Here is a 144,179-nt window from a genome sequence, read left to right on the forward strand (position 1 = left end):
TTCTTTCAGGTTTGTTTAGTTTTCTTGACAACAGTTGTCCGCGCCTTTTCTTTCAAATGGAACAACACACGAATTTCAAAATTGGTACGGATATCAGTCCTAATACAGAGGTGTGCGTACAAGTGCGACGTCATTATTACATCATCGGGTATCAACTTACACCCATCACCCTGCTTTTGTTACATTTTCATAATTATAAGACAACTGCAAACCTCTACTAAATTTTGTTTTTATGCTGATACTTGGTAATCAATTTCATATTTCAACCTTTCGTGGAAATGCTTGTGTTTTTATTTAACGTACATTGACGTCCAAGAACATATCACATATCAGTTCCAAATCAAACAAAGGAATATATCATAATGACCTATCACAAAATACGATACGGTAATAAATGTGAGTCCAAATTGCTTGCAAATATTTAACAAATGTAACCCAATAACCCTGAAAATGTTGAGAGAATTGGTTTTTTTAGAATATAATCTTTATTTTGTCAATATACATACCTACCATCCATCATCAACCTGTCAAAATTCTTTAGTCAAGATATCCTGCGGAAAAATAAGAGAGATAAAGAACAGCGGTAACCTTCAGCACATTTTTGATTTATTCAGGTAAGAACTTGACTTATGATACTAAAGATAATTCCCCAGAAATTGGTGGGTAATTAATGAGGGAAGTATAATAAGGATTTGAATTTGGTCATATTTCCCTTAATAAAAAGTTCATCGTTACATTGTTCACCAGTTTCCAAAGTAGACTCGTAATTTTTTTTTTACTTCATGGGTTATAAATAAAAGGATGTCATTTTGAAATTTTAAATGCTGGTTATATGATAACATGTCTAGTGTTTGTGTATAGTTTACATAGAAATTCGACCCAAAAAAATTATAGGAGAATTGAAGCAACTACGGACTGTGTCGGGTTAAGCCGATCACCTACACAGCCCTGAAACATTAATTGTCAATATATTACATGTTTTCAGTACGATTCAAGATTACCAAGAGGTAAACATGTGTTGCGTTTTTATCTCTTGGACATTATTATCACCGTTTCCATGTAAAAATATCCACAATGAACAGAGAACGATTTACTTGGCACTGAAATATCCACAATAACCAGAGAGCGATTTACTTGGCACTACAGACTTTCACAGGTATTAAAGAGATAGTCACGCTACACTAATTGCACATATCTCAAAGTAAAGTTGAGATTTAAAGATGGGCATAGGCCTAACAGCATACGGCGACTACAATATAGGAAAGACACATTGGCAATAATTGTCATGCCTGTAATGTCAGCAAACAACAGGCATTATGTCGCTGGTCACGTGATTTTCAGTTAAATGGTCAAATTTGATTGCGTAAAGTAATAAAACAGACACAAGCGAAATAGATATAAATCGTTTGATTCCGTCTACTTTGAATGTGAAGATTAATTTTGAGAATACATGAACATGCTCAATATTTTGTGACCTAAACAGTGCACTCTGAATCACCACGGAGATTGGAGATAACGATACATAATCTTCAAAGAACATTTTGTTTTTCATCTTACCATGGTGATAAAGGTTTGAAAAGATCATTGTTCTCACCTGTAGTTTCTCGTTATTCCAACGATCGAGACATCCAAAGTTGCTGATGGGTCTATTTTCAGTACATTACAGGTACCGACATATACGGATAATCAATATACAATATATGACAACAAGCGCAAGGTTGGCACCCAGACATTGTTGACTGTCTATTTGCGTGCGCCGATACGGAAATCAAACAAACAAACTACTGATGTCAAATGTCAAATTCCCTTTACCTTTGCACTGCATGTGTTACATTCAGACTTTGGACCCAAGCAAAATATGATGAAACCAGTCATTATTGTAGCACGTAGATTAACAGAAATCACATGAAATTTTAGCCTCGTTTCGTTTTCGTTTCCTGGCTTTATTTTGGAATGGCCGGAAAACATACTTTGCTTTAAATAAAAGTGTAAAATCCTATAGAAAAAAATTGAAGGCGTGCTGATAACGGGTCACGTATTTTCTTTATTATTGTCATCGAATGCATAATTGAATTAAACTTTGAGGCTTGTCTTCAACTGATCTGAGTTACTCTATGTGCGTACAATTTACATTATTATATCATAAAGGTTACGTGCTTGTCTTTCTAGTACCTAGTGAATATAAAATTCAGAAAATGTATAAAGGGAGTGTTTTTTTTCAGATACTGGATGACGGTCCCTGCACGAGAGTATGCCTGTAACAGAAAACATGATTGTAACAACTATCTTCTGAAATCAAAAAAACAAAACTGACCCCAAAGAAACCCTGGTAAATTTGTATATAATCTGAGAGCAATGAGTGCAAGTTGGGCCCTGTCTTGGTCCCAGACTGGATCCGACTTAAAAAAAAAAAATGGCGGCAAGCTCTAGCTGTCATGCAGCCGAAGCAGTAGAGGACGATGTCAACAAGATGAATCAAATGCAGTGTAGGGAATTTTGGCAGAGTATTCCTTACTGTCGGGCATTACAAGAGCTAGTGAAGTTTTTTATTGAAATTGCTCGGGTCAAGTGCCAAAATCCCAAAAATGGATAGATTCCTCTGTTTATTATGATGTAGAGTGCTCGCAAGGTGATGGGTTTCGGAAATTTCATTTTGACAAGTAATGACGGTCTGGGCAAATAGCCAAAAAAACCAGTGTGATACCCCCTCCTCCCTCAAACAACAACAAAAAACAGAAATTGAAAGGGCAGGATGAAATCGTTCATGTTTAAATTTGAGTACATGTAAGATTTGCGAGTTTTTATCAATGAGAATATGTACCTGTTACACCCCGATAGTCCAAAGGTTCGATAGTCCGAATATTTAGTCCAAAGGGTCATTAGTCCGAATGTTCGATAGTCCGAAGGCTCGATGGTCCGAATAGACGATGGGGTGCGATAGTCCGAATATACGGTAGTGTTCGATAGTCCAAATTGACAATAAGGTTTGCAAGTCCGAATTGACAATAAGGTTCGATACCTAACCTTCGGACTAATTAACCTTTGGACTAATGACCCTTTGGACTGTTGCATCATTAATGAACCTTCGGACTGTTGCATTATGTTCGGATTAACAAACTTATGGAAAAGTTGTGCATTCGGACTATCAAACCTTTAAGCTAAAGAACCATCGGACTATCAGACCTTCGGACTATCGGGCGGCCCCCTATATCAGGTAATACATCTATTCGTATGGCGACATCTTTGTCTTTTTTAATAAGCACCCAGCCATTGTGTACGTCACAAAAAAATTGTTTTCCATGTTAAAAAAAAAGATCAGATAGCCATATACTAACAAGAGAAGGACGCTTATATACCACTTTCGAGGGCCCCGTGGACGGTACGCGAATTATTTGTCACCAAACAACATCCACATTACATGGTTGTTGAGCGCCCTCTACGATACTTGTATGATACGTACGAAGGTATTTATTACCACGAATTTCCAGGATTTGTCGAGCAGTTCGATAGCTCAGATGAATAGGGTGGTAATTTTGTACCGCGAGGGATCCTCGCGGTATTGGTTCGTATCCCCATTTTTACCCGATTTCTTTTTTGTTAATCTGAGGCTTTGGAAAAAAATTTAAGGGAAATAAAGTCCGAATTTTGTACGTTCTAATTCATTTCTTTTTTTTCTTCAAATTTTATATTTTTTGCTCATGTTTTTAAGAGAAGTGAAGTCCAAAATGTCAAAGCGTACACCCCTTGCAGATGTCGAAAAAATCGCGGACGGGACACAAAACCTGCGCGTACTTCGCGCGCATATACATGAAGTGCGAAGTAAGTACGACGTATTTTATTATGAATGTGCATAAGGTCGCGCGGGCGTCTGGGGTCATCGGAAATGCGTTAGAATGCCACTCCTCGTGTTCTCCTCCCATCACTCTCCCTCCGATTATTATCGTTCAGGGGTAACTTGTGCAATGGAAGCAGAATATCCTCACTGACGCAACAGTCTCCGAGGCTTCCCGCTTCAGTCCCCTGTTGCTGCAACGACTCGCCGCCGACTCTATGCTTTTTCCCTGGCCGCCCTGTGGATTGATCGTCGCTGACCTCATGAGTACTTTTACCAGATCCCTCTATCTCTCCAGGCGATGAAATATTGTGGGGTTGCCACACCGTTCCGGGGTGTTCGTGTGTATGACACATATGCCATAGAAAATAATGTCAGGCTCTGAGACAGCATTAGAATAGCATTAGAAAAAACGTGTCCTCTGTGACCTACTTGAACAAGAGTGTGGTTGAAAAACGTGCTGTTGATCTGTACCCTGACGGCAACACCCCACATGAGCTCCTAACATCTGCAGGACATTTTTACAGGCACTTTACAAAATCAACGTGCGCTTTTCTGCAACGAAACAGTTTTTTACCCAAAGAGTACAACCGATTTCGGCTGGGTCTGATCCAACGGTCTTATTCAAACTACTCTTTCAACTTGCTCCGCCCCTGCTCAAGGAGGTGGCCTAAGATCATTCACTATCACCTTCAGAGTTCTGTCATGAGTCATTCCGGGATGTTCTAGCCTAATGTCGCCGTTGACGCACCCAGGCTCATCTCGTTCAAGGATCTCGCCCATCCAAGAATCTCTCCAATCTGTGTTCAGCACTATATGAATGTCACCACGGCAGCCAAGGACGGCCCGACACTCAGTGATTCATGGATTGGAGGTTCCCCCTATATTCACAGTGGCGCCGGACTTCTTCTTAGATGTCTTTAATCAGATCCAAGAGAACTCTTTGACTCTGATGGACGTGGTGCCACGCGAGGAAGCTGCATATTAACCCAACCCTTTATGACCGATGATTTATACTGCCCTCACCTGCTCCTGTAAAATGCATCTTGACTCATGACCTGCTTGTTTGTTGTCCTCTGTTCCCTTTAGAAATGTCACATTGTTAGGACAATGTGGCAATCCTCTCTCCATAAGTCCACCCGCAATTATACACAATGTGATTTGGACCATGTGGCAACAGTGTGATTAAAATTTAATATCACAGTGTGAACATACTGTGATATTTTCCCAATTTGCCGCTGTTTTTTTCAGTCACCGTGTAAGCACGATAGATCCAGTCCAATGTGTTAATGCTGTAACGTCTCTCTTGGGTGGAGTCGTTTTCAAAATAAAGAGTTAAGATACATCATATAATATTACACACACACTATTGTACTATGTTTTTTCCGAGACATTTACATCTCAGCAGATACGTTTGGACGTAAGCTATGTGGGTTGAGAACTCCTGCTACCTCGAATAATAACACATGCGGAGAACAGAGCTCTGTGGTAAAGGAGCTCAGCTCAATACATGGTCCGTGGTGGGTCAGAGCCCAGCTCCATAATGACCAGACTGCCATTTCTATGCGCTTTATATAGACAACTTGGTGCGCGACTTAGCCAATGGGAGCACTGGATTCTGGTAGTTTTTTTTTAATATTTCATACGTGCACAAAGGCATGGGGAAAGATCTCATTGGAAGATTTGTGCACCGGCTGACCTCGACATTCTTAGTGGATAAAAGTCCGGGAGCTGTGGTAGCGGACGGTAGAGGATTACTCTTGGGTGCGTTACGGGGAAGTAATCCTCAAGGAAATCAGTGTGCAAGTCTGGCCATCCCCCCGAATCCAGACCCCGTTCCAAATCTCCCCGTAGACGAGTGCACTACCTCGAGGAAGATGATTCCGAGGATGAATACCTCACCATAGGCACCATTGAGGTCAGCAGTATTGGCTCCTCTGATGACACCAGAGAGGAAGTCTACGCAAAGCTCCACATCAATCTGAAAGGCAGGCGACAGATTATGCTGCGGTGTAAAGTTGACGCCGGAGCACAGAGCAACATCTTACCAGTGCACCTCTTCCGCATTATTTACCCCGACAAACTGGACAATGATGGGAACCCAATGCCCGGTTCTTTTGGCAATAGCAATATGCAATACACCACTACACAATAGACCAAAGATCTGCAGCAAAGCTGATATCCTGGAAATGTACCAAGGCTGTTTCTACGGCACAGTCGGGTGTTTCGAGGACTTTAAATACCACATCACCCTTGACCCGGAAGCCAAACCAGTCATCCACCCCCACGCAGGGTCCCGCTAGAGATCAGAGATAAACTCAAGGTGGAGTTAGACGAGATGGAAACCGCGGTCGTCATTGCGAAAGTGTCCACACTTACAGACTAGGTAAATTTACTGGTTATCCGAGAAAAAGACAATGGCAGACTACGCCTATACCTTGATCCAAAGGACCTGAATCGAGCGCTTAAGAGAGATCACTATCCTGCACCTACACTTGAACAGAACACACCCAAACTCGCCGGTGCTAAGATGTTTAGCAAGCTCGATGCCAGGAATGGCTACTGGAACGTGAAGTTAGACGAGGAGTCCTCATACCTCACCACGTTTAACACCCATTTGGCCGGTACAGATTTCTACGAATGCCATTTGGTCTGCGAATGAGCCAAGACGTCTTCCGGCAGAAGATCGACGAAACTTACTGCGGGTGTGCGGGAACTGTGGGTATTGCAGATGACATCCACGTTTATGGTACGAGTGAAGGTGACTATGACACACACCTTCATGAAGCAATGGAATGCACAAGACGAGCAGGCATCAAGCTGAATGCTGACAAGTGCATCATCAACACCACAGGGAGCAGCTTCTTCGGTTTACTGTACTCACCTAATGGAGTAAAGCACAACCCTGACAAAGTCAGGGCAGTAGAGGAAATGCAGCCCCCTGTGAACAGAAAGCAGCTTCGCACATTCCTGGTTCTAGTAAACTACATGGCTCTATTCATCCCCAAACTGGCAGAACACACAGCACCCCTGCGGGAACTACTCTGAGACGATGTAGAGTACCTATGGTCTGATTGGTCTCCATCACACACGAAATATTCAACTCCATCCAAACCCTCATAGCTTCAGAAACCACACTTGCATACTACGATCAGAAGCAACCAGTAACACTACAGGTGGACACATCGACCAGAGGACTGGGTGCCACCCTAGTTCAAAATGACCGACCAATAGCATTTGCATCGAAAGCTCTGACACCACCATAAACCCGCTATGCCAACATAAAGCGAGAGCTACTAGCAGTGCTGCATGGATGTGAGAAGTTTCATACATACCTCTACGGGAGAACATTCATCGTGGAGAGCGATCATAGCCCGCTCCAGCATATCCACACGAATAACATGATGCAAGCCCCACCAAGACTACAGCAAATCCTCATGCGTCTACAAGCATATGACCTTGAGATACACTACAAGCCAGGCAAGTTGTTGCTGATGCCCTCTCACGTCTTTCCCCCTTGGAGAAGCACGAAATCCCAGAGATGCGAGTTCGCATACAAAACATCGGGAGGGTAACACGAACAAAGTTAGAGCAAGTACGGAAGGAAACAACAACAGACCTGACCCTTCAACTACTCAACCAGCAGATTGCAGATGGCTGGCCTGACAGCACCAAGAAAATTCATCGCTCCATCCGAGCATACTGGTCAGTCAGAGACCACGTAGCAGTAGAAGACGGCATAGTTCTTGTCGGGAGTAGAATGGTAATTCGCAGTACACTGCAACAGATCATCCTGCAACAGATTTACAGTGGCCACCAGGGCATGGAGAAGTGCAAACTACGCCCGAAATCTTGCGTCTACTGGCCAGAAATTTACACAGATATTGAGAACATTGTACCAGCTTGCCAGCCATGCCAGAAGTACCAGCGATCAAAACAGCGTGAGCCCATGATGGTAATATAAGTACCACCGCGTCCTTGGCATACCCTCGGAGCAGACCTCTTCTTCCATACTTAATCATTGCAGATTACTATTCCAAATTCCCCTTCATTCGCAAACAAGAGAACCTTTAATACAGCCAGCACCGTCATCAGCGTGTTGCGAGTTCTGTTTGCTGAACAAGCTAGGTGTCCGATGTCATCATTTACGACAATGGAACCCAATTCCCTCATCGCAATTCCGAGCCTTCGCACAGCAGTATGGTTTCCGGATCCAGACATCGTCGCCCCACTACCCAAGAGGCCATGGTTTCATTGAACTACATATCCAGACTTTGAAGAGAATCCTATCCAAGTGTCGCGAATCAGGAGACGACCCTAACCTAGCGCTTCTGTGTCTTCGCACAACCCCACTCAAATCCAACCTCGCTTCCCCAGCCGAGCTACTGAACAGACAGAAGTACAAAACAACACTACCTTCAATAATTCATCCCCCACATGACCATGAAAGTGTGCGCGAACACCTGAAGACAGACCTATAGTCACAGGCTCGCTAATACTACAAACACGCCACTCCACTCCAAGAACTCCTCAAAGACCAGCCAGTCTACATCCAGAGTCCAACCACCAAGACTTGGAGCCAAGGGAGAGTTGTAGGCAAATCCACTACTTCTCATTCGTACAACGTGGAAACCGGCAGACACTACAGACGCAACAGCATCCATCTCAGACTATGCACACCGAAGATCACCAAACCAGTTTCCAGTCACAGTGTTCCACAAAACCCCACAAACAAACCACCCCTAGTCACCCTTCAGAAACCCCAACAGTAACCTGATCGAGCAGAACCGTTAAACAACCCAAAAGGCTTGATTTATTGTAAGCCAAAAGTAAAATAGAAAGTAAAATCAAAGCAAACCAACAAACCAAATTAATACAACACAATTAAAGGAATCAAAACAAATTAAAGTGGACTCTTGAAAAAAAACACCCAAAAACATTTGAACTCTTAATTTTAAAATCAGTAATTCAGGAGGAAAGGACAATTAATCTAAATTTATGAACATTAATTAAAATGTTTGAACTTTAATCAAATTAAATTTGTATGTGTTGTATTAATCTTTAAAGAGGAGGGGATGTTACATGCACACCACACTAATGTGAATAGCGCCCTCAAGAATTTCACCACACATTCATGTGAGCAAGAAAAGATGGCCGCCAGCATGTGAATAAAACTCAATTCATGTTAAGTCAAAGACAAGTCTCTGTTCTTTCCTAAATGCTACAGAGAAGCATTACAGGGTCCCAAATTGCAGGCCGAAATCACACACGGGTGCTGGTGTGTGGCGTGTACATTTGCACTGAGTGAGGGCAATATGGGCTCCGTGCATCAAAAAAGAGGGTGCCCTTTTACCTAGCAACGACGTCTCGTGGGTGGGGCAAATACATTTCGCTAGAGGGCGCACGCGCCGCACCTTTCCTTGTGTGTGACGCACACGTACACCCGGGGATTTGTACCATGTACACAGTACACGCATTGGCCGCGCTCCGCGGCAAAATATTGAAGTCAGGCAAGATGGCGTCGATCAGTCACCCCAGCTGTACTTTCTTTGCCGGTGAGGGAGTATTTGTGAACGGAGCGGATAGATCACTGCAAGCATTACGCTATGCATGGATTGGAATGGATTAGTTGGGGAAAAAATAAACTTAGCTACACAATTCCCGCAAACGCAACAATACCTTGTGGTACTTCAATATTTGAGTGGACTCTGTGTAAACACGGTGTGTTCACAGTGAGCGATTGGTATATTCATATTTTGGGGATACTGATTCCAGGCAGCCTCACTTGAACTTCGAACATCTCTATCTCCGGTTAGCTACGTCGGACAAAGATGATAGCTATACTGAAACAAAGGTCTCAGCATAAACAACTTATATGCACATGAAAAAGTTATATTTCGGCAAAATAAAGTTGACCTTTGGCAATTCTTGAGCTGCAAAAACGTCTTTAATTTTTGAATTATAAATCTGGAATCCCAATGGGCTGATACGGCACGTGTTTTAAAGGGAGCAGTACCTTACAATTAAAAGGAATAAAGGTTGTACATTTTTATGGTTATGTACATGTGCACTCGTGTATCAGTTTGTGGTTCTCTAAAAGCTGGATTTTATGGAAATGATTGTCAGCTCTGAATTTACAGTCCGTAAGGAGCATAGTTTTGATAATCCACTGAGGATAATCTGTTGATGATAGCAAGGGCCAATGTATAATAAGAATCACAGAGTATAAGATTGATTACCTAAATGTTGGGTCAAAATAGATTACAAACAAAGTAAACGCCCCCCCCCCCTTAATATGATATAATCTCCTATTACTGTACTGACAAGCAGCCGTAGCTACCTGGTAAAATCCATATATTTACACGACCACTATGTAAAGTGCCCCTTCCAGCACAAGTATAATTATGTTGTACCATATACGTCTCCGATCATGACTAATAATAACCGCATCAGTATCAGATCGTTAGTTTTCCGTTCATTTGATTACGTACGCGCACGGGTTTCATAATACTCGTACACAGAAATTGCAAAATATCCCATTAGTTTTTCTTCACTGTGTTTTATTAAATATCAGTGTTTACATACAAAATGTCCAACTAATAGACGCACCTACTACACCAGCTTAACTAGGTGGATGACGTAATGAAAACAACTCTTGCACTCTGAAAAATGCAACTCGTTGGGTACCGCGAAGCTTACTATCGATCCCCATATATATTCGGAAAGGGAACCAGTCTATTGGAGGCACGGTTCTAGAACCAATTTTTTTTTGGGGGGGGGGGGGCTAGCAGGGTGAATCCAGATATTTTTTTTTTCAGGGAGGCGTGCTGAAATGTAGACCGGTTATTTTCTCCAGAAAATCAAAAGGTGGGGGGGGGGGGGGGGGGGGGGGGGGGGGGGGGGGGGGCTCGTGCCATATTTTCAATGGGGAGCGCCAATAAAATCCAAAAATCATTCACACTATATTAACTATAAATGCACCCTTGTCACGACTATTTCGTTAGGGGGAGACCGTTCGCATGTACATCACAATCCTTCTTTTTGCTAATGCAATTTCTTTTTTCGGATTTTATTTTTGGGGGGCTAGACAAAAGCCCCCCCCCCCCCCCCCCCCCGTAGAACCGCGCCTGGTCTATTGTGCATGCCACACGAGTGGTGGGGATTCCCAGGGCCCTGCGCACGCAATACCAGCGTTAAAAATAATTGTTCAGTGCCTGTATTTTCCATAATATTTTCTTGCGATCCCTCTGAAGCGTACCTCTGAGAGTATCATCCACCAAAAGGCATAAACTTAGCAAAACGTAAGTACAATATAATTTCCATGTTGTTCCGTCGTGTAAACGCAAAACCCCATCACGCGTTGATTATTGAACTGTATGGACCAACATCGTTCCTGGTAAACACGAAGCTAATTTACTTTTGGTTGCCATATCACAGACATCAGGGTGAAACACGGAAATCTCAAATTCGCAAAATTGATTTCTCCACAATTAAACGTTTTCCAATGTGCCATATTGCGATTAAAAAAAGAATTGTGTGAAATTATCCTTAGAAAGTGCCCAGTGGGGGAATGCACATATAAAATACAAGCTGAATCGCTCCACGTCCGCACCGCACCGGCGATCTGTTTTGTCGATTTTTTGTGACTGCGTTTAAGATCGCGATATTTGAAGCAATGCATCGCTCCTTCGTTGATCCTAAACACTGCAGGCCCCCGAAATTATAACTCGACACTGAATTATACGTGGCGGGCAGCGAACTCACAACGCTCAGCCTTGGTGGTGGAAGCATGGAGCTGTAAACACATTATGGAAGCAACAGCACTCTATCACGCGACGTCACATGCTTGTGCTTCAAATAGCGGGCACCGTAGACTCAACCTCGTTTCCAGGGTGTGGAGCAGGCTGCAGTACGCGTTGCCATCGACGGTTTTACGCATAGCCGGGAAGTACCACGCAGTGTAGACTTTCGATTGGTCAGACCGCGCAAGGCATACTAATGTTTAGTCCTTCTGAGTATTCGTTGCACTCGGCGCAGGGGCGGCAAGCAAAGCACAGGAAAGAATAGGGACACTTGGTGGCCACGCACCATGGAGGAAAAAATATGTTGCCAAGGTCACCCCATACCACCGGTGAACGCTTTTGCAGAACGGCCGAGTAGGACACGTAAACGAAACCCCTACGTTGACCTCGCTGACCTCGCACAGTCTAGACACGCAGAAAAGCCAGCACGGGGGGCGGCCAGGCAGTCAACGTGAAAGCGTACACGACGGCAAATTCCTGCGCAAAACGCAGTCACGAAAAATCGACGAAACGGATCACCGGTCCGTACCGGAAAATTAGGACGACCCGAAGTGTCCGACCCGGCGGAAGACACCCTCTGCATTTTTCCATGGACGTGGAGCGATTTTGGCGCCGCGGGAGCCCGCGGTCTCGGATCCTTTCAGGAGCAAACATCGTCTCCGAGGCGAGTAAACTTCTCTCTTATATATATAGATACACAGCGTTTACATGTCATTTCACACATTTGTCCCCTTTTTTCTGCACGCAGTCAGCGCACAGTAAACTGGAAAATGTTTTTTTTGCAGCGTATGCTGCAGCCTAATTATTCATGAGATTTTTCACTTTGTAGGGACTATTTTGAGAAATATGAGGATATGGAAGTATCACGACTATTGTCGAGACATTTTATACGGTTAGCGAAAACTGTCATTTTTCTATATAAAACGAAGATGTGCAGAATAAGCTTACAAATCTATGAGTATGACAACATATTTAAATTTAATGCGACACTCTAGCACAAGGGGGCTTCCAGATGTCGGGTACGCTGCTCAGTACGTGGATAATAGTGTAAACGCGGACTAAATGGGCCTGACTAGAAAAATCAACTGGTAATGTGTCCTCTTGTAATGGGGACATTAATTGACATAATTACAAATTAGGGGCGACCAACATCAGTTTTAATTTTCCTCCCTTTTGTATAAGTATAACCAGTTTTGCTAGAAATATAAATAATTAATATGCAAAGTACCCGCAATGCTATCCGAATTTCTAGACGAATAAATTAAAGGGGATGGGGCGATTGAGATTCATAATCACTGTGTAATGGCTATATGGGCCTACATGTACATTGTAAAGTCTCATGCTTTTCTTGTGTAAAAAAAAAAAAATTAATGTACAGTAAGAAAAAAAAAGAAAAAAGAATCGAAGCTATGTCTCATGTTTCCAATGAAGTTCTGGAAAACACAATTATTACTTTCAGCTGCGTTATTTACATCATGAAGGTATACTGAAACACCTGAACCGCTCAAATTTTAAAACAAAACAAAACAAAACCTAAAAGTTAAAGTTTCTCACTATATAACATGGAGGAGAAAAAAGCAGTTTCTTCAATGTATGAGGTTAATGCTCTGGAAAAAAAAAACAAGTACATGTATTAATGCAATACTCTTATAAAAATTCATACCCTGTGCACAATAAGCGACTGAGTCCTTTTAAAACTTAAACAAGACCAATCACGGTCCTCGGCAATAACAAAAGTTAGGTATCCAAACTATTACAATGTGGTAAGAATATAACATTTTGCGACAAAAACGGAAAAAGTAATAAATGCTAAGTTTTGTAATGTTTGCAGGCTTTAAATTTTGTTTAGTACAGCCATTCACTGAAGTCTGGATTGTATTTTGGGTTTTAAAGGTAGAGTAGATCATTTGCAGCTAGCCAAAAAAACTGCTTAAACGTTGCTTAAAAGTTGCTTAAAAGTTAGAAATGTTGCTTAAAAGATACACAAATCCTGTTCTGTTTTAAGTAATGCATATGGAGACAAAGTCGCACAAGCACAAATTATACGACAAAAGAGGCCCTACTGTATCGTGCATGTTGGACTCTAATCAGGCTGTTGTACTGTATACAAGTTATTAATCAAAAAAAAAAAAATAATTACATTGGCCTAGTTATATATATTAAGGCAGTTGAATCCAATAGCCAGATTAGGCACCAACGGTGTTAAATCTAACACCGCTGTATTTTTTCCAAATGTATATTTTTAAATGAATAACGTTGATTTCAATTGCTGATTGATTGATATCATCAATTTCCACTGGGTTTTTTTAACACTGATATTTTGATAAACTGAAGGAAGGTATTAGACGAATGTAGGCTCCCAGCAGTTGCGTTCATCTTTGGGGTTTGCACCATTAACCACAATAGATTTGTTCAAATGGAAGGATTTTTTTCTAAAGTTTTTAAAAAAATTACTAGTCAAAATTAATTCATAGTCACATATAGCTGGCATGTACATGTAATTCACTCACTGGAGCATTGGATTCTAATGTGTATTGTCATGGGTACCAATTCAGTATGGGTTTGATTTTTAGATTGGGGGGACTTTTTTTTATTTCATCTGTCAAGTTCCATTTTTCAGACAACTTGTATTTATAATATAAACAACAGAATATAAGACACCTCAAGACATCTTACTTAATCTGTATCTCAGAACCAAATGCTTTTAGAACGTGTCAAATATCACTCGTTAACTCAACGACCAAAATACGGACATCATATTGTTGCATTATTTTCCCTAGATTGTCAAATCCAATTGAAAAGAAAGCATCTTGCTAGTGTTAAAAGGGTCTATGAAATGAATATTGCACTTGGATGAATATTTGGTGCAAATGTCCATTCATCTTTTGTTAAAAAAAATACAGTTTATTTTAAAAGTTTAAAATGTATCATGCTTTTCCTGACAACTGTGATGTCACGAAATATAAACACTTTTTTCAGAGAAGGGTTTTCTCTTCAAATTATAAACCCAACATGTTGCTTAATTGAAACTATTTGCGGATACAACTTTCTTTTTGTCTAACTGTCATATACTGCATTAACAATGAACCACCGAATGCAGAAAGAAAACCCATCAACCCCCTAAAATTCTGGAGAGGTTTTATGCTGAAACAGATGTGAAACTGAAGTTTCTGCCTTGAATCATGGAAATCTTCATATCAACTCGTACTTCTGATATCATACACACTCTTTTTAAAAAAAAAGGGTCAAAACCTGTCGAGTAAATGTGTTGCGTACAAACGTTGAGTCCTTTCTTACCCAATTATAGGTTAAGTGACGATTTTGCCAGTACCCTTCAAAAGGGAAATTTGACCCTTTGACTGTGCAACCGAAAAAAATTCCAATTGTAAACAACGTAGTGTAAGAAAGCACATTTGACCCAACGTACAACAAACAGGCATATGTGCTCTTAGATGGGTAAATATCACCCCCCAAAGAGTAAAGATTGCCCAAATGTTGCCTAAAGAGCGTTCTCGAAATCGACAGTAACATTCAAGATGGCGGTAAGTCGACTAACGAACGTGCTGCGAGAGTACGTGGGATTCGAAATCGACGATGCCTTTATTTAGAAGTAATCATTTACTTTTCAGGATGCACTGATTAATAAAGTACATCATTAAGAAAACGTGGGCAGTATATGAGGTACCTACAACATTGGATATTTGTGACAAATAGGTCGATGATTGAATAGGGCGATGTGTGTTGTGTGTATCGCACGTGTACAAAATATACATGACATTTGCAACATTCATACACGGTCAGTCTCTTGGCCTGTATGACAGCACTACTTTTTAGCAGAGCATCCATGTTTGGGGGTCAGGTTAGGGAAATGGTTAATACAATATGCAGAAAGGTTGACAGAGCCCCCAACCCCCCATCCCCTGCCCCTGGGGGTCAAAAAAAGAGTGATCATTTGTTGGGTACAATTTTGACGAAACCCCGTTGGGTAAGAATTTCGACTCAATTTTGGGTAAACGTTTTACGCAGCAATTGAGTAAAATTTGACGCAACCCCTGTTGCGTAGCGTTTTACCCCGTCAACGACCATGTTCCCTTTTTACCACCACAAAGAGTACAATTTTACACAACATTGGGTACTTTTTTCTAAGAGTGCACAGAAGTGGTCAGCATATGTTTCAGAACAGAGTATTTCAGGTTCGATGGGAAAGCTGATATTCAATGTATTATTATGTTAACGAAATGCTGCCCTAGTATTATCCTCATCCACTCACTCCCCCCCCCCCCGAAAAAAATGAAATAAAACTGACTTGCGAGACTTGCGTTTGAACACAAATCAAAGTGATGTATTCACTTCGAAAGCCTTTCTCTGGCACTTTCTTTACTTCAGCGAGATTGTTTTATATGCAGCCAGATTGTCTTCTGACGACGGCTTCCAACTCTGACTCCGCAACGCCGCCATCATGAACCCATCACATCGACCGTGCTTCGAATGGCCGCGCGAATTGGCACATTGACCCGGAAATAGACGGTAATAAGAAAAATGTATTACATATGCATAATTATTGATGTTGACGCTGGTACGCCATTAGTTCCCCTTTGCCGTCTACCCATTCGGCGCGGGGAACCAGTCCGTATTGATGTGTACGTCACAGACCGGGGATTCCCATGGCCGTGCGCACGCAATACCAGCGTCAACAAGAATTGTCATTTTTTTATTTCCCATATATTTTCCTGTTTCCTTCTGTAGCTCACTGTGTCGCTACCTGGGATAATCTTAAGAGTATAGTCATCGACTGCAAGGCCTGATCTAAATTGAACGTAAGTACGATATAATTGTCATTTTGTTTCATAGTTTAAACGTAAAAGCTCACATATTTCGCAAATTGATTGTTGACGGTTATAACCAACAACGTTCCTGATAATAACGAAGATAATTTCTCTTGGTCGCCATTTCACAGACATCAGGGTTAAACACGGCAGTCTCAAATTCTCAAACTTGACTTCTCCACAATAAATTTAACGTTTCCACTATGACATGTTGTGATTAAAAAAACCGTTCATCTATTCTTGGAAAGTGCCCATAATTATCTATTCTTGGAAAGGCATAAAAACACAGCGTTTACATATCATTTCGCACATTCTGTTAATTGTCTGCACTTGTGTGCTTTTTGCATAAGTTAAAGGCTAAGTTAAAGTTAAAGGCTAAGTTGTTTTCATTTGTGTAAAGCGTAATGAAATCCCTTTCACAAACCTAATATGTTTTTGAGAGTACTTGTTGCAAAATGTGATGCACAACAAAACCTACCAACTGTGTGTTCATGTTCAATGAAAGAGCGGAGAACATTTTGGCAGCATGCTGCAAATGTTGCTTAAAAATCTGGGTTTATTGTTTTGTAAGTAATGGAGACATAATAATTGTAACGCACTTGCTCAAATTGCGACAATGGACTGGATCGTCCTACTGTATCGTGAATGTTGGATTATATCATATCAGGCAATTGTACTGTAAGCTATCAGTTGTAAAATAATGCATACGCCTAGATCGATAAAAACTGGTTTTTTTCCCAATAGCTAGATAAAATACCAACGGTGTTAAATCTAACACCGTTGCATTTGTTTTTAAGTGTACATACATCAGTGCACGTGGACTATTATGTCAGGCTATTATATGTCTAACTATCACGCTGGAATGCATGTCAAGCCAAAGAACATTTTTACACCATATGTCATATTGATGATTGATCAAAATCGTTGATTTCCATTGATCATTTTTTTAGCAGTGATATTTGGATGAAATGAAGGTATATAAAATGAATGTAGGTCCCCAGTTATCTTTGGTTTTGCACAATAGACCAAAATATACATGATTTAAATCAAGAGGAGTTTTGTTTTCTAACGTTTAGTTTAATAAAAACAATGTAAACAGTAGCAATAATGAAATTAATTGGCCAGTACATGAAACTGGCATGTACATGTCATTCTCTCACTGGTGCATTGTATTGAAACTCAATCTCCGCTCGTTCTAATGTGTAATGTCAGGGTAACAAACCTGGCCAATTCACTTTTTTTCGGAGGGTAGAGGTTCCTTTTTCCCTTCCATTTTGAAAGAACCATTTGTCAGACAACTTGTATTGTTTAACATAAAATAAAGCCATCTTAATTAATCTGTGTCAGAAACAAATGCTTTAGAACGTGTCAAATATCACTCAATAACCCGACAAACCAAATACGGACATCATACATGTCATTGCATTTTATTACCTGTAACTTTCAAAACTATAATAAACTATAAAATAGGGGTAGGAATGTCTTATTCGATTGGCATGGACTTCATCTGTTTTTCCTTTTTTTTCATAAGGGCATAACAGCAATTACTTTTATGCATTAAGCATTTGATATTGCACAGCTTTGCTATCTTTCAGTACAAGCGTATTAAAGGGAATGCATTTTATTCGTAAAAAAAAAAAAAATACAAGCGTAAACTTCTGGGTTTTAATGGGCAGGTCCTTGAAAAAGTGGGCCACCTTGTTAACCCAACGACCAAAATACGGACATCATACTGTTGCATTTTATTCCCTAAATTTCAAAACTATGCTAGACGGGGGCCATTCAGAATTTTCAATGTTTTAAAATTTCGATCTGTTTCCAAATTGTGGATGGGTGGGTCAAGCTAAATAATTGAAAATCGAAATTCACTTTCCATAGAAAAAGATAAAAAAAAAAAAAAATAGATAGATCTTTTGACTTGCCTGAACTACGCGCAAGCATTCCGATATCGCGATGCGTGTTTCTTTTTCAACTTCATCCCCTGTATATGTACTGTACATAGACTTGGACGCCGGGCGTTTGTAGCGGTTAGGCCGTGTAGAGGCAGCAGGGTACCAGGTGTACTAGATCGGCTCTATAACACGCCGCGGGCGTCGATTACCAATCGCTATAAAAACTGGACTATTTAACCACTGGACTCCAAGACTACGAGGACCGCAGCCTGTGATGTGATGTCTGCCCAAACCTGATGTTTTTCTTTCGCTCGTACCCCACGCCCTGCAAATAGGGCGGGGGGGGGGGGGGAGGGGGGTACGAGCGAATGTTTATCTCAGCTACCTCACGTGACAGGCACAACATCGTATGTCACATGTCATCCACCTCATCCAGAAAACGACAAAACCACGGTCATCTTTGTGGCTTCCAAAACTGCAATCTGTCATTCCCAACAGCATATCAGCTGGCAAAACACAAGAAAACTGAAGGTCACCAGTGCAAAAGAGGAAGACCGACAACTTCACGCCGTCACTGACACACATGTACAGGGGTATACATGTTCATGTTCAAGTATATGTACATGCAAGTGCATGTACATGTACATGTTCAGTTTTTTTATTAATCGAAATTAGGGGTGGGTGGGTGGGTGAAAATAATTTGGAAAAAAGTCGAAATTTTAAAACATTGAAAATTCTGAATGGCCCCTAAAACAAAAAGCATTGTCAAATCCAATTGAACACACAATCCATCTTTTAGTTTTTCGTGTTTAAGGTCTGTGAAATGAGTATTACCTTGGAGCATATTTTGTAGCAAATGTCCATTCCATTTTTTATTTTCTTTTTAAACAAATAACATTTTTTTTTTTTTTTTTTAATATTTTATGATTTTCCTCACAATCTTCAGAGTAGGGTCTTCTCTTCAAATTATAAGCCCAACATGTAGCTTTTTGAAACTATTTGCGCATACAGCTTTCTCATCGTCTAACTATTATATACTGCAACAACAATGAACCACTGAAAGCAGAAAGATAATTGAAATAATATCCAGCCAGATTGCCGGATTGACTCTGTCACCCAGCTCTTTGCCATCTACCCATTTGGCGCGGGAAGCGGTGTTTTTATTTGCAGCACACCTCGTCAATGGATCATGATTATTCAGCTAGTTCAATGTTTATTCATATGAAATAATAATTAAGTGACATCATTGCTATCACTCAGTTATGCATGTACATTAAAGCATTTCAAAGAACGGCTTTATTCGTCCAGCTGCCTCGGTGGTCTAGTGGATAGTGGAATTAACTATGGATCTCAAAATCTGTAGTTCGAGCCCATGCCCGTTTTCATCAAATATTTTTTTTGTTGGTTGGAATAAGTTTAAATAAAGGGAAAACAGTACACTTCGAGAACCTAAGTGTTTTCCATCCACACAGATTGATTTATATTCATGTTAGGGTGCGTGATGTGATTGCTTAAAATACGATGTATGCTGCAAAAAAAATACGTGCGCGAGAACCAGTCTGGTTTGATGTGTACGTCGCAATAACAGCGTCAGCCAGAATTGTCCATTTCTGTTTCCCATAATATTTTCTTGTTCCGTTCTGAAGCGTACAATTAACCTTACTGTGTCACTACCTAGAATAATATTAGAGTATAGTCATCGATTGCAACGCCTGATCTTAGTTATAAACCGTAAAAATATAATGTCCATGTTGTTCCGCAGTTTAAATTAAACGTAAAAGCTCACAAACTACGCATTGATTATGGACGTTACAGGACCAACAATGTTCTTGGTACTTATAAAGCTAATTTACTCTTCAAGTGGTCGCCATAAAACAGACATCAGTGTTAAACACGGCAATCTGAAATGTTCAACATTGATTTCTCCACAATTATACGTTTTCCACAATGACATATTGCTATTAGAAAAAGACGTGCAACTATACTGGGAAAACTGCCCAGTGGTACAATGCTTTAGAACATGTCATTTCACACATTTTGTCCTCCTGTTGTGTGCGCTTGTTTTCCCTTGCATTCTTAAAATTTAAAGGTTACGTTGTTTGAATTTTTGGTACCAGTAAGCATTTATGCCATTCACAAACCTAAATTGTTTTTGAGAGTGCTTGTTGCCAGTGCCATGCACGACAAAATTTACACACACACACAAAATGTTTATGATAATGGAAGACCGCGAGGTACATTTTGGCAATATGCTGGAAATGTTGCTGAAAGAAATCCTGGTTTTTTTTAAGGAATCGGGACATAGTTGTTACGCCCTTGCAAGAATTACGACTGTAGAGACCCTGTGCAAATTTTACTACATGTATATTAAACATCAGGTTGTTGTAACCCTGTAAGTCATGCTACATCACAGTAGGACCGTGTGCAATTCGAATGTCATCTAGGTCATATAGCACGGTGTCGAAAGTTTCATCAGATATGATAGATATTTGCCCTTTTGTACCTCAATATTGTGGTTGTCTATTTACCTTGTTTGTGAATGACGTGTTTGTGATACTGTTCAGGCCCCTTTGTGTTTGTGCGAGTGCAATTCATTTGAATGACACTAGAGGACATGTGCCGTATGATAGCGTAGCAAAAATGGATCTAGTGAACTTTTGAACCACAGAAGAAGGGCAGGGTGAACCTGCATGGTAATGGTTCAATGCAATGGTTCAATGTGTAAACAACTCGGTTGGAGTAAGTCTTCATAACAAGTAGTCGGCTGGGTTAGAACAGGGAGGTTTTTTTTGGGGGGGGGGGGAGGGGACGTCAAGCGCATCAATAAGTAAACAAAATAACACGTGCAGCTGTCAGTGAAACTGCTATTTAAATAATGTGGGGAACAGAAGAAATGGGTATGGCAAAATTCTTAGTTTTGTGACTTAATTCTGTTTGTAGGGAATTGCTAAAACAGGGGTTAGCTGAAGCCATATTGTCTGTTTGTACAAAGTAGTGTGGCCAATCTATAACGGAACAAGACAAACTCCGATATAAAGGGGCAGCGCTCGGTGGTATTACTATTAGGGGGCAGTTCAGTCAGCCAGTTTTTCGAGATGGTCTGAGACAGTGTGTTTGAAGCAGTGTTGCTTTGCAAGCTGAAGAGTTATCTGAGTAGAACGTAATTGTAACCTGATTATAGCGTTACCTTGCATATACTAGCTGTTGATGGTACACATTGCATTGTGTTTTGACTGAGTTTTAGTACGACATGTAAGGTGATATATTTGTGCTAATTCTTGTAAATATTGCGCGGAAGAAATAAGTTGGAGTGGGGAAATACATCAGCTAGCTATAAGCATGAAGTACAATAATCCTCTCCGGTGTAAAGTTTCTCAAGAGTCCTCTTTCAAACGGATCAAGTCCCTGGCCACATTCACGCGCGTGCGGGACGACATCCGGGTCACTTAGTAGCCCCGGCGATTCAAGAGTTCATTGACTTTAGAGCAAAACCGCAACAATAGCAATTTTATGTAAACTAAATATATGAAAATTCAAAATAACGTTAAAAAATGTAAAGGGTAAAAGTCATGTGCCCTTTTGTTATGTATCCGTTTTTTTCCATACTTAAACCAACTGATGCCCAGGCAATGTATTTATTCATTCATTCATTCCTAATTATTTCCACATAATCAATGTGATCAAAAACGGTTAAGAAAATGATTTAAATAAACAAATGAGCATCTCGTACGTCTTATATAATTGTAGTAAACCACGATGGTGGTAACTGGGGTGCTGAGGCCTGAGCAACAACAGGTTCCTAGAATTATCCAGGGGTAATGGGTAGTAATGTAGACACACAACTTGACTGCGACCCTCTCTTTTATTTGAAATTGAATTTATTGGGGAAAATCCTGCAAATACACAACCATTTCCTTAAAATAGTACGACGTATGCTTCATATTAAAATAATAATTAAAACCTCAGATTGACAATGTCCTCGTTAGTAGGGAATAATTAATGAGTTATTCTACAAATAGTCAGTAATCCATGGGATGAGAAAATGTCACTGTAGGCCAACGTTACAATATATCAATAACATGTAGGCCTACATTGTTGTATAATTGTCCATGCAACTCACTCAACAGCTGATAAGTTGCCTACTTTGCTACATGTAAGTCACCGTGCACCGGTATGCATCGCAAGTATACTAGTATTCTCATTCATTGGCTAGGACATGAAAGAAACAGTATTTACTGTAAACCTTCATATGAGAAGATCATCAAGACAAATTCATGTACGAAAGCACGGGAAAGACGACATAATTAGGCATATTTCTAGGGCCTAATTACTTATGAAGTGCGCGTGTACGTCCAGCTTGCGCGTGGTGATGAGGCTCTGCACGGATAGAGAGCTCAGTCGCTTAAAGAGGCACTCTGAAGTTGAAAGAGACTATTCATGTCGCTTTTTCCGTATTCCTACATAATATACAGACATGGTCAGCAGCTTTTTCAGAAGTGAACAGCGTATTTTAGGTTCGACGGAAAGGCTCAACTTAATTTTTTTATTATGCTTAGACTTATTTTCGAAATATTAAAAAAAAATAGGCAGCTGAATCATTGTGGGATTGTTTTTAACATCCTCGGGAGATATGTAATCCTGAGCTTTGCCTCGGGTGTCATGTGTCCATGGGCGTCGTCAGGATTGTTTCTAAAGGGGGAAGAGCGCAAATAACAATCCCCAAAATTCTTGTACTTTCTCTAGCATATTCTCAATTTATAATTTTTCGAGGGTGGGCGGGGGACATCTGCCCACCCCACTCCCATTGACACCCCTGCAGACGCCCTTTTTGTTAAATGTGTATTAAATTAATTGCAAATTTGACTGAACATTTCTTTTTTCTTTTTCTTTTATCTCCATTTGTATTTTTTTATGTTGTTTGCTTTTCCGGGCTTTGCCCGATCTCGTTTGGGAAAAAAATTCCCCCGCCCTTTACCTCAATACCATTTTTCATTGCAATGTAAGATGAAAGTTATTTGTATTCTTTTCTTTCACAGGTTGACCACTTCCAAGCTGTGATATCAACTGTACGCGTTGACCATGGATGGTGAGATCTTTCACATACATCTTACACATTCTTTTAATTTTACTTCTTCCCCTGTTACACTTCCCCTGTAAAAATTAGTTAGTCATGTTGGTTAATAAATGTTAGTTCTACCCTACGTCTGATATGACTAATGAACATTAGAGAGACAGGCCAGATGACTACCATTAATAAGTCAATTATTAGTCAAAATGACTAATATTAATAAGCCTTCTGCTTAAACCAAAAGGCGTCTAAAATGACTAAAAGTTAGTCGTCCGACTTTTGCAGTTAGTCACTCAAAGTGATGACTAATTACATTAATCACATGACTTGTCAGATATTAGTCAAAATTACTAAAATTAATTTAATCTTCTGATTAAACAAAACAGCGCTGACTTTTGCAGTTAGTCATTCAATTCAAAATGACGACTAACCGCATAAGTCACATGACTTAAGTTCAATTTCTTGTAAAACATAAGGAAAAGAAGTGTGTTTGCGACCACCGTTGAAAAAGGGCATGATTCGTTAGAAAATATTGCATGCAGTCCAGGGCATGAACGCATGCATGAGAAGTGTAAGTTAAATTTCTGTAGCACATACATTTTTTTTTCGCAAATGCAAAACCTGCAGACCTTGGGGGAAAATGGTTCTTTTTGTAATGACTAGACGAAAGCAAGCATTGGTATGTTTTTTCCTGATTAAGGGGTCATGTTTACTATTTGCTGGTTTAAAGATTTCTCAAATGTGTTTAATCTGTGATTTAAAATATAACGTGCCCTCGACCAATAGGAATGGGTAATAATAACACAGGTATATATGAATAACTGTTGAAGTGCAAATAGACGGAATCATTGATACCGATGCAATTGCATGATTTTTATGATTGGAATACTCATTATGTTCCCGTTGTCAATATTTAAACCATCCGTTCTCGTGGATTTGTTTTTGTCACACATGACGATTAGAATTTACTTCAATTATAGAAAGGGGGCCTGATCATGCTCCCACGACGCCAAGAGATCACGATAGGCCGGAGCCAAGTGATGATACTCCCTCCACACAGACTCCAGATGCATCTGAACCATCCGCATCTGGTAGTGACGGTAGCATTACGAACCAACCTTCACTCCACTTGGTCAATTGTCCTATCATTTTGGGTGATTGCTTGGACACACAATTTAAATATGGTAATTTATTTTGTTTTATCAGCTGAAACAAAAAATACGCAAGCTTAAATCTGAAGATATTTTATTGGCCATCGTTACTGCATGTATGAAATTCACCACAATATTCCATCGGTAAGGATTTCAAGATCTATATTTTTCTCCATTTCAAAACTGCATAAAATGTGGGGAAAGTCATTTTGGAGTGTCAGATCACACTAGCGGTTCAGTTATATACTTCAAGCTAAAGTGGACTGTTACTGTGATACGAATTTTATAAGTGGGGTTTTCTTTTGGTAAGTTGGGGTGTTTGTTTGTTTGTTTGTTTGTTGGGGTGTTGGGGTGTTTGTTTGTTTGTTTGTTTGTTTTATTGGGGTGTAGGGGTGTTTGTTTGTTTGTTTGTTTGATTTATTAAATTGTTTGGATTTTTTTCAGTAAACACGCACTTTATCAAATCAAAATATCAATTTTGGTTTTGCTGGTTGTTAAAATTATTTTAGTCTTCTTTATAACCTGGACCGAAAAGAATTTTTTTTATACAGGTGATTCTCAGACAACTGTCGTCCGGCCAGCTGTACCTGGCGAGTGGCCGACTGAGATGCAGTATGAGTACAATCGCCCTGACGGTCGGACTGGCAAGGAAACCAAATTTAAATATCCCGGTAAGATTAGACCATGTTCTAGTGCTCAAAGATAATCTCACCCCACGAGGAAAAAGAGTATGCCTGGAATTCCAACAAACTATAGCTTGTCCGTCAACAGAAAAAAAAATCTCTCATGGCCAGATTGACCTATCGAGGTAGAATCGCGGTAGAATTGCGTCGACGCAGCTTGTAAAATATTATCCAATTATATGATAAACTAATGGATGTGGAACACACCATATATGAGACAAACAAAATTTCTGTTAACGTACACAATCCCGTACGGTTGTCTAAGGGGCGTGGCTAACTCGCAAACAGCGATATGTCAATTACTATGAGAAGTTTGGTAACTTTGCAGGAGGTCCAATTGCAAAATTTACAAGCTGATGCTGTTCGACAGAAGACGTTCAAAAACTGCTTACAGACACACTTTCGATTGAAGTTTGAAAGCTAATTTTCTTACAAATATCTGAAAGGATTTTTTTCCTTCAATTGTCTACCCCACCAGATCTCCTGCAAGATTCAGGCGAAATTATACACTATGGCGAGGAATTGTGTAACGCATCAGCCATAGGAAACACCATGAAAGTGCAAGAAATTATTAGCCGGCATCCTGAATTGGTAATCAGTGATAACATATTGATTGTATATCAATCAATATGTATATTCATGTCCTTTGCCATATTATCATTTTGTAGTTGTGGCCAACGAGTTGAGTTTATGTCGCTTCCGTGGACCGTGAGCGTGACGTCTTTGTATTCATAGCTTATGAAGTGATTAGTAGTGTGTAGGCTGCGGGTGCTCTATTTTTGTCCAACCATCAATCAAATACAACTCAATTATTCAAGGACACCGAAAATGACTAGTAAGACCAGAATGAATAAATACAATTTGTGGTTAAAGAAACCGTCAACGTAATCTTGTGACATATAACATGTTGCAGGTCAAGTTTCAGAACAAGCAAGGACAAACTCCACTACACACAGCCGCTTATGGTGGTCACGTGGGTGCCGTCGACGCCTTAGTTACCAATGACGCCCCACTAGAAAGACAAGATAAAGAGGGACAAACGCCACTAGCGTCTGCAGTAGATGGGTGAGCATTGTTTAATAGGTTTATATTGAACAGATTTAATTAATCGCATTCGCTGATACGAACAATACTTTATCGGTCTCTTTTGACAGAAATGAACCAAAAGTAGTGAGGTATCTTTTGGAAGCTGGCAGCAAGATAAATGCATCAAACAAGATGTCCTTCACTCCACTGTACTTAGCTACTCTACATGACCAACAGAAGTGCGTCGAAATACTGCTTGAACGCTGGCCAGAAGCGTGTAATATCAATTTCAAGGTAGGTCGATTAATTGCCGTTTCTTCCCACAAACCAGACGGAGGTATTTTACACTAAATTCCTTGTATCTTCAAACGGACGGTCGCAGAAATCTGGGAGTTGCAGATTATGATAATTCATTCTTCTGGCTTTAAGTCAATCTATGTCTGGCTTTGAAAGCAGAACAACCACTGATCATTGTTTTCTTGAATATATGGGGAATGAGGCAATTGCCTATGGAGCTGAACAGAAAATGACCGTTTGTGACAAACCTTTGGTTGTTTATCTCAAGGAATCCCAAGAACCCAATATCGCAGCACACTGGGGGTAGCGGTTTTGTAAAAAAGATAAAGTTCTCTTTCCATTCATATAAGGCTCAATTGTATTGGTTTAAAAACCACTGATAATTTTTTCGTCAAAGTTCCTCCCCCCCAAATGACTGGATTTGATGCAGAGGTCAGTCTTGTGAGTGCACGTGACCTAAGTCCGCATTGTTTTGTAGGGCCGTTCCACTCACTCGGGGGTATTAAGAGAATCACCATGTTGCCGCGTATTATCATGTAGTATGTACATGTGCATAACGACCACTGATTTCGTTTAAGTTTGACGTGTTTTTTACAGGCCTCCATTTTCACTTTTGTGACATGTTCATGGACTTGTCAACGCTTTATGAACCAACTTGCAATTGGCATTTTTTTTTTATTAACTGTTTATATATCTAAGTATAGTTTTTTGTTCTTGTTCATTTTGCAATATAATTTTATGTATACTTTATGTGTTTGAACACTCGTGGTTTGTGACAAAATATATGTGAACGGATCGTTTAAATGCCCAAAAAATACAAAGGCAGCTTGCTAGATGTGGGGGTGTATGCGGACGAACTTGTCCCTCAGTTTGTATCATGTACCTAATATTGAGAATGGAGGATCCTAACAGTGTCTGCGTGGGTGATGGCCAGCGTGTTGCATGTGGTATTCAAATCGCAAGGTCAATTAAGCAAGTTAAGGAGCTGTCTCACACATATTGATCTTTTGTGCGTTTGGGTCTCAAACTTTTCATTATGAGTGAGTATCACCCGTTATCCACGGATCCAAGTCTCCTTTTTAACGTCTGATTATGTCAAAGCATGCAGATTTATGCGATCTCGCGCCACAGCCAATCGGAGTCGACTCTACTAAATCATTTCATTCCCAAATCAGAACTGAAACCGTGATTGGTCAAATCGAATCCATGTGTTGTAATGCAACAGCAGCCGCGCGCGTACGTGTCGCGTAACATAATAGCGCGTGGCCAAAGCCTTTGTTGCTGTGTTAAGCGGGGTTATTCCAACCTCGTCCCCAGGGTGTCGAACAGTACGCGCCCATCACTACCTGCTCTCTCACCCTGGTATTGGATCATTTGCATGTGCAAGATTTTTGAACACGTATGCAAATGAGGAATAGTCTGGTGCCTGGATATGCGTTACATTAGCGTTTGTTTTTGTATGCGGTGTCTGGGGTAAAAACAGAGTCAATTCGTCGCAGCGCGAGCACGTCGTGAGTTACAAAAACACGATTTTTTTTAAATTAAACTGTTAAGATTTTATCGAGACAACATGCAGTATCATATTTCATATTAATATGACCTTATTGGAAAAGGAAATTAGCATTGTCGAGAAGGCATGGACAAATGATCGCGAAAACACGTACTGCACGTTGTGAATAATAACACCAAGTACACGATAAAAATCCATTACTAGCCAATTGCGGTATCGAATCAGGATACAGGAAGAAAGTTTCCTATCCAGGGTTTGCTATTGGAAACCAGGTTGGAAATAAAGTAAGCACTGGGGACGAGGTTGGGGTTATTCTTTATCCATGTCTAGATTTGTACATAGGTGAATGACCGCATACCCGACATAGAAAGCGCCCGCTGATTGGTCAAAATCTAGAGGTCAAGATGCGATTGTCTTGCATAATTAATCAGCGAATCTGTTCATATGTAATAGACCATGGCCTTCGCCACGGTCTAGCACATAGACTAAGATGGAGGAGGGGCATTCCGGATATTTAAACAAAGCAATTTCTTTACCTAAACGTGTATTCATAAATACCTCAGACAGTTTACGCATTCCTATTGGTCGAGAACCCGTCACGTGGCCGGTCTTAAACGGATGATAAAGACATGGCTAGCTGGTCTTAAACACTTTTCCAGTGTCACAATAAAATGTGGACTCCTAAAAATCCAGTGCCTCTTAGCGTTTCATTGGTTTAACGTTCACAATCCTCACGTAGGCATGCGCAACACTACCAGGGAGTCAAAATTGTATAGTTCTAAATTCAAAACGCAACGTGCCAGGTGCGTTCTGCGCGACATTGCGCAGAACATGATACGCGCGCGTCAATCTCCATAAAAGGGTTGTTTACATCTTACTCGCCAGCTGAACCATCCATTATTTTGCAAGAGGGATGTTTCAAAAAGCATAAAGTGAATTTGTTGAACAAAATCGGGATGTTTTGAACGAATTATATGATTTTTTCTTACCGAAAAGGTATTTATGAATGGGAATAAATATGTGCTCCGTCGGTATTTATCACACTGTTTAAGACCACTTAGAGTCTGGGTGCTGATAATTACCCTCGGCTCCGGCTCGGGTAATTATCAGCGCCCAGACTGATAATTACCCTCGCCTCCGGCTCGGGTAATTATCAGCACCCAGACTCTAAGTGGTCTTAAACAGAGTGATACAAACCTCCGAAGCACACATTTATTTCCTTATTAAAAGGTCAGTCAAAAGCAAAACATTGGCGAGATTTTCAAAGACGGACTGTGATTGAATCATCAGTAAAGAGGAATTTCGAATTAGCATGGTATGCGCACTTCCGCATTGAAACCGAGGCTCTCTGTGGCACGAATTCTGCACGCGCTATTCGTCACATTGCGGGCAGGTAGGTCGGCCGTTGGCTCTCTCGTAAAAGTACGTTTTTCTTTCCTGTAATCTTGAGATTTTTAGTGGTGTTGGCATGTAATAAATCCCAAGTTGATGTAGCATAAATATACGAGTATGTCACTGCCATACTATTGTAGGATATGCCAATATTGTTCACCATTTTTTCGTTCTTCGACGCCCGGTTTTTGTGTATGTATATCGGCCATGTCGGCAGATTCGAGGAACCTGACGATAACGCGTGGTCACTGTAGGCTGAAGTTCAGAAACTATACCAATTTTCAAGGATCCTCAAACAAGAACATTTTATACTGAAATATTATTTTTTCGTAGTTTTGTTATGAGCTTAGGTTCCTCAGTTGTTTTGGATAGATTGGAAAAATATTGGAAAGACAATAGTGCCATTTTCAATTAATTACAGGGTTGCATTTGTGAATAAATGGAGGCTCTAGTCGTATATGCATATTTACAAATAAAGCAGATGTATGTTTAACAATTGTAGAAATATAGCCGCATACTTGGGGTGAGATGGTCTGATTTCTTCACCAACGAGGCCATCTCTCAGAAAACCAGGCTGGAGGATATTCGCTGTATTATATCTTCACAGCATCACTCCATCTTCGGGCACATTCGTCGACTCCCTAGCAACACCCCAGCTCACGCCGCCCTCAAGTTGGCCGTTGATGCATCTACAGGAGTCAAGCCTGATCCTGGTTGGTCACGACTACGCGGCTGCCCCCGAAATACCTGGGTGCAGCTTGAGGCTGACTATACTCTGTCAGCCCCTGCCCTGTGGCTCATCTCGACTGATCGGTTGGCGTGGGTTTCTCAACGTTCCAAAGCTGGATTTGGAGACTGATGATGATGATGATGATGATGAGAAATATAGCCAGAGCAGTGAATTGATTTAGAATAATCCACATAAGAAATTTTACTAGACATCATTGTCATTTTAAAACTGTTTTTAATAATAACCTCAATGGATTTCTTTTTATTATTCATTAAACAATGGCTAATCTCACAGCAAATGACATTCCAGGAACAAAACGGGATGTTTCTGTGCCTGCCCTTCAAAAACTAAAATGTGAAGACTGAAAAGCTAAAGATTTGGCTTAAATGGTGTGGATTCTTGCAAGGCCAAGGGCTTAAAAACCAAAGCGCACCAAGGGCTTAAAAACTAAGGCGCAGATGATAGAGAGGTATGTATGCAGTAAACTGTTAGGCCACAAACAAAATTATTCTGCCTCCGTTTACATGGCATTTGGAAATAGGGTGTAGGTAGGTAGGGATTTTTTTGGGGGGTGCATGTTTCTACGATCATGTGGAGTTGTCGGTGTATAGTCAAGTGTACTAAAAGGAGGTCATTGATGATTCTCGGGGTTTTCCTCATTTTTCAAATTAGGATAGGGGCTGTCGAAATAGGGTAGGTAGGGTAACCGGAAGCAAAACTATTATTTTGGGGGCCGAATTTGTACACCGTTTAAGGCTAATTAAACTAGTGTCTGGTGCTGCCTATGTTGTGGGTAAGCATTTGGGCATGGCGGGGAGGGGGGGGGGGGGTGTTCCTAGTACATTTTGTGTACAGTCACCGACCAAGGTGGACAGATAGGTTACTACAGAGAAGGAGGGGGTGAGGTTGTCTTGGGGGTGGGGGTGGGGCAGGGACAGAAGGGATCTTACAAGTGGAAAAAAAAATAGCCGTGTTTGGGAAACTGTTGATCACTGCCGGGGGAGGGGTGCGGCGCCCCAGGGTCAGCTGGTATTAACTGGAGCAGAATGGTGCGACTTTGTTGTTTACACACACAGGTTTAATCACTCAACGAACACCATTTGAATTAACATTTTCGAATATCCTTTATAAAAAAAAATGCAGAAGTTTATTTTGGCCTTCACATCAAAGTGGTTATTGAGCAATTCTAATCTATTGTGTCTCAAATTGTGGGTTTTTTTTGCAAGTAATAGTTTCTACTTCGACCCATTTAATGGGGAGTAAATATTGGTCACTAGTAGCAGTATGAGTATATCAGGTACCTTCACAGTGTTATAACTTTATCAAGACATTTCAGCACCCACAGCATTGGCCGAGATGGTTCTTTTTCTTATATTTTGCATAAGAAAATATCAGAAACAAAAATGTGTAGTTAAATTACTCAGTCGTATGCATTTATGAAACTTAAGGTGAGAGAGAGGATGTACATCCTTATTTTGACCTCTTTGAGTGAACTAATATTTTTTGGTAAGTTTTGCAAACTTGATTCAAGGGCTTACATCAAAATACACAGTACAAAAAAATCAGTCAACAGGCCAAGCACATTGAAATTTATGTTTTACATTGTATTTCATATTTATTTCCTAAGCATTACATATGACAGTAACTGAATGTAAACCAAGCATGACCAAATCTACCCCTTAAAAAACTATGATATATCTTTTCTCACTTTACTAAAAGTCAAGAAAGTGCTGGATAAATGTATTTGAAATAAAGTGAACAATGGATGTATGTATTTAATTTAATATCAGTGAGACTATTTGTTCTTTCTTGGAGTGTAGAGTTTAAACATTAGGCAAAAAAATAGTTCTGCTTCTGATAGCCCCTACCCTAATTTGTTTTATTTTTTAATAGTTTTTTTTTGGTTTTGAGAAGGGGGGGGGGGCATTGAGGGGGAAAAACATGAAAACCATCAATCATTACATGCACCTTTTATCTAAAGGCAGACACCTCCATATGATCGTACACAAAATCCCCCCCCCCCCCCCACTAAAAAAAAACCTTTACAATACCCTGTTTTCAAATGCTTTGTTATCGGAAGCAGAACTGTGGCTTTTTGGCCTTATACCAGGCATTAAGATTACTGGATTAAAGATGTTTATTATGTCCATTTTTGTACATACATGTACATGTACATTGTACTACTAAAGAACTAAACTTGCTTATACAATTCTACGGGAAGAATTAAGACATCACTATTTTTTTCCCTGCAGTGACCTATCATCAGAAGTGAAAACATGTCCTAAAAAAGTCAAATTTGTAGCAGGGAAAATATTGAAGCATGGGCCTACTGAGTAAACAGTTGGATTGGAATTTTTCAGACAAGTCTCATCGGGTTTGTGCACATGCAGGTTTGGAACTCTTTCCAATCCTTCAATTGATTATGAATCAATAACTTTAAAAAAAAATGGGAGTGAGGTTCAAGTATTTCTTTCTGAACAGCGTAGGTCTACAACACATAGTTCTACATGCAGCACTACAAGAGTCAAGGATCTCGAGCATGATGAATGCACACGTTGATTTTGATTCACGAAAACGTACACATATTTCACTCCAAATTAGACTTTAAAACAGACTGAATTTTCTTCATTCAATTGTACATTTGTATGATATGTCGACACGATTCAATTGTACTTTCAGTTGTACTTTGTAGCAAACACAGACCGTAGACCACAGAGAAAGGAACGCGCGTTGTGCATATGACGGTAAAACGTGTAGTTTCTGCTGACACAGCCAGCCTCGTTTTGAAACCCAGAAGTTCGCAGATTGGCAATAAACTTGTTGTTGTGCGATCCCTCTATAGGGAGCCCCCCCCCCAAAAAAAAACCCCTCCTTTTTAAGGCCTTTGCTCCTCCCCTTTAATTGAAACCAAGATACGTCAGAAATCGCACCTGGAGAGATGATTGAAATTAAAGAAGATCTTGAATTGAGCAGAGTGTTTTTGGCCTCGGGTCCCACATCAAAAGGAGACCTTCCACAAAATGCTTACTATCCTGCTGTGAGGGGAAAACAAACAGTAATGTTGACGCAATCTGAGAATGTGGTGCTGCTTGCCTAAGAATAACTTGATTTCAATCCCATTTCTTTGCCACAGGACAGTCGCGGTAATACACCACTTTTTATCGCCATCCGCATGAGCAACAAGCCAATAATAGATTTGTTGGTGGGTCATCAGAAAGTTGACCTCACTCTGAAAGACAGCCAAGAGATGAACTGCTTGCACTACGCAGCCCTTTGTGGGAACAGTTTGTAAGCATTTTCATATATTTTGATTTGGTTTTTTTAAGAAAATGTTTTTACTTTTTCTGCAAATAACTCTTTGCCTCATACTATACTTAGAATTAGTGGAAAACACCTTTACTTAAAGAGATATATACACTGTTATTTCGGTTGTGTAAAAATCAAACGGTTGTGTACTATATGAACCTAGCAACCTGTTGTGTAAATTGTTGTTTACAGAACTTGTGTAAAATATTACACAACTTGGTCATTTTTTTACACAACTGGTTGCTAGGTTCATATAGTACACAACCGAAATAACAGTGTATTACGGTCTGGAATGCGCCAAATTGGGTTGCAAAAAGCGTTTTAAAAGAAACGACATGAAATAAAAAGAGCGTTTAAATGTAGGATATTAACGTCCACACAACTATCCTTTAACAATTGGGCGGTTTTGTATTGTGTTTTCTTGCGAGATAGGCCGAGAATGAAATTAAAATTCGAGCTGTGAGTGGGAGTCGTGAATCCAGCCACACAGTTGCTCGCATTCTGAGACACAACATTTGTGTATTGGTAGGCCTATATTATATGCATTAAGTACCACACACAAAACGTATACCCTGCATTAATTAGACACGACTTGCAATACGTACAGGTATGCCACAAAATGTCTTTCGCATCAGATGTATACAACCGCTTTTTTTTCTTTTCTATGGACCGGTAAGAAATTAGGTTTGTTTTCTTTCAACCAGACCTTTAAATATATGATAAGTAAAAAAATCCAAAACATCAAATTTTCGGGGATTTAAGGCCGTAATGTCCCTTTATGAAACGGGCGAAATTATTCGAAAATTGCAGTTCTGGTACATGACCATGATTGTAAAAGGTTCTTGTATACCTCGCTCTATATCCTCGCGTGTAAATAGGTCAGTCGTTTTGACTTATATAAGTTAGTCATGCTAGATGACTCAAAAAACGATTTTTTTTTAGTCCTGTGACTAAATCCTCCGACGTCTCAAATGACTTATCAGTTAGTCATGTAACTTTTACAGTTAGTTATTCATTGTGTTGTCATTCCTGTGACTAAATCATCCAATATCTCAAATGAATGACCAATTAGTCATGTGGCTTTCACAATTAGTCACTCAAAGCGATGATTAGTCACATTTGTCAAATGTATTAGCTAACACGACCCGTCAAGACGGTGTTTGTCTAGCTTTTAGTTGTATGAAACGATAGTCTATCGTAGGTTTCTCCAAGCAAATGGCTTGCCAATGGGACACAACATATCGACAGCAACTGGACACGAACCCCTGGCCCTCTGATTATGAGTGGCAAACCTTATTCATTAGGCCACACATCCCCTACAAACGATTAATGAAGCATCGATACTCCAAATTGTAATAGCGGGCCGATGAGGTTTGAATATTCCCGCGCACCGCGCTACAGGGGGCCGTAAATGTCACAATGCGCATGCATGAGGGTATCGCAAGGCTATTAATTTGACTGATTTGACTCTTTAGATGAATCATTCCAATTCGACAAATTTTCATTAACAAGATCACTCAAAAGTTTAAGCCATTTATCAATGGTTGACAGTTATGTTTCGGTTAAATAAATACACATATTGTTAAATGGATCAAAATCAGGTACTAGCGACTGAGGAAATAATAACACTTTTGCGAAAGTGTGACTTATTTTGGTTAGTCATTGCACCCTGATTTTAAACTAATGTAATTATAAATAAGTCAATTGGATTAACAGGTAAGTCTAACAGCCATTAGTCAAAATGTCAAAAAGTCAAAGAGTAGTCACTTTGACTTAATTTTTGCCAAAATGTCTAACTTGGCTTTATAGTGCGATAGCATAGTTAGTAAATCGTGACATCGAACCTCTAGGTAAATTATGTTGCAAAGTTAAATTATGTTTACATTTCAGTCCTTCGAATAACTACGTCACATCTTTGCACTTTGTGGGTGGCTTGCCAAATAAACTCAATCATATCAAGGAGTTTTCGTCACACGAAGAACAGGCCAGGTAGCAAACACTAGGTTATGACAAATGCCCTCAGTGATGTTTTGATATTTTTCCGTTATAGTGCCGTGGAGAGGATTCTGAAGGTGGCACCAGATTTAATCAACATCCCAAGAAGTGACGGGCTTACAGCACTTCACATTGCCGCTATAAATGGCCGCACGGATGTAGTGCTGACACTCGTAAAACAGGTAAGAGCTTTCTCTTGTTACATTCTATCAGAAATTAGTTTTAGTAAAGCCTTGGATGGCCTGTGATGTGACATTGTGGTCGTTGTTACTCGTCAATACATCGAGATCATTAGGAGCAACTTCATCGGGGCTGTTACGGCTAATGTTCATAAACAACCCTTGATGGAGGTGCACGCACCGAAAGCCTGGAGTTTGCTTTCGGTGAGCACTGTTTTATATTCTTTTACAGTTTCTACCATGAAGAAAATGTTTAGATATGGAAGCATTTCTTATCACACCCCTGGTGACCTTTCAGAGGCCAATGACCTTGAACGTATTCTATTTTGACCCATATTAAAGATGTTGGTATTCTTGCCGAGGCATGAATTTTCAGATATGTGAACATTTTCATATTAGACCTCTGGTGACTTATGAGAGATCAATTAATTTTATAATACCTGTTGGGGAATAGATAAGTCGATAAACAATTCTTTGGCCGAAAACTGTGTTAACCGTAACCGTTTATTCCACAACAATATCTCAATACACATTCATAAATACCTAGGACAGTTTAAGCATTCCTATTGGTCGAGAGCCCGTCACGTGGCCGGTCTTAAACGGATGATAAAGACAAGGCTAGCTGGTCTTAAACACTTTCGCAGTGTCACATGAAATTTTGACTCCCATGAAATCCGGTGCCTTTTACGTTTCATTGGTTGAACGTTCAAATTCCCCACGTATGCATGCGCAATACTACCAGTGAATCATTATTTCATAGTCCGATATTCACATTACACCAGCCCAGCTGCGTTTTGCACGGCATCGCGAAGTGTGCGTGACCATGAAGGTGGAATGCGCGACGCGCACGCAATTGTTGATGGGCATTCCATATTATAGTCAGAGGGGTGTTTCGTAAAACATGAAGTAAAATTGTTGAGCAAAATGGTTAACAACGTCTAGTTTTTGACTTGTTTTGATTTTTTGACCGAAAAAGATTTGTTGTTTTTATTTGACCAAAATGGTATTTATGAATGGGAATACATATGTGTTTCGTCGGTGTGAGTCTGGATGGGTGATGATTACCCTCGGCTTCGCCTCGGGTAATTATCACCCATCCAGACTCACACCGGTTTTAAACAAAGTGATATAATACCTCCTGAACACACATTCATTCCCTTATTAATTGATTGAACTGGTTAAAGCGAACTTAGTCATATCTTGGTTTCCTTGATTCTCAGAAAGATTACTATATGAATTAGAAATAGTCCTTAAAACAATGATCAAGTAACTTGGTTGAACTAAGAAACTGACCAGTGACTTTTGTGTGTGGGCAGTGAAGGTCATTTGCTCTGTATAAAACTATAGGGACTACATGTTGCATAGGCACTGTGGGGGTGTCTGTGTTAAAAGGAAAGCAATGAGTAATGCATTCAGGAGAATTAATCTTTATACAGAAAAGTTCAAAAGGAACATTGGTAATTAAAGTGTGATAATCGACTAAAAGGTAAAACAAATTGATAATTAAGAATTGACAATCTGAAAACGCTACTTAAAGCCCCCTTTCAGTGAGTGTGTGGCAATTAACGAGCGAATGATGATGTGCACGACTAAACGATATGATGTGCAAGACTAAACGTTATCAGAATAGCCTCATCCGATATTTTGCTGACCTTTTGAACAACAGTTCCAAGTCTTAACTCCCATTCATACTGGAATTTGATAATCAAAAAAAAAAAACAATAATACAAAATCCTATTTTATTCATGTACTCCATTCTTAAATTAAAAAAAAAAACCTTCCTTTTTTATCATGTACTATTCCGGTAGAGTACGCTTTTTTTATATTCCAATGTGCAAATCTTATCTCATTTTTTTATGTACTGTATTCTGATATTTGTATGTATGATGGTAAATGTTTTAGTAAATTTGTATTTCTGATTTTGTACGCATTGTGACAATGTAGCCTCTGGCTACAAACACAATGTTTAATAAAACAAAATAATAATAATAATAATGATGACGATGATGATGACGATGACGACGATGACGACGATGACGACGATGACGACGATGATTAAAGCGCACTTATCCGGAAACCCGATTAAGGCGCCTACACCCAAAACTCGTCAAGTTCCAGTCATAGAGAAATAACTAGTGAAGTAGATGAGATTTCAGTTCTCTTTTAAAGATGTTCAGGGATGTTGTTTGACGGAGTGTGGCAGGGAGTTTATTCCAAATGGCAGGTGCTGCCTTGGCTAAGGCACGTTGACCATAGCGGATAGTTCTAGTTCTTGGTTCTGCTAGTAAGTACGAGCCCGATGATCTGAGAACCCGACCTGTTTGTTTGAGGGAGATGAGCTCACGGAGATACTGAGGAGCACGACCGTGCAGGATCTTAAACACAAGGAGGCAGATCTTGTAACTGATCCTCTTGGGTACCGGTAGCCAATGTTCTCTCAGAACAGGTGAAATTTGTTCGTATTTTCCACATTGCACAACGACCCGAGCTGCATTATTCAAGACACGTTGCAAACGTAATATAGACATAGCAGGTAGGCCAACGAGCAGGGCGTTGCAACAATCGAGACGTGAAGAAACAAAAGCATGGATGGCCTGTTCTGCTGTTTCCAGGTACTTGCGGATTCTGCCTGGTGATGTTGCATAGGTGAATGTTAGCGCTTCTGCACACATTTAAGATGTGTGAATCCATATTGAACAGATGGTCGAACACAACTCCCAGATTTCGAGCAGAGTTGGAGACTGACAACCCGTGGTCAGTGATGGTGAGATGTGGTGAGATGAAATTCGAGTAATCAAATCGAGATCTAATTATGAGAATCTGGGTTTTTTTCGGCATTGAGACGTAGAAAATTGCGACTCCTCCGTGACTGGAAGTGGCAGAGGCAGTCATGCATCTGGTTGACTGATGTGGCGGTATCACCACTAGGTGAAAAGGCCAGGTGAAAAGACCAGGTAAAGCTTGGTGTCATCAGCATAGAGTGGAACTGAACACTGTGATGTCTGGCAATTTATACTAACAAACCGGATCTATGAGATTTCCTTCAAGACACGAAGGGCCAAATTGCGAATTTTCAAGCTTTTATCACAAAGTGCACAATTCTTGGAAACATTGGAGCTATGCCGCTCCATTATATGAAGGTAACAACACACGGACATTTTAATAGTTTTGTAAAGTATTTAATCCCTGATATTAGTCTCCTGTTGTCCAAGAGTGAATATGCAGTTTACTTGAGTGAAACTGCCCCCCCCCCCCTCCACCATCTGACCTGAAATTAGGGATATTTAGAGATAAACTAATTCAATCGGAAAGATCCAATTTTTAGTCGAGATTCAAGATAAGTTATTTTTATCTGGCAAAGCTTCGGGTAAGTAGATAATATTTTGCAAAGCATTGTAGTTTAAAGTACGACCGACTTTTACTCAAAAACACCTAAAATCCCGGTTTTACTATTTAGAAAGAAGAAAATGGGTCCGGAGCTTCTGTTACAATAATATGTTACATAAATATATATATTTATATATATCTCCTTGCAAAGAACAATTGCGAAAAAGAACTCAAATACATGAAGGATAAGACGGCACTGCTTCTGGCCGTAGAGAAACAACACGCCGAATGCGTCAAGGCTCTACTTGACAACGGTGCTGATGTGAACGCCCAGGACTCAAGGGACCAATCCTGCTTCCATTTAGTCATGGTAAGAAGTGTAAGTGCTCAGTGTTTCTAAACAGGGGCAGCATTCCTAGATAAATCTAAAAATTTGACAATAAAAACATCAGTGGACATTTCAACTCATTAGCTGTTTAGGGGTACATGCTCCGAAACAGCTCTTGCGTTGGTTAAGATTTCTTTTCTCATTATTCAGACTCCTCTCAATAGGTTTTGTACCCGTATTTCTTCTGACCATACATTTTGGCTTTTCATGAGACCGATAGACTGCAGACTGGGCCCATACTTAGACAACGACCCAGATCTGTTCTTAGAAGATATTCGTCACGATGACGTCATTATGTGTCAAGTTACTTAACATTAAACATGCATTTTGTGGCCATAGACTTTCTACGCACTCGGTTGGCATGGTAAGCTCAATATTTTTATAAGGTTACAGGGTATCACTACCGGTCCTGAAGGCCTCTTTGGTCTTGACTCACAGAGGCGTCGTAAAGTTAATTCCCCAAAGGGGGAGGTAACTGCTTTACTTTGACCCATTTATGGTTGATTGAATATTACATGTATTTTCATTGTGGTTTTCTTACAGGCCTTTGTATGTTTTATCCGACTATATTGATCCCAATGCCTTGATTTTCTGCAAGTTTTCTTTTTAGTTGTGCAGTACTTTTTTTCTGTTTATTGTTCAAACAAAAATTGTACGTGTACCTATAGATGTGTTAACACATGAACATCTAACGGACGTCCGTTATTTCAAACAGCCGAAACAAATTTTGTTTGTCCACAAACACAATTTTAGCTTGAAAGCGGAAATGTATTGTTTCTGTTCTGATTTTTGTCTGTTTCGGCACTTTGTTTTCGTTAAGATTTTTTTTTGCTTTTTGGCTTTTCCGGAAAGTTGCGGAAAAGCCTTTGTTTTTGTTCTGATTTTTTTTCTTTCTTCCGATTGTCTTGAAACTTGGGGGTAGGTAGATACTGTTAATAGTATGGAAAATCTGAAGTGAAGTCAAGATGAAGTCATCAGCTTTTGTTTTTAAATTAATTTATAAACCTTTTACATTTTCTACTAATACAAAGATTTGACATTTGAGGGTTTTTTAAATGCGGAAAAGCCTATGTCCTGTTCATCGAACGTGCATAGCTCTAATTCTCTTTGTCATTGTAAATTTAGTCTCTAATGCAGGAATTAACTTTCAGTCAGCAACTTAATGACATTGTTTTTTTTTAATTGACAGAACCAGGGTGCTGTGTCGTCCGTAATTTTTCAGCTGTTACTGGAACGCGAGGGTGCTGACTTCACACTGAAAAACAACCAGGGACTCAGTTGTTTGCATTTTGCTGCACATTCAGGAAATACGCCGTACGTACTTTAATCATACAGTACAAGATACAAGATGCAAATCGATATGTGCCTTAACTGATTCCACCTTTTTTGTATTCAAAATGTCTCTGTTATGATATGGACATTTGTGGCAAATGCATGTATAACCCTTCGCTTATCTAGGTGTCGGGCAGCCGTGTTAGTTAGTCGCCACTGATGATAACACTCACTGTTTAAAAAATGTCAGAATTTTGAATAAACAGCAACAAAGTAGTTCATCTACAGAGTATAAGGCATAATGCCAAATTTACAGTCGTTGTATTCGAATTATTTTTTATTGGAATAATGTAGTGCGATCGAGAAGATTTTGGAAGTCGTGCCGTGGTTGATCAACCTGCCACAAAATGACGGTATGACTGCGCTACACATCGCTGCTAACAAGGGCTTTACAGACACGGTAACGAGCCTTGCAAAGAAGGTAATGAAAATGGAATTGAATGTTCTAAAAAAAGGTTGCAGTATCACTATTTCAAAGCCATGAAATATTCCTGCTTTCATTGTAGTACAGTGTAACTTACTTGACGATAGCCACATGGTTCACCGATTTTTAATGTGTTGAAAGCAGTACGATCATTGAACATGTTGAGACTTTATGGTGCTGATATACGTGGCGGATAATAGCGCGGATATTATCTCATATTCATGAATTGTTTAACTAATAAATGTTTCTTATTAAATATTTCAACCGTTTAAGGGGGCTATAGTCACCGATAATAGCTCGCGCCTTTAGCGCCGGCCTTATCGGCGACCACGCCCCTAACTGGCTTTAAACAAAACGTTTATAACTGCTCCATCACATTGTTATTTCCTTGGTCCGAATAAGGAATTATAACATCAAACTTGAGCCGATACCTTACAAAACCTCTGCGGAGGAAACTTTTTGTGTGAAGGTTGTTTTTGTTTTGGTTTCAAGGATAACTGCTCAAAGGGTCTCAAAAACAACAACGGAGTGACGGCACTGCATCTTGCTGTTGTCCAGATGCACTACGAATGCATAGAGATTTTGCTTAATCACGGTGCCGATGTGAACGCCCAAGATAAGGAAGGTAACACTAGCCTCCATCGTTGCATGATGACAGCCACCTTGGATGCAAAACTCCGCCCAACAAACCAGGTGGGTTTTGTTTACATTCTTAAATCGACAGAATTCGTGCTACCGTACTGTGCGTATTTTTTTTTAATACCAGTTAATTCCTCAATCATTTCCGTCAAATATTTTCATTCTCCGGCCAGGGATTTCATATTGGAACCTAACTAGAAAGCGTGATAATTGCCTCTTTAGCCTGTGATGAACCCTTGATCTATGTTTTTAGGAACCAAACTCCAGACTCCAGCCAACTTCCACAGGATTTGTATTGTCCGGCTCTTACACCACTTTTGAAACTCTAGCCGACTGTTTTCACAAGGCAATCATTCGTCCTGTAATTTGGCCTTTTCTTGAAGCCTGGGAACAAGTGGCAGTATTTGTGTTCATTTTTTTCGATATGTAGGTTCACAATTGTGGTGTAGGTAGGGGGGCCGCTAAACGAATACACCTAATGGCTTCTCTTTAGACTTTTTAAGGGCTTTGAGCAGTGCCAAAAATGTGGAATTGGGTATGTATTCATCTATGTAAATATTTCGATACGTTGAGAAGCGATTGTGTTCACCCACAGTTTACACAGAGTTTACCTAAAACGCCTGCTGAAGGTTAATGTTCACATTCAACATGCAGTACGGTTTATCAGCTTCTCTTCGGAAGGTGCATAACCCAGGCTATTCAAAATAGGATACCTTTTATCCTAAAGTATCATTCGTATGTTTATTTTGCTTTAATGAATTTTTCCCGATTTGGGGCGAGTGCAATTCTTTGAACAAAATGGCTTTCATATTATGCTCATGTGAATCCGCCCCGCAAGAGTCGATTTATTGTTTTGTGAATAAATAATTCAATAACTGAATGTCGGTGCATTTTTTTATCGTTCGATGGCTCATTTAAAAGTGAATAACTTTTGTATTGATAAATAGGAAAATAGAAATGAAAAGAAATCTATTTTACGATGTGAAACGGGTATTAAACGCATCTTCTGCATTATTGCCAATTTTTCAAACTGTAGGCGTAATCCTTATTACGTCTGCATCTGACAACGTCAAACCTTTAACGAAATATAACTTTTATTACTGCACAATTATCTTTTTTTACAGGAAGAAGGAGATGCAGTCTTTTCAGCCGTTTTAAAGAATGACAGACCAATAATCAAATTGTTGGTAAAGCATCCTAAAGCTGATCTGGGACGGCAAAACAAAAACAATTTCAACATTTTACACCTGGCAGCGATCCTAGGAAATAGGTTGTAAGTTTCTTACGTAATAAACTAATGACATTATATTGGATGTTTGCGTTTTATACGGACTGTAGTTGATAATCAAGTGAATATCTGGATAACATTTCGCTAAACGGAATATTCGAAAAATGTGAGCCGTATCAAGGAGATGAAAGAAATGAGATATCATATCTCTCAAATATCACATTCTTAGGACAAAAACACGTCAGTGAAACCACGAAGCAGTACGCACGTACATACCACTAACAACGAGCAATCGGAGAAAACGGCATCTAAAGTTGAACGCTTTTTAGACTAACACTTTCCTTCAAAACTGCAGTTTATTTTAGTTGGGTTTCTCGTTGTGGACACTTGCTGTATTGAAATTATTAAACTTGCTGTTTTGATCCGTTTGTATATTAAATCAACAAGCGATAAAACAAAAAAGGTGAGTGCTTGTTCGTGAAACCGAAAAAGCTGCGAAATTTAACCACGAATCTTTGTTTTCAGGAAGTAGTAAGCCAATGTACATGTATTACAACACAACGTAAGTGCTACTTCGTGAAACGGAGGTCAGAGGGCGCGCTCACACAAGGAGAGTACTACTTCGTGAAAACGTTTTTGCTAGCATTTGAGCACTGTTTGCGCCATGCATTACAATGGTAAATGGAACTTGCGTACTACTTCCTGAAAACAAAAATTGGCACTTTAGCGCAAAAGATGCAATGGATAATTAGCGTAAGCTCTTGAATCTTTGAAACTTCATGCAATGGTATGGTCCTTGATGAATACAGTATATAAATGTAAAAAAAAAATGAAAAACTGAGAACAGAAAAAAAACATGGTTTACATGTGGAGTGCTACTTCATGAAGTCGGTGATGAACCACATGATTTTGAAGCTTCTAGTTGTAATCATCATCTGATTCTGTCTATTACCAGCTAGTGAGCTATCTCGTAAGACAAATATATGTCGTTTCGCACATGATATTCCTTTTACCTCAATGAGGAAAATCGAATTTTCGAATAATCGATCACATTCAAGCTTCACTAATGGAAAGTGTACAACACTTACAAATACCTCTGTATCTTTAACAACACCATTTTATGAGTACGTAAGCGCACCAGGCATATAATGTGAGTAGAAAAACAATTACTTTGCACCAAATTATATTTTATGTAAGACTTCAGACATTAAATAGACAGTTCCCTATCAAATGCATTTGGGGACGCGATGCATTTAAAATCTTGTGGAGTACGGTGGAAATTGTGCAATTTAATATATTTTTAGGAATATCTTCGAATTTGGATTATTGCAAACTGTTGTGTGACGCACCAAGAACTACCATATATTTTTTTTTATCCAGAGTGCCATTGAGGGGAAATGTTGCAGAAACTTTCACCCATGTGAACTTAAAATAAAAATAAAATGCGGAGTGGATGGCTTCGATGCTGCTGTGCAATGTGATGGTTACGATTTGGGGGTACACGACAGCTGTGCTGATATTGACATAGTTTTGGCCCAAGACGTCATTGATCAAGAGCGATATTAGCAATAATGTGCCTTGCATAATTGATTGTTTACGTCTCTCACTAACGTATTGGTCATTTCGTAGCAATGGGAGCGTGGCTGTTTTATGTAAATAGCACCGTCTGAATTCGAACAAAACGGCAGTTCCCATTTGCCGCAGTGGTCTCGCCCTCGCGCGGGGGGTATCACTGCGTTGCATAATTAGTAATGATGCTTGCTCACCGCACGTATAGCGCGAATGTTTACAACCGTCTGGCAAGGCATTGAAACAATTTTTCGATGGCTGATTGGTTACCGCTGATACGAAATGGTCAAGACGTTAGTGCGAGTTGGCTCGCTGGTTTAATTGTTGTGCCATAAGAGGGCTTGCTATGCACCGTCCACTATCGATCACTAGCGTGTACGCCCAAGACTACTTTTGACTAGACAACCCATGAGCCTCTAGCCGACAGTGACGAGCTTTGGTTCTGTCCCAACAGTGCTGATAACAACAGTACTGACGAACATTTATCGCTGCGAAGTGACGATTTTCGGGACTCGCATGATGCTACCCAACCAAATCCGTAAACCAACAACTAACAACAAACCAGGAAACCCTTTCTCCGCCGTCTAGTTATCAACTGTCTGAACATTAAGCATTGATCTGCATAACCCAGGCATGATCTGTTGGACAGAATATTGGCTGAACTCCAGAATAAGTAGTGCACAAATATTCCCGCCCAACTTTACAGTGATCCGGAAAGACAGGACAACAACAACTCAAGGGGGGTGTTTTCCACGCCATTGGGAGTGATCTTACCTGTACTCATCGTAAAGATCTGGACTCTGATTGCGAAGTTGTTTGGCGTGATTTGGTCATGAAAAACACCCCCAAAAAACACTTCTACAAAAAGGCAACTTCTACAGAACATCCGAGGACAACACATCAGGTGTAAGAATCAATGTAATTAACAACACCATCCTGAACTTAGGAGATCAATCCAACAGTAACAATCTACTACTTGTGTGAGATTTCAACCTGCCCAACATAGACTGGTCCACAAGTACACTCGACGGCAACCATAGTGGAAACAAATCAGCTGCCGAACAACTCATTAAACCGAGGACAATACAGGTGCTGGAATCGATGAGATCAACAACACCATCCTGAACTTAGGAGATCAAACCAACAGTAACAATCTACTACTTGTGTGAGATTTCAATCTGCCCAACATAGACTGGTCTACAGGCACACTCGAAGGCAACCGCAGTGGAAACAAATGAGCTACCGCACAACTCATTAAACTGTCTGAAGACCATAACATAACGTTCTTGACTTGGTATTCACCTATAACTCTAACATAAAAAAAAAATGTAACTGTTATAGATGGTATATCCGATCATGATGCAGTTTCAGTAGAATTAGATCTGATACCCAACAGAGAGCGCAAAGTTAAGCGGAAGAAATTCCTGGTGGATAAGGCGGACGTACACGATGGCGATAAGTGATCACATCCAACAATTGTCCACCCTCTACGTCGACCAGCTTACTACTTCCAGCGCCAAGCAGAAGTAGGATGCCATTAAAAGTTGTGTCTCGGAGCCATGTAAAAAAAGATTGTTCCCAGCAGTATGACAAGCTCAAGGTTCAACCTTCCTTGGTTTGGCAGAGCCCTGCATAGACAGTGCAGGAAAAAGCAGAGGCACAACTGTGTCAAGAAGACTAAGTCTGGCCAAGATTGGGGAACCTTCTGTTCAGCCAGAAGGACACTTACCAGAGCTCCAAAACGCCCTTACTTGAAATAAGCAAACACAGCTTGCTGCAGCCAAAACCCAGAAAGTCATCAGAGTCATCAGGCGGCATATGTGGAGCTGCTCAGAAGATGTGAAATCCACGGCATATCTATCTTTGGTGCGTCTTTAACTTGAGAATGCTGTGACTGCGTGGGACCTACATCCCGAGTGCAACGCCAAATCCCTTGACAGAGTCTAGTCCAAAGACAGGCAGGAAGAGTCTGCACAAAGAATTACAGTAGGGAAGAGGGAACAGTCAATGGAATCCTGGAGCACCTCACGAGCAGAGCACCTCACCTTAACACAATAAATACCAGGGGCACCAACAGATTTCTATAAACGACATGCGACCAAGAGACACATATGTCAACAATTTCCTTTTTTTCGATTTCGATTTTTTTCACACTATTTTGTTTTAAAATATTTCACTTAATCATTTTGACATTTTAATTTTCAAATTACATAAATGATGCAAGGGGCAGATATCTCGACGGTTACATTTTGTGTTTTCACGAAGATACACACACATTTTGGCCCCTTGAACGCGTACAAAACCTCAGCTGCGCACGCGTACACACGCTTGCCCATTCCATATGGAAAACACATTAGACAGCAAGGGCCAAAATGTAGGAAACTACAATTTTCGTTTTTACGAAGAGACACATATCATTACTAATAATTCTAATCACTGGGCTCACGTAAACAGTTGGTGTGACATTCTCGAGTGAATTTTACCGACTCAACATGAACCAGAACCTGAACCAGAACCAAAAATGTCGTTTTGATGATGTTTTCATGTTTTATAATCTTTTGTTATTTTCTCCTCTCATTTAGTGGTGTTCAGACTGTGTTGGAAAAAGCACCATCTTTGATCAATTCCATCGCGACCGATGGGCTAACAGCACTACACTTCGCTGCCTCTAACGGCAAAACAGATATAGTTTTGACCCTAATTAAACAGGTACAAAGCTACATTATCGTAACGAGTTCTACAAGAACTTGAGAACTTGAATAAAACTGTGTATTATTCGACAGTGTTCTCAATTACATTTTGTTCTCATTTTCATTTGAGCAACATTTGGGACTGAACATCCAAGAGAATAGATTCATTTCACCATATCTGATACTGGAATCTACAATGCACATAACTTGCGAAAGTTGTACGTTATACTTACAAACTAAGTCTTTGATACTAAAATAAATAACTCTCAGACACAAAGCTAAAATGATCTTTCAAGATACTTTGCTATTGAAGCTCACTGCAAATAAAACCGTCATTTGTATTATAGGAGAAGTGTAAGAAGGATCCGAAAAACTTAAAGGAAGAGACTCCGCTACATTTAGCCATACAAATGGGTCACTTCGAGTGCGCCGACGCTCTCATAAAGAATGGTGCTGACGTGAATGCCCAAGACAAAGATGGTAACACCGGTCTTCATCGTTTAATGATCCAAGTATCATTGCAAGAAAGCCTGAGTACTACACCGGCAGGACAGGTTAGTTCGTCTTCGACCAAACACAATCGCGCATTGTTTTATGTCACGACCAAATAACTTTCTTTTGCTTTAAAACTTGACTAACTTTGAGCAAACAGTACATTGAGGGAAATGTAATCATAAGAAAGCAATCAACAAAAACAAATCCACAATACCACAAATGAAATTTTAAAACTGGCTTGATTCAATCGTTTTTACTTAATTCATTTTTACTAGGTTTTAACCGATTTCACAAAAGTCTTTGTAATTCAATGCTTGATGATTTCATGACTTAAAAGTGAGTCTCAACTCGTGGAATAAAGTTTAATGTTATGCAAAGTCTCATGTTCACGAAATGCACCGTTTGGAAGAATAAGCTTCTGAGAAAATATTTTTTTACGAATGGAGGAAACAAAGCATTGGGAATCTCAACAGTTTGAAATGGCTATTTCGAGTTCGGATCAATTTTCCTTGTCATTTCGAGACTGGGTACCATACGATATTAATGGCAAAACATGAGTACAGATTTCCTTGAGAAATACTTTCCCTCAATATTTTTATTTCTATAACAGGATATGGCAGAAGGAGACACTGAAATTTTCGCGGCCAGATTGCAAAGCAACGTGTCAACTATCCAAATGTTGTTGAAACACCCTAAAGTGGACCTTAAAATGAAAAACAACAAGAGCCTCAACTGTTTTCTTCACGCGGCTTTTTATGGGAACAATTCGTAAGTAAATTGTTTATTACCGCCTTTCGAAACTAATCAGGTTTCACGTGAACCGAAGAGTGGATTTCGAAAATCTCTTAGATATGGCGAGCAGTATAAGCCGGGTATTTTTTTTCAAATGTACTTTTTTAACAATGTCTTATCTTGATTCATATTGCGTCATTTTTTTTAGAGGGATGGAGAGGATTTTGGAAGTCAATCCATCGTTGATCAACAGCACAACAATTGACTGTACCTCGGCGCTTCATATCGCTGCCGGTAATGGCTTTTCTGACATAGTGAACACCCTTCTTCAGCATGTAAGGCTTCGTTTAATTTTGTATCCAATTTTGTTTCCAATTAATGAAACGACATTTAGGATGTTGTCCCATTTAAGTGCGAGTTATTATGTTCACCTTACAAATTTATTAAATGTTTTATAGTGGGAAATTCCGCAAAAGCACACATTAGTTTGTTATATAGTAGGTGTTAATTGGCAGGTTTTCCACTCTTGTTAAGCTTTTGTTAACTGTTATTATAGCTTGTTCTTTTGTAATTAGTTCAGATATATAATGTTTGAATCAGGACAACTGCAGGAAAGATGCAAAACGCACTGATGGGCGCACAGCATTACACCTAGCAGTTGAATTTTGTCGCTACCAGTGTGTGCAGATCCTACTTGATAACGGTGCCGATGTGAACGCCCAAGATAAAGAGGGCAACACTAGTCTCCACCTCATTGTGGATTTGATTTTCAAAAACCCTGCAAACTCAACGGCAAATATGAAGGTTTGTTTTTATTGCTTTGTCTTCTGTCAGTCTAACGTTGAACTTGTCCAACTGTTCCCCAAGCAACAGATGCCTTTGCAAAAATCATGCTTCTAAAAAAGTGGTAACAATATTGAAAATGACGTGTGGTCATACTCTCTGATGAAGCATGTTTGGTCCGTCGTTCTTTGTCGTGCATGTGTACATGCACTACAGAGTGGTGCAAAAAGAAGGAAACCCACATTGAACAGGAATTTTAACCTACTTACTTCAAGGGCGGATCCAGGGGGGGCCAAAGGGGGCCATGGCCCCCCCCCCCCCAAAACGAAACCAATTTTTTTTTTTTTTTAATGTGACATCGCAATAAAGGCAGGCAATGAGTACACCACCATCTTTTCCTCAAAAAAATTGGTTAAAGTGGTCAGAAATTGCCTCAGATCGCACCACAGAGCATCTAGAATCCAAAAAATTTTCGGGGCCCTCGCGGGCCCCGAACCCCACGCCGTAATTTTTTAGACCCACTTTTGGGGGGGGACCAAAATTTTTTTGGGCCCCCCCCCCAAATTGTGTTCTGGATCCGCCCTTGACTTACTTCACTTATTTGAACTATTGACATCGACCGAAAGAAATGTATCATTCATCTTTAGAATATAGTTCCCGTATCGATAATGTGAATACCGGGATTCAGTCTGTTTGCAAGCAGGTCTGTTTATGCCCCTCCAGAAAAAAAATTTGTCCCAGGATTTTAGACGTCCATAAAGATGTTGATTGGTTAACAAAAAAAATTGAATATTTGTTAAAAAAATTAATTTGTTGAAGAGCACAGGGAACGCCACTTTCTTGTTTAGGTCCATGTTAAAGTTAATACACTGAATATTGATATTTTTAATGTTCATTTGCTTTTCATTATTCCGAGAATTGTTAATGTGCACATTGTTCCAGTACGATTTATTTTTTATTTTTTTATCGTTTTATTTTACCAGGGTAGCCCCATCAGTTATCTATAAAAACTGTTCTCCCTGGGCCCCTAAATGTTCATTTGGTTATAGTTGACCGTTGCTCTCTCAAAGTGTTCAATTTCAGTAGGCAAAATATATCGCCTTAACTTTGTTTAGCCTGTCTTATATCCAGGACGGTGGAAAAGTGTCGGTCTTGAACATTGCGAAAGATGACCAAAAAATTATCGAGTTGCTGGTACAACATCCAAATGCTGACCTCCGATTGGAAAACGACGAAGATTTCAACTGCTTACAGTATGCGGCCCTCAAGAACAACAGCTTGTAAGTCCGTTTGTCAGTCTTGACCGTGTTAATGTGTGCTTTAAAACATGATTTTGCGTGTCTATGATGTGGCTATTTTTCTTATGTTAATCCCAGCAAAGAAAAAATGAACGTGGATCCAAAGAAAACGGTAAAAAAAACTTCGGATTAATTAAAATTATTACAAGCATTTTGAAGGACACCGACTCTACATTTTATATACATATTACGGGGTGGTATTTTTTGTAAATGTCATAAATTATGGTGGTGATAATTTAGGTTTATTTTCCTGTAGTGCCGTGGACACGATGTTGAAGTTTAATCCTTCGTTGATCAACACAACTGGGAGTGAAGATCTTACGGCACTTCATATTGCCGCATCTAATGGATTTGTACAAGTACTGTCAGCCCTTCTGGAGGAGGTAGGAGCACTATTGTAAATCAAATCTTGCCTGATACATCCCCTTATAAATCATGGGCACTTTTTGCACCTATAAAGATGAACCGGGGATCAATAAAGCGGACAATAAGTACCACCTTAGCCACTCTGAACTTAGATTTCGACTTAATTTGAAAACCAAAACCACATATTCTCATTATGTATGTCGGCTTACATGTTGACTTATACAGTTTTCTATCATGCATAGTGTCAACAGGTGTCAAAGGGTGTTCACCCCCTCCCACCCAATTGCAATTTCCCACTTTAGAAATGTTTGAAGAATTTTATCATCATTTCCTTATTTGTCGACACAATTCTTTGTCCTTCGGATATCGATTGATTAGATTAAATAATTGTATCCATCTTTTATATTCACATCCGAAGTGGAGCATTTAGTGGAGTTCATGATAAAGTTATGTTTCTCATGATCTTCAACAAATTTGATTTTTTTTTTCCCCCTGTAATACCTTGAACTTGTATGTTTTATTCCTACCAGAAAACCTCCTGTTTCCGTTGTATTGGACGACTTCAACCCTCTGGGGAAAAATGGGTTTTTGTTTTGGGGCCAAGCAAATACGCTTTGTAAGCAGACTGGCTCCCGGTCCGTCCATAATTGATTGCAGCTCATTATTCGAAATTGTAAAGAACAAATTCATAACTATACTTGAGCCGATATTTTTGGTCAGTATCGCATGATTTCAAAACAGATTTTTTTTTATGTAGACAAATAGTGATTTGTTTTAAATGATATTAAATCGTGACACGATTACCAAATTCCAAACATCTTACGTGGAAATAAAACACGTAAGTGATATCTTGAGCAAGTTATCAAACAACTGTTGGTACAATGAATCGCTTACAGAATCTTCGTTCCAAGCAACATTTTAGTTATCCTTTATAATTCTTTAGTTCTCGCATATTTGAACTATTCAGTTCTAAACTGGGGTAGTCCTCAGTAAATTTTGACAAACTTTTTTTGTTAAAAAAAGGGAGCTGTTCGCATCATTTCTAATGCTGGCTACCGTGTTCATATTGCCAACTTATTTGCAAATCTAAAACTGTTACGAATTAAAGACATTGACTACTTAAATTTAGGTAAATGTACGTATAAGTACATAATAATACGTTCACGCAATAATCGAAGTGTTTTGAAAACAAAATGTCCATGTTTGTTACAGTCGAACGTCCTTGTTAAAAAAAAACAGTCTTATTCAACGTGATGTAAATTACTGGAACGGTCTTAGTGAATCTTCAAAAATAAAAAAATAACTAAAATAAAAAAAATCTTGATGCATATTTACAACTTAAATGTTTAATCTATGTCGTATTGCTACGTCTTTGTACCTGCATGCACACTTATATGCTGCTGTAGTCCTTTTGATTAACTATACCTGTAATATTGTATTTCAACTTATTGTAAACACTGTACATTTCCAAGGACAACATTGCAATAAATGTACTATTCATTTTGAAAAGAACCTCAAAACAACGCGGGGAAATTTTAAAAGAGAGAAAAGTAATTCGTTCAACGTCTTAACTTTATTATTTTAACTTGATATATTACCTTTTGTTGAGCAGAAAACGTGCCGGAAAGATATCAAGAGTGTGAGTGGCCAGACAGCACTACACCTGGCAGTTGAGAAGTGCCAATTCGAGTGCACCAAGGCTCTGTTGGAAAGTGACGCTGACGTGAATGCACAAGATATTCATGGCAACTCAAGCCTCCATCTGGTCATAGAAAAAGTCTCACTGAAGAACATTTCTATGGTAACAACAAAATCTGCTATTTACTTTGTGATAGAAACTTGCCTGTGTTTTTTTCTCCAAATTGTCACTGCATGTTCAGGACCGAAAGAAACCTAATACAAGATAGAAAAGAAATATCAGGGACAATAAAAACATTCCTTAAACCACCTTAGCTCGTGGGAGTATATGCAGCCATTTCATAGCGTGAAAACGGCTAACTTTAACACAATAACTATATCTGCCCTCACAAGAGCCAATTTTAGAACACATTACCCAATGGGCTGCATTTCAACCCACAACCTAATTTTTCTAATTACTGAAACTGACCTAAAGGCTCATTTGAAAGCCCTCTTTTTCCATACCTGTGAGTAGCATTACTTCTACTGAAAAATTGTATCACATTGCTACAAAACCGTAAAGCAATAGTACTCGAATTGACATGGGCAACATCGAAATTAACACTGTCATAGCTGTTAAGGTGTTAAAATGAATGTTTTGTTGACAGGATGATGGAGACCCACAAAAGCTTTTGGTCACTTTTAAAAACAACAAGCAAGTCATCAAGTTGTTGGTAAATCATCCAAAAGTCGACCTCACTCTGCGAAATAAGTCGGATTTCAACTGTTTACATCTTGCGGCCATCAACGGAAACACTTTGTGAGTTTCAATCTTTTTAAAATTTTGTTTTCTGAAAAAACGGACTTTGTGAAGGCACTCAAAGTAAGTCACAAAAGTTGTTGTAAGATTGAAAGCTGGTATAAAGCGGATTATTTTCTTGCAATAAAAAGGTAAAGGTGACTATTTAATTCAACATTATACTGAGATTAAATTCTTTAAAACAAAATTGTTATCTTTCTATGATCGGTTCCTTATCAGGGTAAGTACATTCTAATGCCTGCAGTTTGGTGAATTTCAAGCAGCTCGTATATACATGTTTGACTAGTTGCAGTTTAATTGGTTCATATGACGAATATTTTCTCTTTTTTTATTTCAAAGTGCCATAAGGAGTATTTTGGAGGCAAATCCTAGCTTAGTTAAATCTGTGTTCGGAAAGGACCGGAGCACAGCTCTGCACCTTGCCGCTCTCAACGGCCACACAGATGTAGTGGCCGCCCTTTGTGAACACGTAAGAACGCTATTAATTTTAAAGTATTTAAAAAGAATATCACGCCGACTCAAACGTCTCAGAACAAGAGTTATGTGGGGAAAATAATATATGTTATTTTCTCAAGATTTGTTTGGTTAACGCTTGCATCTTCATAATAATTTAGTGAGACAACAAGGTAACTAGTTCCTCGCACTCACAATCAGTAACAAAAAGAATGACGACAAAAATTCGTGTCGGTGAAAACAACTTGAACGTTTCAATGTAGAACGGGACGCCATCGCTTGGCTTTTTCTTTTCTTTTCTTTTTCGTTTTCTTTTATTAAGTTAAAACTGTCTCCCTAATTTCCTTCCCATGTTATGTTATCAGGACATGTGCGAGACAGATCATCCAAACGCCAATGGGCAGACTGCGCTTCACGTGGCCACGGATTGTTGCAACAGAAAAATTGTTGAGATCCTACTCAACAAAGGTGTAAACGTAAACGCCCAAGACAAGGATGGAGACACGTGTATGCATCTGCTCATGTCAAAAGCCCTAAAGGTACATTCATGGGGCCAATTGCATGTTTGCGTTCAGAGGCTCTTGTTATGTACCGTATCGAAATCTTAAATGATGTTGGAGGCATTCATATTTAAACTAGCTAGAGAATTACAACTTCTACAGGGTTAAGAAATATTCCGCTTTATCAAACTACGGGGGTTTGACATTAAAGACTTTTCTAAATTTCCTTTCGATGTAGGACTGAATACTCGTTTACCACCAGTAGAAATTGTCCCACACCAATGTGTTTGGGTGGACAGTGTGTGGTATAATTTGGACTGAGGGAGGAAGGTTTCAGTATCTCGATCGGTTTATTGATTTCGAAAATATCATAGTGGCGTATATACGATGGAGGCCATATAAGTGCCCATGCCATGCCTACGGAAGAGTTTAGTACACAAAACATATAAGTAAGTTTTTCACAGCTTTTCTTTACGTAGCGTCTGCTAGATTGGGGGAAGCATCCACCCCGCCCCTCCGCCGTCAGCAAAATCCATATTATGACGTCGACCGCATGATGAAGATAGTTAGTGGGTCATGAATAATGACGTCTGTGCATCAGCGTCCAAGTTATTGCCGCGATATTTATTTTTTTTTCATCTTTTTTTTTTACTTCCACCGCAGAAAGAAGCACCAGCATCTCTGGACATCCAGCATATCACCACGCTGTTTGTAGAACACCAGAATATTGATCTCTTGCTGACCAATAAAAAGGGGGACACTTCCTTGCATTGTGCAGCCTTCGTTGGAAACAACGAGTACGTTATCTGTTATCATTTGCATGGTAATCATACATTTGCATAAAGCAGCCATCTTGAGGTGTATTCAGGTATTGATTCAGTGCACAAGAAAAGTCATCCCATGCGCAACCCGATGGAACAAAAACACTCACATGTAAGATGGCTGCTATGCAAGGTTTTTTTTACGACAAACAGATTTTCATTTTACTCTCAAGGACCAAATTCTCTCATCAGCTATTCAGTGTTTGACCTAATGAGGGCATTACGAGAATGCAGCAAATTACTTTATTTTTCCACCAGTGCCGTGGAGAAGACACTGAAGGTTACGCCGTCAGTTATTAACATCACAAGCCAAACGTTCACGGCACTACACATCGCATCCCTTTACGGCAAAGCGGATGTAGTGCAGACCCTTGCTAAACAGGTGAGTAGAACCATTAAAGGTGACCAGGGAATTTAGTCAGTTCAAAATTTGGAAGACTTGAGTGAAAAAGAGTCTTTTTTAAAGGGAACATGAAATACAATATTTTGGTTGCATTTGTTTTGCTTAAATCAATAAAGGATTATGTTCTTAAAGGGAATATACATCATTTGCTTTTGCTGTAATTTTCAGAAATGGATGGAATTGGGGGTTGGAAAAATATAGCAAATATAGTTACACTGACTTTTTTGAGGTTTTGGGTTCAAAAATGCTATAAAAACCAAGAAAAACAATCTTTTTCCTGTTGTCTGGTTCCCTGACTCCATTTAAGAAGAAACAGAGCAGTTTACATACATTGGGGAATTGTAAGGTCAGGGAACCAGTCTAGCTGGCTTGTACCCGTTCATAGGTGTGTAATCGATTGCAAACAAGTGCGATGGTCAACTGGGGCTAGTATTTGAAAAAAAAAGCCAGTTTTTTCCAAAGCTGATCGGCCGATCAGCGTTGGAAATTGATACAAAAATACCACTTTTCTTGAAAATGACAGTATACCAGGTGCCATGCTTTTACAGGATGCTTTACACTGTCATTCACTAACAGTCCAGCAAGGTATTTCAAAATGATTTGGTAGTTTTATTTTTTGATGTTTGCAAATGTTGTATTTTCCCTTTAACAATATTTTGTGTATGGTGGTGTTTATTTTCTGGGATAAATGGGGGAAAATAATTTGTGAACATGTTTAGTCAAACTACTCCGCCCCACGAAGGGAAGCTTCATTAACATAAAACCTCGCGAGGGGTATGACGCAAATCAAGGCAGAGACTTGCCGCGCTGCGAGGGGGAACCGGCATTGCGTGCGTGCAGTACATGCATTGCGACAAAAGTTTCTCTGGTCTTTCGTTCGGAATCGAGGAGAAATAACACCAACTTTCGGCCATGCCGACAAGGTGTGTGGCTGCTGTGTGTAGCAAAACTACCAAGGATGGAGTAAGCCTTCTTTGTTTTCGGTTGATCCGAAATATCGGAGCATCTGGAGAGCGAAAGTGAAGGTTAATACCAGAGAAAAGTGGTCCGGACCCAGTGAGTTCGCGGACCTCTGCAGCGACCACTTTGAGCCGTCGTGCTTTGGTGCTGGTCTGTACAGCAGCTTTGGCATGCCCCTTAAAAACATCAAGTCGGTGTCTGAATTAATTAAACTCTTGATTCGCATCGGACGAATCTGTACAATTTTTATCGGATTCCCTAAGGAAAAAAAGAGGAAGAGTCTTCGAAACTTTCATGGTCATGACGGTCGTCCATGTTTCATTCAACAACCGTGGCACGTCCACATGCAGGTACAAGGTACTACGTACGTGTGCATTATGCCACGCACGCGGCGGCTGCACAGAGCACCTTCGCTAATCTGTCTCATACCCAGATGCATTTACAGGCCCTGGATTTCTCTGCCTTTGTTTACGTCATGAACAGCGCCCTCATTTGGAGTTGCCGCGAAATTCAAAAAGGGGGGTTCAATTTTGGACGGCAAATTACCACACTAAACGTACACCAGAACCAGTTCTGCTTTCAATTCACATTTAATACACATAAATGAATGTTTATATAAAATAAATTACGTTATGAAAATGTTGGACTGCATGTTTCCTTTAATGAACAGCATAGTAGTCCCAACATAATGTCACTGACATTGAATTGGTTGGGACAAACGAAATCACCGATATCGTCATTAATTAAGGTAATAGGTACCATTTGAAGAAAAAAATATATGTGGTTTTGCCAATTTAAGGAACAATAATGTAATAAATGTGAAGCAATTTCTTATGAACTAACTTGTCCAAATTTCAGCTCAGTAGATCCTGCTCTTATTAAAAAGTTTTAAAGCGCATCTTCCATTTTCTCGACGAAAAGCAAGGTTTCTGTTGAAATCCCTCCATTCCAAAATGTTCATTAATATGTCTTACATTCATACTCAGTTCTCATTTACGAATATAAACCGATTGCAAACCCTCCAAATCCCACAGAGTAAAATTAGGGGGACGTTTTAGAGTAAATCTCGCTATCATTTCAGATTGAAATAGTCAAAGCTCGAGTGAAAACTCGATCTTTACGATTGAATGAATTTCCCTCTAAAATATCTGGTCCCTAGTTCAATCCTAAAAGGGCCGGGTTATTTTGACCATCCCTCAGCCGGGAGGGGGGGGGGGGAATTCCCTAAGATCTCGGCCACCGAGTGACAAAAAAATTTGAAATTCGGTACATGCATAGAGCAACTTATCATAAACATACCCAAGAATTGTCATGACTATAGGTCAAAGTGTTTTGGAATTATGGCTAATTAATAATTCATATGTACGAATGGTAATTGTGCTCTATGTACACGACGTGTATGGGAAAGTTCAGTTTTCCCGTGGTCCGATTTTTCAGTTTTTTGTATCGAAAGATGCGCAATGCTCGAGACTAAAAAGTCATAACAGCTCGGGTCGCGAAAAAAAAAAAATGCAAGGCTATCGCGAAAAAGTTGAGGGGGGCCCTTTTAGGGTTAAGTCTTTGGGAGTTATTTTTTTTACTCAAATAGGGTGGATGTTCACTTTTTGGAATTGAAAGAGAACTCAACTACATTTGCTGAATTAGGGAGAGAAGTAGGAAGGGACCGTGTGTTTTCTTCTTGCGATGGGTACGTCCCAACCATCGCAATTCATCTGTTCTTGGAAATGATCGCATACGAAGCGCAGTTATTTCACAGCTTGCTTGATACTACATACTTACAATCATGTACTGGTAGGAAAGTTGATATCTTTTGGTAGTTTCGTTTGTGAATAATTATTTGTGAATGGATTTGTGTCTAATAATTTCCAAGTCAGTTTCGCCCCATTCTGAAAATTAACTTTCTCTTTTTTTCCGCCATGACCAGTTCTTTGATGACCCTCGGAGCATGTATTTAGCCATGTTTGGAGATGAAGTTTTCAGTGTTATTTTTTTTACTTTTGTGTTTATAAAAGGCATGCCCATAAAGCTTCAGTGTGTTTTATCATGACTCTATCTTATCCAATGACTCCTTGTTCTCATGTATCATTTTGGTATTGATGGAAAGACGTGTACTTGATATGAATCGATATGTAATTGAAACATATCGAGAATGTTACATAAATTACAAAAGCCCTCTAAAAAGATAGCAACAAATGCAAGATCTTCCCTTTGTGTAGACATGAAATGTTCCCGTCCACAAATCAATGCAAAGCAAACAAACTAATTGCTAATAAAACATTAAATTCTACTTTTTTTCCAGACCAAAGGAAAATTGCTTCTAGTGAAGACTAACATTTCTTAATTGTTATATATTTCATAGCCTAACTGCATTACAGATCGCCAGAACGGGAACGGTCAGACGGCACTTCATCTCGCCATTGATAAAAGCCATTACAAGTGCATCGAGGCTCTGGTTACCAACGGTGCTGATGTGAACACCCAGGACAAAGATGGCAACACCAGCCTCCATCTGGTCATGATGAAAGAAACCACGAGAGAAATGTTAATTTCTACATCACGCGAGCAGGTAACGGAATTGACGTATTACGTTTAAAATATCGTTCGACAAAAAGCCTAAAATGAAAAAAAGAGATAAAGAAGTGGTCATTATAAACTGCCTGTCATTTTCCCATCATTTTGATAACGATCCAAAAAGAAGTTTGCTCATAAAGGCATGCCTTGATGATTTATTTTAGTTGGCGGATCTTGCGAAGACTATCGAAGAGGAAGGCGGCATTCGTGACGCAAGGACCAACCTCGTTGCGTTAATTATCAGCCTCCTTAAACATGGCGCCAACGTCCGCAAAATGAACAGCAAGGAGAAGGATGTTCTTCACCTCTGCCCAAACGCTGATGTTGAGTCCTTCTTAGCCGAGTTTGGCGGTATTCGAAAGGTAACAGAAGCTAGTAATTGACTTTATGTCAAGCACAACATTTCTTTTAGGTCATTTTGCACGAATTGTTTAGTGTGTTTACAAATCGTTTGGTGTGTTCTTGCTGCCGTTTAAGTCGATACAAATGGCTGAATTATACAGCAAGGAAATGTCTTATTAAAAACCCCGATGCTTTTAAGTATAATTAACATTTGTCGTAATTACTCGAAAACCTACTCGGGCAGTATTTCTTCCTGGATATGAAGTTGCCGTGCAAACCAAGTCAGACAGGCCCACAGATTGGGAAATTAAGAAAGTATGTAAGGAAACAACCGAATACGGCATTAAATAAGCCAAGCCGAAAGAAACTAAATATTAGTCATTAAACTTTTGGATATTAATGCCTCATTCGAAGTAAATCACTGAAATCAAATCAAGGCAAGCGTAGTGAAGCTGGTCCCGGTCGATGGCTAAACAGTTCATAAAAAGCGGGAGTCAAGTGGTAGGGTGATGAATATGAAAAATCCACTTTCGCTGTTCGAATGGAGACTTAGTATTATTGCCTACACGTGTATGATCATGTACATAACACAAGCGGTGCCAGACTAATGCACATTAAGATGTAGATTCTACATGGCATACATGAAAAGGAAAGCCTTGTAAATCTGCTCCCAGACCAATGTTAGTCACTGACAAGTCAGTCAGGGAGATAGTTCTAATTCACAAGTGGTAGTTTATTCAGTGAGTCAGTCAGTAAGTATAACTCAGTCTGGTACAACGAGAAATCTAGTCTGACCCCTCTGGGACAAGCCAAAAAAATCCGAGTCCGTCAAATAGAGAGATCAAATTTGATGATTTAGACAACCAAAATCCATACCAATTTCTCTTTTCGTTTACTTATAGGTGTAGGCCTACAGAGACATTCAAACTTCCTGCCAACTTCAAGACATAACGACGAGGCAAAGCTTTGGTAAAAGGTTACATGTTAATTCTAGACTCTCGTAACATCGTTTATAACTCAATTAATGGGAATAAGCCAGATTTGGGCTGCTAACTATAGTCATTAATTGAAACCCTCGAGGGCGGGGTTCTTTGACATCACAGTAAGGCAGGGGCCTGACACACGTGGTCTCACACCCCTAACGGAATATGGCCAACTTCAAAAACGTTTCTGGTAATGAAATCGGATTTTAAATACTGTGAAACAGCCTAGAAAAGCAAAGATTCGATTTTGATTTTGTTTTAGGGGGGGGGGACTATAATTCTAAGTCATAAGTGTAGCACAAAAGGGTCCCCCATAGGAATGTGCACAGATGTATATATGGGGGACCGTTTCGTACTACACTTTCCCCAAAATTTGCGCGAGAGTGGCAGTGACCTGGGAACTAGCTACCCCCGGAAGTTGTCGGTAATGGTAACGTCTTAGATGCTACGGCAGAACAGCCCGGGCTACATCCGGTTTGGGATTTTCAATAAAACAGACAATTGTTGTAACGATCAATGGTTAAATGCCCCTTTACTACCGGGATAAACTTTTAGTACAAAATGCATTATTCGGGTCATTTAAGGAAAACTACCATTGTCCATGATGTACTTTGATAAGGGTTGCTTTTAAAATTAATGTCAATTCAATAGATATTTATAGACAAAAGCCTTTATCATTGGAAACAGATAATTAAAAGGTAAATCGACATTTTCCAGCCGTGAAATTTGTGCAAAGCTGCATTTTCAAACTTCAGATAACTTTTCTTGCACATAAATTCCGGGCAGCAATTTAAACTAAAGTAAGCATTTTAATTAATCATGAGTTGTCGACAATTCACTAGATATTAGCAATAAGTATGCCTAACAATCCATTGAAGCAAATACGAACAGTGTATGTGTCATCAATTGGATCAAAAGTGGTCAGTGGTTTGTAAAGACTAAATAAATTATTTTAACGCATTCTTTTTTTTATTTGTGAAGTTTAGTATGTAGAACAACATCAACATTCGTAATTTGTCTCAAAACGAAAAATGAAAACTTACAACGTGTCGTCAACTTCAAAGCCTTGCAGATGCTATGAGGCACTCGGGGTCCCTTAACTCATTTACGCAAAAACTCAAATCTAGCTATAAATGAATATCGTTATGTAATTCAATGCTTTATTATCGTCTGATCTCTTGCTTTTGTTGTTATTATATTGGTAATTGTTGTGTTTTATTGCAGATCGCCTGTCTTTTTTTTGTATTTTAATGACTGCTAGACGTTAGAACATGGTATAATAAGGGTTTATAGAAAATGGGAAAGGGGAGGAACAAAATCATTTGGCTTCTCTGTCCGGGCGCGAAGTATTTCTTCCCAGACATCCGGATTACATGGTTGCTGAGCGCCCTCTACGATACTTTTATGATACGTACGCAGGTATATAATTTCCAGGATTTGTCGAGCAGTTCGATAGCTCAGTTGGATAGGATCGTGAATTTGTACCGCGAGGGACCCTTGCGGTATGGGTTCGAAACACCTTTCAACCCGTTTTTTTTTCTTTTCTTTTCTAATATGAAGCTTTAGACGTTTTTTTTTTATTTAAAGAGAAACAATGTCCACATTTTATTCCTTTCAAATTCATTTCTTTTTTTCTAATTGTATAATTGTTTCTCATGCTTTTAAGAGAAATAAGGTCCCAAACGTCGTAGCGTACACCCCTTTCCGACGTCATTTGGGGAGAAAAATAATCGCGGTCGGGCCCACTATGCTGACACTTTGTATACATCTAAGTGAAACTAAGTGTTTTTTTCCTAAAACACTTCTTTTCTTTTGTACACTTTGTTTTATTAATTATTCTTATACTGTGTAAAAAAATTTGAATAAACCAGCAAAATATGTTCCTGAAATAAATACAGCGTAAATGCTCCAGAAAATATTTATTCCCTTTGAACCGGATTTATTGACGTACATTGTGTGTCTAAAAATTATACATTTAGAGAAAAAATATTAAAATACTAGCTCCTATTTTGTTTAATAATATCATAAAGATTAACTAAAGATTGATTGGCAAAGAACAATAGTTAGGTTGCGATTAAACACAATTCTAAACACTTTCTTGCTATCAGTTTGTAAACATGTTTACAAGCTAAACATTGTTGGCATGAGGTAATGGCAAGAAAGTGTTTAGAATTGTGTTTACTCGCTAAACACACCTTTTTCAAAGGCCAGGCAAATATCCGCACAAAGTCAATTAGGCTACCTTGGTCCCACTGCCTACAATTGAAAACTTGGCCCTGTGGTCAATTTGACCTTTTGTAGAACATTTCTCAGAACTTTGTCAAAAATGATCAGATTTGGACGTTTGATACGGCCCTATTCACAACACACACACTGCCATCACAACTCAGCCCTGAATTCCATTTCGGCTTCGTTTCAAAAGTAGCATACTGACGCACGTACCACTCCAGTGTGTGTGTGTACATGTACGCATATCGTAAAGATCAAGCGAAATGTTTTTGTAAGCATTTAGAGGCAATGTTTCTTAAATAGAGATTTGTACATGTATGTTGCGCTTGCTTTATTCGGTGTCGACACCGCATTAAACAAAACAAAAACACAATTTATTCTTTTAAAGATTAGTCTTTAAAACTCACGATGATACTAGCTTCAAAAAAGACCGATAAAATGCATTTTAAATCACTTATTTTATGTTTATTGCAATGCCTCTGGACTGTATGAAAAATATGCAACCTTTAAAATTGCAATATCAATGTTTATGTAAAACAACCGAGGGCGCAGCTGTTGCGGTGACGTATATTTGGGCACTAAAATTAACTTAACCAACCTCACCCTATCAGTAGATACTCCGAATCAAGAAAACTCTGAATACAATTTTGCTAATTTTAAAAATACTACCAAAAATATCTTACAGGTTCCAATATTTAATCAACCTCTTACCATAATCCTTAAACTCTGTGTAAACGCATTTGCCTTCCACTTAGCTATAAAGCAACATATGAATTATTTAATTGTATTGGTAAATGACAACTTATTCTCCACTTAAATTCTTTTTGGATAAAACGAAATAACTAAAACTAAATGAGCGCATTTTGCTAAGACGTATTTCGAATAACCAAAATAAACTACGTTAAGCATTCACGCTCTGCAAAATAAGATTGAAATGCAGATATTTCTCAATATATAAATCATTCCCAAAATGTTCCTGGGACATTACCAGCACACTTTCGCAAAAAGTGGTTCGGCCACCATTCTATACAAAACCTCATTGGCCGGGGGTTTTGTGCGTAAACCTTATCAGTCAGCCGATCACACTCATTGACCTCGGCAAAACCGCAAGTCCTATCATGAAGAATTAGTTAACCGGACCAATTTTTTTTTCCGAGAGTGTGATTCTAATGCGCTAAGGTGGGCTTTTAAAAAAGAACTTTTGCAACTGGAAAAGACACTTTGGAAACATCCAATCAGTTTGGATATTAGGCAAAAAAAAAAATAAGTCGGTCTCTGATCAGCGCGCGCGTCAATTTTAATCATGCGCGTCGATCTTTTTTTCCCCAAAATGTTTCGCGGTAGCTCCAACAGCGCCCTCTATATCCGCACCTCCTCAATTATTTTTACCAAAGAGCACCAAGGAATGGGAAATTGCACCAAGGCAAATAATCGAAAGCAACTAGGTAAATTATGGAGGACACCAATGTACATGAGGACACCAAAAAAAAAAATATAGTACCCCACCTTGTCTGTTCAATCCAAGCTTGAAGAAAAAGAAAAAAAAAGCGGGGAGAAAAAAGCCGCGTGGCCGCGTCAATTCCGGAACTTTGGTCTGACCAGAGACCGAATATTTTTTTAGGGGGCTTATGCTTCATGAATTTCTGAAAAAACGAGCACTTTTCTAAACAGTATTTAATTACTGTTATTTTTCAGTGTGGTGTTGGTGGTGGGGGGCTACACAGACGATATATCCGAATGGCACAATCAGGCCGACAGCGGGCGCAATAATCTCGCGAGTGATTAGGGTTCAAAAATTTCGACGCGAGTCATTTGCATAAAAAGTGACCCCACAATTTTTTTGTAAAAAACGATACCGTCTAGTTTAAAAATCGATGGAATCATACGAATATAGCCAAGGATCATCTTTTTAGCTTTTGGGTTATTATCTAAGAGTAGATTTGATAAAATTAGGGTCCAAATACGGGTCCTATTTGCACAAAAAATTATAGGGATTCCATTTGTAAAAATTGGCCGCATGCAGGCTCAACCAGTACCAGCACACTTTCGCAAAAAGTGGTTCGGCCACCATTCCATACAAAATCTCATTGGCCGGGGGTTTTGTGCGTAAACCTTAACAGTCAGCCGATGACACTCAATTGACTTCGGCAAAACCGCAGGTCCCATCATAAAGAATAAGTTAAGCGGACCATTTTTTCCGAGAGTGTGATTCCAATGATCCTTATTATAATAACTGCCCATAAGCGTTGATTGCAGAGAATAACAAGTATTCCAAAATTTAGGCCATAGGATGACCCTCTCCCCTAAACCCCTCTCCACCCGTTTCTCAGAATGTTCAACTGTGGATCAAGTCGATCGAGACGTCCTTGTGTCAGCACAATGAAATGTAAAAGTACTTTTACATTCCACTCTGCTAAAATTGACTGAAGAAAATATGATCGACCTATCCAGAGAAATCTACGTATGTACATGTACATGCTCATTTAAAGGTACAAAATTAAGAAAAATTGTGGACAGCTCCAGTGGTGTTGAAGAAAAACATGATAAATGTCGTGCTTTTAGATCTAAAAAATTGACGCGTTATCACTCCAATTCCATAAGACCTTTAATGTCAAAGGAATGACTCAGATCTGTGATACGTTTGGCGTCTTCTTACTAGACAATCGAGTTGTTGTAGTTGTAATGTTCTCTTACTGGACTTTGCAGCCTTTATCTTTATAGGTGTATGCCCGTGAAGAGCTGGAAAAAAAGAGAAACAAAGCATTCCCTCAATTTTGTTCCGCTGGAATATGTGAATTCTGCATATCAGTTCACACGATGGTCAAACAAAGCAGTGCAATAAAAGAAAGCTTTTAAAGACTAAATGAGCAGGATGATTGTCCAGTGCCCATGGGCCTTATGCATTAGGTATCCATCTTTGTCGAGTTCCCTAGATGCATTTCATAAATTATTAACTGTTGAATGAGATGGCGCCAGACTATTTATGTAGCCTTATTTTATTTGGGTTTTTTTTATCTGGCTTAAAACATTAGGGAATGTTAAATTATAAATTCTAAATTATTCACTATTTAAGCACACTTCAATTAATGAGTAATTTACTTGCTTTTATTTCTCTTCGCTAGTTCCAAACATGAAGATGTTACCTCACTTTCAATTCAGTATGGCCGACTCGAGCATAAGGCCCATGTTCTGAGCGGGAAACAGCTGGATGTACTGCATGATGATTTCATCGGACACGTGAATTGTGAACGATTGCAAATCGTGTTTTATTTCTTTTGTTTCCCGCAGATACATTAATACGAAAATACATAGGATACATAAAAAAATTGCATTTTTTCGTGGATGTGTGGCTCATTTCCGATGCCCCCGGTCCTCTCTGATGTCTCCTACTTCTGGCACACTGTATATTGAATAACTTCTTTTTTTTTTAAGATATTGTAAGTCGTATGCATTTTTTTTACTGCAAATCCTCACCTTGTTTGTTAACCACAACTTCATGTTTATTAGACCTGTAAGGGTTATTAGTCTGTAACCACAAACCTGGATTGTGTATTTACAAAAGTGGCATACCTTAAGAGCCTCACCTTTTGTTTCGTACGTTTTTCGTCATCAGAATTTCATCGCTTGTATCAAGGCCAAGGGGAAGGTCGACAAAGTTGACCTCTTTGTTGTTCTTTCTTCCTCTCTCTGACCCGAATGTGTGGTATTCGGCTGAATGCGCCCTTGCTTGTCACGGCACCTTGCAACATGAACAGCGTAATACAGTCGTAGTGGCTCTCTTCAACGGCAATATCTAGGGCTGTCTGCCCTTCTGCCGTCCGGGCACCAATATTGCAGTCTTCCTGAAACGCAAATATTGTCACACTATTAAACCGGGAAAAAGATCGGCCTCAGGGCCGAATTTCGGGCTGCAGGGAGCGCTATAACTGACATAACAGTTATCAGATTGGCAGAGTTGTAAAATGTAAATTAAATAAGAAAGTTAGTTAACAACTTTTAAGTGTAAAATCGTACATAAATGCTGTAAAAGGGATCACTTGATGTAAACCAAAAAAATATCAAAATGTCTGGCGACCTGCTGCCATAAGTACAAATTATGTTTTACAGTGTAAAACGCATCTCAGAAAAAAATGGCATTTTCTCCTGTAACCTTCAATTTTTGATTGGACGGCTCTCATTTAGTGGTATAATTTGGACTTTTCAACGACTTCATTGACATTGACATTGACTACCTAATTGAATACAATCACTTAATGGTTATCCCTGCATACTTATCTAACCTGCTGGAATAATGTCTCCATAACCTTCGCACAGCCGTTGATAGCGGCAATGTGTAGCGCTGTAAAACCGTCACTTTTTGCGATGTTAATCATGGACGGTGAGACTCTCAGTATCTTCTCCGCGGCACTGCAAGAAGAACCGAAATATTGTGTTTTTCGTTGATTTTACTTTGAGTTTAATTAAGGTCAGAGTGAAAGTAACGTTGACAAACAGAATTTTTGTTTCTACTTTTCTACTTTTTGCAACCTCAAAAGCAGGTTTTACTATTTGCCCTTCACTGGCGTTTCAAAAATGGTCATTTGCCTTTGTGCTCACATAAAAGCCTCAGATCGAACGTTTTATTACGGTGGTTCCAAAGTGGTCATCTTTTTTTCTGCTACAAAACCTGAGCAGATTGATTTCTGAACGGAACTATGCCACAGTAGTACCCACCACAACATGGGCGATTCCAAATGAATCCACCTCCGTCGTAACTTAGGATTGTGCAAGTTGTGTTAAAAGCGTGAAACTTCGCATGTTGGTTTCTTTATGCCATGAAAAACATTTTCGGATATGGAGGCATTTCATATTTGACCTTCGGTGACCTTTGAGAGGTCAATGAACTTAACATACTCTATTCATAACTTTTGTTCTTCAAAACTTCACTTTCCTCTGACCCAAGTCTATGTCCTTAGTCTTCATACAAAGAAAATAATGATCAGATGTGGGGAAAAAAAATCTTATCTGACCTGTGACCTGTTTAAAGCTATTTGTAAGATTAATTTTTTGACGATTCATGTATCAATGAAAGGTGTTCCTGCTATAAAGAGAATTATCATATAGAGGCCATTTCATATTCAACCTCTGGTGACCTTACGAGATGACATGACCTTTGTAAAACCATAGCCTACCTATGGATATTTATAAGATTTACACAATTGTAAATGCTACTTTTGTTTAAAATTTCAATCGTTGTGCCATGAAAAGTATTTTCGGATGTCGGGACGTCATATTTGATGTAGTGATACCCTTGGAAAGGTTAACGAATTCTATATATCTTAATTGCTGCTATTTATCATATTTATTCGTCAAAACGCCATTTTATCGTGAGCCCAACCTCAACAGTGCCAAAGAACGGTATTGAACCTATAAGCTTACAGTCATGTTATGAATTCACACCCCGCAAACAATTTTGAGTTGACCTCTGACCTCGTTTCTCCCTTTTTTATTGGCAGACGCAATATGATGAAATTGGAATAGAAATTCGTGGGTCCATTTTGTAATGGTAAATGTACCTATGTCAAGCAAATATTCACTCTTTTGTACTTATTATACCCTGTTGTATACACATGGACTTGGATGACCACGTTTTTAACCTTTTTACCAAACCCATTGGTCACTGTTATAGAGTGATTCTTGTTCAATGTGCCTCTTACATTTATTGCGCCTGCGTCTGCCCTAATTAAAATGAAAAATTTAGATCAGAGGTCATACAAAAAAAAAAACATTTTTGGGGTCTGACTTCATGTATGCTTTAGAATAATGATTTAAATAATCTCCTTTTGCACTTTACACTTTGGTCATGAAAAAGTGGCATTCGGCAGATTAAACATGACAAGTAACGGCAATCTGTGTATGCAAAGTTCATTGACCTTGCAAAGGTCGACAAAAGTCAAATATGAAATGTCTACGTTTCTGAATATTCATATCATGGCAAGAATACCCAAAATGAAGATATGGGTAATAAAAGAGTGGTGTTTTGAATAGTTAATCCTCTTATTATTTATGAATAGGAAACGCAAAGCTCATTGACCCCTAGGAGCCCATCAGAGGTCACATATGAAACTCCCTACATGTAAAACTCTTTTCATGACATTGTGACTTGGGTCTTAAAAAAAAAATTGGGTTTAAAGGGTTAGTCGTATAAATAACCATAAATAGAGTTTGTGCAGTTAATACAAAGGTTATTGACCTCTGGAATGTCATCACACGTCAATTGTGAAATTGTACCGCATTTGGTCGTAATTTACATTGAATGAAAACTATGCAAAGACTTAGGTCATAGGAAAATGATGTGTTCAAGAACAATAGGTATAAATATAGTATTCAAAGGTCATTGACCCCTCAAAGGTCACCAAGGGTCAGATATGACATGTCTCTATATCTGAAATTTGTTGTCATGGTATGAAGACCTCACATGCCAAGTTTCATGCTTCTATCACAAAATGCACAATTCTGTCCAAATGCCTCACCAATACTAAACTTTTTCACGCTTCACAAAGGTGATTGACACCATTGGTGCTCAGAATACGGAACTCGGCCGAAAAAAAGGTCGGTTCACACAATTTTGATTATGCCGACTGCTGTAGTTAACGCTTTTCTGTTAACGATTTACCTTCCATGACCGTAACTACTGGGTCGGACGAGGATCGGAAAGGTAAATCTCTGTATTTTACGCTCGAGAAATCGGGACAGACGGGAATACTTTGCCAGTAATTTTCAAAATAATGCATTGAATCTGGAAAATATCCTTGAATCAATTTTAAGGGATTTTTACCATTGGCTACTTGTGATATTAATATTAGATTCAAGGCATAATTTTTTTAATTAGTGTGAATTGTTCCTGTCTTTCCCGATTTTTGAGCGTTTCTCGAGCGTAAAAAACGCGGATTTATCTTTCCGATCCCCGTCCCCTGGAGTTATTGTCGTGAAAGGTGTTCCTTCTCTAGGTATTGGTTTTCTGCATTTCTAATGAAAGACAACTGTTAGAGTCTGCAGCAGTCGGGATCAACAGGATTGTTTCCTCCAATTTGGCTTCTTTGTTTAAGCCTACTTTTTTTCCGCCGTGTTCTGTATTCTGCGCTCCAATGGAGTCAATTACCAGTGCGAAGAGTGAGACGCGCTTAAAACGGTCTGTGGATTGCATGGGGATTCAGGCATACACTCGCTGTGATGACGTAAAGGCGGAGACACTTGCAATCGTCCTTTTTTTGGTGGGTACTACAGTGGCATAGTTGCGTTCGGCAATCAATCTGCTCAATTTCTGTAAATGAAAAGCAGATGGCCACTTTCAAACAACCGTGACAAAATGCTTAATCTGCTTTTCTGGTGGCAGAAAAGCAGATGTTTCTCTTTGAACCCGTGAAGGGCGAAAAGTAAAACCTGCTTTTCTGGTAGCAGAAAAGCAAGAAAGTGTAAACTTGTGTTTAAGCAAAAAGTTCACTCTGCTTTTCTGGTAGCAGAAAAGCGCAGAAAGCAGAAAACTGCATCTGCAGATGTCCCCTTGGAACCTCTAATGACCTGTGTACAGTTATAATTCTGTGCTTGGCCGTGTTAGGCCCATTCTGGAAGTTTAAAACATTTCTTAAAATACAACCTTAACAAAATATAACATGTACCATCTCTCCACCCCTCTTCCCTGCCTGAATGAGAAAGGAACGTTTTACGTACAAATCATTTCCAAACAAGGCTGCTAAATGCAAGCAGATTAATCCGTCGTTGTTCTGCAGCCTTAGATCGTCATCTGTCATGTGTTCAATTAACAAATCTACCATGAAATCGTGTTTCTCTACGATTGCTGCGAAAAGCGGTGTGTCTCCAAGGATATCCTACAAAAAAGGGGAAAGAAACATTATAATACCCACAGTGCCAGCAAGAACATTTTGAAAAAATGAAACGATTGCCTGACTTATTAAAGGAGAAAAAAAGTTCCTCAAAAATGTACTATTTGTAACTGGGAAGAAAGCTATTGAGAAGACAATGATGATGTCAGTTTTAGAGATGCCTTCAAAGGAAAGACCTGGTATGAGATTCTGGCAGCCGATTTCACGAAAACTTGGCGTAGCTGCGCAACGTTTAAATAATTTTAATAATTGAACGAGGATAATAACAGCAATTACGTTGGCCGTTTGTATATTAATTTGTTTGTTCACGAAACAGTCGTTGGATCCCCTCAGCCCGCCATTTTGAAATTTAATTTGTCCGACTTTATTCGGAATCGTGCGGCGACTCCAAAAAATTCGCACGAGTAAAAAAGAAATGAATTTATTTCCAACAAGCAGCTGTGAGTGTGTTGTATCAACCTTGATAAGATGTGATATAACTGGCTCCACGACGATCACGATTTTTGGTGTTAAAATGGGTAATTTTCAGTCGCTACGCTACAATTTACGCTACCTAAAATGGCTGCGCAAGTTAGTAGTAGTAGTAGTAGTAGTAGTAGTAGTAGTAGTAGTAGTAGTAGTAGTTGTAGTAGTAGTAGTAGTAGTAGTAGTAGTAGTAGCTTCTAGGCAAAAGACCACGCCACGTCACTTTCTGTCATGGGTTCTAAGATGGCTATGAAGTCCGATGCGTGATGGACATCTTCTCCCACACATAGGGCAAGTTGCGCCATAATTTAATGCGCAATTCGCGGACTTATACGCACTATACCCTATCATGAGATGTTTTATGTGAAATAATGCGCAGCCTGAAATGTTGCGCAGCTTATTACGCAATGAATTGTGGCGCAAGCGGAGTTGCGTACGATTTCGTGAAATCGGCTGCAGGGACTCAGGCATGCAGGGACTAAAAACATATTTCTAATATCTGCCTGGATAGCTAGGATTCGGCCATGAGTCTCAGAGTTGGAACAGAAGAGAGGATTACTGGAACTCGGTCTAGCCAATCCCTTGGGGAGTTAAGATACTGTAACCTTAACTGTTGCCAGACTTCGTGAGGAAACTGATGAAGGTACGGTGAAGGACATAACAAAGAGAGTTGTTTTATCCACATACACAAAAGTTCAGTATTGCATTAATATTGTTATTCTATTGACTCCATCTGAAAAACTGAGAATAAATGTCGTCATGTTGTTATACCTCCACGCTTGTTCGTGACTTATACAGGGCGAGTAAAAAAAAACGAAACCAAAATGTCGTGACCATTGTTTTAGTGAAGTTCTGCATGTAGCACTTTCAAAATCTAGTATATGAAAGCCCAATTTATAAGCTTTATTTTAGTACACGACTCATTCAAATCACTATTGTAATTTTTTATACAGAAATTTTAAACACAAGTTACAGAATTTTAAACACAACCACCGTTTTAAAGTTCTGACCACGGATCATAAAAATCTAAGTTTTCATTCAGCAAAACAAAAACAAATCACACTAGGGATGTGTGTGAATTGGGTTGTTGTTGTTTTTTTGCTAAAAGAACGCAAACTTTTTTTTGTGATCTGAGGACAGAAATTTAGAACGGTGGTTGTGTTTAAAGTAATTTGAATGATTCTTGTACTAAACGAAAGCTTATGAATTGGACTGTAATATCTAAGATTTTGAAAGTGCTACATGCAGAACTTCACTATAACAATACATTAGTCGCGACATTTTGATTTCGTTGTTTTTTGTTTACTCACCCTGTATATGTGCATATGAGTTATGATAGAGAAGCACTGCTGTGTAACGCTGGTGATGTAGGTAAACAGTATAAAGAACATTTCAAAGCGGTGGTTATAACTATAAAAATCATTAATTCCCAAGCTTTCGGACCCTGAAGAAGGACCAAGGTACGAACACTTGGGAATTATTTTGGTAAGCACTGCTTTGAATTGTCTGTGTTGTTGACCGGCATATGAGTTAGACGATATTGTTTTGCTGTCTCTTTCGATGTGTCTATCTTTCATTTGTACTTTATATCTTTCTCGTATTTGGCCCCATTTCGTGATAATTCCAGCTCAATCATCACAAGCCATTCTAACGAATAGAAGAAATGAGAAACATTTCTTTGCTACTCCAATTCATGTCGGAAAAAATGACTTTTCAACTCACTTGGCTGTTGACATTACACGGTCGCAGGCCAGATTTTAGGAGAAATCTTGCGCAATTGTCATGACCCTTACTAGCAGCTCTATGTAGAGGAGTCACCCCAGATTCGTCTGCCGTGTTTGGGTTACTTCCAATAAGCAGCAAGTACAGGACAACATCTTGGTGGTTTCTATGGCATTACCAGCGACAGGAAGTTAATGAAAGAGGGCTATACCCGATGTTCCCCAATACCTATGTTCCCCAATACTGATGTTCCCTTAAATCATTAGGATTAAGGTTTAGGGTAAGGGGTAGGGTTAGAGTTGGGGAACATCGATATTGGGGAACATAGGTATTGGGGAACATGTGTATGCACCCAAATGAAAGTGCGTTTGTTCTTAAAACAGTCGTATTCGTGAAATAGACGTACTCGAAATGTGCATTCTTTCAGCAAAACGAAAAAAAATTACACACATGTCGTAAGCAACACCACGAAGTAACACTCATGTACATACCAGTAAAAACTAGCTGTCGGAGAAACGGCATCTAAAGTTGAACGCCTTCTAAAACGACACTTTGCGTCAAAACGGCAGAGTATTTTCAGTTGGGTTTCCCGTTGTGGACACTTGATGAATTGAATGTATTAAATCTGCTGTTTTCACCCGTTTGTGTATTAAATCAACGAGAAATAAGAGAAAAAAGGTGAGTGTTAGTTCGTGAAACCGGAAAGGCTGCGAAGCTGTAAATTTCCGTTGTCACGAAGTAACATTCTTCACACGAGGAAAGTGCAACTTCAGGTCAGCGCGCGCGCGCTCATACAAGGACAGTGTTACTTCGTGAAAGCGAAAATTGTCACTTTTGCGCAAAAGTTGCCATGGATAATTAGCGTAATAATTAAAGTAAAGCTCTTGAATCTTTGAAACTTCGTGCAATGGTAGGCCTTGATGAATAATGTTTAAAAATGCAAGAAACTGAAAATCGGAAGAAAAAAAATGCTTTAACACGTAGAGTGTTACTTCGTGGTGTCGGTGACGATGTGATTTGTTTTGTTTTTGCTGAAAGAACATTTACCTTTTTGTGATCCGTAGACAGAACTTTAAAACGATTGGTTGCGTTTCGGTTTAAATTCCGTAACTTGAAAATTACATGAGTGATTTGAATGATAATTGTACTAAAACAAAGCTTATAAATTGGGCTTTTATATCCTAGATTTTGAAAGTGCTACATGCAGAACTTCACTAAAACAATGGTCCCGGCATTTGGGTTTCGTTTTTTTACTCACCCTGTATATATAAAAAGTATTTTTTTTTTGCCGAATTTCAATTAAGGGAATTGATCTGTGCATGGGAGGTGTTAAACACTTTGTTAAGACTGGTTGGAGTCTTAAATGCTGATTAATTACCCGAGGCGAACCCATTCATAAATACCTTTTCAGTCAAAAAAATCTAAACTTGTCTGTCCAAAAGTCAAAACAAGTCAAAAATAAAAAGAAATTCCAACGATGTTGTTCAAAAATGTTACTTGCTCTTTTTCGAGACACCCCTCTAGCTATATGTGACGAAAATGCCCCCAAATCCCACTTTTTACTTAAGTTTCTTCACTCTAAATCTTACCTATATCCTCCTAGAGATCTGGCATTTTCGTCTAGTACATTCCTGTTGTTTTTTTAGGTTTTATTTCCAAGTAGTTTCGAGTATTTTCCTGCCGAAATTCTGTGTGTACACTCACGTGTATGTTTACACATGTCAGCTGTGCTATAAATAGCGTGATGGTAAAATCCAACATGGCTGCCATTTGAGCGGCAGCTAAAACGTTTGTGATTGGATGAAATTTATAAAATTATTTCTAGAAAACTGAGACTTCTGAAAGTAATTTATATTATTAGAAAGTTGGGATAAATATTTATCTAGCTTCTTTAGAGGTAAAGTTGTCTAATTTGAAGCAACTGTGGAAGTTAGGAAAGTTTTGATGACTTTTCTGTCAGATTTCGTAAGTCAGTGACTGACTCATGAATATTCATATCTGTGACATCACTGAATTTTCTTCAATGAACTTAAGGTTTGTTTACATTCATTCACTACTTGTAAAAGTGAGCATTTTTGGGATTCTGTATAATTTATTCACATTTTTAGAGCAGATTTACTGTAAGGAATGTATTGAAGAATAATTTAAGCCTTTTTGTGGAATATTTTGCTGTATAATTTTGGAGAAATTTAGGGGAAACTATCGCTATGTGAATTCAGTATACTGTGAGTTTTACAAATATGGGCGTTGCCTATTTACTAGCGCGTACTTTTGACTTGGCACTGGGCGCGTAGCCAATAGGGTATAAATAGGGCAGATTTTGTTCATTCTGGGTTCTTTGGTTGGTGTTGGTCCAAGGTTAGCTGCGAGCTGTACTGTTGATCTCTAAAGACTGCATTTACACATAGTGCTTTGGCCAGTTTGGGGAGCTGAGATACTTCGAGAGTAAGTCATCTTTTACTACTTGAGTTGGGGGAGCCAACTTGAATTAAATTGGGGAGCTGAGCTGAGCAAAGTTTTGGGGAGTCAACGTTTGGGGAGCTAACTTTTGGGGAGCCAACTTTTGGGGAGCAAAGTTTTGGGGAGCAAAACTTTGGGGAGCCAGAGTCGGAGAGTGGGTATCTAGACAGCTAGTAACTGTGACGTACATCAGTTGTAGCTGATATTTTTAATTATTAAGACACTGACAGGAGTCAGGGGATCTTGAGATATATTTGAAGTCAGGCTGCTGAGTCGGATTTCATCGAGGAGGATTAAGAGAGGCCTGGGGCCTAAGTGTATTATAGAGGATTAAGAAGGGCCTGGGGCCTAATTGTATTTTATCGAGAAGATAATCTAAGCTGGATCCTGAGGAAGCTTGTGTATTTATTTCCGAAGGATAGAGGCTTAAACGGTGCCTATTTGTGAATTTATTGGACAAGTTCAAACGATACTTGGTCCAATTTTTGTGACTCGCCCCCTCCCCTTCCTCCTTGGTGTACTGAGGATTCGTACAACTTAGGTTAATTTATTGCACTGAGTAAAGGAATAATACTGGATTGTAAATACAGAGTGTAAATATACCTGTCCTGATTTTATTAATTATTGTTGCGGATACAACAAGTTTCTTATAACTTGTTATTGTTGTTATTTATATTGTTGCGGACCAGGATTAAACAATCCTTACGAGTTTTGTTCTGAATTTCTGGATTCCTGTCTGTATTTATTTAAGTCCTCCTCCCATTGAGATATTCTTCTTGTAGCTTCGTCATATATTTTGACCAGGATCCATGTCAGCTATCGAGAATTGCTCAACTGGAGAGGCGAAACTCCGGAGGTTTAGGCCTTAACTATTTCGCCTGGTGGCAGCGCTATCTATCTATCACCGTCTATTTCCGTCTATTAAAGATAATTTGTTATTTTTTAGACAGCCGAGGACAGGTGCGCGTCTACTCATCGCAGTAGTTCCTCGGTCTATATATTTTTTCCCCCTTGTTACATTTTCACCACATATATGGAGTGTCCAGCTCACGAGTAAGACGCAAACAACTCCTTTTATGACGATTTGCATGCATGTCACGCGTACTGCTCGATGACGCGCAGATTCTGCTGTGGTGAGTGCGTTGTGAATTTAGGACTATGAAATACTGCTTCACTGGTACTGTTGCGCATGCGTGAGGATTGAGAACGTTCAACCAGTTAAACGGTAAAAGGCACAAGATTTCATAGGAGTCCAAATTTTATTTGACACTTGAAAAGTGTTTAAGACCTGCCAGCCATATCTTTATCATCCGTTTCAGACCGGTCACGTGACGGGCTCTCAAAAGGTATTTATGAATGTTTATATAAAATGAAAGAAGGAAAGGATTAAGAAGTAGTGCGTATGGATCTGGTTCTCATCTGAATTCTTCATTTATAAACATCACATCATGGTGATTAACAAATTTACCCCATCACAGCGTACGAAAGGGCAGTATCTCCATCTTCGTCCTGTTGTTCCAGGGAAGCCTTACCGTCCACCAAAGCGATTACAACATCAAGATGGCCCAAATGAGAAGCTGCATGAAGCGCGGTAATCCCTCGCTCATTCCGATATATCACCTACAGATGAAATGCCTATATAAATAGGGGTCCAAACACTGGATTTTGCAATATTTATTAGTAGCGCGAATAAAAATCAACCATTACGAAATCGTTCCAATTTTCTTTGATTTCATCATTTCTTCCAAAGATTCATGAATTTGAAACTTGGCAATCCACCATGCAAATACCAATGCATTATTTTTTTTTCATAAAATAACTAACAGCGCCTTCAATCAGTCCATTCAGAGTTTGGTCTTTTGGTTCTTACCGCACTGGGGTAGATGCTGAGTATTTCCCGCACTTTACCTATGTCACCATTTGCCGCAGCTTCGAAGAGAAGTGCACCACCTCTCACGTATTTTTCTAAAGAATTATACAATTAAATAATCTTGTCATCCAAAACAATCGATACAATTGTTTTACGAAGGTAGCATCTCTATTCCTTACATTTTCTTTTATACGGTTTGTATAACTTTGTGTGCTGTTCCAGCTCTTCCAATTTAACAATAATACGCTAGTTTTGTAGTATACATACGGGCATTTGTAATCGCTCTTCCCGTAAAAACTTGCCAACAGTGCAAATTGAACATTTGCCTTTGGCATGGGTGTTACAACTGATAATATAGTATACAAATATTGAGTGGCTCAGCGTGGAATGGGAGGAATATTATCGCAAGGTAAAATCTGGACTTTTCCAATTCACGAGGCGAAGCCGAGTGAACTGGAAAAGTCCAGATTTTACCAAGCGATAATATTCCTCCCATTTCACAATTTAAAGCTACTCAATATTTGTTTTATATAACTGACATATAGATCCTTGTCATTTGATATATTTGAACTTTTTTTTTCAATAGAAAACTGAGAAAAAATGTATTTCTCTATTCCAAACCACCCCTTCACGAAAATGACTGAACCCAACGCTGTAGCGCTGGCTCTTTGGAACAATACGCGCTACGCGCAACGCTGAACGCGCACACCAGCATGCATTTGCACACAAATACCGCGTTAGATCACTAACTGTTGAATAGTATACAAATATTGAATGCTTCGAGTGGTGTAGTAAAACTAGCCTCCCGAGGTGATCCATGGACATTCTATTTTCCCGAGGCGAAGCCGAGGGAAAATAGAATGCTCCATTGATCACCGAGGGAGGCTAGTTTTTCTTCACCACGAGATAAAGCATTCAATATATGTTTTATAACACTTCACCCACAGATTCTGCTTGGTTTTAATATTTTAAATTATTTAAATCTGAACACATTTGAAATAAACTTCAATTTCAATACAAAATTGGTGGAAAATGTATTTCTCTCTTCCAAACTACCCCTTCGCGAAATGTTTGAACCCAACTCTGTGGCGCGCTCTCTTTGGAACGCGCAACTCGCAACGCGCACACCAGCATGCATTATTTTGCACACAAATACTGCGCCGTGGAAATAGTACTTTGGTTGCTAATGGTATAGTACTTTGGTTGCTACGGGTATAGTACTTTTGGCCGTGCACAGAAAGATAGCAAAAATAGAAAGTGTCATGTGACTCGCTTTCGGTCAATCAAGACACAGAATCTGCGGGTTAGGTGTTATAATATTTCCCATTCCCCATGGGCGGATAGTACTTTTTGAGCCGCGGCGTGAATGGGAGCAATAATGAATGTCACGTGATATGAGTTCCACCAATCAAATGATTAGGATCTGTATGTCAGTTATATAATAATCAACAGATAACGAATCACCAACCGATGATTTCACAAAGATTGACCAATACTGAATCACAAACCGATAATGTAACAATTGCTTGATAGCTGTAGTACGTTTTACTACACTATCGGTCATTTTTTGTTTCATTATCAGCCCTAGCCGAAAGTGTAACAAAAAAAATGACTATTACTGTTGTAACATTTCTTACACTATCACTTAATTTTAGTTAGATTATTGGTTAGTGATAGAATATCGGTCAATTTGTGTGACATTATTGATTGGTGATACCTTATCGGTTGGTTTCTATATTGTCACTTGCAACACATGTCTTTCGAACTCTACATTAGGGACCATTGAAAGTGGTGCGGGTACGGGATGGGTGTACAAATCAGTCGTTATAGGCGCCAATTACCATTTTGTGTGTTTTCTTCATCCAACCAACATAAACGAATCTCAAAGGGGCATTACGGACTAAAATCCCCCAAAAATCACATTTGGATAATTTAAACGTCTAGTTGAAACTAACCTAATGTCCTATAGTTCCCGATAAAGGACGGACAACACCGGGTGTTTACATCGGATGCGGCGAACATTTTGTGGCATAAGCATACGTATTTCCAGCCGTGTCCATTCAATGTACGGTACACGTTGGTTGTGTGTGTGCCACATAATAAACGCAGCACCAATACACAAATAGTGTTTCTCGCACGCCCGCTGCCGTAACAATAGCCACTGCGTTCCATTAAAACTTCTGGCTTCTGGCCAAGACTGGTTTGCGAGGGGTTGTTTAGGTAGCCTAGGCAGTAGGCCCTATACAAATTTGTATTCACATGCTTGCATGGTCAAGGGTTTAATTTTATTTGATTTCTTTGTACATGTACATGTAGCTCTACTGAGTGGAGTGTTGAACTACCGTACGGTACCCTCCGTACAAACGCTTCACCGATTTGGCATACTTTGGTGACTGACAGGTAGCTAGTCATAGGCCCCTATGTCCCCGCGCCGTCTGACAGTATGGGTTTTTGGCGCGGGACACATATTATTAAGCGCGACTTGTTTTTCTTCAAAAGTGACGTCACACACGCGCGCGATGAATTATGCATTGGTCATGTCAGTGAAATGGTTGTACAACTCGGCAGACACATTTGATTGTGAGCGGTAAGTTCAGACTAGGGCACTAGGCCCTATTTTGTTCTTTTTTCAAAATTACCGGTTGTTTGGAACAATTTAAGGGGTCTAGTTATGGAATGTCATGAATGTGTGGATCTATCCAGGGTTACTGTCTTTCTCATTTGTATTGTTGATGTACCCTAACGTGGCGCGGCCCCCAACGTGGCGCACTTTGATTTTCGCCTGTAGCGCCTACCTAGAGCAAAAGTTTTAACTGAAATTTCACAGAAAGTGAAATTTCATCAAGCTCTAAACACTCCTATTCATAAATCGCGAGTTTATTTACCCGTAACAAAGTTAGAAGAACAATTTATTTTGGCGTGATTTTCCGATTTTATTTTCAAGTGCAAAGTGAACCCTTTGAAAATGCCCCCAAAAAATAAAAAAATAATTTTCTGACAAACATCTGGCTGGGTATATAAGTAGAGATAATAATGATTTATCACAATTTATCAAGTTTACAGAAATTCTTAAATGTTAATTTGGAATTTTCCGAGCTTTATTCAAGTGCGTCACGTTAAGGAACACTCCGCCAATTTGTGCCCAATTTCCGGACGCCACCGTTTTTGAATTTCAGATTGAATTTTAAGAAACCGAAATTGTTCACAGAGGTTATAGTGCAAGCATTAATAAGGTAAAAGTACTAGTATTTCACTGCATGAATTTGAGGTTTGTCAACAAAGAGGTTTGGCAACACTACACGAGGAAATTGGGGTAAGCTTCGAAGTGCGCCACGTTAGGGAACACGACTATATTCTCTTTATCAGGTTTTTTTGGGGCCTTTTGTCCTCGCGAGGGCATGCACAAAATGCATGCTGTCATGATGACCGTGTACCTGTCACCAAAGTATGCCAAATCGGTGGAGCGTTTGTACGGAGGGTACCGTAGTTTAACGCTCCACTCCGTAGAGCTAATTTCTTTGTAATTTCCACATAGATACTGATAAGGATTCCTGAGTGATTAGGCCTGAAAAAAAATCAAAAAAATGATGCAACCTGATGCCACTTTAAACTTTTAGTCCCATAAACCATTGTGTAGGGCCTAGGCCTATGAAAAAATCATAAATGTGACTCAACTGGACTACTTTATTTGATTTTTGGCTCCCCTAGCAACAGGACCATCTGCCGTATGTACATGTATGTGGCACTGTGACTCAATATACGGAGATAGCCTAGTCCAGTATTGGCAGTAACTGAGTCACATTGGACTAATGCCACTTCAGCGGTTGTGTAAGCCTATGGAGAGTCAGGAGAATTTTCGAAGTATTTGCTAACAAAATTGGAAATGTTTCTCAGTCCTCCCAGATTCATGTCTTATCATCATTTTTGCAATGAATGACCTTCATTGAGATATGTGCAGGATTCACAACTTGCACCCAACAGCTCGATTTTTGAGGCAACATTTTGACCCCCGAAACTGTTTCTCGCATGATGCACGATTATCGCGAAAATAACACATCACGCGCAGTTTTTCAGTCAACAGTCTACAACTAAACATATCAAATGTGTTTCAACAAGTCACAGGTCAACTTAAGCACCTGTCACACCTTTGCGTATCCTAATTCCGTATGAGTTCCTTATCAAAAATTTTCAATACGCAGCCGTACGCTCAATTAACGTCGAAATGTTCTGATCACTTTGACTTATGTGCGACGCACATCTAGCGTACAAGTAACGAATTCAGCGCATCCATTGCGTATGAGGTGCGTATGAGTTGCGTATGCAGTGCACAACATTATTTTTCGGGCCGCGAATAGGTCAGTATGCAGTGCGCATGCCGAGCATATTCCGGACGCACCCGACTTATGCCGACCGCATGCCTGACGCACTTCTGAGCGTATTCCCGCCGCATTTCCGCCGCTCGCCGTTCAGCGTGCGTTGCATCTGCGCTGCAAGTACGCTTTGTATACGTCCAATACAGGCGGCTCATATGCTGACGGGGTGCGTCACGAACACATAGCGTACTCGTAACGCACTCGACCGATGCGGGACCGATGCGCTGCGTTTTTATAACTAATGACCTGCGTAACAGCGTACGCAGCGTAGTTTTGTGCATGCCCAAAACTATCCTGCGTACTGGGCCGTACCATGCGTATATCTGCGTACATAAAACCTACACAAAACGATAGAGATGCGTATGAGGTGCGTATTGTGCGTACGACTGCGTATGAAAAAAATGTCAATGCGCAACTCATAAGGAATTAGGATACCCAGAAGTGTGACAGGGCCCTCACATTCAGAAGTAGTGCGCATCTGCTTAAACGGAAATGTCCACACAAGCTTTAATGTGGGAAATGACCACGAAGATAACCCATTTTTTACACTAAATTCCTTGTATCTTCAGAACGGACGGTCTAAATCTGGGGGTTGCAGATTATGAAAATTTATTCTTCTGGCTTTAATCTATCAATGTCTAGCTTGGAAAAGCAAAAAAAACACTGACATTTTTTTTCTTGAAAATGTGGGGTACGAGGCAATTGCCTATGGAGCGGAACAGAAAATGACCGTTTGCAAGGCATGCAAGCTGTGGAGCTGTCTTTTGCGTGTTTGGGCCCCAAACTTTTCACTATAGGATGGTTGTGTGGACTTTTGTGTTTCCTATCTAAATACTCTTTCCAATTTACATCATTTCGGTTTAAACGCGCTTTGTAGACTGATTGGGTGGATTTTTAACTTTAACAATGACCAAAGTTAGAGGGAAAAACCTCGCAAAATGAGCTTTAACAAGCATTACCAATGTTACGAGGCGCATACGTATATTCCGTTACACGTACTATGCTTGACGGTTTCTAATAGGGATGCGAATGGGATACGGACGTCAGGGGAAAAAAGTTACTTTATCAATCATTCGTCTTTAAAGCTATTTAAACTGGCACATTGTGGGCAATAAGCATGTCACATCAAAATATATAAGCATCAACCTCACACTATACAGCAAAATATTAAGTGTATGGTTATCGACTCCAACATGGAAAACTATGGCGATTTTAGTTCAGAATAAACACAGAAGAAAACGTTCACACATTAATGAGGCAATAATCGAACGTACAGTCCCATGCCGGTTGGGCGCCCCCATAAGTTAAATACAAGTGCAGTCTATTTAAGGCCTCTTCGATTCCACTGTGGCCACCACGTGGTTGCACTTTGCTTTTTGTCAATTTTGGTCATTTTTAGTGAAAAGTAGACAATTTCACATTTTGTATTTAACTATTTTTAGCTATAAGGGCGTCATTTGCAATATTTGGGTATGAACTTTTGTTCGTAGTTTAGCCGCAACATGTTTTTCAATTATATTTGCTCTTGCAATTCATCACAAATCTCCACATGAGATGTTGCTGCTGGACATGATAATGATGCTAGTACTGCAGCTCATGATGTCGTTCCCATGTATTAAGCTCATTCGAAAGTAAAACCAAAAATATTTAAAACATGGGGGAGAGCACTCTAGAACAAATAAATCAAACTTCCCCATCGGTGTGGAACTGTTTATTTTTTTCATTAATTTGTTTAAATGTAATGACTTACCAAGCATTGGGAGGTGCTCCATAAAGAACTGCCCGTTACTTGCTTTCTCGGTGTATTGTAGGTCCATCTTACCAAAGAAACCGCGCCGATATATGTTGCAGTTCTCTGCAGACCACTGAACCCGGACAAATGAGCGATAGGTTGTTTTGGAACTACTCACACTGCTCACTACACCAACAGTGCCTGCTTTTCCTGTATTACCAAATCAACCGCAATGAGAAAAAGTCTATTCGTGGATATTCTCTGGCTTAGGCCTATTTATTTCAGGAGATATTGAATAAGACGAAGAACCGACATATGGGTCATTCCATGTCAGACCAACGCACTTTTTTACCTCATGTCTTCCGATTTTGATAAAAATTGCTGTGCTTATAGGTCCTGATGAGCAATGAATGCACACTAATTTTTAGCCCGATCTGACCTACCATGTGGTCAGGGCAGAAACCACAAATAACGGACATGTTTAGAGTAAAATACCACCCTTTTGGTGGAAATATGTCAAAACCATGTCAATTTTCATCGAATAAATGCGAATTTGGTATCAAAATCATAAGAATTGTATGCTCAAATCAACTCTTTTGTAAAAAATAAATTTTGTGAAAAGGAGGTCACGTGACCTTTAATATGTTATCGTGACCTTTGACCCAATTTATGTACTAATGTATCATTCCGAAAATCAACAAAATGGAAATGACTTGATAGAGCATGTCTTCCTCTATCTGAATCTACCAAAAATCAATTGGGGTCTTCAAAATTTACAACTTAATGACTATTTTTGTACAGTTGGTAGGTTACAAACGAGTAAATTTATAGAATTTACATTAGAAATCCACTCACACAACCTACTTTTCTGTTTCTAAAGCTACTTAAATTAAACTTGGTTTGGGAATTTCTCATGTTTAGGGCTGATGAGGTCTAACCAGACTCATAATGTAAATTATCAGCAGTGGCGCACCCAGGATTTTTGGGGGGGGGGGGGGCTCACAGATCTTTGTTTTCAAATTTCTTTAGAAAAATGCATTTGTGAAAAAAAAACCCAAAATCAAACAAACAAATTGACAACCTTGGAGGAACCCCCCCCCCCATGCCACTGATAATTAGTTATCCCACGAGTGCGCTTTGAATTGAGGCCTCCCCCCCCCCCCACCCCGGCCGGGGGTGCCACTGATAATTAGTTATCCCACGAGCGCGCTTGGAATATGAAACAATGCAGTGATGAATGAGTATAGGTAACTTTGATTGCGATATTGAGTATCTTCAATCAACCTTGAATCCTACCCCCTGATTAGTCCATCTATAGCAACAACAGTGTTATTTTAAATACTATTGCACAGCTATATTGCACCTCAGATATCGAATGTACATGTACATTTTTATTTGCATTTTTATTTGCATCTTTTTATTTGCTGCTGAACGGTCCGCTACACTATGCACCTACATCCCTCACATCACAACGTACAATGTACGCATTCGACGTCAAGTTTGCTTGAAGATAAATTCGTTAAGGCTAGTGGAACACAGAAAAATGTAGTGCGTCAGGTGGCATATGGGTCACAGCAGCATTGCATTGTTTCATATTCCAATATTCCAAGCGCGCTCGTGGGATAACTAAATATCAGTGGCACGGGGGGGGGGGGGCTCGGGGGGGGGCTCGGGGGGGGGGGGCTCGGGGGGGGTGCTCAAGGGTTTTGAACCCACCTCCTTAAAGGTTGTCAATTTGTTTGTTTGATTTTTGGGTAATTTTTTTTCACAATTGCAATCTTCTACAGAAATTTAAAAAAACAAAAAGCTATGAGCCCCCCCCCCCCCACCAAAAAAAGCCAAATCCTGGGTGCGCCACTGCTGATAATTTATATTATGAGTCTGGTTAGACCTCATCAGCCCTAAACATGAGAAATTCCCAAACCAAGACTAATTTAAGTAGCTTTAGAAACAGAATAGTAAGTTGTGTGGGTGGATTTCTAATGTAAATTGTATAAATTTACTCATTTGTAACCCACCAACTGTACACAAATAGTCATAAAGTTGTAAAAGTTGAAGACCCCAATTGATTGTTAGTAGATTCTGATAGAGGAAGACATGCTCTATCAATTCATTTTCATTTTGTTGATTTTCGGAATGATACATTAGTACATAAATTGGGTCAAAGGTCACGATAACATATTAAAGGTCACGTGACCTCCTTTTCCCAAAATTTAATTTTGACAAAAGAGTTGATTTGAGCATGCAATTCTTATTATTTTAATACCTAATTCGCATATATTCGATGAAAATTGACATGGTTTTGGCATATTTCTACGAAAAGGGTTGTATTGTACTCTAAAAATGTCCGTTTTTTGTGGTTTCTGCACTGACCACATGGTAGGTCGGATCGGGCTAAAAATTGGTGTGCATTCATTGCTCATCAAGACCTACAAGCACAGCAAGTTTTATTAAAATCGAAAGACATGAGGTAAAAAAGTGCGTTGGTCTGACATGGAATGACCCATATATTCAAAACGTAAAAAAAATAGTTTGTTTCCATTGAATTCTCTTAAACTTTGCTCTGGCGTTGGATTGAATCAAAATGGTCAGGAACCAAATCGTATAAAAGAGTTCGGGAATTATTCGGGATATTGATATTAAGATTAAGGCCTCGTTTACTTACCGTCCTGAATATCCGACGCCCAATCAGGCCCTCGCACAACTCGAGCTCCTGGAAAAATTCCAAACGCCATGCATTGTACCGCCCCATATCGACGAGGTACCCTGACACTGGAGACAAATAATCATCTAATAGATCATTATGCAGTGATTATTCAGCACCTTTTTTGAAGTCACCTGCAATTTTTTTTTATCGTGGAATCTGTGTACAACGTACCCCAAAACGTGGACAAAGACAGAGTTCATTCCGTTACAAAATGGTCGAAAAACGAGTTGCGAATGACAAGTTGATACCTGCCTAAAAGTGATTTTAATTGCGCTTCACTTTTGATGCCGTTGACATTTTATTTGACGGGGTTAACAGTCATCATAAGACCGTACGGTATAAAATATTGTAGCCTCTGTTAAAGACACTAATGCAATTTTTAGTGCAGGTTGCAATGTCGCAAAATTATCTGATTTCGGGGAGCTGGATCCCAATGTGATAGATACCAAACTTCTTCTTTTTTAAGATTGAAGGGGCATTGTCCTGAAAATATAAATATTAATAAAAATTCGGTGTGCAATGTTCTATGAAACTTTATAAAATATATAAAATCAAAAGTATGCACATACTGCCTTATATAAAGTACTAGCATAAGAAAAACATCTTTTTATATACCAAAGCATATCGCACGTTTGAGATTTAATGGGCATTATGGCTTAATATACTGAATAACATTGCAAGCGATTTTATTTAAATGCCTCTTTTTGTAAAATTTCTTCATACAAGACTACATTTGCTGAACATGTATGCTGTATAATCAATGAGTTTATACAACCATGGGGAAAATTGGATCGGTCGTATAAAGAAAACATCATGGACTACATCAGAGCAGACAATTTGAAAGTGTTGGTCCTACCCAGCCACACCAGGTTCATCTATCCTCAGAAACGGATGTTCCAGATCGTGTTTACACTCGTTGTAACAGTTGTGGCATAAATCGCAGTCATCACATCGCAGACACTTCCAACGAATTCCTTCCAAACCACTCTTGTCACAGCCATCGCAGATCACGTGTGAGTGTTTTACTCCTGTTCAATTAAGAGAAGGCTTTGGTTCTTTTTTCGCGGAGTTGTGGATAAACTTTTCCACCATATGTTAACGAGGCTTGTAAATCAATTTCAGTGTTGTGTTATGTAAGCTGTGTAAAATCCTACATGTTGTGAAATGCTGCAGTTGGGTTTAGAGTCATTTGCCTGGCTGTCAGTCATTATGACAAGACCTCAGTTTAATGTTGTAACGGAACATAGCGCCCATTTGCTTTGTTACAATTAGAGGTGTAGTAAATACGCAGCAACATGATCATTTTCAAACGTTGAATTGAAAGTATATCGAGACCACAATGACGAATATTTCTGGATCACGTGTTATTTGATAGACAAACTCACATTCTTTCAATTAGTAACAGACTTTTTTTGTTTGTCATCTTACAATAATTGCCCAGTTAAAGTCAACATGTTTTCGGTAAAAGTCAATGGCAAGGTGTGAAAAAAACCGCACGTTTTGCGCTACTTTGCGCAAGAAAACCTGCTATATCTTCCGAAGCATTTGTTGTTGTCATTTGGATCAAGCGGCATGTTGGAGTCTAATACTTTCTCATTACATTCATGTAAAACGTATGGTGATTGGTGAATTGTAAACCATTGCCTTAGTCAGTGGCGTAGCCAGGAATTTTTCACTGGGGGGGGGGGGGGGGGGGGGGGGGCTGGGGGGGGGCGCTGGGGGGGGGGCTGGAACATTTCATGGGGGGGGGGGCGTCATGTAGATCAATGATAATTTTTTTTATCATGGGGGAGGGGGCTGTCACCCCCTCCCCCCCCCCCGTGGCTACGCCACTGCAGGCCATACAGTTGAAGTTTATGTAAACTTGTATGAAAAGTCAAAGAAAAGTAACTCCCATGATCTATTTGACACCAAGTTTGTGTTAACTTGCCGGTAACGCCCTACAAAAATTATCCAGACAAATATGTTTATTTTGTAACATTTTTTGTTCGTTTGTCGGTCTTCTATGCTGTTATGTTTACTTTTAGGTACCTTCAATGGTACTATGTTTAATTAACCTGTTCATTTGTTTAATTAAACTAATAGCGCACATATAGTTGCCAAATATGGCACTAACAAGTTTGAGGTCGGCAATTTCGTCTTTAAAAATCTGGGTACGTCGGGTTACCATACACACAATTGTCCTGGAGACAACAATACCAAAGTACAGAAAGTCGTACGCAAGAGCTCCCCAGCAAGTATCGCTGACGCCATTATGATTCCAAAACTTCTCACTGTGTCAAACACTGAAATAACTAAACAGCGTCGTTGTATTGTGAACACATAAAGCATTCAAGTCGCGTTCTTGCACACTTTCTGCAAGTCGACATAGATATATCCTTGAACCACTGCCCCTGCTTTGCATAACAAGGGCACATCAATGAACGATTCGACTTTTATTCACAGAAATTTCTATGTACAGTAACCAGACTCTATTCAGTAAAGTCCCCATCAAAACGAAAGTAAAATATCCACGTGCATAACGCACGGCTACACCATCGTACAGTGTGGCAGGGACACCAACAAGTAACAAAACAACTAATTTTTTTTTATTAAATTGATAAATATTCTGATTGAATTTCGTTAAAAGATACTTATTGGTGAGGTATCACATATTCTAGCAAATTGATAAAAATGTACAATATTACAATCTGCAATTTTGAGGGAAATGGGCAAAATACTGCATAAATAATTTCACTTGATCATATTCATAATACACAAACCGACAATTTTCATTTTCAGACCCACAACGAGAAATATTGTTAACACTGGGCTTATTGTGAGGAGATGTGCTGGGAATCCATGAAGATGTTATTTTCAACATTATTTTCGGAGAACATCAATGAGGCAATCGAACAGTTCTCGTATCTTGTAATCCATGTGTCTATCAGTTCTAAGTTTCAAGTGGTGACACGTTAAAGGCTGTGCGACGGAGCTGCCTTGCAATTCATTCCTGAAATTATTGTTGCATTCCTATTAGTTCATTAACTTTATATTATAATCAACATTATTATCTATGATAACGAATTTGGCGGGAAACAAAGCTTTCACACAGTGACTTTACTGGTTTATTTAACTTTGTGGGGATTCCTCCAACGTGAGGCTTTTCCTTGGTTTCAACACCGGTGTCGGAGTCTCACAACACTAACTGGGGAAACCAAGTAAGCCAAATATTCTAGCTGAGCCGAGTGGGCACGGTACGAGCTATCGCTTCGCAGAGACGGCTGGACTGAAGCGGGAGCGGACCGCTACAGTGACGGGGAAGCAACAGCTGGACGGGGCCAGCGAGTGTACTGGATCACTCTAAAGTTCGAGCCATGGTGTGCATGGTCAACCGGGGCCAGTGGCGTAGCCAGGAATTTTTCAGAGGAGGGGGGGGGAGGCGCTGGGGGGCTGGAACATTTCATGGGGGGCGTCATGTAGATCAATTATAATTTTTTTAGAAACTCAAAATCTCAGTGGGGGGGGGCGACTGGGGGGGGGGGCGACAAGGTTTCATGGGGGGACTGTCGCCCCCCAGGCCCCCCCCCCCCCCCACGGCCCCCGTGGCTACGCCACTGGCCTTAGTCAATAGTAGTGTATTTCCAGCAGTAGACACCACGGTTTTATAATGCGAAATTCCGGTCCGTTGCTGTGTATGGGTGCGCTCGCGCGTAATATGTATTTATCATTTCAACACCATTCTACACAATAAACAATCAAATCATCCTGAATTTGGTATTTGTGCTTGCAGACCTTTAGCGCGGTGTATGACACGAGAGGGTCTTTGGTTGTATCATGGTCCCCAACTAGCCATGAGATGAACCCATGACATGGCAGATAAAGAGTTTGTGACTGTAGGTGCACGGTGATGTTGCAGAGTTCCAATATGGATCAGGTATAATGCTACCGTGTAAGGATCTGCGGGTAGGGATGATATTCCGTGCAACTCTGCCCATTGTCGCCATCTCGTGAAGGATGATCTGTACTGCGAGACTGTTGATGGGGCTTGTGACTCGAGTAGCATGGAAGGCAGTTGACTGGCGAGACTATATCCAGCTCTTGACTTTTGGCTGATGGAGGAATCCGCTGCCTCCAATTATCGCTGTTGAAGATGAGCTTCCAGAAAGGAAAATAACAATGATTGTTACTTTAACGAGATTAAAATCATGCGTGAACTTATTAAACACTTTCTTTATTATGTTCATTTAATAAAAGCGCATTTCCCACTGCTTATTGCTACAACTGTACTCTGAATACAAATAAAAGCTTATTTGCCAAATCTGAATCAACATCCGCTGGGGAGATCAATTGTAACTTTTACAATACCAAACATCCGCTGAGGATATCACCATATTTTGGTGTAAGTCTGCTGAGACTGTCTTGTTGGCGTTCTGAACGCATCTCGTTTTATACTTCTGTCAGAAACGACTCTGACCCTAACTTTATTGCCACGTAAACCACTAAACTCTTGTATGGTGATACTCGTGGCTTTCATATTAAACCAATGTGGTTATCTTGGCCAAGATTAGGCCAAGTAATAAACTAGGCTGACCATGCATGTTTCCATAGAAGGGTTAACTTGAGGCCAATTTCACTGTCTTCGATTCTCTCCGAGTCGAGCTTCGAGTCATCTCGCTATCTGACCGATGCCCAAATATTCTATTGAATCCCTTTTGTACTGCCAGTGCGTCCAGCGTCGGTGGAACAGTTTTGAAACTGAAGGAACTTTACTCCAAACAAGACTAGTGAACTTTGTTGAGAAACAGATGTAAATACATCAGTGAAACGGGATTCTAAATACCTTTGGACTTACGAATCTCAAGTTAAGCCTACTAGAACTAAATCTTCAATGGTTTTGAAGGAACTGGCAAGCTCAATCATCGTCTAAAAGACATCTTGTATTTCTACACTTCTCCGTCTTCGCACTAGACAAAAACACTAATCCAAATACTTGCTAATCCAAATACATTCTCCGCCTAAGTTGAGCATGTGCTCTCTGACTTTCTGAAAGCAATTGTTATAAGATGGAATAAGATGGCAAAATCTCTAAACCATCGTTAAGCAAGTCATCTATACATGACATGTATGCATAATTCTGCATTTCTCACCTTCTGAACCAACTTCCTCACCACTTCAACCCCGTTTTGTGCATTTTTAGAACCAACCACTTTTGGTTTGAGCACTGTGCTCTCTAGTCTATGGCTTTCTGAAGGAAACTGGAGTGTTCCAAGCCGTCCTCTAAGACAACTATCCTTGTTCTTGCAATTGCCCCCTTTTCCAGCGGTCGTACTATTTTGGTACACTCAATTTAAAGACACATATGATGGTAGGAATTGGAACAATTGGAAAAACCAATTTCTGTGAAACCCAGGAAAACCTGATTGGTCAAACGCTCACAAGGTGATATTAAGATTTTCAGATCAAACTTCAACGTGAATCAATGCATTGTCAAGGAACAAAGAAATATGGGCGTATCATCAAATTTGACTGATAGCGATGCCAGGGCTATCTACTCCCTTTTCGGACGACATTCAAATGTTAATTGTCACTGAATTGAAACTTACAAAGGATTAATGATAAACGGCTTTATTATGGGTTTCCAACAACTTATATGGCAGAACATCGATTCAATCTAGGGCCTATATTTCGTCTCAAACAAGTAGAGTGCGGGTTTTCAGAAATTGACCATTTTCTGGGACTGGTTACATCTTATAACAAAAGAACTAGTGTAAAAGTCCCCACAATTCACGGTGGGGAAGCAAATCTCCAGAACCCTCTTCGTTCGGAACCAGAATTCTCTCCGTTCTCAAAAAAATCTTCTGTGAATTTCAACATCTGCAACTACATTTTTGCAAATTAAAAAGACTGTAATTTAACTTAGCTTCGTAAACTGGCTTTCTGCTTTCTGCTTTCCGATCTTCGGTCCCTCTGCTATTGACGACTGTCTTGTCTTGATTGATTTGATACCGATGTAGGGGCGAGCTCTGTTGTCAATAGCCTTTAATGTAATGTAGCTTCTTAAAATGAGATGTCGAATTGACTTTAGGAGAGCAAAACTGCCGTCTCTCCCATTTGCTGATATAACGCAATGGAAGTACAGCGCCACAAAAATTGTGTGTTGTCGTTGCTGCTCGCAAGCGTGAAGTGATCTACCTTCAATCCAACCACGCACACATTCCTGTGCCACTCCCTATTCAAATTACCCGCCCTTAACCACTCTACCGTGTCTCATTTACATATCAATGATAAAGCAGATTTATTCTAATTCGTCCCGGTACTCAACCGAATAAATCAATATATACAGTGCTCCCATACACACACATAATGTAGGTATATGTACCGTGCATGTACAGAGCGCGCGTGTGCAGCGCGTGTAGCATTATTTGAGCGAGTGCTATGCGCTATGTTCCGATATAGGGCAAATGATTCCCATCCCAAAACACATCAGCCTTTTTTTCACAACATGCAGGACTTTACATAGTTTAAATAACAGAGCACTGAAATTGATTAAGGCAACAAACTTGGTCGCAGCGTCCGAAAATGTTGTTGTGATCAATCGACCATTTTGCAGTGATGCGTGACAGAAATTAAATGAAACTAATAGGGGTTAAGGCCAAGGATAAGGAGTATCTCGGGAATTGAAACAAATTCACAAATAGTCACTCAGACACTTTATTTGGGACATACTGTATATCTTATCTTTGCATGAGAATCCTTTTTCTTTCTGCTTTTTCGTTACCTTGTTGGGCGTTGTCGTATATCTGCAAGTCAACTTTGCCGCTTTCTCCCCCAGCGCGGTATTCGCCAAGAACACCGGAGTCCCAGCGTACCCAAACAGTAGAATCTGTGAAAATAGCATACGATATCTTTTCATAAAGCAGGCATCTCTTAATAATATTGTCTGCGAAAGAAAATACAAACTGCAAACACAACATTGAACACCAATATGCGGCGATATTGAAAAATGTATTCCAGTTACTTCTCTGTACCTCATTTTGATTTGAGAATCAATAATATTCCCTTCTACAGTCTACTACGGATTGCCTAGTAGGCCTAGTACGAAGTATACAGTGAACCAACTACTCGTTGCTACGCAACGAAGTAGAGGATAAATAAACGGTTGAAAGTGTGTGAACAATATGAGAAAGATCCCTACATTTGTAAATATGTTATAGGAGCTACATGCCTCTGCAAAATTTCATGTTAAAACACAATAAGCACGAAAGGATGAGATAGATTCAGGTTTCGATCATTAGTTACTCACTACTCTCTACTTCCCGTGCTGGGACCACCGTCCCGACGCATCCACATCCCCCGTCCTGATCATCCCACTCCCAATCTGGACCTCGTACAACCCGCATCCCAATACATGACCAGTCTTCTGTCGCCCTTCCTTCTGGAAAATCAGCAATGATTTTGTAAAAAAAAAAAAAGTTAATGATAGAAAACAGTATTATTTGAAAATTAATCTATATCGGCTCACCTAATTGAATAAGTAAATAACATGCTTTGAAAAGATTTTCGGTAAAACAACGAATAAATAGTATACCATCGAGGTCAAGTCCTCCGCCTTCCATGGCTGTTTTTCCTTGATCCAGGTCCTCCTTGGCACCAATCTGTTCCGCAAGTGTCTCCTTACGATCGCATTCACGATCTATGTCTTCCTGTCCTATCTCCCTTTCGTTTACTTGAACACCATAATCAAGTCCTGCTTCTGTGTTTAGTGTCTTTTGTTTCTCCCTGTCATCGCTTTCAAGACCAATGTCTTTCTTCATTGACTCCTTTTCAATATCTTGACCATTGCCTGAAACATTAATCGCAGGTCCTTGGTCTTCGGGGGAGGCTTTTCCTTGATCTGCATAACCTTCCTCTCCATTTATCTGTTTTCCCTGACCATCATGTGTATTTTCTTTGTTATCTTCTTCTGTCTTCTTTGTGCTTTCAGCTCCTGTTGCTCCTTTTTCTATGACCCCATTATCGCTTTCATTTCCTATGTCGCCCCTTGTTCTCTTCACTTCTTTTTCTGGAACATCACCTTCGCGTCCTTGGAATTCCATTTTTATTTTTTCTGTATCTCCACCAGTGGCTTCAGCTGCCTGCTTTTTGAGTTTACCATCGCTTTCAGAGCTTATTTTTCCAGTTTCATGTTTCATATTTCCGTGAGTCGTTTGCTGTGTTTCATCTAGACTGGCGTCTCCATGTCCACTGTCTTCTTTTTCTCTCCTTTCTTCAGTTTCTTGACCACCACTTTCAGGTACTTTGTCCATCTGCCTCGTTTCGTCATGCTTGTCTGCACCATCACCTCCACTTTGTCCGTAATCTTCATTTCAAAGAAACAGTTGATATGAATTTACATATACTTGAATCAAAGCTGATTACAAAGAATCATTTATACATGCTGCAGTTTATATAATGATATACATTTTGCGGTGTATATCTATAAAGGTTAAATAAAAACTTACGCCTACCTTGAATATTTTGTTTTTTTGCATCATCGAAGAACTGGCACCCCTCTTTGTATACATCTTCCGAGATTTTTACCTCAGAAATAGGTAGTTCGCTCTTGATTCGCGTCTGGAATAGACCCTTTTTGCAAGCTTCCCAAAACCTATCGAGGTCCTCACGACTTTCGACTCGCACAGTCAGCTGAACACATCCCTTTTGTAAGCCAATTGCCTCCAAATTGAATTCGTCTAAGACAGTCTTCAGAGTCGTGACTTGAGGCTCTGCCTTCAACAAGTCCAAAAGACGGTGAGTTCGACCTTCGTCCTTCTGCCCTTCCTTCATGCCAATCAACTTTACTGAAAATTCTGTTTTGGAATACACAATTTTGAATGGAATTAGGGAAGCGCATGAGCAATATTGCGCAACCCTCGATGCGCTTTTCCAGTGAAATGTGTGAATATCGGAAAGACCTAAAGGGTGAAATAGTGAATACAATGACGCTGACAGTAATACAGGATTGTTGGACATGGTACATACCATAACCGTAGTTAATACTGCAATCCTTCATATCTCCCCCAACAATTTGGCAGTTGGTCACGTTGAAGTTCATGACGATGTGTGGCGATTTAATTTGCGACTCTTGTTCTCCAACTAGTGTTCCACTGGGCTCTGTTTTCACTATCTGTAGATCAGCATTCTGAAACCAAACTCATCAATGAGACTTTTTCGAAAAAAAATTAGAAACGGAAGTGCCCTTGCTATGAAATTATGTAAGCATTATAACAATTGAAGAATATTCGAGTGTTTTGCCTTTCATGACAGACGTTGAAAACAGTGGTACCCGCTGCCATACAACATTCAGCCGACCCCGCAAAACGGTGATCGAATGGTTATGGGAGCATGCAAAATTAGACAAACAGTAGCTTGAGGTGTACCTCGAGATTTCACAAGGTTTCACAGGGTTTGGTGGGGTACCTCAGGGTTCAACCTCAAGCTACCCCTTGTTTTATTTTGCATTCTTCACTTAAGACGCCTGCACAGAGGAATACGAGGTTTGTGTTTGAGTTACAACCTAGCTACATTTAATATTTTTTCCCCCGCTCGCAACGTTGAGTATTCAGTGCTTAAAATTACGGCAATGAAAGATTAAAAAAATAAAATAGAACCTACCGCTATCGTTGTTTGCTCTTCATTGTTTGAAGTCGTTTGTGGATCTGAAGTTGGTTTTTCTTGCTCATCAATATCTTTGTCATGTAGCTGGAATCCAGTCACTTTCTCCAATTCTGAGTTAAATTAACAAAAGGAACAGGTGTTTTTGAAACCTTTGAAACACAAAAACAACAAAATGTATCAGTAATAAGTATTTTCTCTACCAGGTCTCGTAAGACCTTGCCAGGCTACTTGCTAAGCCTGCCTATCCATTTATGTCAACTCGACTCAAAAGGAGTGTTTATGGGTTAGGACGAAATACTCACCCTGTACCAGATCGTAGCGTTGAATCGCTTGCAATTTTTCCGCGAGCAGTTTTACATGTTCCTTCCCGGAGTTTTCCTCGCCCCATCTGTGAAGCATCCCTATGATTTGTCCTTGTTCATCGTTATCGTCTTTTGCTTTGAGCGCTAACTCGGCATCCAAACCTCTCCAGCTTATTCCATTCGTGCTGGCGAATAAATTCAGAACTTCGGAAGGCAACTCTGGCACACTCCCTGCAGAAGGTGAATTGTAACCATATGTAAAAGAATAATAAGAGATTTAGTAAGAACAAGAACTACTTTATTCGTCAGGCACTCTTGTGGTTGTTATATCGTAGCGCTGGTATTGAACATGAACCAGATTTACACGGAACAAAATTGTATGGATACAATTTCGCAATTTTGTGCGTGTAGTTGTCTTAGTGACTTACTGTTAGTTTGCAGCATGGTAACCACTTTTTCCGTGTTTGTTGAGTGAGATTGCATTTGTAAATTCGGACCGGTTTTGAATGGTTGCCTGGATTAATTCCAATCACAAATATATAAATAATAAAGAAGAACTTAAAGGCCATTCCTTTCAATTTTCCTCAATAATATTTAGACAATGATAGTATTTCGATAAACATTTGTCAGGGAGACTACTACTTACCATCCATTATTAACCGCTATCAATTAAATGTTACAGGGTTCCTGAAAAGACAATAAAGGAGAACAGTTAACCGTTTGCGTGTTTTTTAATTAAGTTTGAAACGTTTGACCTTTATTAAAAGAAGCACACGTATTTTAGAAGACCCCAAAATAGATGTTTTAGACGCAAGTTTCATGCACTAGCCCTCATTAGTGAGCCTCACGTGACCGTGTTTCAGCCAGCCAGGACAAAGAACCAGCAATAGGTGTGTTATAATCGATATTAGTTCCCCTCAGTATTGAAAGTTGACAAGCAACTTCCGATATCTCGGGTACCTAATATCGACTTTACTCAAACCAATGTGAATGTCCAAAACCGCATTGAATCACATTGCATGAAATGAAAAATGCGTTAGAAAATCTACCAAAAATTTCAAAAGCCATTGTCGTTAAGCCCCTCTCACACCTTTGCGTACATCCTAATTCCTTATGAGTTCCTTATCAAAAAATTTCAAAACGTAGCCGTACGCTCAATTAACGTCGAAATATTTTGATCACTTTGACTTATGTGCGACGCACATCTAGCGTACAAGTAACGAATTCAGCGCATCCATTGCGTTTGAGATGCGTATGAGTTGCGTATGCAGTGCACAACATTATGATTTGGGCTGCGAATAGGTCAGTATGCAGTGCGCATGCCGAGCGTATTCCGGACGCACCCGATTTATGCCGACCGCATGCTTGACGCACTTCTGAGCATTTCCGCCGCTCGCCGTCTAGCGTGCGTTGCATCTCCGCTGCAAGTACGTTATGTATACGTCCAATACAGGCGGCTCATATGCTGACAGGGTGCGTCACGAACACATAGCGTACTCGTAACGCACTCGACCGATGCGGGACCGATGCGCTGCGTATTTATAACTTATGACCTGCGTATAACAGCGTACGCAGCGTAGTTTTGTGCATGCCCAAAGCTATCCTGCGTACTGGGCCGTACCATGCGTATATCTGCGTACATAAAACCTACACAAAACGATAGAGATGCATATGAGGTGCGTATTGTGCGTACGACTGCGTATGAAAAAAAAAAGTCAATGCGCAACTCATAAGGAATTAGGAAACGCAGAAGTGTGACAGGGCCCTTAGATTTTTAGACAAGTCAGCTGTAGGTTGCAGACGTGTATTTAGAATGATAACAAAACACTTTGACTCTAACTACTTGACCAATTCTAAAGAGGGGCCCGTATCACAATCGCCATTTTATCTTGTCGCGGTCTTTTAAGTTCAATGGCGTTGACTGGGAAGAAATCTAAATTGGTGGGCGTGAAGGGTGCAGTGTTCAAACGATTTTCAATGCATAAAAGATGGTCCTGGTGGATTTTAAAAATGATGAAAGTACATTGATTTTATGACAATTTATCTAAACAAAATATTGCTGGTGTACGCAATGTTAACCTCCCCTCGGGTCATTTTCTCTTAATTTGTCCTGGATTTCTCGCTTTTTTCTAAAATCGTCATAAGTAAATACCATCCAGCATAATTGGGTTTTGTATAAACAAAACAAAAAAATAATAGGGTTACTTTCCGCGGTGCTTGGTCGACGTGGCCGTCCGTGTACCGCATTCCGCGTAACATCGCTTGTGTACGTCGCGTTGGAGCAGCTAGCCCGTGATTCAGCCCGCAATTCGGCCCAAAATTTGGTGGATGATACCCCGATTCACACGGTTTTTTTTCACTTGTGCGGAAAGGAGCCCAGCTAATAACAATTATGCTTGATAGTATTACTTGTGACGATTTTAGAGGGTTCTCTCAAGAAAAAAAGCTAGAAATCCGGACGAGTTGAGCGAAAGTGACCTGAATTATTGACCCCCTTACGCGTATCAATGGACCGCTTTGCTTCTTGCCTCACGGCCTTTATTTGCATACATTATCATTTTCGGGTGAAAAGGTCTATTGCTTGCTGCGACAAAGAAATGTTTCTCTTTTGTGTGACCGTGCACAAAATGGAGATGTCAAATGTCAGTGTGTGTTATTTCCTTTTAACTTTGCAATGCAGTGTTGCATGAAGACTTAGCCTCAAGTTAACACGTTGAAGCCAGTCGTACACGCAATGCAGAATGTAGGGCAACATTATTTATGAAAAAAAACCCACTATTTTTATACATGGTTAATAACGACCGTAAATAACACGCTTCCTTTGAATCATTTATTTATTAGTCACATGGTTTATTAATTATTTTAATTGCAACGTTAGTTTGCTTCAAATGATGATTTAAAGCTGATTATGTATGCAGGATTGTACACTGAAAACATATTGGTCGTTCCAGTTCAAATTGTTATTCTCGGGTGTATTTATTTATTTCTGATTTTTTACCAGGGTAGCCTGTTCACAAAATAATGTGGTCTTCCACGGGGCCCTGAGCATATCATCTAAAAATTAATAAAAACAAAAACTAGTCACATGGTTTATTAATTATTTTAATTGCAACGTTAGTTTGCTTCAAATGATGATTTAAAGCTGATTATGTATGCAGGATTGTACACTGAAAACATATTGGTCGTTCCAGTTCAAATTGTTATTCTCGGGTGTATTTATTTATTTCTGATTTTTTACCGGGGTAGCCTGTTCACAAAATAATGTGGTCTTCCACGGGGCCCTGAGCATATCATCTAAAAATTAATAAAAACAAAAACTAACAATTTAAAGGATTAAAAGTGTATAAAATTATCAAAACAGATAGGAAATAAGATCATATAAAACTATAACCGTTAAATTATAATCATTAAATAAAAGATACATGAACGGGTTTAACATAAACAATATAAATGTGTATATGAGAACGACGATAGACACAAGTGCAGATTAAAAAGTTTAATTTAAGAATAAAATCACAAAATAAGTCCTACATGCAAATACAAACGAAAAACAAGTAAAAAAAAAACTATTGTAGATAATAAAAACAGTAAAAATGAGTACATGCATCCCTTACATGCTAAAAACAAAAACAAAACAAGCAAGCAAGCACCCCAACAAACAAACAAACAAACACCCAAACACCCCTAACAACCCAACAAACACCCCAACAAACATCCCCCCCCCAAAAAAGGAGAAAATTGCAAGTGAATAAGACAATAAAATGGAGTACACTTAACATGCTAAAAAAACGTACAATTAAAACAATTATTTGAAGCAACCTAAACGGTTAAAAAGTTGTTTCATTATTGACTTAAAAGAACCAATTGAGGCTGCTGAACGTGTTTCTTTATTTAATCTATTCCAGACAGTAGCCCCAGCAACAAAAGGACTAAGCATTCTGATTTATATTTAGGAATGAACAGGGTGTCCTCAGTTGCATGTCTGGTGGAGTGATGGTGCATGTCAGATATTTTAATGAAATCTTCTGTCAGGTAGGTAGGGGCAAGATTGTTGGTACATTTGTACATGAGTACTGCTCGCAGGTAGCAAAATCGTTTTGGTAACGGCATCCAGCCTAGTGTATTTAATAATTCACTTGAAGGAGTATCATACCCTTTACCTAGAATTAATCTGGCAGCACGTTTTTGGAGTTTAAACAGCTTGTCTGTGTGCATGTTTAATCTTTCTGACCAGATTTGCGAACAGTAATCAAAATGGGGTAAGATAAACGCATTATAAAGTAATTTGACAGAGTCAGCCGGAATATATGGTTTCACCCGGCGAATAATACCCAATTTTGCCTGTACAGTACTCACAACCTTGTCTATCTGATCAGTCCATTTCATCTCATCATCAATGATCACCCCTAGACATTTGGTTTAATGAACTCTTTTCAGAACAATGTCATTTATCTCCACTCTGAAATCGACGACGTCTTTGAGTTTTGCTGTAGATCCTATGATCATCACATTGGTTTTATCATAATTTAAAACAAGACGACTTGTATTCAGCCAGCTAGAGATCTGCATCTAGGCAACAGATAATTTGTGTTCAACATCCGCAGTCGTCTTGCCATTAACTGTGAGAGTTGTGTATGGTTTCACGGTGGCACGGTAGGCCAATATTGTACACGTAGGCCTGCATATTACAGTGTACATGTATGTGGATGAGGCAAATAACTGTAATGACATGTCTAAGTTGTTTTTATTTGCACAATAGCACGTTCCGTGATGTGTTCAATGATTGATTATGTGTTACAACTGATAATGTAATAACCAACGGATAACGTATCACCAACCAATAATGTATCACAAATTGACCGATATTGTATCACTAACCGATAAGGTAGCAAAAATTGACTGATAGTGTAGTACAATTTGTATCCGATAATGTATCACGTGTCGACGGATAATGTAACTACAAAATAACTGTATCCGATAATGTATCACCTCGGAACGGATACTGTAACAACCGATAAAGTATCAAACTCAACCGATAATGTAACAGGATGGGGAAAAGGTGTACACAAATGTTTTGACCGGGGAGGGGGGTCCGGGCTATTGGATCACCCCCCCCCCCCCATTATTTCGTATTTAGAGAAAAAAGGCAGATTTTGAGGTATTTTTCAAACTTTCCAACCGCCGAAATGTATTAAATAGTACTGAGAAAGGGGGAAAAGGACAAAAAACTTGAAATGCGCTGATACATCTGTATCATGAACAGCGCCCCCAGTGTTTTTGTTTTTTTATAGCTATCCCTCATCCCCCAGTCCCCGGCACAGATTTACGCCACTGTTGCAATGGCGGACCCAGGAATTTTCGTGACGTTTGGACTGCAAACTGCATGGGTTCAAAATGGCTAAATGAGTGAAAAGTTGAAATCGTGTGCTCTATTTTGATAACAAAAATAACTGCTTTTGACAAATATAAAGTGTTGTTATGGCCTGTCAAACAAAATCATATTTTTTATCAACAAAATCGAGGGCCGATAGTTTTTAGGTGTACATTAGATTCCTAAAAACGGCCGAAACAAATGGCAAGGCTAAGTAGATAGAGGAAAGTATACGCTTCATTTTCATGTGAAACACGTGCAGGAGACATCTAATGTTTGCTCCAAATCGCCGGTTGAAAAATGAAGACTTTTGCGAGATTTCATGATTTTCAATCACATGTACGCGTGTAAACGAATGTAAGTACGCCGACGTACAAAATGTACGTTGGCCTGAAAACGTTGTGAATAGCACGTGCGAACGCGCAATGAATGACTTATGAATATTAAGCAGGCCCATACTGGAGCTCGACCAATCAGTAGGCGTATGGGTCACAAGGTCACACCGTGTTTGGGTTCCTCGCTCTATGCTTTACAATGGCGACGATCTTTTCGCGTTGTAAAAAATGGACGCTGGTGGAAACATTAGGTGTACATCGAATTCTTTAAATATTAACGACATCACGTTCACGAGATTTTTTGTAGATGAAGGTTCACTCGTTCGGCTGATTACCTCAACATTTTGGAGACTTTCGTCGTTCTCGAGAAAAACCTCGGAAATTTCATGATCTAATTTTTAGTCGATTTGTCCGTGAAATAATATCGTCAAAATGCATCGAAATCCCTTTTTTTAGAAAAAAAAATACCTTGATAGATGTATGAAGTAGGTCTTTAACTACTTAAAACAACTTTGTTTGTTTGGATCGGTTATGGTTTGCCATGAAAATTGCGCATTTTCTGAAGCCCTTTTTGTGAGTGCGGTTCCCCCCGACATCAAAAGCTGGATACGCCACTAGCCTAGGCCCACTTTGAAGTAGAGCATCTCCAAACAAGAGCAACTCCCTCCAAAAATCAAAAAAAAAAAATCTTAATGATAAACTTTCCCGAGTGGGGACTCACCATAGTAAAGGCACTTATTAGACTTTAATTAATTTGCAATAATTCCACCTTTTCCAAATATACTGATACATTATCGGTTGATTTTTGATACATTATCAGTTGATACAGTATCCGTTCCGTGGTGATACATTATCGGATACAGTTAATTTGTAGTTACATTATCCGTCGACACATGATACATTATCGGATACAAATTTTACTACACTATCAGTCAATTGTTGCTACATTATCGGTTAGTTATACAATATCGGTCAATTTGTGATACATTATCGGTTAGTGATACGTTATACGTTGGTTACTACGTTATCAGTTGTAACATTGTGCCTATGATGAAATTATGTTCTACACCTTGTGAGTGACTTGATTCACAAAACATGTTTATAAGAGCAACACTCCGTTGTAGATTTCATTCCACAAAAGTTCAAGTGTACTTGAGACCATGAACGTGAAAATTGGAAGTCGCTATACCTAAAGGCATATAAATTGTGCATACTTTGTCATGCTAAATGCTATATTTCTCCAGGATGAAAACGATAAAATAAAGCTAATTTGAAAATTCAGTCTGCAAGTACTTGAACTTAACTTTTTCTGATTGAAGAATAGACAAATATGTAAGTTGCTGATATTTAACATGGTACGACTAGGCTGTTGATGAGGAATGACTGTAAACGTGCATTACATTCTCTTGAGTTTTACGGCCAAGTATTAGTGAATAAAATATAAATCAGAAAATAAAAACTTCTGAAAAGATCATGTCATTAATGTAAGTTTTAAGAGCTTAGTATGCTGTACTGAACTTTCTCGACATATAATACATTATGTACATTATGTACATTAAATACATTATGTATGTACGCTTTCCACACTGATACCAAACACGGGTAACTCGTAACAGGACCGAGCTATTACACTTGAACAAGATTGGAATACTGGCAACTGATCGTACACCTTCATACCTCATGAATATGATGTGTAAACACACATATGCAGACATAGTAAAGTCTGTTGTGAGCCAATGCGGCCCATCAGGCCGGCGTTTATCCCGGTTTCAGTAGCATGAAACGACCGAGAATATTTCTGTCCCCCCCCCCCCGATGGGATGTTAGTCTGTCGCAGGTTACTCCCCTGTCGGTACCCATTTATACTCCTGTGTGGAGAGAGAAAGGGGGGGGGGGGTGAAGTGGCATACCTAAGGACACAACATATGACCAGCAGCTGGATTCGAATCCCCGACCCTCTGATCATGATTCAAGAACCCTAACCACTAAACCAAACTCCACATACATAATCAACTTTAAATCATCATTTGGATCAAACAAACGCTCAATTAAGATAATTAATAAACCTTAAATAAATAACTAATAAATAAATTCAAGGAAGAGCGTTATATTTAATTGTGAATATTCACAAACAAAAGTAATAGTGAAAAGAGAATAAACATTTTCCTTCTGTAACATCACTGTTACTATAACAGAAAGCAAACTTTACAAAGAATGCTCACTCAGCATTTTGGGAATGGAATTAACTCCATTGTTTCCTTGGGCAAAGAATTTTTGGTGGAACATTTTCTGATATGTTAGGTCTATAATTGTCAGACATCCTTTTGTGCTATTTTATGCCATTTAGAATTCAAAATTTCAGGCTTTTGTGGAAATTCAATACAATCATATATAGTATATTACATCATGTGAACTTCGACCTTGGCTTGACCTTGACCGAGGCCGCCAAACCGGGCACCCCATCGAGAATATCGTACAGGGATCTATCAAATTTGGTGCCTTAATCTGGCGTGTCACGATGTTGTCCAAAATTAGCTCTAAGCCACCGGACTACATGTCGTCTTTAGCCTCGTTTTGTTTCGATTCCCTTTGCTTTGCTCTGTATTTTTAGGCTAAGACACGAATGTGTGTTTAAAATTACCCACGCAGTTTCTTTATCGTTCTCATCGATTGCATAATATGTATTAATCACATTAAAACCCAGGATTGTTTTCAAATTAATATCTGATTTTTTTTTATGAGAGCAGAATATACATCGTTTCACCGTAATGGTTACACTTATCTTCGGTGTTTATCTTTTCAGAATTGTTTTAAACTTAAAAAATGTAGAAAACGAGTCTTCATGTTTTATTGATACTGGATGACATTCCAAAACAAAAGGTGCTCGCAACAGAAAGCCTGATCTTCGCAATTCAGAAAGAAACTCACTACTTACATGAAATACAGTTATCCTGTCTTGACGCATGAAACATAGGATGGTTTTGCCAGATCGGATCACAGGAAACGAGTGAAAAATCCTGCTATTTCAGATCAAAACGACGCAGTCACGAAAAGACGAATTATATTTATACACTTCCGGCATCGGTGTGGGAAGTCCCTCGACTTTTTCAACTTGTATGACGCAGCAACAAGGTATAATGACTCTTTGTGCTTGCCCACCACCCAAAATAAATCCTTTGATACTGCCGTACTGTTAAAAAAACCCGAAATAACCTCACTGTGCACTCTCTTTTGTTGCAAATACATGTCGTGGCGCATGTATGAGGGCGCTATAGTCTTAGTTTATCTATAATTTATTAACTGAATAGTTCGTTAGTTTATATTTCCACAAATAAAATCAATGGCAGTTGCATCCGAATAGAATTTTAAGTTCAGACATAATTCTATCTGAGGAAAATGACTGAATTTGGTCCCGGTAGTAGTTTTAGTCCCAGACTGGATTTGCTTTTCAATGCATTTTTGGCGAGCCCAGTCAGGAAGCCGTAGCAGCTTCAGGCGCTATCAACAAGATGAATCAAATGCTGTCTTGGGAATTTTGGCACTCATACCCGAGAGATCAGAGTATTCCACACGGTCAAGTATTAAAAGAGCATAGCATAGAGAATTCCTCGGGTCGAGTGCCAAAATCTCCAAACAGGATATATTCTTCAAGTTTTTATCATGGTGTGAAGTGGAGGAATGTCGGTTGGCTTCACAGATTTAACAGTTTCAAAAATGATCACGTTTCGGGAAACTATCACCACAACCAGTCTGATACCAGCCCGTCCCCCATAAATAAAAATAAATTGAAAGTGTATGGTGGAATTGTTGATGTGTATTTGAATACTAATAAAAGATACGAGATAACTTATCTTCATAAGTGATGACTCTTCTTGACCTGAATTATGTATAACACGGTGTGAAAGACATCTTCCTATCCAGTTCAAGTTTAATATTGATTTCAGACTAAGGTTGAGTAAAGAAATTAACTGCAGGGGCAGAGTTGTAATGACTCGAGTTAATGACTCGACTCGAGTCCGACTCAAGTCACAATTTTTGGTGACCCGACTCGACTCGAGTCCCTTAAGGGTAAATGAATCGACTCGACTCCAGTCACTGCAAGCAAATGACTCGACTCGAGTCTCTCAACAAGAGAATCGACTCGACTCGAGCTACGGCTAATATGACTCTAGTCCCCAAACAAAAGCAAAACTTTGAGAAACATGTTTGTGTAGTGAGCGCGGAGTAGCGCCGTGGGGCTTGAGTCTCGTTGGGGGCGAGTTGACATACACACACACAGCGGAGATTAAGTTTCACCGGATAATCACTGATTATTTATTCATTCATTAATGTTCATTCGTCTTCATTGGTAGCTCAGAGTCGAAGGGAAGGAGGTAGCCAGTCGCTGCACCAGGCTAAGCACGACAAGCAGTAGCTTTCGTCATGATTTTCAGCGGTAGTCGGGGGATTTATCTCTGTATTTTCCCCAACTCGGAGGCCATTCCTCTCATCTCTTCCCGTGACTGACACAGATTTCTATCCTTCTCGTTTGACACTAGTTCCGGAGCACTGCCCCGCGAAGCCTGTTTACCGCTGTCTGGGTTACCTCTCCCTTCTCTTAGAATAAACAGCTTTTGTATCACTCTAAAGAACCTTAGTAATATACAAAGAGTATACTTAACTACCAAATTATGTAAGATACAGTCTTTTATAAGCACCAAACAATAATTAATGAGGCCCTATATTATCTTACACGACACCGAATGCCAGTCTTTGCAGACATATCCCTGCGCTGCAAGGATACACGTTCTATTTTTAGAATATTGTGCACACACCTGGGCAGGCCAGCTTTTGGCAATTTAACGGTGAGTAGGCGAGCGCCCTCTGTTGGCCAAATTTGTGAATGATCAACATCAAATCACTATCATAAGTCATTTCTCCACAAACTCCCCTACTGAATTGATCTTCTCCTGGAGATCACCTTGATTTAAAGATTTATAAACGCTAACATTACTATAACAAGTTAAACACTAAATAAAACATTAAGAATAAAGCTTAATGCTTAAACAATGTGTCTGGTTCCTTTTGAATATTTACCAAAATTTACTTTCGAAAAATTTAACAAGCTGTCTGAGGGTTCTCTCGTATTGGGACATTCCCCATCGATTGAGGTGCACACCGTCCAGATTAAAACGTGGGTGCTTTAAACCACGGTGATGCCAGACCCACCAACGGTCCTCCTTAAGAGTTTCTGCTTCAAGCAGCTTGTTGAAGACCTCTGCCTTCTCATTAAATTCAGAGACAGATACTTGATTCGGCCTCATATTACCTGTACGTGGCAAGACAGGCAAAAACACCACTACACAAGGACTAATACCAAACCTTGGCAGATCCCGAACAAAGGAACAAAGTAAGTCAAACACATCCTTTGATGATACACCAACTGTACCCAAATCATTAGTCCCTAGATCAATTATCAAAATAGAGGGCTGTACTCTGGCAATCATATGGTAATAACGACAACGATTGGCATTAATGCGACTTAGTGTCAATCCTCCTTCCCCCAAACAAGAAAGAGGTACTCTTTTCCTCTCTAAATCTATATTTACTGTTGCTTCTCGCCTTCCTGAGAAACGCCTAACAAAACTGTGTCCAAATAACACAAATCCCATAATGGTAATGGTGCTAGAGGGTATCTCCCCCTCTTCAACTCGAGCTTCAAACAATTTGTCTATATAAATCATGCACTCCATAATCTTTAGATTTACATTCTTCTGGAACTGAATACATTTTGTAATTTCAAAACCCAACTGGTAATGCTTATTTACCAAGTGGTACATCATGTACATGCATACACTGGCCTGAGCCGCATGGACCATTTCCAGGTGAGAAGTAGAGCAAGGCGACCACATGGGGTCGGACTCACTCACAGGAAGACTGGATACCCCAAGTCTCTTCCACAGAGTATGTCCGAGTCCCATGCAGCCACAGGCTAAACCCTCACACCAAGACTATTTCAGAACAGAGCGGGGCAGCCTGTGTGGGTTTGAATGAACACCCTTAGTTATTCTCCGTGATGTTCTCCGAGGTTGTTCGTGATCTAACTCTGAGACCCTATGGGGCTCCCCTACTTTATTATCCTGTACCCCTTGGTCAACTGCTGAGTTACTTGGTTCAGACTTGGTCACAATAAAGTCGTTTTCGGACTCATCACTACTCTCAATGTCATCGCCAGACTCTGGATCTGCAAGTGGATCCACTCGTAAATATTTACGGTTGACCGTCTTCTCCGGTCCTCCATTAATTGGTCGAATGCGATATACATCCCCGTGGACATTCTGTCATGCCACTACATACGATTCTCTACAGTATGCGTCTTCTAGTTTGTGACGGCCCTTGAACGCGCATTTCCTTAAAAGAACTCGTGAACCCACTGGTAAAGGTGCCGCAGTAGCTCTGTTACTATGTGCGTTTTCGTTCTGACGTGCTCTTTTCTCTACCCTCTCTTTTACCAAGGCCCCTACTCTCTCAAGCAGCTCCGATTGTTCCCTGACAAAATTCTGTTCCCAATTACTATCTGTCCGCCCCAAAATTTGGTCCAATGGAATCAATGGTTCCCTTCCGATAGTGTGTACGGCGTTACGCCGGTGGTGGAGTGAGGTGTGGAATTGTAAACAAAAACAAGGTGTGACAAAAAGTCCGGCCATCGTTTGCGCTCGTGTTCGCTGAATGACTTGATCAATCCAAACAAGGTTCTATTGAATCTTTCCGCCTGCCCATTTCCTTCCGGGTGAAACGGCGTCGTTCGTGACTTTTTGATACCATACAATGTGCATAGTTCACGGACCAATTCCCCCTCAAAATTCCTACCCTGATCGCTATGCAATCTGTTTGGGATGCCGAATCTCGTAAACCAACTGTCTCTGAGCACCTTAGCGACAGTTTCAGCACATTGGTCCCTACATGGTACAGCTTGAGTATATTTCGTGTACACATCGGTCATAACAAGAATATCCTCGTATCCACCACGACCCCTGTCAATCTTAACAAAGTCAATGGCCAATACTTCCAAGGGCCTGAAAGCCAATAAGTGACGCATCGGAACCTTCGGAATGGGTTCGGACACCTTCGCCGCCACACAACGTTCACATTTCCGTATGTGAGCCCGCACATCTGCGGTCATGTTCGGCCAATAAACGCGCTTGCGCAAAAGTGAACACGTCCGTGCAACCCCCTGATGACCCCAACCATCGTGGCAGCCACCCATAGCCCTAGAGCGAATTGTCTCGGGCATAAGTATTTGAAATACCTCCCCAACCACAGGATCTTCAACCCTTCGACACAGGACACCGTCTCGTACCGCAAAGCGCGACCACTGCCACAACCAATGCTTCAACCCGGGTGGATCTTCCCGATCACCGTGTACTACTTCTCCCGGTGACCAACTCTGGTCCCAGCGTTCCCAAATAATACTCAACAATGGATCAGATCTTCGAAGAGCTAAAAGCTGCTCACTGGACCAGGACGGAAAAACTCCTGGCGGACCGGATTCTAACGGCTTATCCTTCGTGAACGCGCACTTGGAATTACATGCACCTACATGTAATGGAACTGAAGTTGAATGTGTCTTCGTTTGAAGAACACCTTCAACTACCTCCGAGGAGCAGTTTCTCGGATGCCGGCTTAAAGCATCCGCACAACGATTGCTGGCGCCTGACCGATACTTAATGTCAAAGCTGAACGCTGCAAGCTGTGCTGCCCATCTCATTTCACTGGCACCCAACTTAGCTGTGTTCAGGTGTGCCAACGGATTATTATCCGTTAAAACTGTGAATGTGCTGCCGATCAAATAGTCTCGAAATTTATCCACGACTGCCCACTTTAAGCCCAGCAACTCAAGCTTGAACGAACTGTAATCTGGGTATTTCGACTCTGCACCCCTTAAACCCCTACTCGCATAAGCGACAGGATGAAGCCTCCCCTCGTCATCGCGCTGCACCAAACAAGCACCCAGCCCCTTTAAGGAAGCATCAACTTCAAGCACAAAGGGTCGCGTAAAATCAGGATAGGCCAACACTGGGGCCTGCACTAACAATTGCTTCAGCTTCTCAAACGCAGCCTGCGCCTCTGAACTCCACTTAAACCCAGTGGTCGATCGAGGTTTGCCCTTATTGACAGGAGGCAGCACAGCATGCAGCGGCGCAGCCACCTTGGCAAAACCTTCTACAAAACGACGATAATAGCTCGCCAGGCCTAGGAACGACCGAAGTTCCTCTGGCCCCTTCGGCACTGGCCAATCCTGAACACGTTGTATCTTGTCGCTATCGACCGAGATTCCCTGTGCACTGACAACATGCCCGAGATAGTGCACCTCGCTGCGAAACAAGGAACACTTTTTGCCCTTAATTTTCAAGCCGAACTATCCAAGCTTAGAGAAAACCTTGTCTAAGCGTTCCAAATGTTCTTCTACAGTAGAAGAAAACACTAATATATCATCTAGATATATCAGCAACTCTGATAAATTCATGTCGCCCAAACACTGTTCCATTACCCTTTGAAACGTCCCTGGCGCATTTGCCAACCCGAACGGCAATCGTGTGAATTCGTATAACCCAAAGGGAATGCGAAATGCTGTTTTCTCTACAGAACCAGGATCCATGGCAACCTGATGGTAGCCATGAGCTAAGTCGATCGCAGAGAAATACTTAGCACCCTGTAGAGCCTCTAGTGACTCCTCTATGCGCGGTAGAGGGAAGGCATCGCGAACAGTCTTCGCGTTTAACTTTCTGAAATCGATGCATAGACGCAACGAACCGTCCCGTTTTCTCACAAACACGACCGCGCTTGCATAAGGACTCTCACTTCGTTTTATGATCCCCTGATCCAACATGTCTTGCAAGAGGGTCTTCACCTCCTGGATACAGTGAGGTGAAATCCTCCTATAAGGTTCATTAACCGGAGTGTTATCCACCGTGTTAATTCTGTGAGGGATACGGTCGCAGTATCCAACATCAAACCCTCCTTTTGAGAACACGTGGTCATGCTTCTGTATGAGACGTGCAAGCTGCTCCCTCTCCTTACTACTTAAACTGCAAGCAGTAAGATCTAAACCTGGAGGCAAGAAATACTTGCTTCCATCTGAGAAGGTAAACTCTTCTCTTTGTTGTTCTGAGCCAGACTTAAATGTGTCTTCATTCAAGTTTCTCGGATTTTCAACCAGTACATGGTTGACTGACACACTCACACCGGATTGTGTCTGATTCAACTCGATACAATCGGAGATTGAAGTCTCAACCACCGTTGCGAGCTTCGAGTATGGTGGTATCACCATGGATTGTGTTCCCAAGTTTGCAATTACAACCGATACCGTTTTTCCGTTTGTGAGTTCACATGAGTCGTATACTTTAGCCGCTGCACTCAAATTACATGTACTACTAGTTGCACCTTCTGACTGTACACCGAATTGTGTACTTTCCACCATCACAACTTTGTTCCTAAACACATGAACTGGTGCCCTAATGTGACAACTAACGGTCTTCACCTGCCGAGGTGGAATGGCTATTTCATGTCTACTAGTACGTGCAGCAACTTGGTTTACAACACTTGAATCTTTAGTCCCCCTGTCAGTCTGTTTACTTTGCCCTTTGGTAAGCCTATACCACTGGAGAGTCACATTCCAAGCTTCACTGTCACCTTGCCCTTGTTCTACAACAAGATCCTTTAACATTTCTAGAACATTACACCCCAAAATCAACGGACTGTTCCGACGATTTAGCAATCCACCGTCGCAGGAATCCTTTACCACTAAAAAATTAGCCTCAACGGTTTTGTTAAAAACAGTAAGCGGTACTTCTACAAATCCGGTGATTGGAACCTCCAAACCACCCACACCAAACACTTCAAGGTAAGTACCCAGTGGTTTTACACCCATTATTTTGTCGGCCAAATGTTCCTGATAAAATGTCTCACTCATTAGGGAGGTCTCTGCGCCTGTATCAAGAATACACGTGGCTGGCACTCCAGCCAGTGTAGCCTCAGCTCGAGGGCTTTCTTTAACTAACTTTGTTAGTAATTCGTCCGCGGACAACTTAGGCAACGCTCCCTCCCCAACAAGTGCATTACACGGCAAGGACCCCTTGTGACTCTCCTCCACCACCCGGCCCACGGAAGTGGAGGCCTTTAGTTTAACGCAGGCTTAGATTGACTGTCAGGTGCTTTTGTGGCACCTGCTTGACCCGATTCCATGTTTTTGGGTTCCGATTCTATCAGAGTTTTGCTGGGAACGACATTGAGACTTGTAATGCCCCGGCTTTCTACACTTATAACAAATCACTGACCGACCTGGGATGTGACTATTCCCCTGTGGACCGGCTTGTTCTGTCACCTGTGTGCGCAGCATGCACTGCATCAAGAACGTAATTTGTTCCTGCTGCTTGCTCATTTGACCTAGCATATCCTGCATGCATTTTAACATGTCAGACTGTTGCTGTTGCAACTTAGGGTCTACACCCGCTGATAATGTGTCGACCTTAACACCTATATCAGACGACCTATCTACACTATCATCATTGACCGGACAATCTACATCTACATGGCGCACATGACTGTGTTTAGCCTTGGTAGTGACTTCAAAATCTTTGAACAATTCCAGTGCGGCATCTCTGAAATGGTTAAAGGTTTGGCCAGAGTTAGACAGCTGCAATCTCTTCAGCTCAAATCGTGCGCTTTGTCCGCGCGCTCCTGCCACAAACTGATTGATAAGAGTTTTGTCCTTCAGTTTTCCTAAGGAATCTCTCTCATCTTGGGGAGCTATGCGCAAAATTCTCTCATACATCCTAATTAAGGCACGGGAGAAATCCATCAGGGACTCATCTTCTAATTGCCCCCTTTCAAAGAAAACCTTCTGAAGGGACTGTAGTGTCTCCCCTCCCCCAAACTGGTTATAAAGCAGTTTAATCAGAAGCGAGTGATTGGATTTAACATCTTCCCTACTTTTTACTTCTACTCGCGCAGGTCCAGCCAAATGATCAACTATCACTTGAGCCTTCCCCTTCTCTGGGATGTTGCACTGCCTACAGTAAATATCAACTTCCTCTAACCACTCCTTCAGAGTCGGGTCTCCTGCCCTCACTGGCTTTCCCTTAAACCGCTCAAGTTTGATCGGTCGTTCCCTGGTGGCACTATTCTGTTTTAACGCGTTCGCTAGTTCAGAGACTAACTGAGTCATTAAACTCGCCTCCGTTGCCATGGTTGTCCGAACTATCCTAGCAACACACACGCGCAAGTCCACAGCGCACACAAAATCAAGTATCAAAGCCAGAAAGGACCCCCCCCCCCAAATTAATGGGAAACTACCAAGCCCACAAAGACTGCCACGCAACAACTGTCTGAACTACACAATTACTGGCCCCTTAACCCTGTATGCATGCACATAACCTTGAATGAATTTTACCCCACATTCAAACAGTACCCGCTAATACACAATTCCCATGAAATTAAACGCACACACTAAGAAAATCAATGTCAATTGGGCCTAATTAACAATGAACAATACCGCTATTAAACAGTTCATTGTCGACTCCGTCTCCGGTGCATTTCTCCACTTCAACACAACTCCTCCGGGTAGAACCACTGATGCTTGAATAGCCCGTCTGCACCGTCGCTCATCAACACCGTTGGACCATGCATCCGACGCGATCTCCGGCTGCACACCGTGTCGCTCCTGGACTCGCTCCCCGTCACACACCCACAGCGTGCGGTCGCACGCCCGATGACTGTGGCGAAATCTTCAACTTTTGATCGAGTCCCAGTCGTCTGCACTCACCAAACACGGCCCAAAGAACCAGTCCGATGGCTTGATGATGACCCCGCAGCATCTGCAAAACTATAGTCCCGCCGAAGAATAACTACAAACACCCCATCCGTGTTACCAATTTGTAGTGAGCGCGGAGTAGCGCCGTGGGGCTTGAGTCTCGTTGGGGGCGAGTTGACATACACACACACAGCGGAGATTAAGTTTCACCGGATAATCACTGATTATTTATTCATTCATTAATGTTCATTCGTCTTCATTGGTAGCTCAGAGTCGAAGGGAAGGAGGTAGCCAGTCGCTGCACCAGGCTAAGCACGACAAGCAGTAGCTTTCGTCATGATTTCCAGCGGTAGTCGGGGGATTTATCTCTGTATTTTCCCCAACTCGGAGGCCATTCCTCTCATCTCTTCCCGTGACTGACACAGATTTCTATCCTTCTCGTTTGACACTAGTTCCGGAGCACTGCCCCGCGAAGCCTGTTTACCGCTGTCTGGGTTACCTCTCCCTTCTCTTAGAATAAACAGCTTTTGTATCACTCTAAAGAACCTTAGTAATATACAAAGAGTATACTTAACTACCAAATTATGTAAGATACAGTCTTTTATAAGCACCAAACAATAATTAATGAGGCCCTATATTATCTTACACGACACCGAATGCCAGTCTTTGCAGACATATCCCTGCGCTGCATGGATACACGTTCTATTTTTAGAATATTGTGCACACACCTGGGCAGGCCAGCTTTTGGCAATTTAACGGTGAGTAGGCGAGCGCCCTCTGTTGGCCAAATTTGTGAATGATCAACAACAAATCACTATCATAAGTCATTTCTCCACATTTGTAATGACTTACGGTGCAAAATTACGTTCGGCGTAATTTGCAGCCGTACTTTCAACACTGTTGTATGGCTGTGAATGCTCGACGCCCTACCGATGACACATCAAACGCTTTGATCGCTTCCACAAACAGTGTCTTCGAAAGATACTTGGGATCATGATCGTGATCGTGAACCTGACACCCAAGTCCTCGAGCGTTGTCGTATTCCTGGTATCAAGTTCTTTTTTATTCAAGCTCAGCTTCGCTGGTCGGGCCACCTAATGCGCATAGATGATTGCAGAATACCTAAAGCTATTTTCTATGGTCAGCTCACATCTGGCAAGAGATCACATGGTGGCCAAAGGAAACGGTAGAAGGATGTCCTCAAGGCAAATCTCAAGGCATGTGCAGTCCCTTCAGACACCTGGGAAAATCAAGCATCAAAGAGGTCAGCATGGCGCAACACCTGCCACAAAGGCTTAGACCAATTTGAGCATGCTAGCTTGCCGCCAAGAGACAGCGCAGGCAAGAAAGCCCAACAGCAGCAACCCCCACAACAGCAAGCCCCAAATGGACAAGCCTACACATGCGATGTCTGTTCCCGCGATGTCAGTTGCGCCTCCCGCATCGGGTTATACAGCCACAGCAGGTCACACAACCCCTGAGAAGGAGCTCACCATACGAGGGAAAGAGATCCGTCGAAATCGATGGCTCAGACCACCACGTTGCAAATTTACGTTCGGCGTCATTTTGCGAATACAGTACGGTACAGCGGGCGCTTGTCGTGTACAAACACACGACGAGTCACAGACTACCACCTAGCTTGTGGTTCTGGAACGCACAGAATACTAGCCAGGAACCCAGGCCGACTTAAGCACATTTTCCAATTTATACATGTAGTTTCATCATCTGCGTTGGGCGATTTCTTATTAAGTTAATGGATTCGAACGCCAGCTAATGCCCTTCTTTTAAGAATTAAACATGCCAATTTTTAAATAATCAGAAACAGTTTGTATAATGCAATTTGGTTTTGATGTTGTCAGTGATCGGCAAAATTCTAGATGCAGAGCCAAACCAGATAGCCATTAGATAGAAGTTTTACTTTTTGTTACCTGTTAGTGATACAGATGACTTGTTCTACTGTCTTTTTTGGTGAAATAGTTCTTTCTTTTCTTTACTTGTTTAATAGTGTTTAAACATTCATAACACGAATTGACTCGAGCTAAGAATTTGACTCGACTCGACTACACACTGTGACTCAACTCGACTCGACTCGTCCTTCTTGACCTAATGACTCGACTCGACTCGAGTCACTTCTTCAAAATAACCCGACTCGACTAGAGTCACACAAAAATCTGTGACTCGTTACAACTCTGGGAGGGGGACATGAACCTGAGACCATCGGGACAACGTATAAGATAATCTACCAAATTGGGACTAGCATTCAATCGATTACTACTGTCTGATCAAGGACATTAATGTACACCTGCACAAAAGTGTCAGGGAGCATAAGAGATGCTTCATCGATCCAGGAATAACTTATCCCGTAGAATAACCTTGATCTTATATTAAAATGGGAAGGAGAAGGTTCACATCTCATAAGTCAATTAGAATGCTAAACACAATAGACCTTGAACACATGGGGTTAATAAATAGGAATGGTGGCTACAATGTTGTCAGCGATGGGTACCATGCTGACCCATTGTCTTATTGTCATTTTTGTTGTACTCAATATTCAACGCGTTGATTTGGTTTCTTTTGAATATTTTTTTTTAAGAAAACAGGGAAAATTAAGAAAACAGGGAAGAACTCAAGGGACCTTCCATTACTGATTCCATGTTCTTTTCTCGGTTTCTCGTGTGCGGTGTCCCGCGTTTGTCCTGGGCAAGCGAGTTCATGTGGTTCAATGAGGCGATAACCAATCCGATCATACGCCGATTTATATGGAATAGACTGATTACTGTCCGACTGAGAGAGGTCTTAAAGCCAGTAGAGGTAATCATACTTATTACATATACTTTTTAGTTATTCACCGTAATCTGATTTTTATATCATGCAATATTTGAAGCACTGCTTTAACATATAACAATAACCCAATAATTGGAAAAAAAACAAGCAAATACTAAGAGTGGAAACTTGTGCAGGTCAAAAAAAAATACATAGCCTCACGTGGATTTTAAAGGGGATATACATCATTTGCTTATGCTAGTAATTTTCAGAAATGGATGTATTTGGGGGTTGGTAATATATAGCAAATATTGTTACACTGACATTTTTGACGTTTTGGGGTCGTATATGCTATAAAACTCAAGAAAAACAATCGTTTTCCTGTAGTCTGGTTTCCTGACTCCAAGTAAGATGAAACGGAGCAACTTATAGACGTTGGGGAATTGTGAGGTCAGGGAACCAGTCTAGCTGGCTTGTACCCGTTAATAGGTGTGCAATCGATTGTAAACAAATGCCGACTAACTAAATATAGTCAATTGGGGCCAGTATTTGAAGAAAAAAAACCTGTTTTTTCCAACGCTGGTCGGCCGACCTGCGTTCGAAATTGATAAGAAAAAAACAACTTTTTTTTTTCTTCAAATTGACAGTGTACCAATTTTACAGGATGCTTTAGACTGTCATTAACTAACAGTCCGGTATTTCAAAATAATTTGGTAGTTTTTTTTGTTGATGTTTGCAAATGTTGTATCTTCCCTTAATAGTAGGGGGGCCAATGTGCAGAATTAGGTTCCCGTGGAAATTTCATGTTAATCTATGGCAACCATTCTAAATGTAATCTTATGAGTCCTGAGAACAAGAAAATTGATGTTGCCATTTTTTTTATTGACCTTTAGTGACCTTGACCTGAGATCAAAGTTCATAGGTAATTTTTACCTAAAAATTGCCTTCTGGAAGGGTTTGCGAAGGTTTTCGAGGCAAGTGAGCACATTGTATTTCGTTGAGAGTTTCTCCATTATAATAAATGTTATTATTAATGTATTTATGGGTTTTGCTGAAGAAAACATGGGAAAATGTCACTTTTACCCAAAAGGACCGGGTTGTATTGACCATCTCACACGGATTCCGCCCCCCCCCCATGACCTCGGTCATCGAGTGACGAAAAATTATGAAACTCGGTACATGCATAGAACAACTTAACATAAACATACCCAAGAAATTTCATGACTATAGGTCAAAGAGTTTTGGAATTATGGCTAATTAATTATTCATAAGCACGTAAGGTAATTCAAATGTGTATACTACGTTTATGGGGAAATTCGGTATTGACGGTGGGTAGCGCCGAAAAAGACAGGACAGCTCGGGCCACGAAATAAATAATTTTTCAATGGTATTGCGGAAAAAATTGAGGGGGAAGGGGGAAATCCCTTCCCCCCCCCCCTTTTAGGGCTAATGTTGATTTTGAGGACCTGTATTTATTTAAATGCAAAATATGACCAACCCTTTAGTGCCTGGCATCCAAATATGAAGATGTTGTACAGTGTCCTCTGCAGAACCGCACTCACACAGTGTGTTTGTCTGTTGGGCAAAAGCCCCACTTCTTCATGGTGCTTTTGGTTCGAGCCACTGCAGAGCGGAGGCGATTTAAGCACCTCCAGGTCTTCCATCCTGCGTGGATCCTGTAGGTAAGGCTTCTGCAGGCTTGATGGGCAGCTCATGTAGTGGGGTAGACGACACCAGCCTGGCCAAGAGCATCGAACATCGGTCAACAGGAGGCACACACTTGGGTCTTAATAGTAGGGTTGGTCGCTTTCGGGTGACTCGCAGGTAGCACTGCAGCTGTGACTGGTCAAGAGCATCGGTCAACGTCTTCTCTATCGCGGTTAAGCATGTGTGTTGATATGCTATACACAGGTCGTCAGCATACGAAATGCTTTGCGAGCGAGTCTGTCGGTTGGTAGCTCGTATAGATGTTGTAAAGAAGAGATGCAAGCACCTTCCCTTGAGGAGACCGTTCCTTTGAAGACTCTACTCTGCCACTGAATTCTACAAAGAAACGATGGTTCTTCAGTAGAACACCAATAAACTGGGAAAGGGTAAGGTCTGCCGTCATGTCCAGGATCTTCTGAAGGAGTCGGCAATGGTTAACAGTGTCATAATCAGCTGTAAGATCAACAAAGACAGTGCCGGTTTTTTTTTTCTGATGGAAGCCGTCCTCAATGTACTGAGTGAGGTTTAGAAGCTGTCCAGTTGTAGATTTGCTGGGACGGAAGCCTGCCTGCCTATTCCTGTATCAGTTGTTTCTCAATGAAGAGGCAAGACGGTTGAGGAGGAAATGTCCCAGCAACTTGAATGTGTGACTTAGAAGGGATTTGGGACGATAAGTGTTGACCTGCAGTAGGTCTTACCTAGGTTTTAGGAGGGCGATGTCCTTCGACTTTTGCCACACTTTAGGTATTGTTTGTGTGGCGAGGCAGGTGTTGAAGAGCTGGAGTAACCAAGTTGAGGGGTTTTGTCCAAGATGTTTCTTCTGTAAAAATGTTATCCAGTTTGGTTGCTTTCCTGTTCTTTATTTATGCCAGTCGCAAGTTCATAGCAGACAAGGATTTGACGAAGCCAAGGTCGATGTCGGGGTCTTTCTGGCGGAGCTTGGGTTTCGGTCGCTTTACCATTTAATTGAAGTTTTTGTGGGCTATTTGGTTGGCGGTGATGTTACAATGCTGTTCACTTGGCTCTGTGCGGCCATTGCTGAGCTTTTTGATTATGCTCCAGGCTTGGAGGCCGAATTGGCTTCTTGGCCATATTGGTGGTTACCACAAGGGTTTGCCCAGAGCTTTGAAGCTGTTCTGATATGGCTGTTATTAATTCCTCCCCAGCAGAGATGGTATCAACAGCAAGAGGGTCGTTTTCATACAGATGTTTGTATTTCTTGTAAAGTTCAGCACAACAGGATGCTAAGCCTGGAATGTAATCAGTGCTGCAGCTCCTAGGGATGTTTTTGCACCACCACATCAACAAAGCGGTGTCATAGTTATCGGATCAATGTCAGCTAGATGGTGTTTGAGCTCATTGGTGAAGCCTTCCAAGTTGGCCTTTAATACTGAGTTGAAACGGCGGCGGTATGGAATTGTTGTGGATAGACAGTCACTTTGATTCCAATAGGGCGATGTCGGTTCTTTGGAATGGGGTCAAGGACCATCTTGTACGTTGCTAAGCGAGGCGATGTTGTGGCTCACAAAGGCTAGAGCGAAACTTTATCTCCAGCCTCCACTGTGGAAAGACTTCGGCAGTTTCGCATTGTGCATAAGGCTCAGTTGACTTGCTTCGGCCAGCAAATCAAAAGCGTCGCCGTCTGTGATGGAATGATAGCCAATGATGCTGCTGTGGCTATTAAATCCCCGATAATATTATGCGTGGCTTGGACTGTTTTGTGGATTGTGGCGGTGGCATTCGGAAGGGGCGTCCGGGTGGTTTGTAGACAGATATTGCTACTCCACTAAGCTCAGTGTTCAGGACTTTGATGTTCTGGTCATCGGATATGGAAGTTGACTGGATGACAGTCCCAGTTTTGACCCCCCCCCCCCCCCAAAAAAAAAAAAAAATTCCGTAGGGGCGCTCATCATTGTCAGTGTCATACCGTGGATTTTTGGTCTGGTCTGCTGTTGGGACCACGGTGCATTTCTTGCAGGCAAAGGACACCGCACTTGGTGCTCTTGCAGACATTGGCAAAAAGGCAGTCTTTGGTTGGCCATATCCCCTCGAAGTTAGCAGATATTACTGTCAGCGCCGGCCTTAACAAAGGCCCCCGGGAGTCCACGATGACATCTGGAATTTGGAGAGACATCTGGAATTTGGGGAATCATCTTCTTCCTCCGTCGATGTTAATCAGATGAACAGCTCGTTGGTTGAATTGTTTTGGTTTCGTTTTGGAGCGGCACTTGGACTAAGAAACAGGAAATACCATTGGCACCAATAATAGCCAATGCCGCCTCGGCGCCTCCACAGATGCAGGCTTCCTTGCTTTCACTGGAGCTGAGCAGACGGGCAAGTTTGCGGTGAAGGACAAGCTCAATTGTTGGCAGGCACTTAATTAGTGTTCTGCTGAGGTGTTATCTGCCTTTGCTGCGTTGGGAGCTGCCTGCAAGCTGACAGCCGCAACAGAAGGAGGCATCGAGGCATTTTTATGCCAACCTGTGACGTTGCTCGAGTGACAACGATGAGGAGGAGGACGATCCTTCAATTTAGTTCTGACACTGCAGCAGTTTGTACTGCTGGTGTGGTCGGCCATGGACACAATCCTTTATAAACATTAGACAGAGGAGCATGTGTTTTGCTGTAAGATCTAAAAGTGTATGTATGCATGTACCGTATGTAATGCTCCAGCAAAAAATGTCATGTTAATAAATAGTCGAAAATACGTTGATATTTTACTGGACAATTCAGCTGTTTATACTCCACACACTAACAGGACTTTAAAAACGCATGCAGAGCAGTAACTTAGTATAAGAAGCATTATTAAAAAACCCAAAGGGGTAAATGGATACTTAATCAATACTTAAGCTCCTATTTCACCATTTATTGTGCATTTCAACCCGTTTTTGTGGTATATAATGGAAAATAAGATTAAGGTATCAGAAAATGGTCATAAAAATATGGCAACAATTTTTTGTAAGTTAAAACATCCCAGATATTGGTCCAACCAATTGCCAATAATAAACATTTCATGCCAACGGAAGTACATTGCCCCCTTCCCCCCCCCCCCTATAAATATTTCCTGTATTTTTGTCAGGGGTCTGGATATACACATTGTTTCGTATAAGTTGTTTTACATTTGTAATTCCGTGATACCCCAGATCATTTTTTTTTAACAAGAAATTACAAAAGGCGCGTTCAATTTAATAGATTTGTTCTTCGCTAATAATTCAAAATGATCGGCCTTTCAAGACAGTGCGACCTCTTTTAACATTCAGTTTCAGGAATTTATGCTCCCTGGGAAACTTGCCCTCGAACAGCCGTCGGCCTACGGAGTGGGAACGGCCCGTGCTGTGGCTAAAGTCTACGGAATATAAGCCAATGGTGGAGCCACACTAAAAGGTCAAAGGTTACTTTCTGAGGACATCATCAAAATGGTTACGGAAGCCACGGGAACCCTTGGTGGAATTACTGGACAAGCGAGTGCTTTCAACCTCGGATTCTTCTTTAATAAGGTGACATTTTTTTGTTCTTTTTATGGGATCGATTGTAAACAAGAGTGCAAAAAAGAACGAAGATATAAACAGGAAAACATTCTAGGGTGAGGTTGGTAGAGGATGCAGTGCTGTGTCAATAATAAATGGTGATCCATAAACCGTAGAACACTCACGATACATTTTCGCGAAACTTGGCAAAACTTGCTGTGTACTTGTGCAGGTGCCATGTATGTGTTGTCCCAGGTCGTCAGATAAACAAAATTCATCCCATGAGAGTTCAAAGTTATTAAAGGTTAAAGGGGTGGACACCGATAAATAGGCCAAAACCCATCCGCCAAGCTCATGAATAAAAGTTATACCCTTAAAATATTCTATATTAGGGAGTTCTGAGAGCCATACAATTGAGGGATTGAAGAGATAATGACAATGAACCTGGCCTGGACTTGGGGCTTCCAATTCTGAGCATTTTGGATGAAACTGAGCTCGAAAGTAGCGCTAGTTTGCCATGTTGTGGAGGGATCGTTTATTCAAGATAGCTTCTTTTTCGCTTTGGGGAAAATGGGGGTCGTCTTCTTTGGGTGAGAATATCTCGAAAAGTCAATGGTCAACCCACCAACAAATGAGAAAAAAAAAATGAAACATGACCTGTTGATCATCATTTTTCTGTGCATCTTAAATACCTGTGAGAGTTCTGAGTATTTTTAAAAGAATTTTGAAGTATGGGCATTTAGTAATATGTGAATTTTAATGCAGGGGTGCACCCATAGGGCTGTAGGAACCAGTGAACCTCTTACTATTTATGTGGTTTCCGTATATGCAGGAGGTGAGACTGTATGGACACCAAGGTGTAGGGGGCCAGCAGGGTGGTGCCGACTCTCAACACAGACTCGGGATCGGGTATGTCTCTAGTCACTGTTCTGCGTACATCTTTGGGAAAGACAACCGCTTCAGTTCACTTCTAGAGGAGACGAACAAGTGCATTGAGAAACTGGAGGCAAAATAACCGTCTCGTGAGGATATGGGGAAATGGTTTTGTTGTGTGCTTGGCTGCTGTCTGATGATCGTTGTTGTTGGTGCTGTAAACAACGAAGAAAACAAACCAGAGTTAAAACAAATATCGCTTAAACCAGCAACAGAGATAGTTACAAAAGAAGGAAAATGACATTAAAAAGCTGCAAAAATTCTTAATAAAGGTCACAAAATTGTAAATGAAATTATATTAAATTTAAGAACAGTCAATTTAGCGTTATAATTTTTAACTCTGACTATATCGATCGTTTGGAATTTTCAAGCTAGTTTTTTATTTAGCTGTCCAGCGAAAACGGCTCTTTTTGTTAAGAGTTATTTACTTTTTTTTGGTTTTTGTTTTAGCCAAATTGTATTTTTGAACAAAATCGTTGTAGATAGCTGTGAAGGCACCTCTCTTATCTTCGTAAAGATTCGTTTTTCCTTTTCGATCTCTTTCTCTTTTTTTATTGGCAAAATTTGATAAAATAATCATCGTTTTAAAAATCGTTAATTGTTACGGAAGAATGAACGAAATAACTCCATCAGTGCATCGATTTTTTTGCTAGTGTTTCGGCAGTCCGGCTGAAGCAGCTCTTTTTTCCTTATTTTTTTAGCAGAGAAAGAAATGTATTTCATCTCACTCAGGCACTAAAGATTGTTTCCTTGAACTCTGCTTTCTGCAAGGTGTACACGTGGAGGTCCATGTGCTTTTATCAGTGACATTCACTGGTATTAATAATGAGAAAAACTCTGTGAATGTTATCTTCTGTTGGAAGCACAATTACTACGTACTGTTTGAAAGTCGTCAATTCTGTGCCCACTTGTTGTTCAGGTCGTGGTTTTTCCCTGTCAACCATCTGTGCGATACTTCAACACGAATGCCCATTGAGACGTTAAAATAAAAAATGCAATAAAATGTAGTACATATTCAAATGACGCAAACAATAGAAAAGGACCGGTGTGTTTGCTGCCATCAAGCATCTCAAAAGTAAGTGTTTCGTTTTTAACAAATTTGTTTATATGTTTAGCTTTTATTTCGTCCAAAGGTTTCTCAAACAGAATTTGGAAGGCTTAACATAAAACCTAAGCAGGAAACAAGAAGTCCTGATTGTTTTTGTTTCCTTTTTCAACGGCATACTGATATCGATAAGCTGTGTACGTTTCTCTAATTAAAAACACAAACCCTTTAATTTATGCACAATCATCCCGATCTTGTTTAAAGCACTTCTTGAGTAGGCGGGGGTCCTGATGAAAATTAAGCACAAATTACGTATAAAGAGGGCATCTCTTTTCCAATTGCTTGATTACTTTTGTTTACACCCTATCAAGTATATGCAATAATGAGTTAAGAGCTTGAAAACACAAAGAACATCGATAATGTCGAACTATTAAACAGCAACGAACGTTTTGAATGAATTCATGTGCACCAATAACTTAGTTTGCAAGAGTCCCTTTATTTTGCCACGTAGCAATACCATTCATTGTAAGTTTACGAAAGATGAAGCATCGAAGAATGAAAAGGAATATGATATACTCTACGTTCAAGTAATAACAAATACTTAGCATTGAACCGAAACCAATAAAGTAAACACACACCTGTTTTTAGAACAAATATGTAATCATGACAAGCTTATCTGGGTGCATACCTGCAAATAAACTCCCATAGACACTTGTGCTAAATGCCCATACTTCAAAATTCTTTTAAAAATACTCAAAACTCTCACAACTATTCAAGCCGCACAGAAAAATGATGATCAATGTGTCATCTTTCAATTTCTTTTCAATTTATGGTGGGTTGACCATTGACTTTTCGAGATATTATCACGCAAAGAAGACGACCCCTATTTTCCCCAAAGCGGAAAAGTAGCCATCTTGAAAAACGATCCCTCCACAACATGGCAAAATAGCGCCACTTTCGAGCCCAATATCATCCAAAATACTCAGAATTGGAAGCCCCAAGTCCGGGCCAGAGGTTCACTACCATATCTCTTCAATTCCCCAATTTTACGGCGCTCAGAACTCTCTAATATAGAATATTTTGAGGGTATAACTTTTATTCATGAGCTTGGCGGATCGATTTACCGGTGTGTACCCTATAATAGCAGGCAACTTTTAAATTTTAACACACAATCCATTCAGGACAAGCAGAATATCTCCAAAGTCAATATTTTGAAAAAAAAAATGAAAGAAAAATATTATCCGAGGTCGATATTAAGCCCGAAAATAGTGATTGTTTTGCCCCTGCTAAGCTGTAGAGCGCCCCGAGCGACAATAAATTGAGTTCCAGCTACTTTTAAGCTCAAAATACCCCCCCCCCTTTTCAACTATCAATTGTTGTAATCGGGTGATAGCCTACTGCTCCCTTATGATTTGCAAGCATCCGTTACGGAAAAAACCCTTGTTGATACCTTTTAAACACTTTTCCCCCCTTCCCGTAGGTTCCGCCCACTGAAAAGACCACTGCCGCGGCACAGCGCATGCGCGAAACGGCCATCTTTGTGATTCTTTATAGGGTGCATACCTGCAAATAAACTCCCATAGACACTAGTGCTAAATGCCCATACTTCAAAATTCTTTTAAAAATACTCAAAACTCTCACAGGTATTCAAGCTGCACAGAAAAATGATGATCAATGTGTCATCTTTCAATTTCTTTTCAATTTATGGTGGGTTGACCATTGACTTTTCGAGATATTATCACGCAAAGAAGACGACCCCTATTTTCCCCAAAGCGGAAAAGTAGCCATCTTGAAAAACGATCCCTCCACAACATGGCGAAATAGCGCCACTTTCGAGCCCAATATCATCCAAAATGCTCAGAATTGGAAGCCCCAAGTCCGGGCCAGAGGTTCACTACGATATCTCTTCAATTCCCCAATTTTACGGCGCTCAGAACTCTCTAATATAGAATATTTTGAGGGTATAACTTTTATTCATGAGCTTGGCGGATCGATTTACCGGTGTGTACCCATCTGAGCTCTTGTTACATTGATGTAGCCAACATGGCAGTCATTGCGGTGCAAATATACAGCTAATTTGCGTTTTCTCAAGGGAGGTTTTTTTTTAACATTGCAGAGCCATTATAGCTGTTACACCCCTACTATAGCAGTGCCCCAACTATGATATTTAGGACAGTCCCAAACTACAGTTAGACTTGTTCTAACAACCATGCAGTCCGAGCGATAGTTGGGACTGTCCCACTATAATAGTTGAGACGATATGATAGTTGGGATGTAACTATACTATTTACTATAGCTAGTAATTATTTTGTTACTTTGCACGTCGTTACTTCACGTTCTGGACTGCAAATGTAACGATCGCCCTCAACGCAGTATATCCCAGCTTTCGGAACAAGCGTTTTAATGTAACCTAAAACAAAAAAAACATGCTGGTAAAACTTCAGTTCAGTGAAATCACAATAGGGATGTAAACTTAGAGAGTACCTCTCCTCGTTACCCCAAAATCCCTCGGATGCAAACGTTTCTGAATCTTAATATACGATAAATGTATGAAGCATATTAAAGGATATTTTAAAAGTGGATTTTACCCATCATCACTAAACATTACACCAAATAACCCAAACTAAAGTCAATACTACCGAAACAAACCCGTACATTGGACATAGATATATTAGATATAGGCCTGTGCTCGAGCTTGCAAGGAATCGTGTAATTTAATTGACGAAAACCATTGATCTTGAGAATTTATTATGGCTCGTGTGGAGAATACAAATGTGCCATGCGTTGAACGTGTCACTATTCACGGATCGACTATAGTTTTTTCGGTTCAATTTCGATTTTAATATCGTTCTTAAAATTCACAATCATGATCAGCCTTCGCAAGTGATCAGCTTTGACACGGCATCAACGGGGGTGGGAAAATAGCTTGAACACGGACGCAGTGTTGTTTTAGAAAAATAAGAAAAACAAGGAAATTAAACTAAATTCCAAATCTAACCCTTTGAATTTAATCAGAATGAAGCCTTGCTGTTGCTGTTGGTTCACTTAACCACTGTCAATCTGTATGAAGAAAAAAAAAAGAAATATACCATATCTGTGTGAAAGAAGAGACAATTGTGAAATTATTTTTGTTCACATTACAAGGAATACATGTTACCCGCAATAAAATTTACTTACAATATTGTTAATACAATTGTTTTGGCTTACCATGGTTGATGTCGGTATTTCTGGGGTTCTGTCCCTGAATTAGCGTCTGGTGTACGTGTGTACCATACACTCGCCGAGAGTTGTGGACGTTTCCCCAACGCATGTTTCCCCGTTGATCTCAATACAATTGGTATCATCTGAGCAACTTTCACCTGAAACAGAAACACAAAAAAACAAGGGTGGGAATGACCCTTACAGAAAATGTGGTGTGGATAACCTGTTGGATTTAAGCCTGTTGTGTTTAAGCCGATACCATCGTGGACACTATCGACGAACCCTTAACAAAATTACATGATTAACTGTAACAAGTCGACCTATTAATAGAATCTTAATTTTTTTTGATTGAATTTAATTGTATGTAAATGGTACAAAATCATGTCATGGCTGAAAATGGCGTCTTGAATGCTTTTCAAAGAAAACATACTAACTAAAGCGAAATAGTGGGAGCACAAAAACATTTTTTTAATGCATCAACACAAGAAAACCTTTTTGATTTGGGCACCGCAGGAAAAACTACATGAATGTTAACGCTTCTTCATTGAAATGAACAAATCAATGGAATTTGCAAGAAAACAACAGCATTTCTCGGAACAGCATCCACCCCGAAATACGTCGTCTTTTAATGCCGTAATGTCGAGCTGTGTCATATGACCGCGTATTGAACCTTCGGACTATCGAACCTTCGGACTATTGAACCTTCAGTCTCCTGACGATGACTAGAGCAGGCTAGTCGAAACGTTGAGACCAAAGACAAGTTCGTATAGAACTTACAGCAGGACTGTTCTTAACAGAACAAAAACTACTAAGCAAAGTTGATAATAAGCAGGACAAGTTCTTCTCAGAACTAATATCTTCTAAGCAGTAGTTATTACCACATGGTGTTACCGCAAACCGAAACGAAACCGATACCCCACCATGCAAAGCCTCAAATCGTATACACGTACACTGTTACGAACGTCATAGAAGCCCCGCCGGATCACTGCCGGAGCCCCGTAGGTTAAGCCTCTACCGGAGCCCCCTACTGAGTTACTGACTGTGAACTCTTGAACTCTCGTAGTATGGGCTCCGTGCGCAAGTACGCCATAACATCCGGGAGAAACTACCGTAGCAAAATCAAGACCTAAACCCGCTCCCAACAGACGCCGGCTTTTTCGAAGAACCAACTGAACCTGACGAAACCCTCAACATATTGCTCTCCTTAATAGAGGAACGAACCGAAACCAACTGAAATCATATAGCTATACTCGAAACACTCAAAGCTTATACCATATCTGATTGGGAAATATACATAATTCCGAACCCAAACCTTTCCGCGAGTCAGCGTCGATTCAGAATCACCAATCTGCAACTGAAGAGTGCCCAAACAGCAGGCACGAAAGCATGCTATTGCTAACAAGAGGATTTGCGAACATAATCCTCTGCTCTCACCCTTCATCACATTTGATTACCCAACCTACCATAGTCACTCAGTCTCTTATGTCCACCCCACTCTATAACTTTTAATCGGACATAACCGGCATAGACTAACACTCGCCTAAAATTCAATTTAAGCCATACAAGTCACCAGAGAAGAAATGTCACTGATAGCGCATATTTTTTTCCAAACTGGCTGAATACTGTTTATTGTTCTGAAACCAAGCTCTGTTTGTATCCTGTTTGTTTTGTGTTTTGCGACAAGCGGGAAAAGAGGGGAGAGAAGACCACGCTACAATATTAATACCACTAAACGTACCTGTCCCTGTTACAACCCATCCACGAGGCTTCAGTTCTTTCATTAACTCCTCAGGGAGAAACTCTGCATGACAAAAAAAGGTATATTTACTGCCGAATTCATGAAGTGCACTTAAACATTATGTAACGGACCACACCCAAGTCAATTAAGGGGGAGGAAAGAGGAACGGTCCTCTCGTTAAAGCGGACGAGCACTCAAAATATCCAATGAAACAATGACTATGATGACGACTATCTCCTGAACTGAAATTTATGCCTGAACAAGATTAACTTTTCAGTAGTAGGCTAGGCATACGTACGAGGGATGATCAGTGATATGAGCGGGACAGTTTTGACTGATATTGTGTGCAGTTCAACTTGTTGAGTGATTACCTACAAAGGTTGAAGTTGCTATCCTTTCTTGTTTTTCGGTTACAGATCATTAAACCTTGACAGTCACCGGTTCCTGAGAATTAAACCTGATCAATTATGCAAATCAAAGTGTTTAATGAAAGCTTGCAAATCACCTGCAAAACTGTAAGGTACAGAAACTGAGGTCGCACTTGATCTCCCTACAATAACAACGAAATAATCGTGGATATTCGATTTAAAAAAAAAAACAGTTGACCTGAAAGGCATTGGTTACAAATCCCTACCTTCATATTCAGTGAGGTGCAAATTTGAAAGTAAACCGCAAATGAACATTTTTACAAAAAAATATAACAGTACTGGAACATGCAAGTTTCGTAACTTTTGGGCACAAATTCTACAACAGAAAAAAAGTGATCATCTTGTTATGTTTTTCTGGTCTGCATAAAAATAGCCCCGTTAGAGTCGATGTGTAAGCAACTGAGCGGTGCTTTATTTATTTTTTTAAATTCAAATTAGATGGAACATGAACAGAAATTAAGCAGAGGGATTTGAGAAATGTTGACAGTATGTGCTCCTAATTCCTCTACATGGGAAACTTAAATGTTCATTTTAAATGTAGAAAATAATAATTATCAAATATAATTGTAATGAATTTACTCAATCCATGACACAGACGATAGACCGAGGGGCTGTGCGAACGTGAGTTTATGAATACCTTTAGATGTCATGGGGACCGTTGAGACTATGGGGGAACTTCGAACGAATTAACTTACCGTCCCTCAGTGCGAAACTCACGGCACATCCAACGAACATCAGGAGAACCAGACATACGGAAACCTTCATTCTTGCTAATCTAGACAGGTAAAAAATGACAGTAAGTATTGCGCCATAAAATGGTTGTTTTGCAATGCTAATGGTTGTTCGACGTACATCAGTGCGAACCTTCGACATGAAATTATGCAATTCGTTCCTTTTCGTGAAATAATGCGGCTTTCACTCAAACTTTCAGTTTTCATGAAGTTTGCTTGGACGCAGCGAGAACCTTACCGGTAACCTACCGCGTATAATCGTTTCAACATACATCCGTTACAGTTAATGTCATACATGAAAAATTTACTAATCCATTTTTTTTTCTTTAAAAAGAAAATGACAGTGAAATATCAAATCTCTCCACGTTTATCCCAAGCTTACATTCCTGGTTAAAACGGACTTAAAAAGCAAAGCAAAGTCAGGAGGCGTTAATTCACTGGATGCTTTCAACTTGATGTCTACTGAACGAATGCGCTACAACAGCGCCGAGTACTCGTCTTTGTAGTAGCTAGGTTCAAATGTCACATACCCGTCATCTATTGGCAGTTTTATTGAACAGACGTTTGAAGTGCGTAAAACTACACCAGATGTTCGTTACTGACCATTACTTTTAATTACAAATTATACACGCATGCGCATAAGTGATTATCGGAGGCAAGAAGTAAAGCTTATTGGTAATGCATGGCAGACCGAATAGTATTTTCTGGAGTCCTATTTTCTAAAATCTGCCTTTTTTTTTACAGTTTTGAATGGTAAAGAAAAGAGTGACGTACTAGAAGTAAATGTCGGAAGTTTTCGTTGTTTTTCGTTCTGGAACGGCAGCCAGATAATGGGAACAATCAACCTCGTTCTCATTGTGTCGAGCAGTACGATCTTACCACTAGCTGCTCTCTCACCCTGGTATTGGATCATTTGCATGTTCAAACTGCGGGGCACTAATTGTGCTTTCGAGGGGCAGTTTCCCATCTCGATAAGTTATCGCGAATGGAGCTCTATCGTTTTTGATGGCCCATTTCCCATCTCGAGAGGGGCACAATTATTATTGCCAGAGGGGTGTTTGTGCTTTTGGGGGATCTTTTCCATCTCGAGAAGGTTCACAATCTTGTTAATGCGCGAGGGGTATTTGTGTTTTTGAGGGGCACTTTCGCACAAGAGAGGAGACCATTTTTAAGCGCGATCATAATGCTTTCATGTGTGCGTTTAATGGGCAGTTTTGTTTTCATCTCGAGGGGGCACATTATGACCGCGAGAGGGGCACTTTTGTTGGCCTGGGAAAATCTGGGGGGGGGGGCAAGTCCCCCAGCCCCCCCCCCCGGTTCCGCCGCCCCTGATGACATCATCGTGAGTCATTGTTAGATTCACAACCCTGTACAAAGGTTGATGTTTATTCCAAGTTTTAAGTTCATGCTGTGGACAGTTTTGAAAAAAATTATTATCCGGAGGGAAAAAAGGATAAGAAAGAAAGAAAATCAATTGTAAAATGGTGACCCGTGGTGCCCGATAACCCAAAATGTGTTTGATCGTTGTTTATAACCATGTTTGAACTTTGATGTCTGGGTAAATGTGGGTTTAGAATTTATATGAAAAAAACAACAACTTTTGAAGCGCATCCTGGTGCTGTGCATGGCTACTCAAAAATGGAATCAGTATTTGTATATTTTAATATTGAGTTTGACCGAGCCTATAACGTCTCTGGAGTTTATGCAACATCTGGCGGTCTACAGATAATAGTTTTATATGGCATTTGTTTTTACCAGAGTTTTAACTAAAAATAACCTTTTTATTGTGGATTTTTTTCTTTACACGGGTATTATCAAATTGTGCTCTGAGCTATAACGCAAGAATGATTGGTGGTTACACTATACAGAACAAGGTATTTTCTGCATGAAAATTGATAGTAGAACTGGCTAAGTATACAAAGATAATTGCCATCAGTTATGGCGAAACAGAAGAAAATTGACTACATTTTGAGTATTGAATGCTACGTCTTACTTAGTGAAAAAAATAGCCATCCATCGTGTTCTAATTAAGACTTCTAGTTGGAAAATAGAAGGTTCCCTTACTGAAGAGTTCTGAGAGCCATAAAATTGAGGGATTGAAGAGATATGGCAATGAACCTGGCCTGGACTTGGGGCTCCCAATTCTGAGCATTTGGATGAAACTGAGCTCAAAAGTGGCGCTAGTTTGCCATGTTGTGGAGGGATCGTGTACGCAGGTTTGTACACTGAAAACATATTGGTCGTTCCAGTTCATATTGTTATTCTCGGGTGTATGGTTTCACGGTGGCACGGTAGGCCTATGATTATAGTACACGTAGGCCTGCATATTACAGTGTACATGTATGTGGATGAGGCACATAACTGAAATGACATGTCTAAGTTGGTTTTATTTGCACAATAGCACGTTCCGTGAAGCGTTCATTGATTGATTGTGCCTATGCTGAAATTATGTCCTACACCTTGTGAGTGACTTGATTCACAAAACATGTTTATAAGAGCAACACTTCGTTGTAGATTTCATTCCACTAAGGTTCAAGTGTACTTGAGACCATAAACTTGAAAATTGGGAGTCGCTATACCTAAAGGCATATAAATTGTGCATACTTTGTCATGCTAAATGCTATATTTCTCCAGGATGAAAACGATAAATTAAAGCTAATTTGAAAATTCAGTCTGCAAGTACTTGAACTCAACTTTTTTCTGATTGAAGAATAGACAAATATAATTATGTAAGTTGCTGATATTTAACATGGTACGACTAGGCTAATGATGATGAATGACTGAAAACGTGCATTACATTCTCTTGAGTTTTACGGCCAAGTATTAGTGAATAAAGAATAAATCAGAAAAAAAAACTTCTGAAAAGATCATGTCATTAATGTAAGTTTTAAGAGCTAAGTATGCTGTACTGAACTTTCTCGACATCCAAATACATTATGTATGTACGCTTTCCACACTGATACCAAACACGGGTAACTCGAGGGAGGACCAAGCTATTACACTTGAACAAGATTGGAATACTGGCAACTGATTGTACTCCTTCATGCCTTGTGAGTTGATTATGATGTGTAAACATACATATGCAGACATAGTAAAGTCTGTCGCGAGCCAATGTGGCCCATCAGGCCGGCGTTTATCTCCGGTTTCAGTAGCATGAAACGACCGAGAATATTTCTGTCCCCCCCCCCCCGGATGGGATGTTAGTCCGTCGCAGGTTACTCCCTAATGTCGGTACCCATTTATACTCCTGTGTGGAGAGAGGCAAGTGGGGGTGAAGTGGCTTGCCCAAGGACAAAACATATGACCAGCAGCTGGATTCGAATCCTCGACCCTCTAATCATGAGTCACGAACCCTAACCACTTAAACACACTCCACATACATAATCAACTTTAAATCATCATTTGGAGCAAACTAACGCTTAATTAAGATCATTAATAAACCTTAAATAACTAATAAATAAATTCAAGGAAGAGCGTTATATTTAATTATGAATATTTACATACAAAAGTAATAGTGAAAAGAGAATAAAGGTTTTCCTTCTGTAACATCAGTGGTACCATAACAGAAAGCAAACTTTACAAAGAATGCTCACTCAGCATTTGGGGAATGGAATAAACTCCATTATTTCCTTGGGCAAAGATTTTCGGGTAGAAAATTTTCTGATATGTTAGGTCTATAATTGTCAGACATCCTTTTGTGCTATTTTTATGCCATTTAGAATTTAAAATTTTAGGCTTTTGTGGAAATTCAATACAACCATATATAGTATATTACATTATGTGAACTTCAACCTTGGCCTGACCTTGACCGAGGCCGCCAAACCGGGCACCCCTCGAGAATATCGTACAGGGATCTATCAAATTTGGTGCTTTAATCTGGCGTGTCACGATGTTGTCCAAAATTAGCTCTAAGCCACTGGACTACATGTCGTCCTTAGCCTCGTTTCGTTTCGTTTCCCTTTGTTGTTTTGCTTTGTATTTTTTAGGCTAAGACACAAATTTGTGTTTAAAAATAGTCACGCATTTTCTCTACCGTTCTCATCGATTGCATAATATTTATTAATCACATTAAATCCCAGGATAGTTTTCAAATTAATATCTGTTTTAAATTTTTTTTACGTGAACAGAATATATATCGTTTCACCGTAATGGTTACACTTACCTTCGGTGCTTGTCTAATCAGAATTTTTTAAACTAAAAAATGTATAAAATGAGTTTTCATGTTTTATAGACACTGGATGACATTCCAAAACGAAAGGTGCTCGAAACAGAAAGCCTGATCTTTGAAATTCAGAAAGAAACTCAATACTCACATGGAATACAATTATCCTGTCTTGGCGCATGAAACATCGGATGGTTTGGCCAGATCGGATCACAGGAAACGAGTGAAAAATCCTGGTATTTCAGATCAAAACGACGCAGTCACGAAAAGACAAATCATATTTATACACTTTCGGCATTGGTGTGGGAAGTCCCTCGAGTTTACCAACTTGTATGACACAAACACAAGGTATAATGACTTGTTGTGCTTGCCCACCACCCAAAGCGTTAACAAAATAAATAATTCGATACTACCGTTCTGTTAAAAAAAACCGAAAGAACCTCACTTTGCACTCTCTTTTGTGGCGCATGTATGAGGGCGCTATATAGTCTGTGTTTGCCAAGTTTATCTATAATTTATTAACTGAATAGTTCGTTAGTTTATATTTCCACAAATAAAATCAATGGCAGTTGCATCCCAATAGAATTTTAAGTTCGGACATAATTGTATCTGAGGAAAATGACTGAATTTGGTCCCGGTAGTAGTTTTAGTCCCAGGCTGGATTGCTTTTCAACGTATTTGGCGAGCCCGGTCAGGAAGCCGAAGCAGCTTAAGGCGCTATCAACAAGATGAATCAAATGCTGTCTTGGGAATTTTGGCACTCAGACCTGAGAAAATCAGAGTATTCCACACGGTCAAGTATTAAAAGAACATAGCTAGTGAGGTATTCTCGGAATGGCTCGGGTCGAGTGCCAAAATCCCCAAACAGAATATATTCTTCCATTTATCATGGTGTGAAGTGGAGGAATGTCGGTTGGCTTCATGGATTTAACAGTTTCAAAAGTGATTACGTTTCGGGAAACTATCACCACAACCATTCTGATACCCCCCCCCATAAAAAAAAGAAATTGAAAGTGTACGGTGGAATTGCTGATGTGTATTGGAATACTAAACAAGATATGAGATAACTTATCTTCATAAGTGATGATTCTTCTGAATTATGTATAACACTGTGTGAAAGATATCTTCCTAACCACCATGAAGATAGGTGAAATCTAAGCCTGAGGTTGCACAGTCAGGCGCGGATCAAGAGGGGAGTGGGGGTTTGAGGGTCAATCCCTCCCCCAGCTCTGACTCAAAATGTGTTTGTGTCATAGAAATACATTAAAAGTAATGTGCTCCCCCCCCCCCCCACCGCTGTTATGACACCCACAAACAATTCTGACAATATATAAGTAATAATATGTGCCTGTGCACAGAATGAGGTCTGTGCCAGGGGGGGTTAGGGGGTATTTCTATAATATCCTGTAATATCGTGTTTATGATCGTCGGATTGAAACAGCGCCCCATTGAAAGAATGGGACTCTGTCCGTGTCCGGCAACCAATAAAAAAGGAAATGCCCAAAAGTTATCCAAACTCCAGATTATGCATTTTAAGGGTCGCTACACCTGCATGTTGCAGGACGGTAGGATTTCGAATGCATCGAATCTCAGTGCTTGCCAAGCTTCACGTATTGCCACCACTGGCACAGCAAAGCCTGAAAGCCGACCAGTAATGGGGACTATAGGACAGTAACTACGCCGATCTACTTGCGATATTAAACCACCAGTTTGGATGAAATACGATTAATCATAAATTGCGGATGCTAGGTTTTTCTTCATTATTCTAACATTGAAATATAAACTGGGCATTTATTTCAAAATTTGCTCTTATCTCATTACAATTACCAATGTTTAATTCCTTCTCCCCAGTTTACTAGAAATTTGACTCCAAATTTCAAGGCTTACATGGTTGCCAGTAAATTTAAGAGAACTATTGTTAATACAGGTTCGTTAAGAGGTTGATTTTTAATGCCAGATGCATTTTAATAAATGAAAAAAGGAAAAGAAAGAAACAAATCCTTTTCAAGTTAGGCAATTGCTAACATGTTCATACAGATCGCTTTTCTTTCAGAATTCATAAGAGAGGGGATAAGTTGTGTCCACAATGCAGGACTCCCTCTATGGGCGGGGTTGAGCGGGTCCGCCATGTTGGATTTAACCGTATACTCGTGCTTTTTACTTTGCACGACATAACACAGTTGATATACTGAAACAGCTTGTTCTTTTTGTAAAAACAGGTTACCGTAAGTTGCCGACGACTATATGAGTTTGTAAAAGCTTTATAGTTATGAGCACAGGTTCTATGAAATACACAAACACCAATAATATTGTAATGTATAATGGGAGAATTACTTCACAGTCATGTGAAGTAATTCTCATTAATTGATTGACTCAGTATTACATCCCATACAGTAGTCAATATCCGTCACCTGGACACAGTTTCATTTAATCACCATTACGCCAGAACCCTAAGTTTAAGGAATTCCCCTGTTCATGCTTTTCCTCGTATATGGAGTAATCTCCCAATCCACGTTAAGGACTCATTGATACTTGATTCATTTCAGTGTTTTAATCGTGAATTATGTGCTCATTTTATTGATGGTTAAATGCCTGTAATGTTTTGTCTATTTGTTGCTTTTGATCTAAATTGTGTTTTGGATATTGGTTGAGCGGGGAGGTTTGGCCGAGTCGGGATTCGGGCCCGGGACCTCTGTATTGCTGTTCCAGCGCTGGAACGGTAGTCCAGGGGTCTCGGGTTCGGGTCCTGGTTCGGTCAGATTTCTTTGCTCAACTAATATTCATTTCAAATTATACCAGTCAGTTTTCTTTCCTTCATGAATCATTTAATTTTTTTTTGTATAGAGTTCTCTAATTAACTTTTGGTTTGTTTGTTTGTTTGTTGGGGTGTTGGGCTGTTTGTCGTTTGTTTGTTTTTTGTTAATATGTTTTTTTGTGTGTTACGTTTGTACATGTATTAGACTGTTCATATAATTGTAATTTTGCTTGTCTGTTTGCATGTGTACGGTATCTGTTATGTTTTTTCTGTATGGTTTTATCTATTTGTTTTGATGCTTTTTTAACTCGTTTGTATGTTTCATTGCTTACTTGTTTATCACTCATTGTGTTTCTTACTGAATTATTTTATTTATGCTACTTTTTTATTTTCATTTAAATTCATTTACATATTTAGCAGATATTTATTTACCCATTTATTTATTCATATATATTACCCTCCATTATTATAGCATTTTTAATTTCCAGATTTATTTTTAACTTCTCATATTACTTGTATTTAATAGTTATATTTTAAAGTTATTTCATGTTACCAACCTAGGATTGGATGAACAGGCTTTTGAGTCACAGTGTTTTCACTTTTGTTCATCCTGGCCATCTTAGATTGGATTGTCTTTACTCTGCTTGTTGAACTCCCTCCCACTTCCACTCTTCCCCAATCCGCTCCCCTTCTATACATTCCTCATCCCCACCCCCATTTCTTCCCCATCTCATTCTTACCTACTGTACCTATACACATCTATTCTTTTTGATTGGTATTTATTACACAATTTATCTTTCATCTTGACTGTCCTTGATGTATGACATTTCTTACATTGTATGTACATGTACATGTTTGTATTTTGAATGTTTTGGCCGAATAAATAATAATAATAATAATAATAAATGTCACAGCTGTGGGCTAAAATGCACGTTACCCATAGTCAGATTTTAGTACATTATGCATGACACACTTTGAGACTCAATCACACGCAATGAACAGCCAGTTACACTACAAAGCTTTTATTAAACGCTACTTCGTGATAGGTATTAAATCGAAGCTGCCCGAAATTGTAAAACTTAGTAAGTTAAAGATATAGTCCATCATTTGTAATTTGTGCATTTTGTTCGTTTGAAGCAACAAAAGTGTTCAAAATCTAATGAAGGATACTGAACAACTAACCTGATGAAATTTCAGCTCAGCTTCAGCTGTATATTTCGAGAAAAACAGCATTCTAGGATCTCAATTTCAAATCAAAAGTTGCTGAATCATGTTTTGAATTGGGCCTGAATTCAGCGTCCGAGACACGTTCACTGAGCCGATTGCAGCTATGCCATGTCGCGCACTGATCCGACGAATTATAGCAACCGCGCGCGCGTGTACGTCGTGCCAATGCTTGCGCGCGCTTCGCCGAATAACAAAACGAACTACTAATTTAAATTTTCTTACGGTGTTAAGACGCACCGTTGGAAAGGCCTTCTTTCGTTGATTTGTTCAAAATGACAGCTTGCCAGAAAGAATAATTTCACAGGGAGTTTAGTCCACTTACTATCTTTCAACCAAGTATGTTTTTCAACAATAATTACGCAAGTTACTTTTCGGATGGCTGCAAATGATGGACTATAGCTTTAACCAGTTTGTATTTGCAAACATCACGAAAAAAATAAAAGGAAACATCAATTCATTTGATATATTTTTCAATGGAAAAGTGGGACTTAAGACAGCTATCTCAGTACAATTCACAATCCACCAATAAAATACATGTATGTAGTGATCACTAGCTAGCTATAATATAATAAATGAGGATTTGCATAACAAATAATTTGCAGCAAAATCCACGTCCATCCATAGCATAATTTCTTAAGGTAATCCGTTGAACGGCATTTTCCGCACAAGAAATTACCGTAAATCGTCCTGTGCTCGTATCCAGGTCCCATTTTCACTGCGCTGCTTAACAGACAGCGAAAAAGTTGTGCTTAGCAGAGTAGACAAATTTGCTAACCCTAAGCACTATTTCACGGTCGCGCCTGCATGTAAATTTCTATTGTTACGTCACTAAGTTAAGCATATTTTTTACTCTGAGGTAAGCGTGCCTTTTGTTGTGGTTACTGCTGATGGTCTCAATGAAACAACCGGAGGCTCTCAGTCTCTTAGCAAGAAATCGTGTAATGAGCAGCGCCGTGAAATAGGTCCCAAGCATGTTGTGAAAATAAAAGGACTCATAGCGTATATTTATGAGTCACGTTTCCGAGCACAATTTTGAATTACGTCTGTTCACAACTTTAAACGACTGAGCGCAACTGTAAAGTTTATTTTAAGCATAACTAGTTAACAAACACTAAAACGCTAATCGTTTATAATAACACGTTCAATAAGTAATATTTCTCGATTATAATAACACACAAACATTGAACATTTCGATTGTTCCTATAGTAGTCTTCCAATACGCAATCCGTTGAAAGGTGTTTTTTCTGCCAAAAATCTACCAAATATAGTCTGGTGCTTGTCTTCAAACACCTTTTGAGACGTTTTCAAAGCCCATACACACACCGAGTCGCACATCTGACGAAATTATTGATCTATGTTAATAATCTACAGTTTTGAGTAACTAAACGATTGTGTAAAACTACTTATCTTCTTAATTTGAGAAGTTGTTAAATGATTATTCATCGAATAATACACGCGATTTTACGCGACTTCCAAATTGTAGAACCAAGCATAATCCACAGCAAAAAAAATGTTTTTGTTTTGTAATAAAACTTATTTACGTTATCTTGTTTTGATGGCAAAGTTACTACTGATAGATGCTTTCTATTGAGTATAATGTCAATATTAATCTTTAGAAAAGATTGTTAAGCCTTACCAAAAGTTATTTAACTACTGTATTTTGTAATCATTAGATTTACATATACATGTAACTATATAATCATTACTTCTATATTAATAGTTAAAATTGTAGTCGGTTATCTGAGTTATATTTTATCTAGAAAACAAAAGTAGTGATGACTAATAAAGGAAATTAAATATTCAAAAATTAAATCACAGCGTAAGTGAAAGCTCAAATTAAGTACATCTACGTCCAAACTTTAAAAAATTGTCATCAACCGAAAAACTACTCAAAACATGTAGCCTACTAACTCTTGTTATAAGAACACGTTACATTATTCATCGATTGAACACATTATTTGACGTTACTTCCAAATTGAAGAACCAAGTAACAGCCAAAACTTGCTACTTTTTAATAAAACCTATTTACCTGCTTTATCTTGTTTAAATTATCGATCTACATTTATCTACAGTTTTGAGCGACTAAACGATTGTGTAAAACAAATAATGTGCCTGAATGAGAACCTTGTTAAATTAATTTGAGAACATTTTCAATTATTTATCGATTATACATACGATTTCACGTGACTTCCACATTTTAGAACCAGTTACACTTAATCCACAGAAAAGAAATTGTTGTTGTTTTTCAATAAACGTATTTAAGTTATCTTGTTTTGATTGCAAAGTTAAACTGGCAAAGTGGCAAAGTGTTTTCTCCATTTACATGCTTTCTACTGTATATAAACTCAATAATATCGTTTAGACAGATGTTTTTAGGCACTACCAGAAGTTATTTAACTATTGTTTAATTGTTAGATTTACACATACATGTAATTATACAATCATTACTTCTAAATTGTGTATTACTTTTATCTAATTCCCGAGGTAACACTGTAGTCGGTTGTCTGCGTAGTATTTTATTGTCTAGAAATAAACACGTATGTAGATTGATCACTATAATTATTTGAGTTTCAAAAAATAATAAAATTGCATCGTAAGTGACAATTGAGTACATCTACATCCACACTTCATGAACGCATTTTAGAAAATTATTAAACCGAATCTACCGTCAAGTTTTAGACTACTAATCTACTAACATTAACATTGCAATAAAAGTTATTCACGTGCTTTTTAAATTTTTTTCTGATGGCAAAGTTTAACAAAGTGTTTTCTACTGGTAAATGCTTTCTTCTGTGTGAAATGTCAATAATAATCGTTTGGAAACATGGTTAGGCCCTACCAAAAGTGACTTTTTTTTTTTTATTACTTTTATTTAATTTTTAAGGTAAGATTGTACCCTACTCACATTTTATTATCCACCAAATATACACACAAGCAGTGATCACTGGCGCTAAAATTTAAAGCAACAAATGCCGTAACTCGTACCTTAGGCCAAAAAAGTCTCTCGCTTTTGGTATGGAGCATGCCCAAAAAGTGGTGCGGCGACACGGCTTTTTTTTACCGTTTTTTTTACTTCAAATGTCGGCTGATGACTGCAAATGGTGCCCGACTAAACTTAGTGCAATATGAGAGTCCAGAGGGGCCACATAAAGCTTATACTCGATCGTAACCCCATCTCAAACACGTAAAAATTGTGCAGCAGCAGGATTCCAGTCAAACCAGTGAGTTTGGCGATTTGGAGACATCATCTTTCATTGAAAACATCATTTTGCCGACGCGCATGGCTACGGCAACGCGCGCGCATACCAGAAACCGGAGACTTTTTTTCGGACTTAATAACACGTTAAGAAAAATCTACATTTACATTATGTGAATGGAGTTCAGAAAATTATTACACGAACAATTATGCAACATATTAAGCCTACTAATATACTTATTAGAGCACGTAAAATTATTCATCGAATGAACATAGGAATTAACGTTACTTTCAAATCTGATAGATAAGTTTGTTTACGTGCTTTTATTTTGTTTTTAATGGAAAGTTAAAATAAGTATTTTCTACTGAAACATCTGTCCTACTGTATAAATGGACAATATCAATCAGTTTTTTTGAAATTGTTACTTTAATCTAATTTTAAGGTATAATTCATTGTATTAACAGCTTATTTTCTACCAAACAAATACACGTAAGTAGTGATCACTAGCAATTCAATTGAAAGCAACAAATGCGTAACAAACAGCAAGTATCGTAACTCGTAGCTAAATACACGTAGTTGACAGCCAATATTAAGTACATCTAAAGTAACACTTGATGACCGATCTTTTAACAATTATTACACTGATAAATACGCAACATATTTAGCCTACTAATCTACTTATCAGAACACGTAAAATTATTCATCGCTCTTACAAATGATTTAAAGTTGCTTCCAAATCCAAGAGCTTAGTTACTCTTAATCCACAGCCAAAAGTTAGTAATTTAATGAACACTTGCGATTTGGAGACATCATCTTTCATTGAAAACATCATTTTGCCGACGCGCATGGCTACGGCAACGCGCGCGCATACCAGAAACCGGAGACTTTTTTTCGGACTTAATAACACGTTAAGAAAAATCTACATTTACATTATGTGAATGGAGTTCAGAAAATTATTACACGAACAATTATGCAACATATTAAGCCTACTAATATACTTATTAGAGCACGTAAAATTATTCATCGAATGAACATAGGAATTAACGTTACTTTCAAATCTGATAGATAAGTTTGTTTACGTGCTTTTATTTTGTTTTTAATGGAAAGTTAAAATAAGTATTTTCTACTGAAACATCTGTCCTACTGTATAAATGGACAATATCAATCAGTTTTTTTGAAATTGTTACTTTAATCTAATTTTAAGGTATAATTCATTGTATTAACAGCTTATTTTCTACCAAACAAATACACGTAAGTAGTGATCACTAGCAATTCAATTGAAAGCAACAAATGCGTAACAAACAGCAAGTATCGTAACTCGTAGCTAAATACACGTAGTTGACAGCCAATATTAAGTACATCTAAAGTAACACTTGATGACCGATCTTTTAACAATTATTACACTGATAAATACGCAACATATTTAGCCTACTAATCTACTTATCAGAACACGTAAAATTATTCATCGCTCTTACAAATGATTTAAAGTTGCTTCCAAATCCAAGAGCTTAGTTACTCTTAATCCACAGCCAAAAGTTAGTAATTTAATGAACACTTGCTTTACCTGCTTTACCTGCTTTATCATACTTTTATTACAAGGTTAAACTTAGTTCATGTTTCCTACTGAATGAAATGTCAATATTGATCGTTTTGAAACAAAGTTGGGCCGTACCACAAGTTGCTGATATACTGAGTAATCGTTATATTGACACATACTTATATATACTTACTTTCTATTTATCTGTTACTGTCATCTATTTTTGCTAGTTATCACTAGCAATTAAATTGAAAATGACAAATGTCGTATCTCGGAGCGAAATAATAGCCAGAATCAAGAACATCTACATTCAAACCTCATGGACGCTCTTTAAAAAAAAAGCCACTAATTTGAAGGGATATAATTGGCATTTTGAAAGTTAGAGGCATATTTCTTAGACGTAATTTCGTTAATTAAAAGTATGTTTAACATTCGCTGCTCGATTTGTTTTTAAAGCTTACAGTGTAAAACGTTAAATTTTGTGTATGTCACAATTAGATAACCAGAGCTTCACTTATCTCATTTCAATGCTAGTTAAAATTGAAAAGGACTATCTCTGCGTAGTTTATGTCTACAATTTTTTTTAATATAATTTGCTTATTAAGATAACGACAGGTGTATTAGTACTACACTGATGATTTTGAAATGACTGACATACTTTGAAACATCTAAGCTTTCGATAAGACACATGTCTGGAATGTTGTGTTTTAATGGCATTTTACATAATTTACCTGCACAAAAACATCAGTAGTGAGGCTCAAAATAGCTTGAGATGAAACTGTCTACGGGAGGACAAATATGGTAGTCGATCTTTTTCTTCACTTTTACCAATATATATTCTTGTCCCGTTTAAGAATGTTAGGAGGCTGCTGTAGATAGAAAGCAAGTAACATAGAAAATGTCGTTGATAGAATAGTTCGGTTCCCGAAGCAATCAAAAGTGTACTATATTTGTATTACAAAACATAAATTTGTTCTCATAATCAGACAATCAGCCCAAACAAAGGTTCTTCCTCAGACGAGAGACCATTCATATCAATATCACAGCTCAGGGTGTGTTTCGGAGGAAAAATACCGCCCAATGTTATTGAAAATTATGTTTGAGGTTACATCATGCAACAAAGATTATTTACTAGGGTGGTTCTTAAATTAGCAATTAAGTGGATAAACATTATTCCTCTTCAATGCCACTGTTAAACAAAAAAAAATACCCTTGAAATGTAAATGAAATCACTTCCAATTAAGTTGTTGTTACCTTTTAACGACTGCCGAACTCCGTCAAGAAAGACTCAACCTCAGCGTTTGGGCAGAGATGGAGAACATCCTTCTGCTTGCTGTTCATCTTGCGGACGTTGGCGCCGTGTTTAAGGAGGCTGATAATTAACGCAACGCGGTTGGTCTGTTCGTCACGGATGCCGCTTTTCTCTTCAATTTGCTTCGCAAGATCCACCAACTACGAAAAACAACCAATGAATAACTTTTTTTCTGTTGTTTTATACAGGTAGATCGTTTTCTTGTTTTGTTGTGTGTTTCAATCATTGAAATCATCTTTTCAATCACAAAGATGACGTCTTTAAGGAAACAGTCTTTGAAGTTTTGGAATTATACAGTTTGGGTTAAAGATGTATACTCCATGCTTTTCAAATAGTTTCTTCGTTTTTTTCTCCTAAAGACTGTTTAATACGTATGTGGTGTTTCACCGAAAAATAAAACACTTTATTCCAATTTTAGGCATCTGAAACCCTCTAAAAAGGGCTTAGATTGTGTGCAAGGATAACCTGCCCTGTGTAGGCAGAAACATTGTTTGGCAGTCAACATTTCGAATATTCAATAATTATAACGTCTGGAGTGTTTGTTTCAATGTTTCAGTCAAACGCCATTTAAAATTTATATGTATATTTTTCGAGGTGAAACTCGAAAATAGCTTTAGGAAAGTGTTTTAATACGTCAGGCATTACAGACCTCTCATGAACCTTGTTT

The 144,179-nt window shown here is 39.7% G+C and overlaps 2 protein-coding genes and 1 long non-coding RNA gene across 3 annotated transcripts; 2 read left to right on the top strand and 1 right to left on the bottom strand.

Annotated features, from left to right (window-relative positions):
• Positions 1-16,380: 16,380 nt before the first annotated feature.
• LOC119732045 lies at positions 16,381-25,236 on the top strand. The gene is made up of 4 exons (XR_005271509.1): positions 16,381-16,451; positions 23,389-23,438; positions 24,401-24,604; positions 25,123-25,236. It is a non-coding gene; the product is annotated as an uncharacterized LOC119732045 (long non-coding RNA).
• Positions 25,237-25,357: 121 nt separating this feature from the next.
• Positions 25,358-59,488, top strand: LOC119731980 (serine/threonine-protein phosphatase 6 regulatory ankyrin repeat subunit B-like). The gene is made up of 24 exons (XM_038205322.1): positions 25,358-25,379; positions 25,733-25,845; positions 26,168-26,319; positions 26,409-26,574; positions 33,343-33,497; positions 35,566-35,692; positions 39,147-39,401; positions 40,594-40,718; positions 41,031-41,157; positions 41,653-41,853; positions 42,924-42,982; positions 47,179-47,305; positions 47,634-47,840; positions 49,114-49,317; positions 50,428-50,576; positions 50,851-50,977; positions 52,573-52,776; positions 53,246-53,397; positions 53,737-53,866; positions 54,216-54,389; positions 55,014-55,147; positions 55,430-55,553; positions 58,894-59,100; positions 59,270-59,488. The coding sequence occupies exons 1-24, from the start codon at positions 25,358-25,360 to the stop codon at positions 59,486-59,488; spliced, it is 3,660 nt and encodes a 1,219-aa protein (XP_038061250.1).
• A 5,886-nt stretch (positions 59,489-65,374) lies between these two features.
• On the bottom strand, positions 65,375-95,909 carry LOC119731981. Its single transcript, XM_038205323.1, has 17 exons — positions 95,813-95,909; positions 95,508-95,620; positions 94,875-95,019; positions 94,361-94,702; positions 93,442-94,212; positions 93,157-93,288; positions 92,632-92,736; positions 86,728-86,899; positions 85,830-85,936; positions 83,183-83,374; positions 77,060-77,154; positions 76,658-76,809; positions 72,730-72,895; positions 70,370-70,527; positions 66,940-67,066; positions 66,352-66,501; positions 65,375-65,398 (listed from the first exon to the last, which is right to left on the bottom strand). Exons 1-17 carry the CDS (start codon positions 95,907-95,909, stop codon positions 65,375-65,377), a joined length of 3,048 nt encoding a protein of 1,015 aa, XP_038061251.1.
• Positions 95,910-144,179: the final 48,270 nt, after the last annotated feature.

This window comes from Patiria miniata, unplaced genomic scaffold, assembly GCF_015706575.1.
Source record: "Patiria miniata isolate m_02_andy unplaced genomic scaffold, ASM1570657v1 HiC_scaffold_24, whole genome shotgun sequence".
NCBI lineage: Eukaryota > Metazoa > Echinodermata > Asteroidea > Valvatida > Asterinidae > Patiria > Patiria miniata.

Bases quoted from the DNA above. Each gene is read 5' to 3' on its own strand.
- LOC119731981 (XM_038205323.1), bottom strand. From the start codon at position 95,909: ATGCTTCACAGATGGGGCGAGGAAAACTCCGGGAAGGAACATGTAAAA. The intron at 93,289-93,441 runs GTATACTATTTA...CTGATTTTCCAG, and splicing joins CGGAGGACTTGACCTCGATG to AAGGAAGGGCGACAGAAGAC. The intron at 86,900-92,631 runs GTAACGAAAAAG...TTAATTGAACAG, and splicing joins ATACGACAACGCCCAACAAG to GAGTAAAACACTCACACGTG.
- LOC119731980 (XM_038205322.1), top strand. From the start codon at position 25,358: ATGGCCAGATTGACCTATCGAG. The intron at 52,777-53,245 runs GCTATTTACTTT...TTTTGTTGACAG, and splicing joins CTATGGTAACAACAAAATCT to GATGATGGAGACCCACAAAA. The intron at 59,101-59,269 runs GTAACGGAATTG...GATTTATTTTAG, and splicing joins TTTCTACATCACGCGAGCAG to TTGGCGGATCTTGCGAAGAC.